The sequence below is a fragment of the Molossus molossus genome, unplaced genomic scaffold (assembly GCF_014108415.1).
Source record: "Molossus molossus isolate mMolMol1 unplaced genomic scaffold, mMolMol1.p scaffold_m16_p_3, whole genome shotgun sequence".
NCBI classification, from domain to species: Eukaryota; Metazoa; Chordata; class Mammalia; order Chiroptera; family Molossidae; genus Molossus; species Molossus molossus.
Window position 1 is genome coordinate 10834822 of NW_023425366.1, and position 110521 is coordinate 10945342.

Here is a 110521-nt window from a genome sequence, read left to right on the forward strand (position 1 = left end):
CGGCAGAGCCGCTCCCGGAGGGCCGGACGCGTCGCCGCAACCCCCGGCCGCCGGAGGGAAGGAACACGAGCCACAAGTTGCGTCCAGACTCCGATCAGCCCGAGATCCCCGGGCGCCTACGAGCGAGCCGCCGCCCCTGCCGCCGCCGCCGCCAAGGGGCGGGGAAGATGCCGCGGGGGGCGGGCGCGGCGCGCGGGGAGGGGAAGGGGTTCTCGCGCGATTGGGCGAGGTTTCCGGTGTTGTGACTGAAACCCGTCAATATGGCGGCGATCGGCCGCGGCCGCTCGCTGAAGAACCTCCGAATACGAGGTAAGCCCGCGGTAGCCCTCACCCCCGCCGCCCCGCGGCCGGCACCCCTGGCCCTGCCGCCCCGGGCCCCGGGCCGCGGGCGCACGCCGGGGCGCGGGCCGGAGCCGGGGCTGCCGCCGCTGGCCTGCCCGCGAATCCTAACTGGGGCTGTGTGTCTGTTTCGCGCAGGGCGGAATGACAGCGGCGAGGAGAACGTCCCGTTGGATCTGACCCGAGGTAACGCGGGCGGCGCGGGCCGGGCGAGGGTGCGGTGCTGGGGAGGGGCGGGGGCCGGGGGCGGGGGCCCGGGGCGGACCGCGGCGGGGCCGGCGGGGGTGCGGGAGCCGAGCCCGGGGCCGCCTCCCCGGACCCATCCCCCTTCCCGGTGGTGCCTGCTCCGCTCGCCCCGAGCGCTGCCCGGGCCTGGGGTGCGGTGGGTGCCGGGGAGCCCTGCGCGGGAGTCGGCGCCGCCGGCCCCCCTCGGCTTCCCGGGGTGCCGGAGTTGGTGCAGCCGAATCCCGGGGCGGCCGGAGGGAGCTGGAGGCTGTTATTTAGGTTGCGGGAGGATGTCTGAGGGAAGAGCGACCACATCCTGCCTTCCCCGGCCCCCAGAGCAGAGGCAGGACCTGCTCGGTCCCGGCTGCCTGTGCTGCTGGCCCACCGCCCTGGGGACCGTGCGTCGCTCGCTCGAGCTGAGACCGAGAGCCGCGGTCGTCGCCCCGCGTCTGATTGGCGCTGTTTCCCTCCTGCCTGCCCGTCCCCGCCGGCCGCGGCAGCGGGCTCGGCGCAGACCGCCCCCTCGCCCTCGCCGCAGGTTCATTGTTTACCTTCTGCGGTGGCCTCGGGTTTGTTTACACCTTCGGAACTGCGCGAGCCCCGGTGGTATTTTTAAAACACCTAATCCGGTTACTGGCCCGTGCGTCTCCTATCCGTCACCGAACTGGAGTTTATTCGACAGTATCCCGCCGGAGATTTAGTCATTGTGCACTAGCTTTTCCTGATCTCTCACACGGTAAACAAGATCTGGGCTTCTCGTGGTGAACAAGGCTTATTGCACACGGCCGTAACGTACTCAGAGGGCAGCCAGGTTCAGCTGTACAGAATCAGTTTCCTTTTTGAGATCTGAAAAACACTTTGGGAAGTTGAAAATAAAAAAGAAAGTCGCAAACATTCTATATAAAATTTTAACCTATGTTGTACTTGACATACTGTTGTCTAGGGTATTAGACACGAGTTCATTGTAGAGGCTCATCTCTGTATTTCTGTATTTAAAGCATAGTGCGTTCTCTCATTTGTTTTATTCTGTATGTCATGAGGTAGGATTACTGTTTTATAAACTAAGAGGCTACTTTTCATTTAGCTACCAGAGTACACTTTTGTAACAGTATTTTATTCTGAAAGTTCAGGGACTTGGTTTTGAGTGAACTAGGTCCTTTTACAGGCAGAAGAGTTTATAAAATATAAAAGGGCTTAATAGAAATGGCAACTAATTAGATCACTGAATTGGGACATTTTTTCAGCAGATAGGATTTGAATATTAGTGTAGAAATATATAAAGCTTTGACTTTTGTGCAATAGTTTGGAAACTTGATTATATATAATACACATGAAAAGTGTCTTAAAATACATGTGGGAAAAGATTGTCTAGTAAATTTCCTAACAAAAGAAGCAAAATTCCCACAGGGCTCAAAATTAGCATTTGAGTTCTTTAACAGCTGTAGTTTATTAGTGATATAATTTATATATGTTTTAGAGGTGAAAAGAGCATTTACTAGATTCTGAGTCTAGGTTACACATTAAAAACCTACTCGGATGTGGTGCTAGAAATGTTACAGTTGTGCTTTAATTGAGTTTGCTGAGCTCCTATATATAGTGTCTTCTGGTTGCTGTCCAAGTTTTGGGTTGTAAAAGAGTGATGTACAATACAAATTTGGTTTGATGACTTTGGTTTATCCAGTTTTACTCAAATGCACAGATAACTCTAACTATTTAAAATACTGTATTTCCTAAACATTTAGTAAACACCCTATGTCCATAGGGGTTTCTAGATAATACAAAAAAGTGAAAAAATGCTATTGCTGCTTGTTCTGACAAAATGTACTTCAGTTTGTAATGAAATATATACATAGCCTATTGAAACTGATTGCAAAAGCAATATACAGCGAAGAGTGAGAGGTTATATGAGAACTGTATTCCTGAATCCCAAGGAAGTTTAGAATAAAAAAGCAGTATGAGATTCATTATATAGTGACACTATTGTTTAAGAGATTCAATATTCTGACAAACATTTCATTGTTAAAAGAAGGCTTGTGGATCTAACATGAAGAAAGTTCACGAGGAATTAAACTTTAGTAATATTTTTGAGAACTGTGGGACACTGGATTGCAGCTGAAGGGCAGCTGTTTGTGGTTGGATTACAGTATGTTTTAGATAAAACTTAGATTTTATATATACACACACACACAATGGTAAAGCAGTGTTTGCTCTTATTCTGATTTTTTAATGTAACCTTTGAGAAAGTCATTATGTAGATATCTAACAAAATTCATTATAAAATAAAGGTCATGGTCATTGTAATTCCTTTAGAGAAAGAGAGCAGAATGTACAGTCAGATAGTTCTGGGTTGTAATCTCAGCTGTGATACTTAATAGTTAGGTGATTTGGGGCAAGTTATTTGACCTTACTTAACTCTTGGTTTCTTCATCTCAGAAAAAAAAGGGATACAACGTCAAGGGGTGATTAGAATGTGAGATGTAAACGACTAGTGCTTAAAGTACTCAACATAGGACCTGATCTTTTGTGATTAATGTTAACTAAATTTCAGTTGCCTTACTCACTGTGAAATCAAAATTATTTATATCACATTTAAAATATTTCAAATGATTGTTTTGAATATTATAAACTTGCTAATAAGAATTATGGAATTGAAGTTTTCAGTTTTTGAGATATATTACATTGAATCTAATCTGTCTAAAGTAGAATTCTTGAATATAACAACTGTAGAAAAAGTAATTTGTTGTCCTGTCCAGTTTAGCTAAGTGGTTAGAGCATTGGGCCCGTGGACCAGAGAGTCCTGGGTTTGGTTCCTGCTAAGGGCGTGTACCTTTGTTGAGGTTCGTCCCGGCCCCAGTTGGGGTTGTGCGGGTGGCAACCAGTCAATGTTTCTCTCTCTTTCTCTTTCTCTCTTTCTCTCTCTTTCTTTCTCTTTCTCCCTCTCTCCCTCCCGCTCTATCTGAAGATAAATGCAAAAATGTCCTCAGGTGAGGATTAAAAAAATAATAATAATAATGTAGATTACCAGTAAATTAGGTCTAAGCAAAGAGCAATCTATTAATGTACTTAAGATAAAATATATTTTATCTTATAGAACCTTAGAATTTTTCTCCCTGACTCCAGAAAATTTCCTAGTGTTAATAACTTGGCTAGCCTTACAAGCTTCTTGAGGCCTCAGAGAATTTTAAAGTTCTTTGATTTTGGTAAGGTGTAATATTAACAGCAGTACTAAAATGTTAAAATTGTTAATGGTGAAGTAGATCTCACAGTCATCTTATTGGTAACTATTGCTTTCAGTTTTGTCCAGACAGTTACTCTAATTTGTGAAAGTTCCAGATACTTGCTATTGATATCATTAAATAATCTCACTTTTGCATGCCAAAATCTATTTTGCATCCCTTAGCTGCTTCTACTGCAAGGATAGTCTATTTTTTATCAGTCCAGTTGTGTATCTCTTCCTGGTACTGAATGACTTGAAAAGACAGTTTTTTTCCTGTGTAAGCCCTTCCTAGTATAATTTAATCATCGTGTTCACAGTAAATTCTGAGACATGGGCACACTTATATTCAAATATAATTATTAGAATATAATTTATTTAAAAGTATTAAGTTTTGCCCTGGCTGGTTTTGCTTAGTGGTTGGAGCATCTGCCCGCGGACCAATGAGTCTTGGGTTCGATTCCAGTCAAGGGTACGTACCTCAGTTGCGGTTAGGTTTGTCCCGGCCCTGGTCAGGGTCCTGTGGGAGGAAACCAGTCAATATGTCTCTCTCATTTTTTTTAATCCTCACCTGAGGACATTTTTCCATTTTTTGTACCGATAGAGGGGGAGGGAGAGAGAGGAAGAGAGAGAGAGAGAAACATCGATGCGAAAGGGACACATCGAGTGGCTGCCACCCGCAAGACCATCCAGGGCCGGGGACAAACTGCAACCGAGGTACATGCCCTTAGGGGGAACCAAACCCGAGTCTCTCTGGACCGCAGGTGGATGCTCTAACCGCTGAGCCAAACCGGCCAGGGCAATATGTCTCTCATATCGATGTTTTTCTCTCTCCCCTTCTTGTTTTCCCTCTCCCCCTTCCGCCCTCCCTTCTACTCTCTCTAAAAAAAAAAAAAAAAAAATCAATGGAAAAATATCCTCGGGTGAGGATAACCAAATAAATAAATAAATAAAGTATTATTGAGTTTTTTTGGTTTATTCAACCCTTTTACTTTTCCATTAGTAAGAATAAAAAAATTGAATGTCTTAGTTGGTGTTTAATACTTAGAAAAATAGGAAGTTTTTTTGAATGATGATTTGAACTAACTTTTTATTTTCTGATTTCTTCTAGTTAGGAGATTACTCATGTTTAATTACTCACTTCAGTTAGACAAAACAAACATTGACTTAATGCCTACTGTATCCTAAATGCTGAATTAAGTGCCAGAGGAATAAAGATGAGGAAGATGGTACTCCCTTTTTGGGAGTTTACGGGAATAGACATAAAGAAGCGTTTTCAATCTGGACCAATAAATTAATCAAACTGTTTCAGGAACAGCAGTAGCTTGAGGAGACAATGATTAACTATCTGGTTGGTAGAGGATCAGAGAAAGCTTCACAGAGGGGTTGACTTTTTATGAGAATAGTCATGGACAAAGTGGAAGGAAATGTGGGCTCTCAAGAGAATATCCCACACTGTGGGAAAAGTCAAGTCTAAAGTCAATAGGAAGAGGAGCTGCCTAGGAGGCCACTAGCATAACCTAAGAGATGATGGAGGACTGGGCCAGGGTGTTGGAGACATAATGAAGTTGAATATATATTAGAATGGAGAAATCAATTTGTTCTTCCTCCTACTCTGTGCAGAGAACTTTTATTTCTTTTTTTAAATCCTCACCCGAGGATATTTTTCTGTTTATCCTCAGATAGAGCGGGAGGGAGAGAGAGAAACATTGATGCAAGAGAGACATATTGACTGGTTGCCTCCCGCATGACCCTGACCAGGGCCAGGACTAACTGCAACTGAGGTATGTGCCCTTGACCAGAATTGAACCCGCGACTCATTGGTTTGCAGGGCTGATGCTCTAACTGCTGAGCCAAACTGAGCAGGGAGAGAACTTTTATTAATTTATTAAGAAAGTAGAAGCTGTCTAATATGTATTCCCTTGTCTTCCCTTTATATTTTATTTCACCTATACTTCTGTTTCTGTTCCTTTCCAAGGCTAACCTGAAAAAGAATTTTATGCTTCCAAAACTGTTTAATATTCTCTGTAGAGCTAAGATTTCTTGCTTGTTTATATCTGCCTTCCTGTTGACCTCAGTTTTCTCATGTTTAGCAACACTTGTATCTTGCACATGGATCAGGTACTATATGGGGCATGGGATGATGGTGAGAGATGTGGAAAAAAAAAGACAAAGATTACAAAACAGTTATTGTTCTGTGGGCTGTCCACAGCTTTCTTCCTTAACCACTGTAGTCTTAAAAGCATAGCTCTCCTCCTATATGAAAATAGTGTCTTAAAAATGCTAGTAACCTCATGAAAAATTCATTGGCATTTTATTTAAGTTCCCCATTCTGTGGTTAGTAGTACTGTATTAAAATATATTATCTCACTCAATCTTCAACAGCCTTTTGAGATACTCTTATTGTCCCTATTTTACAGTTACGTATTTAGGCTTTGAAATTCTTAAGGACTGAACTCAGAAAGGTAATTCAGCCAGGGTCACAGAGTTAGTGACTTACTGACTTATCATGCACTGTAAGCTACTGTATTATTGCTATTCTTACAACTCTTTCCTCATTTGACTTTTGTGAAATAATCTCTCAGTTCTTTTCCTACCTCTTATGCTGCTGCTTCTCTTTACTAGCTGGTCTTCCAGCAGCTTTCAGCAAGCGAGCCCTAAGGTTCTGTTCTTGATCACCTCTCTACTACAGGTGCTACCTCCCTGAACAGCCTTTTCACTCATGGCTTCAAAAATCCATAAATTGAGATCGTTGTGATAACTGCATTTTTATTAATACTTTTTCTTCTAAGTGTGCAAAACATAGCATCTGTGTCTGGCAGTCATCTCGAAGTCGTGATGTGTGAAACGTTGTTCCTGATAGCATACCCACTTTTCACTTTCTAGGTACCACCATCCTGTTGTTCAAGCTGGAGGCCTAGTGTTCATCCTCTTTGTTCAGTTGCCAAGTTCCTCCAGTTTGTCTCTGAAGTATCTACTGAATCCAGTCTCTCCTATTCCCATTCTCATTGGTCTAGTTCACATCCTCATTATCTCATTTGGATGATAGTAAAATCTTTTCTGTGACCTGTTTTTAATCCCTCTGCTGTATGATTGCCAGGATTATTTTATTGAAATCTAGATCTGATTCCCTTAAATGACAAAATAAAACACACACATGAACTCACACTCACACTCACACTTTATAGGCCCATTTTTACTCACTGAATAGAGTCCAAATTTCTTAGCTTGGCACTTTCAAGGCCTTTGATGTTTTATTTCAAAATTTTCTTCTGTACTATCATAACCATACTATTCTCAATCTATCTGCCTCTTTGCATAGTTCACTTATGTAATACACTCCCTCCCCTCTTTAAACACAGTGCTTCTCAAAGGGATTAGGGAGAGGTTGCTAGTCTAAAGCACCAACCTCCCCTTTTCTCATCTTTCCCCTAGAAAAAGATCATGTTTTTGCCCTTGGTTCAGAATCATTGCTTTAGTCAAAGATGACTGTTACTCCTTGCACATGGCATGCAATTTCTATTTACTTGACCTTGCATAGGTTGTTTCCTCTGCCTAGAATCCTTTTGCAGCACTATTTATCAAACTCCTAGTTTAAGGTCTAGGTCACATGCCACTTCTGGAAATCCTTCCTAATCATCCCAGTGGGAATTTATTGCTTCCTCTTTGACTCTTTCACATCTCTGTTTATTCCTTTCTAAATATCACTTACCATTTAAGTTGTTTGTCCAGTTCTTTTTCCTTCACTAGGCATCAAGCTTCTTCTCCAGCATCTATCAAAATAGCTGAAACATTTATTAAATGGAAAAATGGAGAGGCAGGAAAAGGACTAGTATGTACTGTATTAAGGAGATCAGGTATGAAAGAGCATTTTAAGTTTGCAGTCCCGAGGGACAATGAAATCGATGGTGCCACGAAATGGAGAAATAATTTGGGGAGGGATGATAATGAGTCTCTTGCTCTTTGAACTTAAGATGATCGACTCTCAGATGTGTAAGTGGTAATACTGAAATGGAAGTTTTAGTCGTTCTGAACTTGTGATCTGATTGTTCCCTGCATAGAGGGCTTTGAGAGAGGGAAGAATGTAATTGGAGAGAGCTGAGCATTTTAGTGTTAGAGGATAAACTGGTGAAAGTATATGTAGTAGTGGAAGGATCAATACGAAGAAAGAGGTCAACAGAAGAAAGGAAATTAGCAAGATATGATCTCTGAAGCCAAGAGAAGGGGGTCAACAGGAGAGAAAAAATTAGCAAGGTATGATCTCTGAAGCCAATAGAGTTTTGGGTTAAAGAGACTGAGACTGTAGCATTACAGTTGGAATCAGGAGAACTGAGTTATGCTCTTCTTTAATATGAGGATCATTTGGGGTTGCTTATTTAACTTCTCTGGCTATCAGTTTCCTAATTTCTAAAATGCATACTACTTTACATTTGTAGCACTTTCACTTTCTGTCTTTGTGATTCTCAGATATCACCATGTTTCTGGGATATTGAAAGGTTAAAGAGAAAGCATTTATAGTCCTGTAAAGTCCCTGTGAGAGGTATTTCTATCAACAACAATAAATACATGTAGGAGTGATGCTATTTCATAGCACTTTAAATGTAAATTATAGTCAACTCTCAATTTCCTTTTAAGTGATCATCTGCAGTGACTTGCTGCCTCCTCCCCCTCCCAGGTCTCAGGCTACTGAAAATAGGGCTGTGAAAAGCACAGTGGGGTGAGTGAATGGTTTGCATGTCTGTGTATCTGTACCACTGACTATCACCAACCTAAATACAGTTCACTCTCAGTTATCTATACTTAATGTAAAGTTGAATAATGATGGAAGAGTGCTAAATGCATAATCTAAATAGCATTACTTATATGTACCTTGGAAATATTTTATATTCTTTCCTCCCCTACAATAAATTGAGATATCTTGTATTTGCATTATTAGCATCAACTTTTTTATTTCCTAAACAAATACTATTAGATAGTGGAAGTAAACAGACTGAAATTTTTATTAGGTAATCTGCATATGAATAATTGAGAGTTGACTGTGCCTTTTGGATCATCCATTGTTTTCTATTATCTGTGCTTTTTTGTTAGTGTGGCCAGGTTAAAGCTAAATTGCTACTTTAAATTTATATCTCTGTGATGAATGTACTTATGAAATTATACAGATACCAAACTATTTAGAAAATAACTATGTAAAACTAGCTGAATATAACATTCATAAGTTCAAAGTCATAGGATTGAAAGAAAACCTAAACCTAAGTACATTCTTGAAAATCTTTTTACAAAGTCATATAGTAGACAGATTGCATAAACTGAAGAATGTACCTGGTAATGATGATTTTTATATAAAATATAATAAAATGAAGATACGCTGAAGCTTCAAACATATCCTTTTTAAGGAGTCAGTTGAGTGTAGTAAGAAATAAAGAAAGGAGTTTTAACCTTAATTGCTTGAAGTTTAAAGAATCTGGCCCTTCAATTGCTTTCCCTTTTTTTATTCCAGTATGTTGAAGAATTTGGATTTGTAGTGGTTTTTGTTAAAGTTAGTCAATATTTTTGATGAATATATTACATAACTAGGTTAGTAAGTGTTACTATAAATCAGGAAGGCATAATTTTTGGCATTAAGGAGTTTATATTACTGTTGGGATAATTCTGTATCAGGGCATAGTTTAAGTCAGTAGTATTATTTGAAGCACCTGCTGTTATCTTTATAATGGAATCAAATGCTGAAGGGAGAAATTCAGAGAGAAGTGGGAGATAGGCAAGGAATGACCTAGGGGGAAGACCTCATGGAAAATTGACCCCTGTAAAACCTTTGCATAAAAGGGTAGCATTTGAACAGTTAGACCTCTGGATCAGTATTTAAAAAATCATAGCTTAATTTTGTGAACTAACATATTTCATGTATTAAGTATATTATTCTGTATACGTAGAAAAAATTTTGAGAAAAAGTTGGTGATGAGTTCCGTATGTAAATCTCTTAACCACTGAAGACTGATTATGTTTTAAACTAGGATTCTTCTGACCTTTGAAGGCCGTGCTGGACTGAGAGGTCTTAGGCATATTGTAAAGTAATTTTATGCTTTTGATTATGAGTATATAAATGCGTGGCTACATTCCAAACCAAAGCATACATGATTTTTTTCTTTCATTGTTTTGTAGTATATGTGTCTCCTCTCCCTTTCATGAATACTGCATGTTCAAAAGGCTCTGTACATTTGTTACCAAATTTATTTCTAGATGTATGCAGTTTCGCAATAGACTATAAATGGGATGGATAGTGTTTTTGTTATTTTTACACTAAAATGATATTTGCTGATCTCAAAATTCAAACACATGACCTGACAGTGTTATAGAATATTTGAATTTAAGATTATCCTGAATAATCATGGAATGTTTTATTGCCAAATCTGGATACCCTACCCACTCTACCCAGTTATTTGAGTAAAGGATAAACAGTGTTTGGGAAGTTATTGCTCTATTGAAGCAGCAAAATGAGAGTTGAATTGCCACTTGTAGGGATTTTAGTAATCTTGTTCACAATCCAGTGTAATTTCATGTATTTCTTATAATGAATAGAGTGAAGAGACTCAGAAACTGTAAACAAATAAGATTGCCAAGTAATTTACTTCCAGTGATTAAGAAGGAACAGCTTGCCTGATAAAAGTAGATGTAACTGTTTTTAGATGTGTACACATATGTATTTTTACCAGTAGTTCCAGACTTTGAGAAATCACATCTTAAAATAATATTGCTAATTATTTCCATGCTTAATGTTCATCCCTCATATACTAAAAGTTTTAATTGCCCTGTTTTTTTTCCTACTCATAATTCTGTATAATATACTCCCTAACCTTCACACCACCATCACCACCAGCCCTCTCCCCCAAGAAAAAAAAGAAAAAGAAAAACTGAGGGGAATAGAGTGGCAGAAAGAGTGAGAAGACTCCAGTGGTTGGAGGTAGGTGAGCTGTAAACTGTAACATTTAGATATATGGCAGTTTCTGTGTGTGACCACGTGGCAAGTGGAATATTGTGGAATGTTCTATTTAGCACCTGTTGTAGATAAGTGGTCAATCATATCTGTCACGTGATATTAGTATACAGTCATGATAATGGGATATTTGAATACAAATAATGTTTCCTACTTTATTTAAAATGACTTGTGGTTTTGCCCAGCCAGTGTGGCTCAGTGGATTGAGCATCATCCCATTCACCAAGAGGTCACTGTTTCGATTCCTGGTTAGGGCACATGTGTGGGTTGTGGGCTTAATCCCCAGTAGGGGGTGTGCAGGAGGCAGCCAATCTATGTTTTCTCATTGATGTTTCCCTTTCCCTTTCTTTCTAAAAACAAAACAAAACAAAATCAATTAAAAATGTCTTAAAAAATAAAGTGATTTGTGGTTTTATTGTATTAGTTTGTAACTTCTAGTGTTATTTTTGAATGGCATACTTAATTTGGTACAAGGCAGGTCAGATTAATTCTTATGAGTAATTTTTCACATACAGTTTTATAAGTTTCTAATGAATTAAATTTTAGATTAGCACAGTCTTAAAAATGTTTAAATCACTGTCTATATTTTAATAAGAATCTTAACATAGTCTTTTTCTCCTATGTTGGGGAGAATTTAAGTGTGTGTTCATGTTTCAGCATTGTTTGTTTCTTCTTTTTTGTTAATCCTCACCCAAGGATATTTTTTCCATTGATTTTATTTTTTTAGAGAGTGTAGGAGGGGAAAGAGAAGGAGAGAGAGAGAAACATTATATGAGAGAAACACATCATTTGGTTGCCTCCTGCACATGCCCCGATGGAGTCAGGGATTAAACCCAAAACCCAGATACAGTACCTGCCCTTGACCAGGAATCAAACCTGCAACCCTTTGGTGTGCAGGCTGACTGTCCAGCCATTGAACCACACTGGCCAGGGCTCAGAAATATATATTATTGTTTTACCTAGCAAAATGGAAGAAATTTAAACGATGCTGAATATTTTTAAAAAGGAAATAAAAAGATGAAGACATTTGGATTAATTGTTGCAGTTGTCTTTTATGTTATTGTTTTTTTCTAATAGTTATTTGGTTTATTTTAAAAGACTTTATTATGGATATAAGTGAAAATTTTTTCCTACATTGTAAAGTACCACAGAAAAGTGTAATTACTTTTATTTTATTTTATTTTTTTATCCTCACCCGAGGACATTTTTCCATTTTTTGTACAGACAGAGTGGGAGGGAGAGAGAGGGAAACATCGATGTGAAAGGGACACATCGAGTGGCTGCCACCCGCACGACCAACCAGGGCCGGGGACAAACTGCAACCGAGGTACATGCCCTTAGCGGGAACCGAACCCGGGTCTCTCCGGACCGCAGGTAGACGCTCTAACCGCTGAGCCAAACCGGCCAGGGCTGTAATTACTTTTAAAACAAGTAATTATATTGCCATTAAATATCACCTGGGGTACTTGAATATGAGTGTATTGGGAGAGGTATGTGTGTATATAAATATTATGTCTATTTTAAGCATATTTGGAAGCTACTTTAGAAATTATTTTATTAGTGCTCTTATTCAAACAGGAATGTTGTCTACAGTATCTGACAAGTCATTCATTATCACTCAAACCTTTCACTGATAAGTAACTTACTCAAAGCTGTTTCTTTGTTGAACAGCTATCTTGTTAGTAAAATTCTAATATCAAATTAACCTAAAATTTAATAAAAGAATAATTTTTCAGTAATTGGTTCTAGTTCTTTCCTTTGAAACACTTCTCTTATTCTGTTATAAGTATTTACAAATACAAAGTGGTAGGTGTAATCAGGTTGTACATTGCCGTGTACTATTAGAAAGATATTCTTACCCTTTTGCTCTTGTAGGCTGATCACCGAGTATCTTATTAAGTACCTCTAGTAAGTCCAGTATTGTTCTGGTTGCTAGGTGTTTACATGGTCTTTAATTACAAAAAATAGCAGCAGCAGCAGCTACCATATTTTGAACCTTATTATATGTTGGAGACTATGTTAAAAACATTACTTAAATTACTTAATTTAACTTTCCTACATACCTAGGAAATACATAATAATATCCCTATGAAGATAGTAGGGCCCAGAGGCAGCCTGACTCTTCCAAGGTCATTTAACAGTGAGAGAAAGGTAGGATTCAGATCCAGTTCATTGTTTTGATTCTAAAACTCATGTCCTTAACCCTTTACAGTCTTTCTAAAAAGAAGATAATTCATATTGCTGGAACAATTAGTAACTAAATGAGTATTCTATATATTGTAGGGCTGTTGACTTGCTGCACTCAGGAAGCAAGTTACTGGCTGAGTTCTGAAATAGATGTTTTCAACATTATGGATAAAATTTTTTCTAGAATTATTGCATATTTCTCTCTCTTCTTTTTCCTTTAAAAATATTTTTAAAAACATCTTTATTGAATGACTTACAGATGCTCCCCTTTGCCCCCCATTGACCCCTCTTCCTCAATTCAACCCCCCTCCTGCCTTCCCCACACAATTGTCTATGTCCACTGGTTATGCATATATGCATAGAAGTTCTTTTGTTTATCTCTTCCCACCCTCCCTCCCCCTTGCCTGTTGAAGTTCATTAGTTCTCCTTTCTTAAGAAGAAAATATCAACTATATTTTGACTTTATATCTTTGGCTGGGGTCATCCACATGATACCGATTATTGTATGGACTGCACTTTCAATTTTGTGTGCTATTTTATTGCTCTCAGCTATTTCATTGCCCTCAGCTGTCGCTTTACATTGCAATTATTCTATATTGTTTCACTGTGTTATAAAATGAAAACTATATATCTGGCCTTGTTAATCTATATGGAAAATAAAGATAAATAGGTTGCCATTATAAGAAATTAAAGGGGGGAGGCTACTGTCAAAAATATACTTGACCTGTAGTGAATAAAATTGGTGATGATATATGCTTTGAATTTTTATTGCTATTTTTTGGAGTGCTTGTTTTTGCATCCTGGCTGTTTCCTGATAGGTAATTGTCTCATAGCATAGTTCAGGTAGGTGAGGTATGACTTGATAGAATTGGTATATTTTTATACAATATGATAGTGAGATTATATAAAGGTAGATAATAAAGTACAAAATATGACTAATATGGACAGAATAGCATTTAATAACATGCTAATTGCATGATACAGGGACAGTCTAGCACTAAGAACTAAGAACATGGGCTTTGGAGCTTGGCAGATCTGGATTTGAATCTTGACCCTGCTTCTTAGAAGTTTTTAACTTCAGACAAGTTGCTTTTTCTGCGCACGTTTTCTAATCTCTGTTGGAGATAACACTTATTTGAGGAGTGAATAAAATGTCTGTAAAATATTTATTACAATTTTGGCACACAGATAAAAATAAATAGATACCGGTTCTTTATGTGGTTAATTGAAGCAAAGGAGATGAGAGAAGGGAAAGGTAAGCCTGAGCTGGAAAAAATAAAAGAAAGTGGGGTATTGTTTCAACTTTGAATGATTAGGATGTGGTTAACTCAAGAATAGAGCATGAATAAAGGCATGAAATGTTTTACTGAGAAAGGAATAATAAGGATACAGAATTTTAGCATTCATATTGGATTTGTACGATAGGGGTAAGTTTTTGAGGACCGTGAAAACTTTGTGGAGCTGTTAGACCCTTTTCTTTTTACATTTAAAAATATATATATGTTATTGATATTTTTAGAGAGAGAGAGAGAAACTTTGATATGAGAGCAAAACATCAGTCGGCTATCTCCTTCACCCCCTGCACTGGGGATTGAACCTGAAATCCAGGCAAGTGCCCTGACCTGGAATGGAACTGTGACTTCTCAGTCCATGGGACAAAGCTTAGTCCACTGAGTTATACCGCCGGGCTTCTTTTTACGTGTTAAAATGATTAATATAGTGAGAGCAGTGAATGTTATTTTAAAGTATTTTTTCAATTGAAGGAAAACATGGATCCAAAAAATGTCTCATAAATGTACAGTTCTGTGAATTTTGACAAATTGGACACATAGGTAATCAAAATATTACAATACCCTAGAAACGCATTGTCTCCTTCCAGGTACTGCCCCCCCACCAAGGACTTCTAACACAATAAATTAGTTTTGCCTGTTTTTGAACTTTACACTCATGCATGCTATATACTATACTCTTTTGTATCTGACTTTGTATGCTCAATATTATGTTGTGTCACCACGTTGTATAGAGTTAGAGTTATTTTAATCAAGTCTGTGTCAGGATGTGGATGATTCTTTTTGGATAGGCAGTAGCTTTGTATGAGTGAATAGAGTTTGGAAAAATTACACTAATTTCAACTTTCTTTTAAAATTTTAATCATTTTTAAAAATATCTCTGTCTTTTCTCTCTTCAGCCTGACCTTTAAATTTAATAGATTTTAGCCTGTTAACACATCTAGATAGGTGAATTTTTTTCTTTAAATGTTTTTCTTAACGAGTATTTAACAAAAAGGCAACATAAATAATCAGATTACCATAGAGAGTTCAAAGCTACAGGTTAGAAAGAAAGTTGGAAAAATTAGAAGTTCAATACAATAAAAATTTTTGTTGACCTAATTTAATTGGTGGGATGGTTGCCCAAAATGGTTTAGCATTCCTACAGAAAAAAAGGGAGGATGATAAATATTACTTGGTCCTCGCTTCAATAATATTCTCATGAGGAATTATCAGTGTGTTAGTTAATATGTTAGGTTTATAACATGAAGTTTTAAATGTACATCAAAGTTGAAAAGTTGTTAGAGTACAAAATAAAGATGCTTCTCTTGAGAGAACATACGTGTTTAAATGTATCTAAATCTTTTTCTTAAGAGCTCAATAATAGGACAGGCTACAGAAGTGCACTACAGTTTTCTTTTGCTGTATATGATAGTATTTCATGTTCCTTGACTTGAAAAAAATCTAATTGTTAAAGTTTTTTTTTAACTTACCCTTTATTGATTTTTATTTGGTGATTCTTTAATAGAAAAAGGTTTCACTGCCCATCTCTTTGTGTTTGTCCCTAAGAAATTGGAGCTGAGTATTGCATAAAATTGATTAAATACTTGAAAGCAACTTGTTAACATGTGCTTAGTATAGATTAGTAGAATAAAGAACATTTTACTTATTTCAGCATGCAAATGCAAGAGTACATGTGAAAGTGAAGCAAAAATATTCAACTATACTGAGGGTAAAGAAATTTCTGATGAAGTGCATTTTCTAAATGTTGGTAATTTAAAAAATATTAGTATTCCCCTGGCTGGAGTGGCTCAGTTGGTTGAGCATCCTCCTGTGCACTGAAAGGTTGCTGGTTTGAGGTTCAATTTCCATTCAGGGCAAATACCTGGGTTTTGGGTTTGTTCCCTGGTTAGGGTGCATACGGGACGTAGCAGATCAGTGTTTCTCTCTCTCCCCCTTCCTCTGTCTCTAAAAAATCAATACAAACGTATTAAATAATAAAGAGTAAAAAAAATATTAGTATTTACTTCATTTTAAATATAGGGTGGGGCAAAAATAGGTTTACAGCCCTGGCTAGTTTGACTCAGAGGTTAAGGCATTGGCCCCCGGACCAAGAGTCACAGGTTCGATTCTGGTGAAGGGCACATGCCTTGGTTGCAGTTCCTTCTCCATCTCTGGTTGGGGATCCCGGGGGAGGCAACCAATCAATGTGTCTCTCTCAGGTCAGTGTTTCTCCTCCTACCCCCCCTCTATCTGAAAGTAAATGGAAAAATATTCTTGGGTGAGGATTTAAAATAAAATAAAATAGGTTTATGGTTGTCAGTATGCAAAACAGTTTATTCTGGTATTTATTAATTATTGTATTATTTTCCATACAAACAAATGTAAACCTACTTTTGTTTCACCCCAAATTTTTATGCATTTACTCTTTGGAAGTATGAAAAACTGAGTTTGGAATTCTCTGAAGGTGAGAACATTTAATAATCTTGGAAGATCCTTGCTGATTCTGAGCCTGGACTGTTTATTTCATTGAGTAGTTTTAAACATTGTGAATTATTAGCTATCAAAGGAATACTTGTTTTTAGTGTGAATTTTGAGTGATTGCTTATTTAATTCTATTTGTTAGGAATGACAAAATGTAGTAAATATTTATTTTTAACCATGTTTTTCAGGATTATATTACTATTGCTTTGTACGCACAGACACATCATTTTTTTTCCAACTGTTTTAAATGATTTTTCCTAGAGCAGAACTGAAGTAGTATGGTAAACTGTTGGCTGTCCAACACAATGAAACTTGGTCTGAAATTATATTTTGATCATTTAAAACAATACAAAATGTGAAGGGTTTATCAAATGAAATGTTTTAGCATTCAATATAGAAGTTTTATACTATACTTTGAAGTCAATGTTTTCTTCTGTGCAGTCCCTTTTGAATGGCATGTACTAATCTAGCAGTGATGTCACTGTTCACAACACTTGAAAAGTTTTGCTTTTGACAATTGTTAAATCTTATAGTCCTTTAAATTGCTGCTTGGTTTGTCCTCTGGGGTGAATTAGAGTTTGGGAAATGGTTATATACAAGTTGGGTTTAAATATAATGGGAATTCCTTAATTCATTCACTCATTATATTTGGGAAAAAAATTCTGTTGAGCACCTGCTATATTCTCAACACTGTGTTAAATACTAGAAGTGTGACAAGATAATTTTTCTAAAAAACATACTGCCACTATTTGGGATGACTGCCATTATAATCTACAACTATTCTCATTTCCTAACTCTTTTCCTCTTTTTCACTGTATTTGGCACAACAGCCTCCTTGCTAATCATTGTTACTCATATTCTCTTTTCAGGGCCTTTGTATGTCTGTTGCATTCTGTCTGGATTGCTTCCCCCAGTATATGTAGGCTTGCTCCCTTACTTCATCTAACTCTCTCTGTTCAAATATCGCTTTATCAGTGAGGCCTTCTCTGATCATTCTATCTAAAGTAGCCTCCATCTCCATCACTTTCCATTCTTTATATTGTTTTTCCCCCATAGTCCTTACAGTATTACTTATTGTTTGTCTCCCTAGAATGTAAGTTTTATGAGGACAAGAATTTTGTTTTGTTTGCTATTGTATACTCATTGCCCAGAACAGCCCTAGCACATTGTATTGTGTTTGATAAATATTTATAGCCTGAATGAATATTTGTGTTTTAGCTTAAGGGTTTCAGACCAATTTTTTCACTGCTTACTTAACATCTTAACCATGTAGTTGTGTATATCAATCTTTTCTGTTTCAAACTTACTAATTATCTTATCATTCTAAATATCTTTCTAGATTTCTCATCTGGGTTAAGAGCAATACTTTAATGGGGTCAAATCAGACACCCAGGAGGCATCCCAGCCTCATTCCTTGTCCTTATTCTACACATCAGATCTACAATGATAATGATGATGATGGTAATGATTTTATCTTTGAAATACCTGCAAAATCTGTTTTTTCCATCTTTGTTGCCATTCCTTTATTCGGGCTCTTACTTTTCTGTATGACTGCACTGACCTCCTAACTGCTCTCCCTGTTTTAGTTCTATCCTCTCCCAGTGTACTTTCTTCATTGTAGCCAGCAGCAAGTTTACCACAAAGTCAGTCTTAGTTTTCCAGCAGTGTTGAGCATCTTCCTTTGGACTGCTTTAGTATATTATATGTTACCTTTCTTATAATATTGCTATAATTTGTTCATAGTTGACATATATTTATTGACCTTTACTGTGTACCTGGGTACTATTTCTCAACCCACTTCAACCATTGTAAATAGATGAGGCATTCTTATTTCATCTGTATTTTTTCTTCCTCTTCTCATGGGTAATTTTAAAGCACATCCCAGACATATATTATTTCATTTGTAAATACGTTAGTATGTATCTCTAAGGGATAAGGATTTTTGAAATACATTAATACAGTATTGTTAGCACAACTAAGTAAATTAACAGTGTTCACATTTTCCTGATTGTCTTACAGCTATCATTTTGAGTCAGGATTCATACAAGGTTCAGTTTTTAATATGTTTTTTAAAAAGTAAATTGTTCATCAAATTGCTTTTTTCTTGGATAATCTGTCTTTTCTGTCTGTATTAACAATTTCTTTTTGCTTTGGTCTTAAACATTTTGAATAAAGTGGGTTTAGATGGTTATTTCTCCTACTTTGGGATTCATCGGACATCCTGATTCTAAGTATTTCATGTCTTTGAACAATTCTGAAAGATTCTCGATCTTTGACTTTTTGAATCTGCATCTTCTGCATTTTTTTCTATCTTCTTTAGGAATTCTTATTAAATGCATGTTAGAATTTCTCATTATCTTTCTTATTTTTTAAAGTCCTTCATGTATTTCATCTCCTTTTCTCTTGGGGCCCATGTTCTATATAATGTCTTCAGATGTTATTTTCAGTTAATAAATTCTCCCCTCATCCATGTTATTCGGTCAATCCCCCCACAATGAAATTTTTTATTTCAGTCATGATATTTTTCATTTCAAATTGTTTGTAAGGTTTTTAAAATAATCTCTTGAATGTTGTAATTCAATTATTTTCTTCCTATATACAGGAGGTTTGCAAGTTATGGCTTGTAGATCTTGCAAATGTGGTTTACAAATGCTGCATTTGTAACCAGCTTTATTGCAACAGCCTTGCTCATTTAAATACTATCTATGTCTGCTTTGGGGCTACAGCTGCTGAGTTAAGTAGTTGGGAGAGAGATCATATGACCTTCAAAGCCTAAAATATTTACAGTCTCACACTTATGGAACAAGTTTGCCAACCTCCCTGCTTTAGATAAGTAAAAAGTAAAATGTAATTATTATTTCGTTGTTTGTATGGATATGATAATTCTGATATTTAAAGTCTTAGATTTTGTTTTGTTTATTGTTTCTATATCTGTTTATAATGGCTTATTTTCATGTTTTCTTCTGTGTTTGTGGTTTTTGCTTGTGTACTTAAATTTGTTAGGTTACCCAAACTAAGGGTGGCTTACTTGGTTGGGGAAGTGGGTTAAGGAGGGGTTGATGATTGAATTTTTTTTTTTTTTTTATCCTCACCCGAGGATATTTTTCCATTTTTTGTACAGATAGAGTGGGAGGGAGAGAGAGGAAAGGAGAGAGAGAGAGAAACATCGACGTGAAGGGACACATCGAGTGGCTGCCACCCGCACGACCAACCAGGGCCGGGGACAAACTGCAACCGAAGTACGTGCCCTTAGCGGGAACCGAACCCGAGTCTCTCCGGACCGCAGGCCGACGCTTTAACCGCTGAGCCAAACTGGCAGGGCTTGATGATTGAATTTGTCTCTCTTTGCTGCCTGGGAGTGTGGTAGACCAGAGGCAACTATAAATTAAAATCCTGATGTTGGGATCTAGATTTCAGTTTTAGCAGAGCTGCTATTCTTTGCTATCTGCCTCTGTTGGATGCATGCTCTTCTAGTTCACACTTTTTCCGAGGGTGTAGTCTTTCCTGAGGTCTGACTTTATATGTGTCTTCCTTGTTTGTGCTGACCCAAGGATTAGCTTGTAGTCCTCAAGTCCTGCATTTAAGCTTTAGAGCAGTGCTTCTCCAACTTTTGTGTTGTGTTGGCGGTCCTGAAGACCACCCCCATGTTCTATAATTTACTAGGAGAAGTCATTATGGCAGAAGGATTCAAAGCAAAATTAGCAAAGAGAAAAGGTCCATGAGGTGAAATCTGGGTGAAACCAGGGGCAAACTTCTAGTGTTGTCTCCCAGTGGGGTCAAACAGGACATACTTCATTCTCTCCAGCAACAAATTACGTCAACACATGAAATATTGTCCATTAGAGAAGTTTGTTAGAGGCTTAGCCTCCAGGGTTTTTACTGAGGATTTGATAAGTAGGTAGCCTCTGCCTGGCAGGTAGCAAAATTCCAGACTCAGGGAAGGAAAGCAGGTGTTTAGCATAAACCATATTGTTGGTATAAACAATTTAGGTCCAGTGAGCCACTCTTACCAGTTAGGCTGGTGGGAACCCTCCTAACATTTGTCTTCAGATGCCAGCCAAAGGCCAATCTTGTAAGCAGGCTTTTTTAAGGAAAAGAAGTTAGGCCTGCTAGGTTAACTTTTTTCCTGTACAAATGAAGCACTGGGGATCTTGTTTTAATGGAAAGTCAGATTCAGTAAGAATGAGAGGGCCCGAGATTCTGCATTTCCAATAGGCTCCCATGTGGAACCTGTGTTGGTAGTTCACGGGTACACTTTGGTAGCCAGGTACTTGCTTTGAAGGCCAGAAGTCCTTTTTTAATTAATATTTTTATCATAAACATGTTATTTTTTATTTTATTGAAAAATTCTTTTTTCTTTATTGAATTTAGAGAGAGAGGAAGGGAGAGAGAGATGGAAACATCAATGAGAAAGAACATTGATTGGCCGCCTCCTGCATGCCCCCCACTAGGGACTTGGCCCTCAACCTGGGCCTACGCCCTGACCAGGAATCGAGCCGGTGACCTCTTGGTGCATGGGTCGACACTCAACCACTGAGCCTCACCAGCCGAGCCAACATGTTTTTATTTTGAATTGGCAGAAAAAATTTTTGTCGGGGGTTAAATTCTGTGTGTTGGCAAAGAAACAGTTATTTTGAGATTGATAAAGTTTATTTCTTTTACTTAAATAAGGAAATCTAAATTTATACTTCATTATTTTCACATATTTTGTGAAATTGGAAGAATGGAAAAAGTGACAATTTTAATAACAATGTTGTAGAAAAGAGTGCAGGATCTAGAATGTTGGTTGTATTAATTGTACAGACCCACAGTCTCATGTTGACAACTTTGAAAACAAAAAACTGTGAAAATGAAAGCTATTTCCATGAATAACTTGACCTGACAAAACCTAACCAGACCTACACTCGTCTGGTAGCAAACTCTTGACCAGATTTTGTATTATCTCAAATGTGTATACTCATGTGTTTCACCTAAAAAGTATCACTGTATGTGTATGTGCATTGCTGCCCTCACCTCATTGCAGATGTTACATCTGGTATGTTCTATTTTAACCTGTCTCACCCCAAGATTGCAGATGAAGGATCATGGTCCTATAGTGGTAGTATGGAAAGCAAATATGTGTCAAAAGTATTGTTGAAATGCATAAATAAATATAGAAATATTAGCAGTTAGTGGATCATATTCAAGCCTTCTGTTCATGTAAGATATAACCAGAGAACTGCATTATATTGGTTTTAAATTGTTCAAAGCTTTTAAAGGTTAAAATTCAAAGAGTGTTTGTCAATTTACTTCAGATTTTGATTATTTGTGTTAATACAATTATTTATGCATGCTCAAGTGAAATATAGGGAAGAATAACAAGTAGTAAATTTGTAGTTAGAGGACCTCTTTATATTTGTATTATACAAATGTGTATTACAGTATTGTTGCCTGATTAAGATTATTATGAACCAAGCCTCACGAAAAAGCTTAATTTATCCTGTTTTTTCATTCATTGCATGGGACTACAGATTAGCCTTTTTTGTTGTTGTTTTGATAATGTTAGGTGAATTGTGTTTTCTATGATGTATATAAATGATTTTACTTAACTTTAAAAATATGAACAGTGCTATAGATATGGTGATATCTGTAAAGCACTGAGTCAGAACTTAGTGTATAAAAACATGAACTAAGTGTATAAAAACATGAACTATTGTGATATAGTCTAAATAGATGTGCTTAAACCTTGGCCATGTGGTTTAGTTGGTTGGAGTATTATCCCATATACCAAAAGGTGGCATGTTTGATTCCCAGGCAGGGCACATACCCAGGTTGTGGGTTCTGTCCCAGTGGGGGCATGTACAGGAGGCAACTGATCATGTTTCTCTCTCACATTGATCTTTCTCTCCCCCCACCCTTCCTCGCTCTAAAATCAATTTTTAAAAAAGGAAAAAAAATATATCATTAAAAAAAATGCTAAAGAGACATATAATAAGATGTTTCAATATTTGGTGACTACCCAGATGTAATTTTGTAGGTCAGACAATTACTGTTGCCAGAGGAAGGAATTTTTAGAAAGTGTTTTGTTTTTTTAAAGGATGAATGCATTTGATTACAAGACATACTACACTTGAGGTAGACAGAACACCAAACATGTAGATGTAGAATTGAAACTTTGATGCACTGCTTACGTAACGATTAAAATGGAATCTGTTAGAGTTATGGGGACAGTGAAAAGAAAAGCTCGAAGGCAAAGGATGGAACTCTAGGTAACACTACAGGACAGGAGGGACTACAAACCTGTAAGGGAGACACACAAGGAACAGTGAGAAATGGGCATGAAGAGGACCCAGATAATGTAATTACAGAAATTAAAGTAGAGAAGGTACGTTGGATTATTATTGGACAGTAATGGAAAAGTCAGGGAGTTTGAATAACGGAGAAGAAGGCTTTCCATTGGGCAAATAGTAAACTTGAGGGCAACAACGTTAGTGGAATTGTGGCCCTAGACACCTGATTGATGGAGCTTAGGAGATGATGAAGTAAGAATTAATTAATTAGGGTCTCGGAGAGATTGGTAAAAGAAAGGAGCGACGTCACTTCCAAAAATGGGAAACTCGGCAGAAGCATTTTTTTTTTTTCAAAGAGAGACTGAAATTCAATGAGAATAGAGAATAATTAATGATAGAAGTATTATAATGAGATAACATGTGGAATCAAGAATACAAATGGAACCCTGGCCGGTTTGGCTCAGCGGTTAGAGCGTCCGCCTGCGGTCCAGAGAGACCCGGGTTCGGTTCCCGCTGAGGGCATGTACCTTGGTTGCAGTTTGTCCCTGGCCCTGGTGGCCCTGGTTGGTCGTGCGGGTGGTAGCCACTCGATGTGTCCCTTTCACGTTGATGTTTCTCTCTCTCTCCCGCTCTCTCCCTCTCACTCTATCTGAACAAAAAATGGAAAAATGTCCTCGGGTGAGGATTAAAAAAAAAAGAATACAAATGGAAGGATTAGAAAATAGCACTTTCATGACATTTTTCAGATTTCTAACCCACATGCAAATTGAGTATCCTATAGTCAAAGTGTATTTGTACCTTTTACTCCTTTATTAGTTTCTAAGAGGGAAGCCCTTAATTACGTCCCTAGAAGCCACCTGTCAGAGAAGTGATCTGAACTATAAATAGTTATGCTTCATAGAGAAAAACAGAAACATGAAAGTAGCTGTGTAAGCAAAATGTATGACTTCTAAATACTAGTAGGCTGGGTGTGTATCACAATCGTCTCAGCCTTTAGGCACAGCTGTTCTTTTACAGGGTTCATTTACATGGTGAATTGTTTCAGAGACAGATTTTTTTTTTTCTCTTTTAATAAATGATTCCTAATTAGGGGATTGCGGAAACCTAATAATTTTACAAATATCTTTGTGAAATATAATAAATTAAGACAAACTTTAGCAGTACATTCAGTGATTGTAATCTTTATATAGTAATTTCTTTGAATTTTTTACACTCTTAGAAAATGTTCTAGTTTCAGAATTTATTTTAACTTTAAAAAATAGAAATTTTAACCCTGTCCGGTTTGGCTTCACGGTTAGAGACTCAACCTGCAGACTGGAGAGACCTGGGTTCAGTTCCCGCTAAGGACATGTACCTGAATTGCGGTTTGTCCCTGGCCCCGGTGTGTGGGTGGCAGCCAGTTGATGTCTCTGTCTTGCATCGATGTTTCTCTCTCTTCCTCTCTCTCTCCCTCCTGCTCTATCTGAAGGTAAATGCAAAAAATGTCCTCGAGTGAGAATAAAAAACAATATATATATATATCGATATATATACACACACACACATATGTATATATAAATTTTAGAGGGAGGACGTGGGGACGGGAGAGAGAGAGAGAATGAATGAGGATCATAGATGTGAGGATCATAGATGTCAGTTGCCTCCTTCATGCACCCCGACCCAGGATTGAACCTGAAACCTGGGCATGTGCCCTGACTGAGAATCTAACCTGCCATCTTTTGGTGTCAGGGACAACACTCTGACCAACTGAGCCACACTGGCCAGGGCACAGATTATATTTTTCATATTGTTTTTCTGCAGAAAAATAACATTAAAGTAAATGTCATGATTTCTTTGAATGACAGCCACTTCTGTAGCCTGGTGAATGGCCTTTGTGTATTCTTTTTTTTTTCAGTCCTCACCTGAGGATATTTTTCCATTTATCTTCAGATAGAGTGGGAGGGAGAGAGAGAGAGAGACATTGATGTGAGAGACACATTGTATGGTTGTCTCCTGCACAACCCCAACCAGGGTCAGGCACTGAACCGCAACCGAAGTACATGCCCTTGACTGGAAAGAATCGAACCTGAGACTCTGCTCCACGAGCTGATGCTCTAACTGCTGAGCCAAACGGGCCAGGGCATTGTGTTATTCTTTTTAAAAAAACTTGTGTGTATACTTTGTACTTGTGTAAAAGTAAAAGAACTGTGTGAATTTGGTTAAAATTTTTTACCACAGTTATTTTGTAACAAGTGTTATTAGCCCAAGCATTACACTGATGTCTAATTTTATTGTGAAGAAGGGAAAAGATGAATGGACTGTAAGAAAGCACTGAGCTGCAAGCAGCTCTTCTCCATTTTCTTCCTCAAACATCTGAGCCATCTTTACCAGAAAATCCTTGTAAAGTCACATATTACTTACCATGTAAAAATAAATAATGGTGGAATAATTAGATTGTTAGTAAGATAAACAGGCCTTATTTATTTAGTTATTTATTTATTTATTTATTTATTTATTTATTTTGGTAATCCTTACCCAAGGATATTTTTTTCATTGATTTTTTAGACAGCAGAAGTGGTGGGGGAGAGGGAGAGAGAGACTGATGTAAGAGAGACACATCGATTGGTTGCCTCCTGCACATGCCCTACTAAGGCCAGGGATTGAACCTGCAACCCAGGTAGGTGTCCTTGACTGGGAATTGAACCCACGACCCTTTGGTTTGAGGGCCGATGCTCTAACCACATCCACACCAGCTAAGTCCATAGCAATTGTTTTTGCTAAACAAATAATAACTAAATTATAATTGCTACTATTATCTCTTAAGGCACTAGGCACTGTGCTAAGTAAGTTACACCTCACATTTTGTAACAATGCTTTCATGGTAGGTAAGTATAATTTTCCCAGGAGAAAATGGATGCCCATGAGGTCACATGGTTTGTAGACCAAAAAGCTACATTTGAATCCGGTTCTTTTTCATTTCAAAATTGTTGTTCTTTCCATTACTCCCAAATAACTGTATGCCAGTAGTTTGTGGACATTAATTTATTATGTGTTCTGGAACCTAAATTTTTATAAAAATCAATTTTATGTTGTATATTTATTAACAGGTAAAGATATTAATATAGTATATTGCAGCATGTTTCAAAGAAGCATATATTAGAAACATTTGAAAATAAATGCATGTTTACTCACACATATATGCATATATTTGAATGCGCATATATATATATAGGCACATACTTAGAGAATTAAGCCCGATAGGGAATTGTGTGTGGTGTGTGTGTGTGTGTGTAGATATATAGATAGACAAAAGGTTTATTTACTGTAGTTTTTCTCTATTTATGTATATCTCTATGTATATGTGTTTGTGTTTATAAAATATTAAATTGCTGGATATTTAGAGTTGATTTCAGTTATTTCATTACCTCCAGAGAAATGCATCAGGAATTTACCAGAGAGATGCATCAGGAATTTACAAGTTATACAATAAGAGGAAAAGAGCCACTTCAGTTCTAAGTTCTTTTGTGTTTTGCTTCCTTGCAGTTGAAAAGTTGGTCATCATAGCCAGCTAGGCACAGTTTTTTTGTTTTTGTTTTTTCTTCTCCTCTTATGCAGCTGAGTTTCCCAAAATTCAAGGGTTCAAAGAATATCCTAGTAGATTATCTCATTTGTGCTTCATACTTTGCACATGGCACTATAATCAGGACAGTTTTAGAGAGGCTAAATTGGAAACATTTATAAATGACAGTAGGAAGAAATAAAGAGTTGAAGAGACAGATATGTCTCTCACATCGATGTTTCTCTCTCACACTCTCTCTCTCTCTCTCTCACATCGATGTTTCTCCCTCTCTCTGTCCCTCTCCCTTCCTCTCCCTCTCCCTGATCTCTCCTGCCCCAGTAAGAGCCACACTGATCTCAGTTTGCTCACTATTCTTCCTAGTCTAAGTTCTCACTATCTGCCATAGGAGTTGGCAAAATATAGCTCCTGAGCCAAGCCCATTTCATTGAAACAGCCACATTTATTCATTTATGCATTTTCTATGATTGCCTTCTTGCTCCAACAGTGGAGTTTAGTGTTGCAACAGAGACCTTACGGCCAGCAAAGTCTAAAATACTTTCTATGTGTACCTTGACAAGAAAAGTTTGCAGCCCTGGCCGATTTGGCTCAGCGGTTGGAGCATAGGCCTGCGGACCAGAGAGTCCCGGGTTCGGTTTCCACTAGGGGCACATACCAAAAAGAAAAGAAAAGTTTGCAGACTCCTGATCCAGCCAGTAAGGAGGAAACCAGGGATTTCTCATTTTATTACCATAGTAATATTGTAGCACATGAGCATTGTAGTATTTTCTGTCTACAATGGCCTTAATACTCTCTTGAGTTAATACATCATGAAGAAACTTTGAAATTCTTCCATAGTTGAGGGTTCCTGTAATTAACTATATAAAAGAGAAAAGGGCCCTGGCCGGTTTGGCTCAGTGGTTACAGCATCGGCCTGCGGTCCAGAGAGACCCAGGTTTGGTTCCTGCTAAGGGCATGTACCTTGGTTGCAGTTTGTCCCTGGCCCTGGTTGGGTCGTGCAGGTGGCAACCACTCGATGTGTCCCTTTCACGTCGATACTTCTCTCTCTCTCTCTCTATTCCTCTCTCTCCCTCCCACTCTGAAACAAAAAACGAAAAAATGTCCTTTGGTGAGGATTAAAAAGAAAAAAAGGGATGAGGAGGGGAAAGGAAGTGGAAAGGCTGGATCATTTTGATTGGCATTGACAGTAACATCTGTATTATAGGGTGGTAGGTTCATTTTATTATATCATTAGTCATTAGACAAACATTTGGCCCGGTGCTAGCTTATCACCTGTCAGTTTTCAAATTGTGTGTATGTTTTTTGTCTTTAATTTTGTTTTCTTATTGTTGATTATCGGTTTTCCATTTGTGTCTAAGGTTCATTAAAAACGGATCTGTCTTCATTATTGATGTATTCCCACTACCTCAAACGTACCTGACCATAATAGTTGTTCAGTTAATAGTTAATGAATGAACTAAGATATGAGATTTTATTTAGAATATAATTGTGTAAGATGGTTGTAACGTGATTATGGTTTAAAAAAAATCTGCAACCTAGAAAGTAGGAAATAATGAGAAATCTGCAAGCTTTTGTGAAGTATGTATCTTGTCAGACTAATCATCTTAACTATTAGTCCTATCAGATTATTCATTACGTTGTAGTGTCATCACTTTAGTACAGCCTGACATCCTAAGTAAAAATTGATGTAAAATGGTTAGGTTATATATTTCCATTAGGTACATTTCACACTGGCTCTAATGATCCTTAACTCTGACTGCAAACTACTGAAGGTTCTAAATTACATCAAGAGTTGTAAAGTTTTTTAAAAGTTCACGAATAAGTTAAATAATTTTAATGTCATTGGCTCACCTATAGCAGTGACCTATCCATGGTTCCTTGCAATTGTTTTTAATGAGATCTGTTCCCACCCAATGATGAGTGGTTTTCATTTCACTTTTTTTTTTTCTTTTAAACCTCACCCGAGGACACTTTTTCGTTTTTTGCTCAGATAGAGTGGGAGGGAGAGAGAGAAACATCGACGTGAAAGAGACACATCGTATGGCTGCCACCCACACGACCAACCAGGACTGGGGACAAACTGCAACCGAGGTACGTGCCCTTAGCGGGAACCGAACCCGGGTCTCTCTGGACTGCCAGCCGACGCTCTAACCGCTGAGCCAAACCGGCCAGGGCTCATTTCACTTTTAAGATACTCTGAGTTACTAATTATAAAGACATATTCTAAAATCACTTAAAATTAGATAGAATTTTATTGGAGTTTAAAAACATCCCAAATTTATAGGGAGATACTCTGAGATCAAATGAATGATCTCAGTATGTTGCAATTTCATAGTGATTGGAAGTAGCTGGGATATGTAGTGTGCTTAGGAGTTTGACACTAACCACCCAGTATAACAAAATGTGAGCAGATGCAAGCTAAATGTAAACTAGGACAACGCAAGCAGTTTCATTTGCTGGGGAAAACACTAATTCAAAACAAATAGTTCTTTGGTATCGTGTTGACATAAAAATCTCAAGGAAGTCATAATGGCTCTTACACCAAAATATCTACAATGTGATACAGTTTCTTTTTAGATTATGTTTTTGTTTTGTTTTTCAAACCAATATGATGCTAAATATATTAGTAGAAAAATAGCTTTTTGCAGCCTGAAGAAATTGGCACTCTATACCAGTGGTTGGCAAACTATAAACCGTGGGGCCATATTTGGTTGTGGCCTGGTTTTGTAAAGCAAGTAAGCTAAGAGTGGTTTCCATACATGTTTTATAGCATTTTAAAAAATATAAATATCTTGCCCTGGCCAGTTTGGCTCAGCGGTTAGAGCGTCGGCCTGCGGTCCGGAGAGACCCGGGTTCGGTTCCCGCTAAGGGCACGTACTTCGGTTGCAGTTTGTCCCCGGCCCTGGTTGGTCGTGCGGGTGGCAGCCACTCGATGTGTCCCTTCACGTCGATGTTTCTCTCTCTCTCTCCCTTCCTCTCTCTCCCTCCCACTCTATCTGTACAAAAAATGGAAAAATATCCTCGGGTGAGGATAAAAAAAAAAAAAAAAGAAAAGAAAAAATATAAATATCTCAAAGATGTTGCTCCACTGTCTTTTCACTTGCCTTGTTTCCTACTAGAAATCTACTGTCGCCCTTTATTTTACTCTTCTCTATGTAATTTGTCGTCTTTTTTTTTTTATCCTCACCTGAGGACATTTTTTTTTCTTTGCATTTAGATAGAGTGGGAAGGAGGGAGAGAGAGAGAGAGAAAAACATCGATGTGTGAGAGAGAGAAACATAAATGTGAGAGAGACACATCGAGTGGTTGCCACCCACACAACCCCAATCGGGGCTGGGGACAAACTGCAACCGAGGTATGTGCCCTTAGCCGGAACCAAACCCGGGACTCTCTGGTCTGTGGGCTGAAGCTCTAACTGCTGAGCCAAACCGGCCAGGGCTGTCGTCTTTTTTTTTTTTTTATTCTGGTTTCTTTTAAGACTTTCTTTACCACTGATTTTGTGCAATTTGATTTGATTCAGATGTGCCTTGGTCTGGTTTTCTTCATTTCTTGTACTTGGGGTTGGTTGAGCTTCTTGAATTTATTGGCTTATTTTCATCAAATTTGGGAAGTTTTCGTCTATTATTTCAAATAATTTTTCTATCCCCCATTTCTACCTTTTCAGGACTCAAATTACACATATTGTAAAGTGTACTAGGCTGCCTGAAGTCCTATAGTTCACTGATGCTCTTTTTTCTTTCTTTTTGTTACAGTTTCGATAGTTTCTATTGCTTTACACTTACCTTCTTTAAAGGCTGTTCTGCTGTTATTCCCATCTGTAGTTTGAGAGCTTTATCTGTTACACCGTTCATGCCTCTAAGTTTCTGAACATAAAGACTACAGTTATAAAAACTCTTTTAATGTCCTTTTTTGCTAATACTAATGTTTGTGTCAGTTCTGGGTTGTTTTCAGTTTATTTATTTTTCTGCTCATTATGGTCATGTTTTCCTGCTTGTTTGCCATGCATGCCTGATTTTTAAATTTTGCTGTTACATGCTTCATATTTTTTCTCTTATAAATCTTCTTGAGTTTTGGTTTGAAACACAGTTTAGTTACTTGGAATCAGTTTAAAGTTTTCAAATCTTGCTTTGAAGATTTTTTAGATGAGGTCAAAGAAATGTTTAGTCTATATCTAATTTTTACCCACTACTGAGCTAAGACTTTTCAATTTGGCTTTTAGTAACAAGCACAGCTCCCTTTCCTGTATGAAAGCAAGGTACTCTTTCCTTTAATTCTTTTGAGTGGTAATTTCCTCTCACACATACACACGCACCAATCATTACTGTGTTGACCAACTAAGGGGTTCCTTTGTGATATGATCTCTGTCTCTTCAACTCCAACAGTGTGCCCAGGTTTCTCCTGTCAGCACCAAGGCCTGTAAGCTGGGACAACTGTAGAGCACAATTGCTTGTTTTTCATCTCTCAGGGATTGTTTTTCTTTACTTGCCGATGTCCATTGTCGTGAACTATAGTTTGATATACTTTGTCTAGGTTTTTGTTGTTGTTGTTGTTGGTTCAAATAGGACAGTATTTTTGATGCCCATTACTACATGTAGCTAGAAGTGAAATTTAAGATTTAGTGGTTGAATAATTCCAGGTGATGACTCACAGAGCAGGGCCATAGATATGAGGGGAGTATAGATGTGAAGGTCATTGAATGAATCATCCACATGGACTTTGATGTCACCTAAGTAGACGGATTTGAGATGAAGAGCAAGAATTTAAATCAAAAGCCAAAGTTGTGAGATTTTAATACTGTATGTTTTATGTATTTAATTAGGAAAATACTCTTTTATTATGTTAAATTATCTGTCTTTTCTTCTAGAACCTTCTGATAACTTAAGGGAGATTCTCCAAAATGTGGCCAAATTGCAAGGGGTTTCAAATATGAGAAAGCTGGGCCATTTGAATAACTTTACTAAGGTAAGTAACTTGAATATTAATATTATCTAAAATTCTTTGTTTTTTATTATACTTATTCTTAGATGCTTTTTAATCATCATTAATAAGAATTCTTGAGTATTACTGCTTTCCTTTAATGCTTTTCATGGATTTTGTCATGTGTTTTTAAATTTAACAGTGTATTTGAGTAATGGAAGTATTATATGCTTGTTGCAGAAAATTTGGTAGGTTCAGAAAAGAATAAAGAAAAAAGCCACTGAGAAATCTATACTCCAGTCTTCACTATTATTCCCACAATGATATAATTATTTTGCTTTTTTATACTCATTTTTATTTGAGATGTATAATAAATATGTTTGTACATGTGGATGTTGCATTTCATAGGCATAACCATAATTCCCAAAGAAATATTAGAACTTCCTCTCTCTTTTCCTGATATGCTTATTCCCATTACCTATATCTCAGTTAGAGCCTAAGATAAATGTAGAGGCCCTTGTCCCAAATAAAAACTGACTTGATCTGGTAAGAAAGTTTGATAGATTGGTATGTTTTTGAGCTTGGTAATTCTGGACAACCAACTCTTGGAAATACTAGGATGCCTGTTATTTGAGGTGATGCCATAAATAGAAATCAGAATGGATTCTTTGGGGAAATTTTATTTTTCCATTTTAGTTTACTAAATATAAATTGTTCTGCTCCATTTTAAATGTAGGGTTAATTGTGTATTTTAACTTCTTTCTACTCTGTGATCCACAGACCAGTAGCATTGGTGTTACGTGGAGCTTGTTTGAAATGCACTATTTTCAGCCCCACCCCAGTCCTACTGAATCAGAATGTATATTTTAATAAAGAGTCTCCAGTGAATTTCTGTGTACACTAAAGTTTGAGCAGCACTGTTTTAGCCCTATAAAATCTTTAATCCAGTAAATGGATTGTGTCTTGGATTTGATTTGATAGAAACAAAAGGGGATAAGAATACAGTCACTATGTAACAAAATTATTTTGTTGATACAGTGTTGTGCATTAAACATACAATAGGTTAGTTCTTTTTTTCATAGGGGAGCAAGTATATACGTGTTTTTTTTGTATTTTTTAGTGAAGTTTTGGAATATTCCAGCGTATTTAATTTATTTTTGTTACAGATGTTTCTCCTTTTTCCCCCATTGACACCCACCTCCCTATCCCACCCATCCCCACCCCCAAACATTGTTGTTTATGTCCATTGGTTACGCATATGTGGATATGAGTTCTTTGGTTTATCTCATCCCTCCCCACCTATCCCCCTCCTCTGAAGTTTGTCAATCTGAACCATTTCCTTTCTGTGTCTCTGGGTCTATTTTGTTCATCAGCTTTTTTTGGTTTATTATATTCTACAAATAAGTGAGATAATGTGGTATTTGTCTTTCTCTGATTGGCTTATTTCTCTTAGCATAATGCGCTCCAGGTCCCTCCATGTTGTCTCAAAGGATAAGAGATCTTTCTTTGTTACAGCTGCATAGTGTTCCATTGTGTATATGTACCACAGTTTTTTTATCCACTCATCCTGATGGACGCTTGAGCTGTTTCCAGATCTTAGCAATTGTAAATAGTGCTGCTATGAACATAGGGGTACATATATTCTTTCTGATTGGTGTTTCAGGCTTCTTAGGATGTATTCTTAGAAGTGGGATCACTGAATCAAATGGCAGTTCAATTCTTAAGTTTTTGAGGAAATACTATATTGATTTCCGTAGGGTCTGCACCAGTCTGCATTCCCACCAGCAGTGTGCTAGCGTTCCTTTTTCTCCACACCCTCTCCAGCACTTGTTATTTGATGATTTGTTGATGGCAGCCATTCTGGCAGGTGTGAGGTGATACCTCATAGTTGTTTTAATTTTATCTCTCTGATGATTAGTGACATTGAGCATCTCTTCATGTCTCTTGGCCATTTGTATGTCCTGTTTGGAGAGGTGTCTCTTCAGGTCCTCTGCCCAGTTTTTAATTGGGTTCTTTGTCTTTCTTTTGTTGAGTTGTAGGAGTACTCTATGTATTTTGGAAATGAACCCCTTATCTGATGTATTGTTGGCAGTTATTCTCTCCCATACACTGGGTTCCCTTTCCATTTTGATGCTTGTTTCTTTTGTTGTACAGAAGCTTTTGAGTTTGATGTAGTCCCATGTGTTCATTTTTACTTTGTTTTTCTTGCCTTAGGCATTGTATCAGTGAAAATTCTGTATCATGTGATTTCTGAAATTTTGTTGCCGACATTTTCTCCTAGGAATTTTATGGATTTACGAGTCACATTTAAGTCTTTTATCCATTTTGAGTTCATTCTTGTGTATTACATAAGTTGGTGGTCTAGTTTCATTTTTTTGCATGTAGCTGTCCAATTTTCCCAACACCTTTTATTAAAGAGGCTGTCTTTACTCCTTTATATGCTCTTGTCACCTTTGTCAAATATTAATTGAGCATAATGTCTTGGGTCAATTTCTGGGTTCTCTGTTCTGTTCCACTGGTCTATATGCCTGTTCTTGTGCCAGTACCAGGCTGTTTTGATTACAGTAGCTTTGTAGTATATAACCTGATATCAGGTATTGTGGTCCCACCTACTTTGTCCTTCTTTTTCAAGATTGCTGTGGCTATTCATGGTCTTTTTTGGTTCCATATAAACTTTTGGAGTTTTTGTTGGTATTTTGATGGGGATTGTTTTGGGTAGTATGGACATTTTAATGATGTTATTTCTTCCAACCCATGAACAAGGTATATGCTTCCACTTTTTTATATCTTCTTCTGTTTCTGTTTTCAGTGACCTGTAGTTTTCTGCCAATAGTTTCTTACCACTTTGGTTAAGTTTATTGCTAGGTATCTGAATTTTTTGCCATAGTGGTAAATGGGACTTTTTTTTTGTTTCTCTTTCTGTGAGTTCATTATTGGTATATAAGAATGCCATTGATTTCTTGATGTTAATTTTGTATCCTACTACTTTGCCAAATTCATTTATTGAATCTAGTGGATTTTTGATGTTTTCTATGTACCATATCGTGTCATCTGCAAATAATGCAATTTCACTTATTCCTTCCCAATTTGGATCCCATTCATTTATTTATTTATTTATTTATTTATTTATTTATTTATTTATTTTCATGTCTAATTGCTATGGCTAAGACTTCCAGTATTATGTTAAGGAAGAGTGTTGAAAGTGTGCATCCCTGTCTTGTTCCTGCTCTTAAGGGAAATAGTTTTAGTTTTTGCCCATTGAATATGATGTTGGCTGTAGGTTTTCCATGTATGGCCTTTATTATGTCAAGATATGATCCCTCTATTCCCATATTGCTGAGCATTTATATCAGAAATGGGTGCTGGATTTTGTCAGATGCTTTTTCAGTGTCTATTGATATGATCATAATGGCTTTTATCTTTCATTTTGTTTATGTATTATATCACATTTATTGGTTTGTGAATATTGTACCAATCTTGCATCCATGAGATGAATCCTACTTGGTCATGGTGAATAATTTTTTTAATATATCTCTGGATCTGATTTGCTAAGATTTTGTTAAGGATTTTGGCATCTATGTTCATCAGGGAAATTGGCCTGTAGTTTTCTTTCTTAGTGTCTTTATCTGGTTTTGGAATTAGAGTTATGCTGGCCTCATAAAATGAGTTTGGAAGTCTTCCTTCTTCTTCACTGGCATTTATATTTATATAACGGATGGGAAAATTATTCATCATGACCAAGTAGGATTTATATAACAGATGAGAAAATTGTTTTAATGAGGGATGAGAAAGTGATTTTTTAAAAACTTTCAAAAACATTCAATAGGTGCTGGAGAAAGGATTTTCAAAAATACCCCTGTATATGTATTCATTTTTATGAATGTAACGAAAATCTTTAAATACCTTCTTTGACTGTGCTAGTCAGATTATGTCAAGTCTTTAAGACCTAAAGTTGTTCCAGTGTTGCAAATTGAGTCTCCTGGGTTCACTCCCTTCAGTTAAATTCCCAGTTTTATTGCACCATTCTTTACTCAACTGTGAAAGTCTTCACCAGTTGCTTAGATTTAACTATTAAAAAATGTAATAGAGGTTTATGTCCTGTTTGAACTCATGGCTTCTGTCATAATCAGGTTGACACCTTGATATGTTATTTTACATCTCTTGACAACTAGGATTCTGAAGGTTGGGGATGGATATAGGAATGGCAGTTTTCTCTTACTTCACTCTGGCACCAGGGCAGACACTAAAATAGTCTTAAAAATCTAGAGTAGCACTGTCCAGTAGAAGTATAGTGTGAGCCAAATATGCAATTTTAAAGTTTCTAGTACCCACTCGAAAAATGTGAAAGGAACCTGAAATTGTATTTAATCATTTTTAATCCAATTTAATCATATTATTGTTTGATATAATTAGTATAAAATATAATATTTTATATGGGATATTTAATATTTTTTCATACTAAATCTTTGAAAGCAAGTGTGTATATTATACTTATAGTATATCTCAGTTCAGACTAGCCCTGTTTCCAATGCCCATAGCCACTGTGGCTAGTAGGTACCAACCATTATGGTCAGTGTACATATAGAACTTCTTGGAATGGGAGTGATTTAAATATCTATTTCTAAGAGTGTGTTGGACACCTTTTTTTCTTCTTCTTCTTTAATCAACCCATTTATCTCTATCTAGGTCCCAGGCTGTCTTGGGTTAGGGTCAATTACTCTCCTTTTTTCCTCCTTCATTTCCTTGTTTCTCTGTCTTTGAGTTTTTCCCACAGTATTTTACTAAGTTGTTCCTTTCACTTGATCTCTCCTTGATTTGTGCTCTCCGAATCTCTTGTCCCCTTTCTTCTTCCCTCCACTCTCTCCTTCACTCTCCTCTCCTCTCTACTTCTTCCCCTTTTCCCCTTTAATCTCCTCTCTCTTTACCCTTCCCTATAGTTTCCCCTTCTCTACTTCCCTCATTCCTTCCTCCCTCCTTTCTGTTCCCCATTGTACCACTGTAGAGTATAGAATGATTTATCTCTGTAATGAAGGTCCTAGGCTTTGGGCCTTTTTGTATTCTTGTTGGTTTTTTGTTTTGCCATATTCTTTTCTTTATAATTTTCACATTTTCCTCTGGCCCTGGTGCTAGGTTATATCCGGCCCTTTACTTGTTGTTTATAATTATTTATGGATTTAAAAGCCAGATAAACAAACTTACTAGAATTTTTCTGGTAAGAGACTAAACCTTGAGCTGGAGTCTGAGGGACTGTAATATTTGGCTTCTTGATGTTATAATGGGAATAGTATGAGCTTTAGATTTTATAAAAGGGGACTTACAGCCTAACTCTTACCCTAACTAGCAAAGCAATCTTGGCTTGGTTTCTTTACTCCAGGGTATTCTTGCTGCCATTAGAGGTGAGGTTCCAGTACAGTACCAGGCACATAATATGTATGCTATAACAGGTAATACCTTTCAACCTGGGGTTTGGTTTTGGTTTTGCATTATATTTTTTTTACTTTTCTAGTTTTTTGGCTCACTTTAAGGGAGATAAGTCTGCTTAATAGCTCGAGTTGCAGATTGGTAAGCTGTTAGTGTAACAGGATTTTTTAACCTCAGCAATATTGACATATTGTGTGAGATAATTATTTGTTTTTGGAGATAGTCTTGTTCATCTTAAGGTGTTTAGGAGCTTCCCTGGCCTCTACCCACTAGATGCCAGCAGCATACCTCCACCAGTTGTGACAAGCAAAAATGTCTCTAGACATTTCCAAATGTTTTGTGGGGGACAGAATTGCCCGTGGTTAAGAACTACTGTTGTAAATAAATGTCTATAGATTTTATTATAAAATTTCTCCAAATACCTAGCACAAAATAAATGTATACTGAATTCAATTATAATTTAATGTGTCTTTGAACTTCCATTTTGTTGGAGAGCTAGATTAATTAGTATTAATGTATTAATATTAATAATACATATTTCAAAGCTGGCATTCCTACAAAATTTTTGTTTATTTCTTTATAAAGTAAATATAGAAATTCTTAGTAACCTCATAATAGCTCTATCGACTAAGAAAATGAGAAGAATAATTATGCCAGCAGACTCGTTAGTTAGGAGTTAGTTGGTCATCCTTCTCTGTGTTCCCATAACAGGTTATATTTGTGTCCACTAAATTGTATCTATTCTTTAATTATTTGTTGTGAGTTACTGTCCTAAACTGAGTTTCTTAGACAGAAGAAATAGCTAATATTTATTTTTCTACTCTTATATCCCTCTCCCAAAGTCTGGTACATAAAAAATGTTTAATTAAAAGTATTATATTACAATGGGAAGATTTTGCATTTTAGGTATGAGTTTTTGTTGTATTAGCATTTGTTTTGTTAAGTAGAAGCCTAGCTTTTAGGACTAAGTTAATTTAGTAGATCATTGGTCTGAAATGTTGTATAGGGTGGACTTCATCTCCAGAATTTTAAAACTCCTTTTAGGGTATGAAGAGAAATAGGGTGCTAGAGACGTGATCCTATAACCATGTGAATGTCACAAAGCCATGCTTGCCTTCTGACATCATTGCACTAGATAAAGTAATGTGTATAACACACTGCTGATGAATGTAATCTTAGTATTCTATTTTTAAAACTATCAACATGCTCATAAAGACCTGTTTTTAAAGATGAAAATATTTCAGTTCTTTTGTATTCTAAAGCTTTTTTTCCTATAGTTAATCTCACATATTAAAACCTCCAAAGGATCTTTATTTTGTTCTGTTTTTAAAAACAAAAATAGCATAAGCTAAATATAAAATATTAAAATGGTACAGAACAGTATATAGTTAAAAGTGCAAGTCTTTTCCCACATACTTGCCATTTGTCTCCCCACTCTGACAAAAATACGTTCTCCAGAGGGAACCACTAGAAGGTATTTATCCTTCTCTGGTATAATCATAAATGTATGTGTGTTTATATGTGTGGTATGAGAATTAAAATGTGTTAAAAAGAGGTGTTGCCCTGGCCGGTTTGGCTCAGCAGTTAGAGTGTCGGCCTGCGGTCCAGAGAGACCCGGGTTCGGTTTCCAATAAGGGCGCGTACCTTGGTTGCAGTTTGTCCCCGGCCCTGGTTGGTCGTGCGGGTGGCAGCCACTTGATGTGTCCCTTTCACGTTTATGTTTCTCTCTATCTCTCCCTCCCGCTCTATCTGAACAAAAAAATGGATAAAATGTCCTCGGGTGAGGATAAAAAAAAAATAGAAGTGTTTGATATAGGGCTTATTAGTTTATTTACTACTTACTATGTGTGTATACACAGGTTTTTAAAAATAAGATAATGAGATATATTAATTTATAATTTGCATTATCCTACTTCACAGTATATAATAGAATCTTTTCTTTTTCTATAAATATAAATCTACTTTTTTATAGCTGCATATGTATATGTAGATAGGGATGTGTATATATCCACAGATACATATATATGTATATGTGTGCAAACATACATACACTGTAATTTATTTAATCATTCCACCATTTAAAAGGTATGTTTTGCTACTTTTTGCTATGTTAAATAATGCATTAGTGACACTCTTGTGTACATTTTTGTGAAGAATAGAATTTTTAGGTATGACTATGTAGTCAAGAGCATTGGTACTTTTTATTTTAAAACTTACTTCTAAATTGTCTTCTGAAAAGACCATGCTATGGAACTCTACTCTGTGATAAAATTTTTTAAAGTATGGGTTATTCTATTTAGAATTATTCAATATAACCTTCAGAGCAGTATAAATATAATGGGAATACAGTTGGCCCTCGTTTATCGCGGTTAATCAGTTCCAGATTCTACCGTGATAAATGAATTTCCACAAAGTAGGATTCTTTATTTATAAATCTAATATTTTCACAGAGCATAGAAAACCTGTTTACAGCCTTCTAAATACATTCTTTAACATTATTAGAGTCCTCTAAATATGACAAAACACCCTTTAGTCACCATTACACTCATATTACCCAATATATTAGAGAAAATAAGACATATTAGATATTACAAATATCATATTATTATTGTACATTTAATTACACACACAGTTCTTACAACCACTAACCTATGAAAATAGTGCATCTTGCTCGAGGATGAAGCGGTGAAGATGAGAGATGTGCTGCACAGCAGAGAAGAGCAAGGCTCCTGCCCCTCTGCAGGTCTCAGTAGGCGAGTCTGCGGGTGGTGCGGTGTCTTCAGCAGGTGCATCGTCTTCTTCCGCTGTAGGAGCACTAGGAGTGGGCAGTGGGTGTCTGGGTGCGCGGCTGAAGGACATCGTGGTAGGCAGTTGCTGGCGCTGTGTTCACATGCGTGAGGAGGCTTTTGTAGGGTCTGTAGCTCCATCAAGTGCATTCCGGAACCGCGATGCACGCATCATTTGTGGGTCCCATTCGCCAGTCATGTCCTGTACCACCTTAATAGTTCTCACGACTTGCGAGAGACGCTCAAGTGTAAGGCCACCCTCCTCCTCCTGACCCCCAGGAACCTCTGGCTGCTCTTCCTCCTCCTCACTCGCAGACTTAGTCATTTCCACCAGATCCTCCTCAGTTAAGGGATCTGAATGTGTCTCCAGCAGCTCATCCACGTGTTCTGGATGATGCTCGCCCTCCTCAAGAATCTTCTGGAACTTGTTCATGTAGTCCTCTGCTGCAGGCGGGTCAGCACAGGCAGCTTCTCCATGGAGAACGACACTCTTGAGATGATACCTCTTCTGGAACTTCTCGAACCAACCCTCGCTTGCTCTGAAATCCATGAACGTTGCAGAAGAGGGTTCTGGTTGAGGTCCGTCCACCATGAAGCGCTGATAGAGCTGCCTCGCCTTCTCCCGGATGACCAGCGATCCAATGGAATGTGTTCCTTGCGGCTGTCGCCGATCCAAACGGCTAGGGCAGACTCTGTTTCCACTATGGACTTATTACGACTTGTCATGACGCGCTTTGCTTCCTTGTTGAAAGAGACAGTAGCCATCTCACGATGTCTTTTCATCTTTATGGATGGAGTGAACGGTAGACTCATTCAGGTCATAATATCGGGCAACCTCCACAATTTTCTTGCCATCTTTGATCATATCCAAGAATTTTACCTTCTCCTGGATGGTAAGCATTTTCCTCCGGTGCTTAGTTTCGTCGTCAGGAGGCTTAGAAAAAGCAGCATGTTTAGGAGCCATCATGGGGCTTAGATAAAAGTTCTCAGAAATCGCAAACACTTACAAGAGCAAAGATGCTTCTGATGTGTAGCCTTGTAGAAGCCTGTATGAAAGAAACGACTTGCATGAGGCTGAGCCAATCAGTGGCCAGGATAGGATAGACAATCAGTGAATAGCACACTCTGATTGGCTTGGTTTCACCACACCCAATTTTTTAGAAAAAAGTTATTGTTGCAATATAATATTGTTGATAACCCCATTTGAATAGCTTAGTATTTATAAGAAAGTTATATAGATTAATTTTAACAAATAAATTGATTGATGTTGAACATGGATTTTATTAGGCAAAATAAATCAGTGATGTTATCAAAACTGTTAGCCCATTTAAAAATGATACATAATATTTGTTTTACTTATATAAAAATTAAATTGAACAGTTTGTTCATAATTCTGGACTTTTGATGATATTAAATGCTGAACTTGCTTTATAACAAATTCAAGAAACATAATTAAACTGAGCTAAAGGAAAAAAGTTATTTGCTTTCATGATGACGAAGACCAGTGGTGGGTCCTAATTTTAGGCAAAAAAACGGGTTGAACAATGTTCATTGTATTCTCTCTCTCCATTTCTCAGCTCTCTTTTCTTTTAGGTTAGCTTCATTCTCAGACACTTTCCAAATTACTAAGATACATCATCTTTACAGCTTTCACTCATAAAAAGAGAAAGAGGTTGGCCCTCTCTTACTGTCTTCTGCATGAACTCTGATCCTATTTGGTCACATTCATTAGACTGATAATCACAAAAATACATGGAATAGGGAGAACAGAACCCCAATGAAAAGTGTAAGTGATGTCTAATTAGCATTTTAAGTGACTGTCATGACACTAATTCCTACATTTTGAAAGGTCTTTAATGATTTCTAAGGTGATTTATTCTTAGAAATCAGTGATTTATTCTTAATATAACATACCTCAGTGTTAGGGCAGGGAGTATTACATTTTAATAATTTATACAGCAGATAAGAAGTTACCTGTAATGGTTATCATAGTAGTGAAGAAATTACTACCTAAAGATTAAAGATTAATTAGTAATTCAGTCAGTAGTTGAGGCAGGATGAGATTCCCATTGTTTAAACTCACCTATTCAGTGTTTTTCTTGCTATTTCTGCCTCCCTCTTTCCTAGAGTAAGAGTTAAGGGGCTTGATTTGTACTTGGGGGTTTAGTTATTTAAATTAGGTAATAATTAGTAAAGTATTGAGTCAGTCACTGCAAGAATTTTGTATTAAAACAATTTATTCTTATTCCTGATATTTTGAATCTAATTATAGGTGAGTTTTTGGTGATGAAAATTAACATTACATTTCTTCGATAATTGAAAATCAGAATCTTATTAATACTTTCTAATTTCTTATTCCTGGTATATGTAAAGTATGTATGTATAGAAAATTTAGTCTCTGCTTGGGGTAATTCTAATTCAAAAGGGATATTTTGATTTAAGACTGATCAATAAGTCCCTCTTCTATAATTCTGGAAACAATTTGAAAGCCTTATTTAACCACCATTAAAAGCATAGCCCTAACATCTAGTACTACTACTAGACACAAATTATGACAAATGTGCTGTATTTCATTGTAAATTGTTCTTTGTAGTTGTTACTTGTGATTTTCCAGTTTACAACTGAGTGGACATTTTTCTCATAAATGTTTATTGCAATTGAAATGTGTTGATATTACATAGTAGAAAATGATACTTTCTTCTAAATACTTTGCAAATTAGTTTCTTTGAGATTATAGTAGTAATTTTTAATTTTGTTTTACTTTTTTATCAAAACTGCTAACTCGAGCAAATGTTAAATGGTGAACAGTCTTATATTTTGTGGTCTGAGAAGGTGGTTATTTGGAAATTATGTTCTCTGAATCTATAGTTTTTTTTTTTCAAGGATATTTGGCAAGTGAGAAAAAGATAATGCAGGAAAGGAGAGCCAAGTACACACTTAGGGGAGAAGCCAACACTTGACAGGGCAAGACTTTGTATACTTTATTTTTAGGATTTCAGGGCATTTCATTTTAACATCCATTACTACTGTAGGAGAAGAATGCAAATATTGCCTCTTTAGTAATTCAGTTGATGTGTATAAATCATTCTTTTAAGAAAGTAATATTTTCCCATTTTAAAACTTAATATTTTATATAAACAAATTCTAAGCTTCATTTTTCTATGAAGTTTATGAATTAGACTATGTCCAAGATCTAAGTAATCATAACACCATGACTACAGTCATAAACAGACCTGCTTTTTCTTTTTTATTACTATATATATATAGTGCCATATAGTGATAATGCTACTAATCTGAAAAAGCTGAGAAATCTCAAATAAATATTAAATTATTTTTAATAGTGATAAGTGTAGGGTTTTTTTGGTTCTAATCCTTCAAAATGGGCAGATTTGGTATGTATATTTTTAGTTAGCTGTTCTGGCACAAATGATAGTTACATTTATTTACTCATTTTATGTGCATATAGCCAGAGTGAGGTTCTCCAGGGTTGATTCATACCACTTTTGAAGCTAGAGAAATGAAATAAGATAGTAATATTCAGGTATTCTTTTTTCTAATCTCCAACTCCCCTCCCCTCGCTCCGGGTAAATAATTTTGGTACAAAGTTGTAGTAATAGTTTTCACAGTGGACTCTGGACTCAGACTGGCTTGGTCTGATTTCTGGCTTTATCAGTATTAGCTTTGTGGTCTTGGGAAGTCTCTATCTAGGGTTGGTAAGATTAACCATCAGTCACTGTTACTTTTTTGTACACACACACACGCGCTGTCCCCAGATAAGTAAGTAATGCATATTTGTACACATTTATAAAGTACAGAAAAGCAGAGAGGAAAATAAATTACCTATGCTTGTACTTTCCTTTTTTTAAAATATTTTTTCTTCATTGGTTTTTAGAGAGAGAGAAACATCAATGAAAGAAAACATCGACTGGCTGCCTCCTGCATGCCCCGCACTGGGGACCTGGCCCACAACCCAGTCATGTGCCCTGGAATCAAACCGGCGACCTCTTGGTGCACGGGTTGACACTCAACCAGTGAGCCACACTGGACAGGTGTTTTTATTGATTTTTTTTAGAGAGAGACGGAGAGAGAGAGAGAGAGACAAATCTATGTGAGAGAGAAACATTCATCAGCTGCCTCCTGCATACCTCTCACTGAGGATGGAGCCCACACTCCAGGCATGTGCCCTGACCAGGAATTGAACCCAGAACTCTCAGTTCATGGGACGACTCTCAATCCACTGAGCCACACCAGCTGGGCTTAATAAAAAAAAGCAATTTCTTTTTTTTTTTTTTTTTCAAATCCTCACCTAAGGACATTTTCCCATTTTTCTTCAGGTAGAATAGGAGGGGGAGAGAGGAAGAGAAAGAGAGAAACATCAGCGTGAAAGGGACACATCGAGTGGCTGCCTCCTGCACAACCCCAACCGGGGCTGGGGTCAAACTGCAACCGAGGTACATGCCCTTAGCGGGAACTGAACCTGGGTCTCTCTTGACCATAGGCTGACGCTCCAGCTGCTGAGCCAGACCAGCTAGGGCAACAATTTCTTTTTTTAAATGGCATATTTTTGTTTATTTGATTCAGGATCTAGAAAACAGGAAATATCATATGTTTATTTATCAATTTTATTTCTTTAGTAAATTCTTTGTTAAGTTTTCTTTGTCTCTTCTGAGAAGTCTTTCCCCAATTTTTGTAGACCTTTTACATTTTAAGGGCCTGCCAAGTGTTACTTTGTTAGGTGAGGGTGAAGTATCATGGGCTGAATTGTAACCTGCCCTCCCAATAACTTCTTTTGTTGAAGTGCTAACCCCAGGTGCCTCCAGATATGTCTGTATTTGTAGATAGGGCCTAAAAAGAGGTCATTTAGGTAAAATTAGGTCATATGGCTGGTCCTAATCCAACATGACTGGTATCCTGATAATAAAAGGAGATTAGGACACACACACACACACACACACACACACACACGAATGACTATACAGGGTGGAGCAAATGTAGGTTTACAGTTTGTATGGAAAATAATACAGTAATTAATAAATAATATAAGAATAAACTGTTTCATGTTCTCATATCTGTAAACCTACTTTTGCCACACCTGTATGAAGGAAGACAGAGAGAAACTAGACAAGCCAAGGAGAGAGGCCCTCAGAACAAGGAAATTCTATGAAAACACCTTGATCTTGGACGTCTAGCCTTCAGAATTATGGGAAAATAAATTTCTGTGTTTAAGGCACCACGTCTGTGGTATTTGTTACAGCAGCTCCAACAGAATAACACAGGGCTCTTCACCTTTTGCAAATCATATTTATGACTAATAGCTTATTTAACTTGTAATTTTAGGTATGCAATTGGTTTTTTAGAAATACAGAATTTTTTCTCTCGTCTCAAAGTTTAGGAAATTTTACATTATTATTTTAAATTTACGTATAAAATTTTATTCTCAATTTTAAAGTACTTACAATATTAGGTGATAAAACAATAAAAATAACAAAAAATATTCATACTCTTGAAAGTCTGAAAGCTTTTTTGTTTATCATAGTTCAGAATTTTAAAGATTTTATAATAATACCAGTGAAACCATTTTGGATGAAACCTGTGAAGAGAAGCATTTTAGCTTGTTTTGCCTTTTTACCTATACACAGAATTTTTCCACTACATAAAGTGATCATTTTTATATATTCCATCCATACTATGAAAATATTATAATATCTGAGGGGGATTCTATTCCTACTCCCAACCTTGTTCTATTTGAAACATCTTTTTTTTGGCCTCTAAAGAAGAAATTGGGTAGGAAAATTTACAAGAATCCTACCAATAGGATAATGAGCTTATATCATTAGCTTTTTACTACAGTATTTTGCATTTCGAAATACAGTTGACCATTGAACAACATGGGGATTAGGGGCGCTGATCCCTGTGCAGTCAAACATAATGCATGTAATTTTTGACTCTCCCCAAATTTAACTACTAAAAGCCTACTGTATGTTATTGTGTATATTTTATAGTAGTAAATGATAAAATAGACTAATGTCTCCATATATGCTATACATAACTTTTTCTTAAATTTTTTTTTTTATTATTATTTCTAGGCTAGGTGGTTTGTCTGCAAGTCTTTTCAAATTGTTGCAAATCTCCAAAACATGTCCTAATATACTTACTGAAAAAAAATCCACATATAATTGGATCCACACAGTTTAAACCTGTGTTGTTTAAGGGTTAGCTGTACATTTCTGGGTCCATTTATTTTTCAGAGGCAGATGTGTGATGGTGACTTTGGTTGATTTATTCTGTATGGTTAAGATGTTCATAGCTTCTTATTGAGAAAGAATAATAAAATAGCACGTAGAAATGCTTCTGATTCTTCAGTGTTATTAAATGATTGACCTTTTTAATATGTTTTAGTTAGGTCTAATTAATTACTTGAGAAACTTTTATATTATTTTTATATAAAAGTCAGTTTTTAAAATTCAGACTACATTAAAGTGGCATATGGTCATTCAGGTGGAATGCAGGTAGCTAGTATTAGACCAGTGTTCTTAATGAAAGCCTGTTTGAAGGCAGCAGGGAACTGTTCAGGCAACAAGAAGTGTAGGAACCAAACCTTTAGAGAAGGAGGAATCTTGTGGAGGTGAGCTTAGTTCTCTAACAACTTCTGCTGTGGGCAAGAAGCTAAGGATTCATACCTTAAGCCCAGAAGTACTGTTGCTGAAAGACAGGAACAGTAGTACAGAGCTCTGGTGGAGACCTAGGAGAAATCAGATATAAGAAGATTCTCTCCTTCATATATTTGCTATATCCTGGGACTACCTGATAAGGAAAACTTAAAATGCTAAGCAGAAAATCTTTAAAAATCAGGGTGGAGCTTGTCATGTTTTTTGTAAGACACAAATTAGTTATGTTCTTCTTCAAGCTAGTTCCCTGAAGAGCTTTCAGTTGAAATTTGGGGGGATAGGGAGGAAACGGAAAAACCAGAGGTAGACTGAGTCTTACCAGGGCAGCAGTCTAATCTGGACTCAGCAGTGTTCAGTGGCCTAACAGAGAGAAGGATGAACCTTCCTCTGGAGAAAGATAATATCATCAGGAATCTTTGCAAGTTTTTATGTACAAAGATTGTAGGATCCACCAAAAAACATTACTTATAGGACTAGGACCAAAGGAAAAACAAATAATAGAAACAGGCCCATCTGGCCAGTGTGGCTCAGTGGTTGAGCATTGACCCACGCACCAAGAGGTTGCCAGTTCAATTCCCAGTCAGGATACATGCCCAGGTTGTAGGCCCGATCCCCAGTAGGGGGCAGGCAGGAGGCAGCCAGTCGATGTTCTCTCTCATCAATGTTTCTGTCTGTCTCTCCCTTTCCCTTCTTGTCTAAAATCAATAAAGGAAAAAAAAAAAAAAACAGGCCCAGGAATGACCCATATCATTCACTTCCACTTAGTTAAATAAGCACTTTAAATATTTAAAATATGTATAATATGTAAAAATAGAAGAAACTATGGAGAAAAGAGATAAAAATGATTTTTATTACAGTACTGGATGTGTACAAGATTAAATGGAAAGTAACAAAGGAAAAATACATATATCTAAAATTAAAAACTCATTAGATAGGTATAGTAGAAGATTGGACATATCAAAAAAACAAATAAATAGAGAGTACAGGGTTAGAATGGAGAAAACAAAAAAGATGATTTGGAGACTTGTACGAAACATAAAATGTTTTGACATTTGAAATACCAGAAGGATAGAAGAGAGAGAATTGAACAGAAGTAATTTTGAAAAGATAATGTACAGAACTTCCTAAAACTACTAAAATATATTAATCAAGAGATTCAGGAATTTCTGTTTTCCCTCATAATCAAGACAGATACAAAGAAAAGCACACTTGAAAGTAAAATTTCTGAAAACCAGAGATTAAGAAAAAAATTATGAAAGGAGTCAAAGGAGCCAACAGTAAGAATGATTTCAGACTTCTCAACAGAAACCATCTTGAAACTGTTTTAAGAAAATATTACCTAACCTAAATATCTATAAATCTAGTAAAATATCCTCCAAAAAGGAAGAAAAATTTATTTCAGACAAACAAAAATAAAAAGAATCCATTACTAGCAACCTTGACTAAAAATTAAGCAAATGAAAACACCAAAAAAATCAAATGAACAACAAATAGGATTCTTCAGGCTATAGGAAGAATTTCCCATTAAGGTACCCCTGAAATGAAGAATAATGGAAAAGGTCAGTTTGTGAGCAAATATTTATGAATTGGTATTGACTAAATATTAACTAAAAACATAAATAACAGATACTTTATGGGGTTTAAATTAGAGGTAGAAAAAAAAGTAACAAAGTGAAAGGAGAAGATAGTAAATGATATTAAAGTGTTATAAGAATCTAGCATTTTTATTTTCATTTATTTTGAAATCCTCACCTGAGGATATTTTTCCATTTATCTTCAGATAGAGTAGGAGGGAGGGAGGGAGTGGGAGAGAGAGAGAGTAAAAGAGAGACAGAAAGAAGAAAACGTGGGTGTGTGAGAGACACATCGATTGGTTGCCTCCCGTACAACCCTCCCCAGGACCCGGGACCAAACCACAACCAAGGTACATGCCCTTGCCCAGAATCGAACCCTGGACTCTAACCACTTAGCCAAACTGGCCAGGGCAAGAGTCTAGCATTATTAAAGACAGAATAAAGTAATACTTTCTGTTAGACTGCAGTAAGTCAAGAATGCATATTGTGGTCTCTACGGTAACCACGAAAAGAATAGTGAAATTATTGAGGGGAAAATAAAATAATCCAAAATAATTGGTTAATTCAAATGAAGTCCAGAAAGGAAGATTAAAGAAACCTAAAATGGGCAGATCAAATAAAAACAAAACAATACGATGATAAAAATAAATCTGCATATTTGAACAGTAGAATCATATTTTTAAAAATTTTATTAAAAGTTATTTTTGCCCTGGCCGGTTTGGCTCAGCGGTTAGAGCGTCGGCCTGCGGTCCCGAGAGACCCGGGTTCGGTTCCCGCTAAGGGCACGTACCTCGGTTGCAGTTTGTCCCCGGCCCTGGTTGGTCGTGCGGGTGGCAGCCACTCGATGTGTCCCTTCACGTCGATGTTTCTCTCTTTCTCTCTTCCTCTCTCTCCCTCCCACTCTATCTGAACAAAAAATGTCCTCGGGTGAGGATAAAAAAAAAAAAAAAAAGTTATTTTCCAGTTTAAAAGAGTAATGTATATAGGCAAAAAATATATAACAAATACACACATATTTGTTTTGTTTTTCTGACAGCTTCTTTGTGATATTGGCCACAGTGAAGAAAAATTGGGTTTTAACTATGAGGATATTATAATTTGGTAAGTATAGTTCAGTTTCTTCTCTTACCTCTTCTGGATTCTAATAATATGAATTTTAGAATTTTAAACTAAAATTAGAATACTTTAACACCTCATATTTGATCTACAGAAATGAGGATTTCCAAAATTTTATTTGTTATCCTGTTCTGATGTTTTGTAGTGATCAAATATAAAGAACCAAAGCTAATGTTGAAAGATACCTGGACTTCTGCAATTTAAACTTCTAAATGGCAAACTTGATTTGCTCATGCTTATTACTAATAGAGGTATAACATAGTAGTACAACAATCATTTTGGCATGCTTAAGAATTAAAATTGACATAAATAATCAGTGCCTACTGTCATTATAAAGTATTTTTATTTATTGGTTTAAACCAGTGATTTTTTTTAGCGGTGTGGAAGCAGGTAGGTAGATAGAAGGGAATAGATTATAGTGTCATTCGTGTAACAACTTGGAGAAGGCATATTTAATGTCCCATTGTTTATATAAACTACAGAAGGTAAGACAAAGCTCAGTAACATTTTCTTGGTTGGTGAGAATGTATCAAGGAAGCACAGATGAAAAAATATCATTAGTAAAGTTCCATGGATTACAGCAAATTATTTTTATATGTGTAAAATGACTAGTAGTTTTGCTTATTTCAACTGAAGAAGAATTTGTACCATAATTTTACATGTATTTGAAACTCCATCAGCAAAACTCTTTCTTTGTTTCCAAACAGCTTGCGGTTAGCTTTATTAAACGAAGCGAAAGAAGTGCGGGCAGCAGGGCTACGCGCTCTTCGGTATCTCATCCAAGACTCCAGTATTCTGCAGACGGTGCTTAAATTGAAAGTAGACTATTTAATAGCCAGGTAATTTTTTGAGAGCTGTCTATGTTTTCAAATGTTTTAAAAATTATGTGTTAAGTTTTAGCATACCTACCATTAACTGTATAGATTTTTGGTGTAAAGTCTGATCATTTTTATAGACAGACAGCTGTCCCTGTTATTCTGAATAAGATACAGAATCTTTTCGGCATCTTGGTCAAGTTTCCTTGTGTCTCCAACCAATAATAAACACTATTGTGAATTTTCTCATTGTAGACTAGTTTTTCCTGTTCTTAAACATCATATATTGGAAATTGCTGTGTAGTATTTTATGTTACTAATAGACCACAATTAATTTATTCCATTCTGTTGCTGATTTTCTGAGTTATTTTCAGCGTTTGGCTATTTTGAATAAAACATCCCTAACATTCTGTACAATTCTGTTGTTGATGGACATAGAGATGCCCTCATTTCTCTCAGGTAAATAGTAGGAGTAGAATTGCAGGTTCATAAAGTTTATGTATATTTAGCTTTAATAGATAACTGCCAGCAGTTTTCCAATATGATTTGTACTGATTTACATTCTTAGCAGCAATTTGAGAGTTCCAGTCTCTCTTCATCCTCATCAGCACTTGGAATTTTCAGTCTTTAATTGGCTGTGGTTTTCATTGTGAATTTTCTTTATGATTTTGATTTGCATTTCCCTGATGAGTAGTGATGTTTAAGCATCTTTCATCTGCTTGTTGACTCTTTGGGTATTCTTCTTATCTTTTGCTCATTTGATTGTCTATCTTGTTGTATTAGAAGTTCTTGGTGTCTTTTATATATGAGTCTATTTAGGTATGCATATTGAGAATATTTTCTCCAAATCAGTCTACCTTACCTTTTCACTTTTCTTAATTAATAAAGTTCAATTTAGAGGTCATTTATTTTACAGTTAATGTTTTAGGTCTCTTTGAAAGATGATAGTCTATGTTTTCTCTTAAAGGATTTATTCCTAAATATATTTCAATAGGTAACAGTTGATTTTTATCTTTATTGAATTCCAATAAATATGAGCAGCATTTATTGAAAATATTTTCTTTCACAACTAGATTAGTGTCACTCTTGTTGTAAATCAGGTAACAGATAAATATTGATGTAATTTTGCATTCTTTATTCTCTTTAGTTGGTCTGTTTGTCTCTTGCTCCAGTTTCTCACTGTTTTAATGATTGCAGCTTGATAATGTGTTGATACCTGTTAATGTAAGTCCTCCGACTGTTTTTCTTCAAGACTTTATTGGCTGTTTTGGGTTCTGAATTTCCATATGAATTTTATAATCATCTTGTCCATATCTATAAAACTTTCTGGGATTTTAGTAGTAATTATATTGAAGCTCTAGGTTAATTTGGAATGAATTGACATCTTAATAATGTTGAATCTTCCAAACCTTTATTTATTTGGAACTTTAATTTCTTTCAAAAACATTTTGTAGTTTTCAGTGCAGGGGTCTTGCACATAGTTGTTATGTTTATTTAAGGTATATTTTTATGATTTATATATTTTTATTTATTAATGTAATTAATTTTTCTCATCATTTTTACTAACATAGAAAAATAGTGTATTTTTTATATATTAACCGCTTATCTGTTTATCTTGCTAAATTCACTTTCAATTCTAATTGTTTTTAAAATTATTTTTGAGTTTCTATTACATAAGCATTAATTGCATATGATGAGCATTTTATTATGGTGGTAGTGGAAATCTTTATTTTGCTCCTAAACTCAGATTGAAAGTGTTCAGTATTTTGTCCTTATTTATGAAACTTGCTGTAGGCTTTTAATGGATTTTTTCCTATTTTTTGTTTGCAGTCCTGAAGTAAACACTTGTTCGTGATGTCACATCTTTTTCATGTATAACTGAATTTGGTTTGCTAATATTTTTACTTGTGTCAGTTCTTGTTATTTAAATATAGCTACACCAGCTTTCTTCTTCTTAAGGCTTGGGTAATACATCTTTTCCCATTCTTTTACTTTCTATCTTTCCTGTCCTTACATTTAAGTTTCTCTCCTATAAACATCATATAGGTTTTGTTTTTAACTGGTTTGACATCTTTGTCTTCTAATTGAAGTGTTTAGACTATGTTTAGTGGTTTTTTATATACATGATTTCTGGGCTTTATTTAATGTGATTATATATATGAATTTGTCTTCTGGTTATCAGTTTTTCATATTTTTTAGTTTGTTTGCTATCTTGCTATTTGTATTCTATTTGTCACATCTGTTTTTTGTTCTTTTGTTTCCCCTTTTTCATTTCTATTGGAATAATTGAGTTTTTCTCTTCTATTAATGTCTTCAGCAGTTGCCCTAGAGATTACAGCATGTATCCTTCACACATTAAGGTCTGTCACTTTTATTACAACCAGCACAATGCAGGAAACCTCTTACTATTTAACTATATCTTTTCCCCTTTTTTTGTTATTGCTGTATTTGTTATTTCTACATATATTTGTAACCCCACAGGATAGTACTATTCTTGTTTTAAACTGCAACTATTGATATTTACCTACATTATATATGCATTCCAATATTCTTCGTTTTTGTATTTTTACACTTTCATCTTGGATCACTTTATCTGTTTGATAAATTTTCATTGCTGTTTCTTGTAGTGCAGGTTTACTGGAGATAAATTCTCTCATCTTTTGTCTGTAATTGCCTCTATTTTGCCTTCTTGTTTGAAGGCTTTTTAAAAAAAATTTTTTTTATGTCTGGTTACTATTTTTCAATGCTTCAAATAAGTTTTCTGGTTTTTTTTTTTTTAACCTGTTGAACAGTAAAAAGTTTTTTTTTTATTTTTGTTACTCCTTTGTAAGTGATATGTCTTTTTTCCTCAGGCTACTTTAAAAGGTGTTTTTTTGTTGTTATAGTTTCTCCTCTTTGGTACTCCAGCTATGTAAGTTGAATCTGTTCATCCATTCACTGTCCCACCTGTCTCTGATACCCTTACTGTATTTTCATCCTTTGTTAATCTTTGTGCTTCAGTGTGGTTTTTTTATTCTTCCATCCTGCTAGTAAATCAGTCTCTTGAATTTTCAATTTTAGTTATTATATTTCTGTGATTTATTTTACTTTTATTTAAAGATTTTTAGTCTCTACTTATTCCTTCATCTTCTACTTTCTTGAGCATATTAATCATAGTTATGCAGAGAGCTCTGTATTCCAATGTGTGTGCTGTTTCTATTGTCATTTTCTTTTACTTTTTTGTTTATACTTGACCCTTCATTTGTTTTAAAGCATATCTTATATTATTATCTGATTGGATGTACATTCAACACTTCTGGCTCTGGATCATATTATTGTCCCCTTAAGAGAGTTAAGATTTATTCTGGAATGTTGGTGTATCACACTGATGGGTTTAGCTTTGCCTTTGCTCTAGGAAGTGGCTGTTTGGGATTTCAAATGAAAGTGTAAATATTCAGCAGTACCCCTTCACCTTGACCAGACTTGAGGCCTAATCATCTATTTTAGAGTATTATGTACCTGCTGAATTTCTGCTGAATTCCTTAGCTTCTCCACAGTAGCTTTTAGATTGCTTTCTTGGATTATAACCCTGTTTTGCACAACGTAGAAATTGACAAGTACCTTTAAGAGAAGACTGCATGCAAATTTGTGCTCCCTTTCCTATTTTTTCTTCTCTATGGGATTTTCTTCAAGTTCTAGCCGCTTTGGCTGTCCTGAAGTTCAACCTGTCCCCTTCAGTCCAACAAGACTTCTTCCTGCTACGACTCTGTTCCCCTAAAACTGAGGATTGACAAGGGCCCCCAGGGACAAAGCCTGGGATTGATATGGAATTTGTGCTTCTCTTTCTAGGGGTTATTATCCATTGCCCTTTTTAACAGTGGCTTTACAATTAGTTCAACCTTTATAGTTGTTTTAGGCAAGAAGCTTGATTTGAGCCTAGCCTCTCTGTTGCGACCAGAAATGGAATTCTGTATCTATTTACTTTTTTAACAAAATTGCCCTAGATTAATTATATACAGAGAGAAGAAATGCTCTTAGAATAGTAAACTATCCATATAGAAAGTATTGATTAGAATAATGAACTGCATAAATATAAGTAAAAATGACTTATTCTGCAACATAAATAAAAGACTTTAGAAATTGAACAATTTAATAAATTTTAGAGAGAAACGTCAATTAAGTGATATTTGAGTGTTAATTTTTGAAGTACACTCAGATTTCAAATTATATTTTGGTAAAATAGAATTATTGTGGCTAATACATAAGACTTTTAACTTAGTCATAATACAGAAGTGGGGCAAAAATAGGGTTACAGTTGCTTATAGGAAAATAATACAATAATAATAAATAGTAATACAAGAATAAACTTTCATGTACTCACAACTGTAAACCTACTTTTGCTCAATCCTCTATATAAAATTTAGGCCCTGGTTAAAAATCACAAACTAAATTGTAAGCTTAAAATATCTTCCTTTCACAGTTTTTATAAAATATCTGAATTTTATCAGACAGATGAATTTTTTTTTCAGTAGATTTCTGGTACTTTGCTGTATGTTTATTATTTCTGTGTAGACATATGTAATTCTGTGAATTATTTGCTAAATTCTTATCTACTTTCCTAGAGTTTGAAATGAAGTACTTTTGAAATGTTTTATTATAATAAGTATTTATCACTGGAGATATGTAAGCTAACTAACTAAATATCAACTGGTACTACATATTTACGTGTATTAAAATTTTAAATACCATATTGATATTACAAATATGGGTCTGATCTAGTGATACTGTTTTACAAAAAACTGTTAAGACTTTTATCAATAATTATTTTGTGTATTATTTAGGTGCATTGACATACAGCAGAGCAACGAGGTAGAGAGGACACAAGCACTTCGATTAGTCAGAAAGGTATGCTCCATGTCTAAGAGTGAAGGCAGATATATGGTTGTCATGTTAAGTATTTTTCATTTTTAGAGTTAGACTATTCTGTGAAATATTTCTATTAAAATTGAAAGGCTAAATTCTCATTAAACATTTTTATTAAAATTACATATGAGTTAAATAGATCTGTTAAACTTCAAGGTGAGCATAAAATATTTGTGTAATTCTATGTGATTAGGTATAGCTAGGACAATATTTTTTATAAAATGTTCATTGTAAAGAATAATTCTCCCTTTAAAGTAGACATGTAAATGAAATTGCCGTTTTGATATATTATTGAGAAAGAGGGCTACTTGCTCCTTTCCCTGATTTTCTCTTAATTGTATGCTTGGAGTTAATACTGTTAAATGGATACCACACATAGTTATCGCTAGTTGTTTTGAAGATGAATTTGGGTGCAATCTATAGGCAGTTGTGATAAGCACTTTAGGCCATTGTATATGATAAAAGGTCAGAATCTAAACTCTGCAAGGAATGTGTTACAGTTAATTCATAATGCTTTTAATGAGAGGCCTTCAAGGAATTTTTTTGTTGTTTAATATAATGTAATACCCTAAGGGCAGAGGAACAGAGTGAACTGAGTTAACTTTGTTAGGACATAGCTTGTGTAAGAATTTTACCATATAGTTTCATCGTAAAGTATTATGTTTGATTCTAAACATTCATGAGACTCATGAAGTGTATCTTTGTTTTGGTGTAAAAACATCTAAAATTATTTAGCCATTAAATTTTTTAGCTCTTCTCTTTCCCCACCTTGGAATTTAGTGCATGCTTCAGATGGTGCAGTGTTGAGTTTGTACATTAACTGGATTTCCTTTTTATCCTTTTTCTTCCAATTTGTCTAACTTGTGATTAGGAATAGTATCCATTGGTGAACATAGAGTAAGGAATAATAAATGGATGAGTTGTTCTTAAGAGATGTTTACAATTTTATTAGAGTGATACTGAGGATTGTGAACTTTTGTTGCAGGTAAACTTTTATTGGGACCATGGTTTGACTTTTTAAACTTAAATTTAAAAATTAGATTCATGATATTTATTTATGCAGTCTCTTGTACTGCCTTGATTTTGAGAACGCAAGATAAGAAAATAAAATAGCTTCTGAAGAACCTAGAATAAATTTTTTGTTATTGGAGTTATTTATGTCAATGTTTATCACACTAGGAATTAAATTGAGAAATTAAAATACACATTAACATATTAAAATAACATACTTTTTACATGTAAACATAAATAACATTTTAATGAAAATATCCGTATTTGCTATAAAGAAAACTAATGAGTAGAGTGGTATTCTATTAGATTTTTGCAGATCTCTGAAATAACTGGGTAGGAGATAGCTGAATTACCATGTGTGCTTTTGCATTCGGTCTGTGTGATTTCACATGCAGTGGAGCCTCTGGAAACTTCAGTATATACTTGTGAGAGAATGAGAGTTAAAAATGACAAATAATATCTTTGTTTTATTATGAAAATGATTTTAACTTTGCAGAATCCCTGAAAATGTCCTAGGTACCTCAATTTCCGGGACCATACTTTTGAGAATTATGGCTCTAGAAATTGTATTCACAAGAAAAGACAACTCTAAATGGATCCAAACAATTAAATTAATTTTTTTATTTATTTAGAGAATATTTTGTTTCAGTTTTGTAAAATTTTTATACAAGTTACAATTTATAAAATACCCAGTAAAAGTAAACAGACTATTGAATACAGTTTAGTAATGCCATTACAAAATTACATTCTGTTGTGTTATCTTCTGAAGTACATAGTAATTTGTGGCAGATAACAGTTGTGAATCCAAGAGCAGGAAAATTGCTTTTATCTGGTGGTAAAGTATAGGCTCCGAGAAAGAATTGTGGCACAGGGTTCCTCCTTGGTTAGCAGTTAAAGGGAAAGCACACTTGCTGAATGAACAGTGGCCTCTATTGGCCGGAGGAACTATAATGTCATTAGTACTTTTAACAACCAAAGCAAACACTTTTTTTTCCTCCAGTAACATCTTGGCAACTGAGCTAATAGAAATTAATGATAATATAATTGCTAGGTCACTGTGGGTTTTTTGTATGCATTCAAAAAGTTTTAAAATTTTCTATAAAAGTATTTTTTTAAGATAACTTGCTCTATGAGTAATTAACACATACACATGTTACTTTTCCTTCTCTTTCACTTATTTCAATCATTTGGAAGGTTTTTGTTTGTTTTCTTGTTGTTGTTTTTTCCATATCTGTGATTTTTTTTACCCCTGTCTCTCTAGTTCAGGCAATCCTTCCTTGTTTTTACCTCTGTAATTTTCTGTATAGTTTTTTCATTGGTCACCTGTTGCTTTTCTTTATCCTATTTAAATTGTAAGTCATCATTTTCTTTATATATAATTTATCCATGTAATAAGAGATTGATATATTAGTTTTGTGGTGTTTTTCTATAATTGTGAAGGGATCCATTTAAGGAAATTGTTTGCCCTTGTTTCACAGCAAGATGTTGGCAGAGCCAGTGCAAGAACTTAGTTTTTTGGATTTCCAAACCTATATTGGCCCATAGTTATTTTTGGTATCAAGCACAATCTGCTTACCTTGGCATTCAGATCCAACTTTTGGTCTAACCAATTATAACCTGTCTCATTATGCCATTATGCGTTTGGACAAGCTGCCCTCTACCACTATTATGATCATTATTTCTTTCCTACTCTTTTTATTTCATTTTTATCATTCTCTACCTTATATTCATCTTTCAGTCTCAGCTCATATTTCAGTTATTCCTCTTACAGAACTCTGTCTTTCTAATTCCTTTATAGCAGTTTACAAATTATTATCTATTCATGTTCTTTAATTTGTTTTATATCTGTTTGTCCTATCATGCCTAAAAAGATGGCTAAACTTTTCTTTTTATAGAGATAAAGTCTATGATTTTTCCTTTTTTGAGTATTCATTGATTTATGAGAAAAGTATTTTCTGATTTGCACAGAAAGTAAGAGTTTCTTTGCATATATTTCCCTGGAAAATAAGAATAGAGATTTCATTTGTATCCTTTTCATAACACTTAAGCTTCAGGGAATAGAATTTTATACTTTAAATTCTAGAAATCATCTGATCATACACATCCTTCTTTTATAAAGGAGGGAACAGAAGCACTGAGAAGGTTAATTTGGCCAGGACAACAGTTTATTAATGGTAGATTTGGTTCTGAAAGCCAAGTGGCCTGACTTCCTAGCCAGCTCTTTTCAGAACACATTATGTTTTATTTTGGGGGAAAATTTTCTCATAAGTTTCTTTTAAGCATAATAATAGATCAGTAAGTATTAAAATACATTTTAATGTCCTAAGAAGTTAGAATTTTCTCATCCAGAAAGATCAGTTTTCTATACCTCCTTTCCCTTTTCTTCCCTTCTTCTCCAACATTTTTGATGAATGGAAAATACTGATTAAGAAGTGAATGTGAAAACTTTTGTAGATTCTATAGTTATTGGAAATCTCTTTGTTTCATGGTTGTGGAACAGTATCCTATCATTTCAATTGAACTTTGTAATATTACATAATACTTCTTAAACAACATAAACCATTTAAAAGTACTCTAGCCAATATAGATCTTTACTTTGATTTGTCATAGTACTTAACTAGGTATGTTTAATTTAGTTATATTGCATCCTCTAATTGTTTCATAGCACAAATCTTATTTTTCATCAGGATTATAAATCCACTAACATCTGGGACAGGCTAATTACCCCAATATTTTATCACCATCCAAATAGAAGAAAACATTTTCTTCTCCCATTTCAGGGACTTATTTTGAACTACTTTATTTACCAAATAGTCTTTATTTATTAAAGTCATTAACTCCATAATTTTTTGTTTTCCAAACTGATGATATATGTTATCTATTTTCAGTTTTCCAAATATGTTATTGCCAGTGAAACTTTTTTTTAAAGTGAAATTCATCCAAAATTTATTGCCAGATAAATACTATTTTTATCATAATTTTTGAAATATTAAAAATAGATTATAGATTATTAACTTTGCCTTTTGGAATAGCAACAAGTGATAGAGATAGGGAGGTCATTGGGCATCTATTAAAGCAAAGAGAGAAAGAATGAGGGGCCAAGTCAGTGAGTTTGGTGGGGAAGAGAGTAGAGATGATGAGGTAAATGGGTATATGGGAAAGGAAGTCAGGTATGTCATAGTACAGTAGTATGTTGACAGCTGTTGTCCCCACTAATGTACTTTGTCTATGTACTGAGAAGTTTAAATTATAGGTTCTATTCTAGAGAAGCTTAGTATCAGAAACATTATATCTTGTTGTTCAACTAATTTATGGTCTGGACTCAGGGAAAAAAACCAACCCATTTTTATGGTAATGATATTAACATTACTTGCATCAATTATTAAGTTATATTCTTTGAAATGTTCATATGAAGCAGAAGATTAAAATTGATGCCTGAATCTTATAAATACTCAATGGCCTTAACAACCTCAATTTGAAAAAAGTAGGTTTTAAAAATGTACTATGAAGTAAGTAACTTCTTTTTCTGATTTCTCTCTGTTACAGATGATTACTGTGAATGCTTCCTTGTTTCCTAGCTCTGTAGCCAACTCACTAATAGCAGTTGGAAATGATGGACTTCAAGAAAGAGACAGAATGGTCCGAGCATGCATTGCTATTATCTGTGAACTAGGTTAGAATTTTGAGTAATAAAAACATAGTATTTTAGAAAGAATATGTAACTTTGCTTAATGCCTTTAATACATAAATTCTTTTGTTACTGGCACAAAGATATGAAAAACTAAGACATTCCTGATAGGGGAGTAGGGCGTAGAGGACTTGCTATTTAACAAATAATTTCAAAGTGACCTTAAAACTATAAATTTTAAAGTTTTTCTCATCATGAAATTTAGTATGTAAGAATTGCCCAAGTTCCGGTAATTACAATAAAATCTCTTAAAATCTGGCTCTCAGATATCAGTTAGCCATATGATATCTTGATATGGGTTTAAAACAACAATCCATCATACGTTTAAAAAAAAAGGAATTCTAGCCCTGGCCAGTTTGGCTCAGCGGTTAGAGCGTCGGCCTGTGGTCTGGAGAGACCCAAGTTCGGTTCCCGCTGCGGGCATGTACCTCGGTTGCAGTTTGTCCCCGGCCCTGGTTGGTTGTACGGGTGGCAGCCACTCGATATGTCCCTTTCACATCGATGTTTCTCTCTCTCTCTCTCTCTCTTCCTCTCCCTCCCACTCTATCTGTACAAAAAATGGAAAAATGTCCTCGGGTGAGGATGAAAAAAAAGAAATTCTAAATGCAAAAAAAATTGAAGTCTTAAGTGGAAAAACAGAAAAGTGGATATTTACTGATCATTGTAAAGAAGAAGAATTTTGAATTACAATGGAAATCAGATTTCAGAAGCTATAGATTTTATTATAAGGAGTCAAGAAAACATACTACAGTGCCAGAACAAAGAAAAAAATAAATGTAACACACATGATAAGTAAATAACTTATTTAGATACAGAGCAATAGAAAAGATAGATAAATCTCAAAGAAACACATGGCCAAACAGCATATTTAAAAAGTTCATCCTCACACCCTTGCTGGTTTGGCTTAGTGGTTAGAGTGTTGGCCTTCAGATCCAAGAGTCACAGATTCAGTTCCAGTGAAGGGCACATGCCTTGTGTTGCTGTTTGGTCCCCAGTCCTGGCCAGGTCGTGCGGGAGGCAGCAGTTGATGTGTCTCTCTCACATGAATGTTTGTCTCTCTCTCTCCTCCCCCTCCTCCCCTTCTCCCTCCATCTGAGGATAATGGAATAATATCCTCAGGGAAGGATTTAAGAAAAAGAAAAAATTCGTCCTCACTTACAACCAAAGAGATATAATTTAAATAACAAGATAATATTTTTTCCCCACTAAAAGTAGAAATGGTATAGGTCACATTCACTCTTAATATAATAAATAAATTAATAACAAAATTTTAATCTAAAGAAATAAAAGAATCGACCATTAAGGATTTAAGAATCAACTGTTCACAATACCTGTTGATTTAGAAACAAAGTCAAATTTGATTAAGGAAATTTTGAAAATAAAAATTTGACTACATGTCAATGTATGGGAAGCCTGGAAAATTATACTCAGAGATAACATCATAAAATGCTTTTATAATTAAGCAAAAAGTAATGAAAACAAGTTAGTGAACCCAAGAAATAGAAGAATAAGGGAAAAAATTTTAAGGTAAGCAGAAGGGATGGAACAATGAAATTAGGAGTCTTAATTAGAGAACAAGATAGATTATTTAATCTAACCAGTGTTAATTGGAAGAAGGAAGAAATGATACACAAACATGCACACATACATAATATTTTAAAACCTCAAAGTTCAGAGAAGCAAAAGGTTAATATAAGAAGTAAGAAAGAGAATATAATAGGAGTTTATTAAATTTTGGAATAGTTTATACACACACACACTCATATATATGTGTGTGTATATATATATAAATCTTATTGAAATGAATGGATTTACAGAGAAAATTTGAATTTCCAGTTGACTCAGAAATATAAAACATGATAGTCTAAAGCCACTGAAGTGCTTTATGAAATAATTGCCTCCAAAAAGACTTGTCCAGGTAGTTTTGTCTTAACAAAATTGTTTCAAGGAAGAGATAATTCTTATATAGTGTAATTTGAGACCGTGAAAATATGGAAACCTACCAATTTTTTAATGAAACTAGCATTTATATATATACCCACATACACACAAATATAAAGTAAAATAATTAGAAGGTTACTTTGATAACATTTAGAATATCTCAAATCAGCACCAAACTGTTCTTAATGGTAGATCTGTACAAATATATCTTTTTAACTCTTAATTAGCATTGTTTAAAAATTTCTAGTCAGGTTAGTAAGACAAGGTAATAAATAAGGTTTACATATTAGAGAGAAGACGTTATTACTTTGTAGATGATAATATTAGGAAACTCTGAATTACCTGAAAAACAAAACTTAAGTATTTAGTGGAAACGTGAAAATAGATTTGATAGATTTATGTTTTAGCAATAATCAGTAAATCTAATAGAAAAAATCATACTATTTCCAAAGTAGAAAATAAAACTTTACAACAAATAAACTTAATAAAACATATTGACTTGTGTGTGTGTTTGGGAAGTACTGTTTTTTAAAATCCTCACCTGAGGACATTTTTTTATTTATCTTCAGATAGAATGGGAGGGAGACAGAGACAGAGACATAGATGTTGGAGAGACTTACCCCAACTGGTTACCTCCCTCATGACCCCTACAAGGGCCAGGGACCGAACCATAACCAAGTTATGTGCCCTTGACAGGAATTGAACCCGTGACTCATTGGTCCACAGGCTGATGCTCTAACCGCTGAGCAAAACTGGTCAGGACGGGGAGTGCTTTTGACTTTTGAATTTGTCCACTTGATTTTAAGAAGGCACACTTACTCTATTTGTGTAGAAATGAGAACATTGGTTACCTGTGTAGCAGAGGGACCTGATTGAAAAGTGATCTGAAGGACACTTCTAGCATGATGAAAGTTCTATATTTTGATTGAGATATTGATTACAAGGGTATAGGCATTTTTCAAAATTTTTTGAACTACAACCATAAAGATCTGTGCATTTTACTGTAGTTATACCTCAGTTAAGAAAAAATCAGAGAAGACACCTAATTCTGTAATTCAGCTGGAACAGGAAAGATCAACCATGAAAACATTTTTGAAAATGTTTAAATGGAATGGAAAGGAAATAAATAAATGATTAATAAATAATACATGAATAAGCTGTTTTGCATACTCACGACTGTGAACCTACTTTTGCCAGCTCCTGTATATTTTAATAAAACTTAATATTAAGCTAGGTTATGAAGAGAGAGAAATGCAAAAGAGTTGGCAGACCCTGGCGTATAGAAAACTTTAGTACATTGAAAATATAAAAATCAGTTTGGGAAGTGTGCTGGGATAATTAAACATTTGAAAAAAAACTGATTTTATATTAAGCCAAACTGAGTTTTCTGACAGGTTGAAAACTGCAGTGTTCATCATGAACTCACACATGTTTGTGCACGCATACAATGAAGTGCCTGCTCTTTGAAGTAAAGGAGTTCCTGAGCTTAAAATCTGAGTTTAAAATCTAAAGTACAATTACAAATTCAATAAAAGGTTTGAAACAGATAAAGGGCTAATATTCCCACTATATAAAAAAGTCCTTGCCATTGGCAGGACAGAAAAACCATTCCAGTAAAATACAAAGGATATAAAATAACAATTCAGAGACATAAAAATTAGAATCAGTTTTGGAAGTATATTCACTACCTCTTACTAGGTATATTTTATCCACATGCCTTTTTTTTTTTTTTAGAGAGAGTGGAAGGGAGAGGGAGAGAGAGATGGAAACATCGAAGAGAGAGAACATCGATTGGCTGCCTCCTGCATACCCCCCACTGGGGGGATTTGTCCTGCAACCTGGGCATGTGCCCTGACTGGAAATCTAACCAGTGACCTCTTGGTACATGGGTCCATGCTTAACCATAGAGCCACACTGGCAGGTTCAACATGCCTTTTTAAATGTCTGACTAGAAAGTTTTTCAAGTCAGAAAGTTGTTTTAAAATAAAACCCCAGATTTCTAATTACTTTTTATTAATTTTCCCCTATATAATATATTATGTTTTTTCTTTTTCTTTTAGCACTTCAGAACCCAGAGGTGGTGGCCCTTCGAGGTGGACTAAACACCATCTTGAAAAATGTGATCGATTGCCAATTAAGCCGAATAAATGAGGCCCTCATTACTACAATTTTGCACCTCCTTAATCATCCAAAGACCCGACAATATGTGCGAGCTGATGTAGAATTAGAGGTAGGAACTTTAATATTCTTTACTAGTTTTAAAATAAGATTTTAAGTACAACTCTTTTCCATTTTTAAGTTAGTAGATGTATCACAGCATTATCAAAATATAATTTACTAATACTGGCCTTTTCCTATCAATATTTCGTAGGTCATTCGGTTTGAGAAATATGAGAAATATTACTATTCCCAAAATATTTCCCCAGTGTATAAAGCGAAGTTAATTTTTTTAACTATGTAAATTTTGCTAATTAAATCAAAGCACATGTAAGTTTGCGTAGACATTTACCTATTTATTTAAGAAGACTACTTTTTAAAAGACTTTTAATATGTTTATTGTTTGACTAGCTCCTGCTAATTATATACTATTTATTTATTTTAACAGTGCTAACAGTCTGTGAACTTAGACGCATTTGTTAGCAACTAATGACCATATATACTTGAAAGAACTAGAATATATATATTTCTATAAAAAGTTTTTTTGTTTTTTTACTAGTTTATTGTTTTTTATAATCTAAAATAATAAGGCTACTATGTACTCTTTTTTAATGAAGTATATAATGCAGGTTGGGACAGAATTATCACAAACTACATTCTAATAGTTTATTTGTGTGAATGTACTACATTGTTCATTACAGATATCCTTTAGAGTAAGTTTAAACTCAGGATTTGTTTGTGTTGGGGTTGAAATTATGCAATTTATATATAAAACATGTCTTAAATGTTATAGTTCTGTTTTTCTTACGGCTATTAGAAATAATTGAGGTTATAACATTGACATTTGCTTATATCATACTAACAAATTTAAGTACAGTATTCTTAATATATGACTTTAAATACATTATTCTTGGTAGTCCAATGGGAATAAACTGGTATTTTTGGTATTTTACTGTATGTTTAGCTTTAAGGTGTTTTTTATCAAGTAGAAAAAGTATAATTTTAAGACTGGAGAGATGATTGCAATAAAGGAAAATAATCTGTGTAGGCCTGTTTTTCATTCCTGTTTAATTGTACAGGAAATTGGAAAGCCTTTATATAAGTGAAAAAATTTCAAACGATTCATTAGACATTTAAGTACACGACTATGTCTTTGCCTCTATCTTGTTCTTTAAAACCACAAAATTAGTTTGTTTGTTTTTTTTCTTAACAAGATCCCCCAGAATAGTATAGTGATTGAGAACATAGACTTTGGTCTATATTGATCGGGTTTTGAGTTTTTGCTATATGACCTGCTAGCTTTATGATTTGGGGCTAGTTATTAGTCTGTCCTCGGCCCATTTATTCATAGGTAAAATGAAGGTTATGGTTTTTACCTTGAAGAGTTGTGAAGAATAAGTAACTATAATAATAGTGATAGTAGAAATAGTAGCGGCAGCTAACACTAATGTGAAGTTTATAATGAGGCAGGCGTTATTTCCATGTGTTTTTCATATACTCCAATCTACATAAAATATTTAATACCTGGCACATAATAATATTCAACAAATACTGGTTGCCTTAGATGTTACTCAACATCATCTTTATCATCATATTCATTGTAGAATCTGCTGTTAAGAGAATATTGTCCTTATTATTATATTTCACTCTAAATTGATAATTGGTTCTCTTTTCCACATACAAAGGAACCATTTTCAGTGCTACTGTCTGTTGTTAGGCCCAAGTCTTCTTCCTGTTAGAAATCTTTTTTTAAGCTTACCCTGGCTTCTATTTATATTATATTATATGTAATATGTTTCGATTTAGACACACAAAAAAATGTAGATTTAATATAATAATGTTAATAGAATAGATACTCTGTAAAGGTTATAAATTAACTGTAATTTTATAGTAAATTAAAAAAAACACTAATTAAACTTTAGAGTGGAATAAGGTAGTTCATGGCATCTGCTGTGGAAAACTACAAAAGCTGGGTGATTATGGAAATCATACATTTAAAGCAGTATAGAGCTGTGAAAGCAATAAGGACTAGAAGGAGTGAAGTTTTATGGATGGAAGATACTTGGAGAGTTGCCCTGAAGATCCATAGATGCCCTTTGGGGCACTTGCTCACTGGGCGCAGGGTAGAGGCTAGGAATATGAGTAGGCCCAAGTATAAGACCAGAGTCTTTGGCAGTCCCAGGGGCATGGAATGAGAAGCCTAGAGACGTGAGAAGTCCCTGCACCAAGTCTGACTTACCCCTCCAAGCGTTTGCTGAAATGAGAATCCATGCAGAGTGGAAGCTACCACGTTAAAACCTCAGGAAAGCACACAGGGTGCAAAGGCCTCCCAGGAGGAGGGGCCATGGCAAAAGTTTAAAGGCCTTTAAGAAGTAATGTACACTGATTATACAATTGCTTTTATTCCTGGGTCCACTTACTGATCAGCATATAATTAGAAAGTGAAAATCCACATAGACTTTTGCTGGGATCAGAGAAGCAGGAGGAGCATTTGGCAGTTTCGTGGTACTAAAGTGACAAAACTGGATTTTCATAGTTGATTTCCTGCTCTTGACATTTCCCCAAATCTGCAGCTATCCTGGATGGGTAGCTAAAGATCTCAGTTCAAAACCTATGAAAAAAATTCTACTCTCAATGCTAAGGAGAAGAATACTTGCTATGCCCTCTATTGAATGCACTGGTGGGCCATACTTGAGGAACAGGAAAACCAAAGTGGACTCTTGTTTTATCAGAATTTCAACATTGTCTCAATTTAACTCAGTTGGTTAGGAAAAGATGATCGGCTGCCTTAACCTACCTGACTAACCGAGGAAAGGATAAACCATCTGATGAAAATAACATCACTTGGGACCTTTTATAAAATTCAACACGTCTGACATTTAATCAGGATTTTGACTGTCATACAGAAAGGTAAGACTATATGACTGAAAACCCAAAAGAAAAACTATTCTGTAGAAATACTGGTAAAGGTGATCCAGACATTGCAGGTAGAGGGAAAGGACTTGAAAACAACCGTGATTCATGTGTTCAAGAAATGGAGGAAAAGAGGAAGAAAAGAGATGAAATAATGGAGAATTTCACCAGATAATTGTAATACACACAGTGACTCAAATGGAAATTCTAGTATATAATATAAAACCTAAAATTCTGAACTCAGTGAAGTTAAAATTCATTTTGGACAAGAAGATATCATTAGTAAACTGGAATAAAAGTCAGTACAAATATTCAGAATAAAGCACGGAGTGTGGGGAAAGAAAGGAACAGAACAAGAGGGATAAAACATCATTGTTGTCTTTGGAGAAAGAGAATGGGCAGAAGCAAATATCCAAAGATACAATGGCCAAAACTTTTGTTTCTAAAACTGATAAAACTTCATGTTTACAAAGCTCAGAGAACTTCAAATAAGGTTATACAAAGAAAACAACATGTAGGCATGTTATAGTAAAATTGTTGAAAACCAAGACAAATGAAAATCATAAGATCGGCTTTAGGAAAAAAAAAAAGGTAACTACTTTTAAAGGAGCAAGCCTGACAACTGATTTTCCAACAGAAATAATGGAAACCAGAACAGTAGAATGGAGTCTCTAGAAGGTGGAAAGAAAATAATGCCAACCTAACCCAGAGAAAATGACTTTCAAAAATAAGGGTAAAATAAAGATTTTTCAGACTAAAGACCCAAGGGAATATAAAGAAACACTACTCTTTCTTGGATTGCTTGCCTATGTGTCGTGAAGACGCTAAAGGAACCTAAGGTGAGGCACACATGGGGAAGAACTAGCCCTGTTGCCAGCAACTAGCACATGGTGAGGAAACCATCATGAAGCAGTTCTTCCAGCTCCCGTCAAGCCCCCAGATGACTGCAGCCCTGAGCAGCATTGTGAAGCGTGTGGGGGACACAGAGTTGTGACTACACAGCTAAATTTCTCTTGAGTTTCCTGAGCCACAGAAACCATGTGAGATAATAAATATTTATTGTTGTTTAAAAATGAGACAGACACACAGAAAGAATGGCTACAGGGAGTCCTCATTCAGAAGGAAAACAATCTAAGACAAACAAGGAAATGTAGGAAGGAATGAAGAATACCAGAAAAAGTACATATGCGACTAAATATAAAAACAATACTGATTGTCAAAAGCAATATTAGTGATGTCTTCTGTATTTTAAATTATATTTGAAATTAAAATTCAAACCACAATAGGCAGTGGGGGATATTAGAAAATGAGACAGAGTGGTTAAAGTTCTAAAATGAGTGAATTAGTAAAGTTGCTGAATTCAGGGACAATGCACAAAAATTGCTTGAATTTCTTTATACCAGCCACAAGAGGACAGTGTAATTTATAAGATACAACTATTTTAAATAATATTCAAAAATAGGCAAAACTAAGTCAGTGTTAGATGTCAGGATAGTAATCCTGGGGTTGATAGTGACTTGTGAGCCCAAAGAGGGAATAAGATTTTGAGGCTGCTGTTTTCTCTGGCTGGTACTGGGTAGAGGAGAATACTTAGTTTGAGAAAATCCATTAAATCATAAAATTTAAAATTTCAAAAATTTAATTTCTACATTTAAAAAATGAAGTATATTTCTTGATGATGAGTTTGAAGAAATGAATCTCTCATACAGTATACCCAATTAAAGATATAGAGAAGTAGAATTAGTTTTAGCTTGTTACAGAAAGAATGCATTTTACAATAAATGCTTTTTCTGCTTTTTCTTTTAGCGAATTTTAGCACCCTATACTGATTTTCACTACAGGCATAGTCCAGATACAGCTGAAGGACAGCTCAAGTAAGTATCATGTGTTCCTGGTCATTTTATAGGTAGTGTGTGTTGCCCTGGCCGGTTTAGTTCAGCGGTTAGAGCATCGGCCCGCGGTCCAGAGAGACCGGGGTTCGGTTCCCGCTAAGGGCACGTACCACGGTTTGTCCCGGCCCTGTTTGGGATTGTGTAGCAGGCAGCCACTGCATGTGTCCCTTTCATGTCGATGTTTCTCTCTCTCCCTCTCTTACCCTCTCTCCCTCCCACTCTATCTGAACAAAAATGGAGAGGATAAAAAAATAAATAAAGGTGATGTGTGTTGCTGTTAAAGTTTTAAATCTGCCTGATTGCGTGTAGAGCCAGAGCGTTGTGGGTTTGAGTGCATTGACTATTTCATGGAGTTATGTCGTAAGACTCTTATAATGTAACTGACATTTTTACTTTTAAGAAGTTAAAAGTAGCCCTGGCTGGTTCGGCTCAGCGGTTAGAACTTCAGCCTGTGGACCAGAGAGTCCCAGGTTCTATTCTGGCCAAGGGCACGTACCTCAGTTGCACTTCGTCCTTGGCTCCGGTTGGGGTTGTGCAGGTGGCAACCAGTCGGTATGTCTCTCTCACATCGATGCCCCTCCACCACCACTCTTGTCTGAAGATAAATGTAAAAATATCCTTGGTGAGGATTAAAAAAAAAAAATTAAAAGTAAGCTTTGGGAAATTTAAAGACTTGGTATTAATTTCTTATTTAAAAATGTAAGTTATACCCTGGCTGGGTGGCTCAGTTGGATGGAGCATTGTCCTGTACACCAAAAGGTTGTAGGTTCGATTCTTGGTCAGGGCATATATCTGGGTTGTGAGTTTGATCTTGGTCAGGGCATTTATGGGAGGCAACTGATCGATGTTTGTCTCTCACATAGATGTTTCTCTCTTTTCTCTCCCTTCCTCTTTCTAAAAACATCTTTGGGTGAGAATTAAAAAAAGAAAAACAAAAGTAAGTTAGACTGTAGTAGAAACCTAGATCTTTGTTTTTTTATTGTATGTATTTTTAGCATAATTACATAGAGAGACCAAAAGAATGAAATAACAGAATAGGATAGAATAAATTCAGAAAACAGAAAGATGGTATAGGTAAAATTTTGAGAGTACAGTTAAAAGGGAAATAACAGGAGATAAAGATTATTTGCTAGAAAGGAGGCAGGATAATTTTCAGAGTCTTTTGCGGGGGGGAAAGACTACCACATAGTTTATTAGATATTCTGGGATAACTTTTTATTAAACTGAGTCAAGGATCAAATAATGTACTTATCTGTGAAGATTTTACAAATGATACAGCTCCAGTAAATATGCTATGAGGTGTTTTTCTAGTAAGATTGTTGGATTGCAGACATACTCACTTATTTTGATAGATAGTATCTATTAAATTCCTCACTAAGTTTTGGAACATTGTGAAATAGGAATATTTTTATTTTTTCATGAATTAAAAACAGGGGTTTTATATCTTGAATCACGTCTATCACTGGACTCATCACATCCTAACATAGCATAACTGAGCTAAGAAATGCCCTGTGTTTAAGACTTCTCAAACCTACTGCAAACTGAGTTATGAATTTAGGATTCTTAAGCCCCTTTCTTGGCTTTTCTTTACTGACACTTGGATATTCTCTCTCTCTCTCTCTCTCTCTCTCTCTCTCTCTCTCTTTTTGTTAATTCTCACCTGAGGATATTTTTCCATTGATTTTTAGAGAGAGTACAAGGAAGGGGGGGGGGGGCGGCATTGCTGTGAGAGACACACATTGATTGGTTGCTCCCGCACAACCCTGACCAGGGCTGGGGATCAAACCTGCAACTAAGGCATGTGCCCTTGACTGGGGATCAGACCAATGACCCTTTGCTCTGAGGGCCAGTGCTGAGCCCAACTAGCCAGGGCTGGACATCCTCTTTATTGATGGAGAGTATTGCTGCATGACAAATTACTACAAATGTGTAGCAGGTTAAAGTAACATTGTTTTATTAGCTCACAATTCAGTAGCTCAGAAGTCTGGTATAGCTCTTACCTGGAGCTTGTGAAAAATCAGTTTTCAGCCTCAGGTTGTTGGCGGAATTCACTTACTTTCTTGCTGTTGTACAGTTTAGGACCCTGTTTCCTTGCTGACTGTCAGCTGGGACCTACTCTCAGCTTCTAGAGGCACCCTCTTCTCTGCCACTTGGTTCCCTCTATTTTCAAACACAGTAAGAATCCCTCGAATTCTTGTGCTTTGAATCTCTCTCAGACTTGCTTGTCTGCCACCAGCTAGAGAAAAATCTTCAATTGGATCAAGCCTACCAATAATCTCCTACCGTCAGGACTGCTGGGCTGTATAACGTAAACGTAATCACTGTCATGTCAGTGATGTCATAGACGGATCACGGATTGGGACATGGAATCTTGAGGGGATGGAGCTTTTCCAGGATGAGCAGGAGATGAATCTGGATATTTTTTAGAGTTAGAGGGGACAGAGGAATACCTTCCACCCAAATTCTTCTTTTCCTATTTGTCTCTGTACTTTGATGTTTCTCGTGTGTGGGCAGTTACAGGAGCATACGTACATGATGGCCAAGGGATAAGAAAGTAAACAACTTTTTTAAATATTACAAATGTATTGAGTAGGTTAGAGAACGGATTACTAGGCAATTGATAAAGTATGTCACTAACATTTTTAAGAGAAGGGGCATTGAAAGCTTAATCACACAGTTGCGCAGTTCTCATTTCTTTTACCACCCTACCTCCCCATTTGAATTTCTGTTATATTTTCATTTTGATTGGTGCTACAGAACTTAGTGTGCTTTGTTTTTGTGTGTGTGTTTTTAGGTGTTTTATTTCAGACTACCTGATTACTACTCTTTAATTTGGTTTTCTGTCACTGTTTCGTAACACTTCTGTTTTTTTCCTTCCCAATTCTCTTGATTTCTGTATTCTCACAACTGTTAAGAACTTTGTTAGGGAATAATAAATGTTGGCACAGAATAAAATGGACAGTTTATAGGGTAGAGATGGTTGAGGTATCATAGAGTATTGAAATTGGCCATAAGTCATGCATTAAAAATGTTTAATGAATGTAAATACAGTTAAAGAACATTGGGTTTGGGCAGTGACACCCTGCACAGTTGAAAATTGTATGTAATTTTTTACTACCCCAAAACTTAAATACTAATAGTCTGCTGTTAGCCAGAAGCCAATTAAATATATTTTGTGTATGTATTATATACAGCATTTTAAAAATAAAGTAAGCAAGAGAAAACAAAATGTTATTAAGGAAATCATAAGGAAGAGAAAATACATTTACAGTACTGTACATATTTATTGAAAAAAAATTGTATGTAAGTGGATCTGTGCAGTTCAGACCTGCATTCAAGGATCAACTGTAGTTCTATTTCTTAATTGTCATAAACTCTTACATAGAAAGAAACAAGTGAGACGATTGGATACACAGTTACAAAGAAGAAAGACTCTGTCAATACTATCCAGTTATTTAATAATACATTAGTGAATATATGGGTTGTTGAACTTGCTTGTTAGAACTGCTCAAATAAGTTTGGGGTAAGAATTTCAAAGTAACTCGAATACATGTGGTAAAAGTAAGAGGTTAATGTGGTAATTTTCTTTGTGGTGAGGCAGCCTCTGGACAGAAATCCTTATTAAATAGGCTGATGGCGTCTCTAATGCTCAATTAAATGAGCTATCTAAGAATATTTTTCCAAAAGAGCAGGAATCATAGAACTAAATAGAAAAGTCATAATTTATAGCTTATTTTAAACCATGTTGTGACTTATATTGGAGGGGAGTATAGTTCCTATTATAATTGGGTAATTTACTTTGAGGTAGATCTGATCTTTGTGTTTTTAGCATGTTACTTGATTTCCTGTGTAAACACTTAAATGTTAACTGCTAATAGCACTTATTCTGATGGAGCACCAGGAAAAACTCACTTTTTATTTTAACATTTTATTTCTTTGATTTCTGCCTCCTCCCCTTTCCCACACCTACCACACACAGAGAAGACAGAGAAGCAAGGTTTCTAGCCAGTAAAATGGGGATCATAGCAACATTCCGGTCATGGGCAGGTGAGTTACTCTGTGCTGCTTTTTAACATTCAAGAAAAAAAACTGGATTTTATTTTCAGATATTAAATTATTATTGCAGCATCTAATTTTAGATGTTAATCTAGTCTTACTTTACATGTTATTTTTTAGAGCCAAAGGGATTTGTACAAAATTTTCAAATTGACTATTTGTAAGTCTGTGTACTCAGGATTACCTGGGCAGTTAAAAAAAATTAAACATGATCTATACCAAAAAAGAGGTGTTAGCTGTATATATAATTAAAGTTTGTTACCTAAAAGCACAATATGAAATGTTGTTTATACTAAATAAGCGATATAGGCCATTAATATTCTTAAATTTCTTGAGAAGAGGGATTATGCTTGTTTTTTCTTTCTGTGGAATAAAAAGCAAACATTTTTCTTAAAATAATGCCACCACTAAGTGTGTTATTGTGTATTAATAATTACCTTCTTCCTCTTGATTTTGTAGAATAATTTAAGGAATAGCATACAAAGGAGTGTAGCAGTAAACAGAACAAGAAAATTTTACGTAAACATTGCTGTGTAACTAGGTAACCCTAACTAAGAGTTATCTTTTCCATGCAAATTACTATCCCAGCCATTGGCCTCTGGCCAATATATATTCACTGACTTCCTCTGGCCTCTCAGTGCTTTGGGAAAAACTCTATTCATGCTATATACCTCATGACTGCCTATTTCCTCTTACCCTCATGGATAAACTAGGTATTGATGGGGGCCCAACGATCACACATTCTTTTTTATACTTAACTGCCTCCACACACTATTTCAACATGGAAACCAACACAGCCCTCCTGCCAAGTTTAACTATCACTGCCCTATCCCAGAACTCACTAACTCTATAAATAGAATCATAGTATATTTTTATTTTGTGTAAAGCTTTTTTCACTCAATGTGATTTTGAGATTCATTCATGTTGTTGCATATATCAGTAATATATTCCTTTTTATTGTTGAATAGTATTCCATTGTGTAAATATATACCACAGTGTTTTTAGCCCGCCTCCTGTTAGCAAAAACTTGACCTGTTTCTGGTTTTAATTATTGTAAATAAAGCTACTATGAGCAGTTTTATACACTTGTTTTTATAGATATGAGCTTTCATTTCTCTTGCATAAATACCCAGATAAAATTGCTGTGTAACACGGTAGATATATGTTATAGTTTTATAATGAACTGTCAGACTTTTTCTCAAAAATACTTACACAGTTTTATATTCCCATCATCATTGTATGTGAGTGCCAGTTGCTCTGCATCCTTGTCAGCATTTGGTGGTGTTGGTTTTGAATTTTAGCCAATCTGGTAGGTAGCAGTATCTGACTGTGAATGAAATTTGCATTTCTCCAGTGATTAATGATATTGAATGCTTTGTAGGTATTTTTTTTTTTTACTCTTTACATATCTTCTTTTGTGACATATTAACATATTTAAAATTGCTTGCCTCAGTTCTCCACTTAAAATTTTGATTCATACAATTTATTTGAAGTCTGTCAGTTATACTCTTCTGTGCTAAAAGTTAAATTTTAGAATTAAACCTTTCAAAGACAAAATGCCTAGCAGTTTTTCACTTGAGATTAAGGCGACATTAAATAAGGGAGACATACCATTGTCTGTCTTGCTCTCTTCAATGTTCTTATTCCCTGAGAATCACTCATCAGTAATTGGGAGTCAGAGGCAGTCAGATATCATGAACTTTTTGGGGTGTGAAACAGATAGAAGAAGGAAATGAAATGATACAATTATTGGTAATCTGTAATCAGGATATTTAGAGAATGTTTGAAATATACCATCAGTTATGATACCCAAATAATATAATAGTATAATTTAGCTTGGAAAAATATCACATGTTTTATACTTTGGACACATTACTGAAATTTTTTTTGAAATTGAAGTCAATGATTTTTTTCCTTTTTATACTTTAGGTATTATTAATTTATGTAAACCTGGAAACTCTGGGATTCAATCTCTAATTGGAGTACTTTGCATACCAAATATGGAAATAAGGGTAGGTAAAAGTTATTCTGATTGTTTTATTTTTTGGACTTTTAATTGGAAAAAGTAATTATATAAAGCTTATTTCAGGTGATGCTTTTTCCTCATGAATTGCTAATCTGTATCACAGAGAATTTTAAAAATACATAAATAAGTATTTATGACTTAGTTGAATCCTAAAGATAATAGGAATCATTAGAAATACTGCTGTTAGGAACTATGGCTGTATAAAATTGGATTAAAAATAATAAGCGAATTATGGTGTATTCATTAAATTATGTAAATAATACAGAAGGACATTCTCATTATAAAAGGTTCAAGCAATACAGAAATATATTTAGGAAAAAGTAACTGGTACTTATGTATCTTCTGCCTTTTAACTTAGATTTTTTAATTTGAGTGGTTTTGATTAAAATTGCATTGTTAATATGTATATGCTTATTTATTAGATATATTCCTCAATTATTAGTATATAGGAATTTGTATTGTACAGCTAAAACAAATTGAAATTGGAGGGAAAAAATTAACTTTTTCTTTTTTCCTTAAATGGTTTTTGTTTTAATCTTGTTCAAAAGAATACAATTTTTTCCTTTCTTGTTTCTTATTGTATCTTATTTATATGAACCAAATTTGGAGTTGAAAAATAATATTAGAAAATATTAGTCAAAGTGTCTCTTTTAAAATGTGAACTAGCCTTGGCTGGTTTGGCTCAGCAGTTAGAGCATCGCATCGGCTTTCAGTCCAGAGAGACCCGGGTTCGGTTGCCGCTAAGGGCACGTACCTCGGTTGCAGTTTGTCCCCAGCCCTGGTTGGTCGTGCGGGTGGCAGCCACTCCATGTGTCCCTTTCATGTCGATGTTTCTCTCTCACTCTCCCTCTCTCTCCCTCCCACTCTACTTGAACAAAAAATGGAAAAATGTCCGTGAGTGAGGATTTAAAAAAAAAAAGTGAACTAAAAAGTATTTAGACCATGGTAATGGAAGGCTGTGGTTATAGATGGACCGATTCAGAAACAGGCAACTAGAGGTTGGGGCAATTGAGTTGACTTCTTACTTAGCAGATGAAGATGGAACATGGTCTTTGGAGTCTGGCTGGTTGAGATTTGACTCCTAGTTTTATTTATAGTTCCATGACCTTGGGCATATTACTTTTAAACTTTAAACATATTTCTTCGTGTGTACAATGGGGTTACTAAAGATTATTTGAAAAGTTTAAATTGTGTATTTAGTAAGCACTTAGTAGTTATTTTTCATCTAATATGGGCCTGGTAACAGTAGTTTTATGAAATATATTGTTTTTATCAATTTTTTATTTTGTGACTAGGACATTTAAAACATCTTTAAGCAAAGATTCTTTTTCCATAAAAGTAAGCGAACTGTATTTATTTGCACTTGCAGCGAGGTCTGCTTGAAGTACTTTATGATATATTTCGTCTTCCTCTGCCTGTTGTGACTGAAGAGTTCATAGAAGCACTGCTCAGTGTAGGTAAGTATTGATGTGCATTTGCATCTGTTCAGTTGTCATTTTTAAAATGGCATACTTAATGGAGATAATTCCTCAGAGGGAAAATACTGAACTAAATATTGAGTATAATTTTCTTTTTTTATTGCACCACAGTGGCATCAAATTAATATAAAAATAAAACTTCCAGTAAATTTCTAAAAATAAGAAATTTTTAATGTCTTTTCTGTTACCCTAGCTCTTGCATATGAGCAGTGAAATTAATGGAAAGATGGACCAAGAAAGGAAGGGGAGACAATGAGAAACCTACATAATTCTCGAATGATCTAATTCTTATTTTATTTTAACCAAATGATTCCAGAGTCCCAAAATAAAGTTAGATTTGTGTACATTTACATAAATCATTATTTTCTATATACCTTTTTAAATCTATTTTTTACTCACCAGCATTTAAAGAGATTATTTTTAGCCTGACTAGTTTGTAGTTAGATACACTTATCTGAAGTGTTTCAGTAACTTCTGATTTTCTCTTAACTATGAAATTCTAACTGTTTCAGATCCAGGTAGATTCCAAGACAGCTGGAGGCTTTCAGACGGCTTCGTAGCAGCCGAGGCCAAAACAGTTCTTCCTCATCGTGCCAGATCCAGGTAGAATTCAGATAGAGAATGGTTCAGATTTATTACAGTTACTGTTTTTACGTTAAATTAGGTAATATATGGAATATTCGTTAAACTGTTTATGTGCTGTGTTTATTACAGGCCAGACCTCATGGATAATTATTTGGCACTGATACTCTCCGCATTTATTCGTAATGGACTTTTAGAGGTAAGACTTATATCTATTATTTTATTCTACTTTATTTTCTCTAACAGAATTATTTCAGAGCAACAGTCATGATACATAAATATGTTCACATATACTATTTTGCAACTGTGGTATTTTATTTTTATTGTTAAAGGGTTTGGTTGAAGTGATAACAAACAGCGATGACCATATCTCAGTTAGAGCTACCATCCTTTTAGGAGAACTTTTACATATGGTAAGCTTATCAACTTCTGATTATGTTTCTTATCAATATTTTAGAAAACAGGTTATTTTAACAATGTTACTTTGTATGATCTCAAAGAATACATATTTTTTTGGGTATATGTCTTTGCATTTCAAAGAGCCCTTGGTGTCTTATATCTTGATCTGTAAATATAGGCTGGTTTTAGAAATGAAACAAATATAAAAAATACAAAGTACCACGTGTTGATTTTTTTACACTAATCTTCAATGTTAACAATTTGAGTCCTATAAATCTTAATCTCTCTTAGTAAAGACTTTCTACCTACAAAGCAAGGAATTACAAAACTATAGATACTACTTCAGTCAGCTAGGAATGGAATATGGTAGGTCAGTGCCTGAATTTTTAGAAAGCTTTGTGCAAAAGTTCTAAATATAACTGCCTTGTTTGAACACAGTCTTCTTTGTAAACTTACAGGTTGAGGTTTACAGGGAGGGAATTTTTTTTTTTTAGCAATGATTTTGTGACATCAGTAACTTCTGGAAACGAGCTAGGAAAGTGTTCTGACCATTCCTTACTCCCAGCAAATCAGATAGTGAGGGAACTTTGATTGTAAGATAGAAATTTGTATTTGTGTAGGTCACCTCTTAGTAAATTAGTGAATTACTAGATAAAAAGAACTATTTTAAACTCATTAAGGAAGAAGTAACCCAGTGGCAAATCTTTTAAAATTATATTCTGGCTTGCTATTATTGGCAGAGTATTTTTTGGTTTTGTTGTTGCTGTAGCACCCCACCTCCCAGTTGTTTTTGTTTGTTTCCACATAGCAACTGGCTGTGTGAGTGAAGTAAATAGAATTATACGGAGTTTAATGGTAACTGCCCTGTTTATCAGTGAATTAGCCACTTGCTCAGATCTTCTTCAGCCCATGAAAGAATTAAGTAATATTGCAGGTTCTCGAGTTTATTTTAATTCTTAAGATGTTTCCTGTAAGCATATCAATATCCAGAATTATTTGCCTTTGTATGAAGGAACCACTTTTATAAATTTCATCTGTTCCTTTCACCTATACACCAGAATTGTATGATTCTCTTGAAATATAAAAAGCTCATGATTTTGAGTAGTATGGTGGTGTTAGTTCAGTTCGTTGCCTATTATTCTTATATCTTCTGGCTTCTACATTTGATTAATTTTTTTTTTTTTTTTTTTTTTTTTTTTAATTTTGTTATCTTCATAGATAAAAGCAGACTGAGTGGTAGAATTATATTTGGAAAGCAGGAGTTAATAAGTTTCTTATTTTAAATATTGTTAGAATATGAGACAAACCTGTTTGAGACAGTGATTTTTTTAAACTTAAGAAGTCTGTGTTATTGCGTCTAACATTTTAAATATTTTTAATGTAACATTACAATGCTGGATCTAAGTTTTGATACATTGTTTTTTGAGATCATTTAAGAATTGAGTTTAATCATATACCACTTAAAAATTATAATTAGATGTTATAATTAAAGACCTATGAAATTTATATTTTTATTAATGTAACGTGAGTCTATATTTGTTACATCTCCTCATTGAAAATAGATAAGATAAAAATTATAAATAAGTGTGTATTAGGAAGTAAATTATTAAGTTAATTTCATGAGTAAAAACCTCGGTCTTTAGTATTATATCTGTGGATAATCCCTAGAACATAAATTATTTCTATTTCTCAGCTCTCACCAGATGTTATGTTTCATTTCAGGCAAACACAATTCTTCCTCATTCACATAGCCATCATCTGCACTGCCTGCCGACCCTAATGAACATGGCAGCATCCTTCGATATCCCCAAGGAAAAGAGACTGTGAGTGTCAGAGCTCCAGCAAAGTTGGTTCCCGGCTTCTTTAATACCCACTTAGATAACCTTTTCTTCTTTGTTTGAAAAGTAGTATGTATAAATTATTCTTTTAGGGGATCCTTACAGATAAGAGGAAAATTAATGGTTTTAGTTAGCACTTTGTGTTTTAGGCCACGAATTATTATAGCTTAGTAAAAGCAACTTTTTCTAGTGTGTTCTTGGACAAAGACATAGATTTTCTACCAGATCACTAAAAATGTTAGTTGTGAGATTTTTGGACTATAGGTATTTTATGTTTTGAGCAGCAATTTGGGCTTTTTTTTTTAAACTGTCTAAATTATTTTAAATTAATAAAGCACAAAGATTAACAACGTATTTTTTTATATGTGGGGTTAAAATTAATGTTGGAATTTAGCAACCCATACTGTAGGCATTGAAGTAAGCTGAACTCTGAAGGGGATATTGCAAACATAGAATGTATAGACAGAAGTATGGTAGATAATATAGCTATAGCTCTGCTGGAATTCCAATGCTAATGATAAAACATAATTTAAAATGTAAAGGTGGAGGAGCCCTGGCCGGTTTGACTCAGTGGTTGGAGTGTCGGCCTGTGGACCAGAGAGTCCCGAGTTCGGTTCCCGCTAGGGACACGTACCAAAAAAGAAAAACAAATATAAAGGTGGAGGAGCTTGATTGAGTAGTGCTAATAGAAATCTTTTCATTTGATAAAGATTATGTCTAGGCTAGGGATGTGGGGTTTTTTTTCCAGTTATGACTAGAAAAATCTATATATTTGGCTCATATTTTTTTGTAATGTTAGTGAAATGTAGTTCATTAGCTGTTCAGAACTGAGTTTTATTAACAGTTATAATACATTCTCAAAAGTTTAGTTAGCTTTGCTCATAAGTACACATATGAGCCTCACTATAGGTAAATAGTATTCTATTTATTGGTTTTAATTCTGTCAATGAAAATACAAACGGAAGTTGTATTATAAACTGAGGGCATTAAGGACCATGTCAGTCCTGACTCTAGGCTTACTAATGATAGTAAACTAATGATAGTTTTCAGCTTTTATTTTAGTACTTGCATGATGGAAAAATGTACTTTTCAAAGCCTGACAGACTTAAATTTTCTGGGACAGATTATGGCCATGAATTTTTTTTTATATATTTCAGCAGTGTTTTTTTGTTTGTTTGTTTGTTTTCCTTCGTGGTTCCAAATTTGAGTAAATAATTTACTTTTTAGTAACTATCTGTTCTTGAACTGATGTTTCAACAGAATAATTTAGTGAAGTGATCTCTTTAAAGTTATGCTAGCTTGCTGTATACAGTATTTATTTATTTATTTATTTATTTATTTATTTATTTATTTATTTTCCATTAGGCGAGCCAGTGCTGCCTTGAACTGTTTAAAACGCTTCCACGAAATGAAGAAACGAGGACCTAAGCCTCACAGCCTTCATTTAGATCACATTATTCAGAAAGCAATTGCCACACATCAGAAACGGGATCAGTATCTCAGAGTTCAGAAAGATATATTTGTTCTTAAGGTACTGACAACGAAATTGCAAGTTTTAACTTGGTTTCCTAAGTATGCACATACTTGCTTGACTTTTCCGTTTTATTCATGCATATGGATTTTTAGATGTCTTCCAAGTTTTATAATGAAGAGACAATTTAGAGCTGGGTTTTTATAAGTTTAAAACTAAAAATATTTGATGATCCATTATTAAGTGAAAGTATTTTCTTTTGTTTTTAAAATTTAAACTTAGTTTTCTGATGTGAGACAATTTTCCTTATGACTTTCTGATGATTTTAGGATACAGAGGAAGCTCTTTTAATGAACCTTAGAGATAGCCAAGTCCTTCAACATAAAGAGAATCTCGAATGGAATTGGAATCTTATAGGGACCATTCTTAAGGTATGACAGGATATTTCATGATGACGGCTTATTTCATTTTATTATTCATTATAATTCTTTATAATTAAACGTTTGGTAATTGTTACATACATTTATGATATAAATATTATGTTTTTCTAGTGGCCAAATGTAAATCTAAGAAACTATAAAGATGAACAGTTACACAGGTATGTAAGAACTATTTTACTTTTAAATGTAAAGAACTTAGCTTTAAAGTATACCTAATATCTGCTAAAAGTAATAATTGGTTCTTTAAAGATACATACATACATTGTAATAGTTGATATTCTACATACAGATGCTCCTCGACTTACGGGGTTACATTCCTCAAACCCATCATAAATTCAAAGACGAAGGTGCATTTAATACACCTGACTTATTGAACTTCACAGCTTAGCCGGCCTTAAATGTATTCACTGTAAACATGTTCAGAACACAATATACAAAATCTCTGGCAACATAGTACACTGTAGAATAATGTTGTGTACTCTAGTGATCATGTACCTGCCTGGGGGCTGCAGCATACTGCCACCCCCCAGCATCAGGAGAGAATATTGTACCATGTATCGCCAGCCTGGGGAAGATCACAATTAAAGTTTCTACTGAATGGGTATCTCTTTCACACCATCATAAAGCTGGAAAATCATTAGTTGGAGACCATCTTTTTATGCATTTTTATGTATACATAGTCTTATTTTATAACCAGAAAGCATCAGTTAATTCACTTTTTAGTTATTTACATTCTGGTTTTAGTTTTGGAACAAATGAAGTACTTGATTTAAGTTTCTCAAATTGGGTAATATCAATGATACAGTAATCTTAGCACTAATATATGAGGATGACATAATAAGGACATATTGTTTCCCTCCTAAAATAATGGCCATTATTAATATTCCACCTCTTCTATTTGCATCTGACTTTGGAGGGTTAGCCCTTCTTCCTCCTTTTTATGCTCCCTTTAATCAAGTTAATGTTCCAGACCTTCCCTGAAACATGCTAATGTTCATGGCAAATACAGCACTTTAAGCTCCTATGCTGTTCTCTAGTACCACCACACATTTTACTCCTCTGACTTAGGTGACCAGCCACCAGTGCTGATCTCTGTAGAGAAGTAAAGAGGGCCTTTATATCATATTTTTATTGTATTTAGTAATTCTTCATATTTCACTTAACATCTGTATGAAAATTTGAGAAATATATCGAATATATAAATTACATTGAATAAAGAAGCACAGCACTAACTTTTAATACTCTGAGAACAGAGATGATGTCTCATTCAACTATGTTTCTCCCACTTCTGTAACTGGCACATTTATTCGATTGGATTATAGTGAATGGAATTAAGTTGAACGAAATTAAATGGGAACTTAGAACATAATGTTGAAAACTGTAACATTGAAATATCATAAATTATGTTCATTGCTTCAGAAATATAGTTGCCTAAAAATCTTGGCCTAATTGTGAAAAGAAATCACAAAATCATAGCGTGATAATATGCTTACAATTACCTAGAATAAGATTATTATAGAGCCGTGGTACAAAGTTCTTCATAAAATACAATAGAAGAAAATGTATGTCCCAGTGGCTTTCTCATATTTATCCAACCCTATTTTCCAGCTATGTTATATATGCATTTTTCCTGATAGTCCCTTTCTTCTCCACAATTTCTTTCAGGCATCTCACTGTGAAATTCTTACTCTACAAAGATATTCTTTAAAATAAAGGGTATTTTGGGGGAGAGGGGTTTGTTTTTTTTTTTGGAGTGTGTGTGTGTGTGTGTGTGTGTGCGCGCGCGCGCGCGTGTGTGCGCGCGCGCGCGCGTGTGTGCAAGTAATCTATCAAATATGTTTGTTAAATTTCTTGCCATTTACCTCAATGGTGTAGACATAAAACATTTAAAACCTTATTATTTCATAAGGTATGGTTAAGATTCTAAAATAATTGTTTCGTTTCTTTGCTGCCACTTTAATTTTGATGTTAGGTTTGTACGAAGACTGCTTTATTTTTACAAGCCTAGCAGTAAATTATATGCCAACCTAGACCTGGATTTTGCCAAGTCGAAGCAGCTTACAGTTGTGGGCTGCCAGTTTACAGAATTTCTTCTTGAATCTGAAGAGGTAATAAGCACTTTGAATATTTTCCAGAGCAAATATTTTTTTTGTATTGAATTTGCTTTCTTTCTTTTATTTCTGAATATGCATAAACTGTATTTAGACATATTGGGAATGACCATAGACCTAGGTTTGAATCCTGCCAGTCTTGTGACTTTGGGCAGGTATGTTGCCCTTCAGAAGACCTGGTTTTCTCTTGGTACAATGGAAAATAATACCATCTCCATGCAGCGCTGTGTCTAATGGGATTAAAGCAGGTGCTTGCTGATTGATAATCTGTTATTAGTAACTTCATCATTATTACTAAATTTTTTGAGCTTGATTAAAATTAGTTTTTGTAATTATAGGTACTAAATGCTTTTCTAACAATATCACAACATGTTTGCTTTTAGGATGGGCAGGGATACTTAGAAGATTTAGTAAAGGATATTGTTCAATGGCTCAATGCCTCATCTGGAATGAAACCTGAAAGAAGTCTTCAAAATAATGGTTTATTGACTACCCTTAGTCAACACTACTTTTTATTTATTGGAACTCTTTCTTGCCACCCTCATGGAGTCAAAATGCTGGAAAAATGCAGCGTTTTTCAATGGTGAGCATCCCTAGAAGTCCGTCTTTATTTGTTATTCAATGCTTTCTTTTAGGAATGCTTGTGTATATTAGGAATTTAAAAATATTTGGTGAATTAACAAACTGATACATTAATTTCTAGTAACCGTCATTATTTTCATTCTGTTTTTATAGTCTCCTTAACCTTTGTTCCTTGAAAAACCAAGATCAGTTGCTAAAACTGACTGTTTCTAGCTTGGATTATAGCAGAGACGGGTTGGCCAGAGTCATCCTTTCCAAAATCCTAACTGCAGCCACTGATGTGAGTGTAAAAGGCAATGAATGATACTTGTTGTTTTTATAACCTGGTAATTTATTATTTTATAGATTTTAACCAAGTAAAATTAATTATAAATTGTAAGAATATGGGATGGAATTTGAGTTTCTTATAAAATTTTAGTTCCTCAGAAGAACTCCATAGAGTACTTATTAAAGGGGAAGAAGCAGCTAGATAGAAACAGAAATATTTTATTTTACTAGCACTAAAAAAAATCATATCAAGGACTAGACCATCAATTGAATTTTGTGCCCTTTTCAAGTAGCAAAACTGTCCCAAAACAAAGTCAGATAGGCTATTCGTGGTGAAGTGTGTGGGTTTTAAAAAAATTTTTCACTTGTCTTCATAGGCCTGCAGGCTGTATGCAACAAAACATTTAAGAGTATTATTGAGAGCTAATGTTGAATTCTTCAATAATTGGGGAATTGAATTACTAGTGACCCAGCTGCATGATAAAAACAAAACGATTTCTTCTGAAGCTCTTGATATTCTCGATGAAGCATGCGAAGACAAGGTGACAGTTCATTATTTTCTAGTAAACTATGTAGACATCAATTTCTGTCAAATTTTCAGTTTTAATAGAAAACTATATGAAATTATAGGTGTTTTGAAAATAGGGCATTGACTGTCTTTGTGCAATTATTAATTTGCCTAATAATTATTGATTGTAGGCCAATCTTCATGCACTTATTCAGATGAAGCCAGCTCTATCCCACCTTGGGGACAAAGGTTTGCTTCTCCTTCTGAGGTAAATTTTAAGTCAGTTTTCCTTGTGGTTCTGTTTTCTGTTGTGTCCTCTCTGGGGGTGGGTGCAGCGCTGGCCGCAGTCTGACCAGGGTGCACTCTCAGGAGCAGCTGCTGCCTTCCGGAAGGGCTCACGTTAGAGCCGCGGACACACGTGAACACGGAGTGTTTCCCTGCATCCCGTGCCTCATGTGTTTCATGCATTTTCTTTCCTGTGGTTGGATTCACGTGGTTTTAGCAAAGATTGTGAAAATATATTTGTAATTGAGATTATAATCAATAATAGTGGACCTTTTCATTTTAGGAAGGGGCTATTCCTAAAACCTTTTAGCTCCTTAAACATATTTTTTGTTTGAGATATTTTAGTCTTTAACAATTTTTGGCAGACTCAATATTAAACTGTTGATCATTTTTATTTTCAGATTTCTCTCCATTCCAAAAGGGTTTTCCTATCTGAATGAAAGGGGTTACGTAGCAAAACAATTGGAAAAGTGGCACAAGGTAACTTTCTATTGAATAAGGTTCAATTGATATGTTTTTATCTTAGGTGGTAGATTTGTGAATTTGGAGGATTTTATTACATCATCAATATTTTGAAACTAAAGATTTAAATATTAAAATATTATATGAAGCTGAGTCAAAGTCTATAATTATTTGTATTTATATTTATTCTTTTTTAAACTACAGTTATTTGGTAATGAACTATTGATTTTGTGTATATTCTGTTGAAGTTTAGACCATCTCATTCTTTTTAATGCCAATAGCATATTACTGTATGAATGTATTTTAATTCTTTTTTTAACCCTCACCCAAGGATAGGTTTTTATTGATTTTAGAGAGCGAGGAAGGTAGAGGGAGAGAGACGTTGATGTAAGAGAGAAACATTGATCGGTTGCCTCCCATATGTGCCCTGACCGGGGATTGAACCTGAAACCTGGGTATGTGCCCTGACTGGAAATCAAACCTCCAACCCTTTGGTACATGATGCTCCAACCAACGGAGTCACACCAGCCAGAGCTGACTTAATTTTTGTAACCACTCTTTCATTGATGGGTATTTATATTTTTTCCAGTGTTTTAGTTTTGTAAACAGTGTTTGCTGGGTATTCTTACATAAATATCTTTACATATTTTTGCAAGTATGTCTGTTGGATAAATTTCTAAAAGTCAAAACATACGTGAATTTAAATTTTTGATAAATATTGCCAAATTATTTCCAAAGGGGTTCTACCAATTCCTTTTAAGTACTTTTAAGTGAAGATCTTTTGCAGTAAAGGTGGCAGTGTGATTGACTAAATGTTATCTGTGTTTTGTTGGAAGCATTTTTTACTTTTGACCTGATTAACATTAATGAGAACAGAGAGATTATTTCTTACCAAAAGGTGCTAAAATGATAGAACTCAGTTAATTTCCTTTTTAAAATTTCTAGTGAATATCTTCAGTGTTTAAAATTAAGAAGCAATTTTTTTTAATGGGGAAAAGGATTCAAATAAGATGTAAAGCAAAATTATTAACTTACACAGACCCCACTGATTGAAAGTGGGGGCGGGGGAATATAAGCAGAAATATTTGGGGTGTGCTAGAACATTTACATTCACAGTACCTTGTTCTGCTATTCTACTCTTTTAAAAAATTTCTTTAATTTTCTGACAGATACTTATTTTTCTCATATTTATGCTCTGAGATTTACTAGGTACCTAACTTATTACAAATTTAGTGAATTTATGATACTATATCCAAATAAAACAATATTATTTTCTAGGAATATAATTCAAAATATGTTGATTTGATTGAGGAACAACTTAATGAAGCACTTACTACTTATCGGAAGCCTATTGATGGTGATAACTATGTTCGTCGGAGTAATCAAAGGTACCATCCAGTTAATGGAATAATTTATTGCTGGTCCTCAAATATAAAATTTTTTTAAAAACCATTTTGTAATCATTAATTTCTAAAGTTTTCTGAGTACTTGGCTATTCTATTTCTTACACTGACAAAGGAAAAATCTTCTTAAAGGACAGCATTGATTGCTCAAAAATTTCAGTGGCATTCATAGCATACTGAGAATACCCTTACAAATATGGCATTCAGACACCCTCCATGCTCTTACTAGTCTGTCTTTCTAATCGCAGATCTCTTATTACTCTGAGGCCAAATAAAATTATTTTTCCAGAGAAATCCTCATGTCTTTCCACTTCCATATTTTTATCTATGTTGGGGAATTATATCAAATAATTCTATTTATCTAGTACTTTGTTACTGGTAATTGTTTTAATTAGCATATTTTAAATGAGCCAATAGATATAGCAATCATCTTTATTATACTAGATTACAGCGTCCTCATGTCTACCTGCCTGTACACCTTTATGGACAACTGGTACACCACAAAACAGGCTGTCATTTGTTGGAAGTACAGGTAAAAACATAATTTGCTTATTTTAAATAGCTACAAATTAGGAAAAAAATATTAATATTGTTAAAGTATTGTTTTTGCAAAAAAAATCTTAAAAGTCCTAAGGTCAGTGGCATAATGGTTTTTATTTATTTATTTAAATATGTTTTTACTCATTTTAGAGAGAGGGGAAGGGAGCGGGGAGAGAGAGAAATATTGATGAGAGAGAGACATTGATCTGCTGCCTTCTGCACTCCCCCTGCTGGAGATCGAACCTGAAACCTGAGCATGTGCCCTGACTGGGAAGTGAACCAGCTACCTTTTGGTGCCTGGGTTGATGTTCAAACACTGAGCCACACCAGTCGGGTGGCATAATTGCTTTTAAAATGTCCATCTTGTAATTGACTCAGGCAATCTACCTTTGTAATCCTTTGACATATTACTAGCTTATGTGCATTTTCTTGATTTATGTGTCACATTTTGCAAAGCTAATTTGTTACATGAAGTCTGTAACCCAGTGAAGGTCTGAGTTTTTTCATTTATTGTATATTGGGGAAGTGTATCTTAGTAAAAACATACTAAAGAATTTAGCTTCTTCATTCCTTTTGTTGAGAAATTAAACTGAACCTGGTACCGATTCAGTTATTTTGGTGAGCAACAAATAAATTATAAATTGCTATTTGTTAGTGCTTCACTGTTCTCATACTTCATGGAGTGTAGAGGCTTACGCAAGCAATTGTTCTGTGAGTATAGTATGCATACCAGGATTATGGCTGTCAATGTGTCTTATAATTAGGTGTTTCCAAGACATAACTTTATTATGTTAGAAATAAATAGTTTTAGAGGATTTGTGTGTATAATGTAGCAGTTTATTTCCTTTCATATCAGTGTTTATCTCAGGAACAAAAGTTTTGTATAAATATACTCTATAGATTCATATATGGGGTGGGCAGTTTATTTGTATTATAACTGTAAACCTACTTTTACCTACCCTTGTATTTCTATATTGATGTTAATATATTATTTCCTATTTAAAATAAACAATGATAATTATGACTAACATTTTTGTAATACTAAGTATTAAGTACATTTTTAAGCATTTTATATGTAATAATTCATTTAATCAAACCTATGAGACAGGTGCTATTACTATTCCTATTACTATTTTAGAGATTAGGACATCAAGGCATGGGGAGATTAAATAACTTCTTGAAGCCACATAGCTAATAAGTGCTAATTCTAGAATATTAGTTGAAAGTCCATGCTGCTTAAGAAATTTTCCATAAAATGATTTGAGAATTCTAAATATGCAAAATTTACCAAAGGCAAACCTTAAATAAGTTTTCAGATGTAATAAAATTGTTTCTTACATGATACTTATTTTTCCCTTTATTCAGAATATTATTACAGAACTCTGCCACAACATTCGTACACCAGATTTGGATAAATGGGAAGAAATTAAAAAACTGAAAGCATCTCTTTGGGCCTTGGTTTGTAATCAACACTTCTAGAAGATATTCGTAATTTTTTTATTTTTCTAATTTTCTCATTAATAGTAAATAAATAAAAATTGTTTTATATATGCAACTTGTTCTTAGATTAATATTTGAGAACCAAGATTGTTCCTGCCCCTTTAAATATTTTTAAGCTGGAAAATAGATTATTAAAGTATTAGTTTTATTGCTAAGGCATATGAACATTCATTTCTAAAGTTTCTTATTTGAGGTTTATTTCACTTTTTTTTTTCTCTCTCATAAATTGGATTAAATTTTTGTTTTTTGGCTAGCTTTCCAAATCTCTTGAAAGAGTTACTTTTGTATTAGATTGGATATAAGTGATTTCTTTTCTTTCAGGGAAATATTGGCTCATCAAATTGGGGTCTTAATTTGCTGCAGGAAGAAAATGTGATTCCAGATATACTAAAACTTGCAAAACAGTGTGAGGTTCTTTCCATTAGAGGGTATGTCATTTTACTCAGAAGTCTTTCTAGTGTATAATAGATTGCAGTTCACAAGTGGGTGTAAGGGAAGAGTATGTTATGATTTGGAGTGGTCCATTAAAACTGTTAACTCACTGAAAGTCCTAATGATAGAAGATATTTTTAAATGCATTAAGTTAAACATCTTAAGGAGGTCCTTGTTTAATAATATCATTCTATTTTTCTCATTATAATATTGAAGTTTACCTTGCAAATAAATAGTGAAGTGTAGTATGTGTCTAAATATTCCAGTTGTCCAGTAGTCTAAATATTCCAAATTTATCCCAGAAAAGCTAGTGTATGTTTTTTCTAAGATTGCATTATGTTCTTGTCAATTATTTCATTGTAATTAATATTTTTATTCGGAAGATTTTTATGTTATTTATTGCTTCTAATTTACCCCTAGCTCGTTTCAATACATTTTCCACAAGCTTAACAGTTTTTAATGGCTTTTGAAGAAAAATCAAATGTATATATAGCAAATTAATATTTTGTGATTGTCTTAAGAAACCTCAGTTGGGAATTATAAACTGTCATTACTATGTCTTTTACATACAGGACCTGTGTATATGTGCTTGGGCTTATAGCTAAAACCAAACAAGGCTGTGATATTCTAAAATGTCACAACTGGGATTCTGTAAGGCACAGTCGCAAACATCTGTGGCCAGTAGTCCCAGATGATGTGGAACAACTCTGTAATGAACTGTCATCTATCCCGAGCACCTTAAGTTTGAACTCAGAGTCAACCAGCTCTCGACATAATAGTGAGAGTGAGTCTGCTCCATCAAGTGAGTATTGTGACAGAGGCCTATAAAGTTAGCCCAAGTTCACATTTGTATTAGTAATATCAAAATTTACACGTATTTGCTCCATTCCTAATTTACCTTTTTCTAAGATAATTTGGCAATAGTAGCCTCTTGGAGAATGCATATCTTTTCACAACAGATGTGTAGCCACAACCTACATTGTTCTCTTACCTTATTTTCTAAATAGCCTTTAGGAAATCCTACTTACAGAATTAAATAATAAGCCATGTGCCAGAACCAGTCTCCTTGTTTGCTTGTCATATAACCTAATAAGTAAATGTTTATTTGCCTACTTCTTCATTTACATAGCTTTTTTTCCATTTTTCAGATAGAGATTGTTGACTAAGAATATATTTGTTAAAAGATAGGTTCACATGTTCATTTTTGAGAGAAGAGCTAAATTTTAAAACAGTGAAACTGTTGAAAGATAGAGTATCAAAAATTTATTAAATAAAAAACGGTTTGTGGAACCATTTTTAAGCCTTGCGCTAAATGTTATTAGGTGTATAAAATTTAACACATGGTTCTTTGTAAGAAGATAGTGCATCATTTATCAAACCATATTTCACCAGCTCTAAGATGCCATGTGGTATGAGATAACACCGGTACTTATGTACCCCTAAAAAAGAAGAAAACAAATGCTGCTTATTAAACTAGGACATATTATTGGTTGAAAGATGCATCCTGGTTTTAGTGATATTAAGTGTAAAAAATATACATCTTAGAATTGACAGAATATGGAAATACAATACACTAAGCAATTGTATGTAGGATTTATTTTGCCCTTCAAAACATATCTGAAGTAGTTTATAATTATTTAATAGAAAAGTTAAAAATAGAAATAGAATAAAATCCCATAGATATCATTAGGCACCTGGATTGAGTCTTTTATTAGAGTTGAGCACAGAATTTAGATAAGTTTCTTAGTACCTAAGGGAAATGGGAAATAAACATAATTGGTTTAGGCATGAATTTAAAATGTGGCTTGGTTATTTCTAAGTATAATTTGTTTAAGATTGGGAAGTTATTTATTATAAGATTAATTTCTCCTGCCTGCTGTGATTTGAAGATAAAAACCACCAGGAATCTCTGCCAACTAAGGGAGCATCTATGGTCAGGTCTCTCTTTCTCTCTCTAATTTAATCCTGACTATTTGGAGGTTTTGAAACTCACTGGAATAATGAAAGTAAACTTTATGTAAGCTGTGCCACGAGTAGTCCTCTTGTTTGCATTTGGAAATAATAGAAGAATCTATAAGGACATAAATTTATATTTTATTCAAGTCCAAACTGTGGGTGTCAAAGAAGCGCTATTTTTTTCCAGTCCTCACCAGAGGATGTTTTTCTATTTATCTTCAGATAGAGTAGGAGGGGGGGGGAGAGAGAGAGAGAGAGAGAGAGAAACATCAGTGCAAGAGAGAGACACTGGTTGGCTGCCTCCCTCACGACCCCTACCAGGGCCGGGGACTGAATCGCAACCGAGGTACATGCCCTTGACCAGAATTGAACCCAAGACTCTTTGGTCCACAGGCTGACACTCTAACCACAGAGCCAAACCTGCCAGGGCAGGAAGCTCTTTTTTTCTCCACAATAGTTTTTAATTTGGTACAGTTTTTTGTAATACAGATTTAACGAGAATAAAATTCTTTTGGGGAGAGATTGTATTAGGTTCCTAGGGCTGCTGTAACAAAGGACCGCAAATTGAATGGTTTAAAACAGAAGTTAATTCTCATTGTCCTGGAGGCTAGAAGTCTGAAATCAAGGTGTCCTCAGGCCACGAACCCTCTGAAATTCTGGGGAAAATCGTTACTGCCTCTTCCTAGCTTCTGGTGATAGCTGGCAATCCTTGGCATTCTTGCAGCTACCTCGCTCCAGTCTCTGCGTCTGTTACCACGTAGTATTCTCCCTGTGCATCTGTCTTCACAGTGTTCCCCCCTCTTCTAAAGACACCAGTCAGATTGGATTGCAGGGCCACCCTACTCCGGTGACTCATCTCGCTAATTACATCTGTAACAGCCCTATTAAGGAATCTCTTTTTATGTGGCTCAGCAGTTTAACCCTTCATTTTTGACAGTGTTTACCTCATACAACTGTTAAACTAAAGTTTCATGAAATATCTCACTACTAGGTACCATGATTTTACTCGTCATTTTTATGTGCTTTTATTAATCAGTCCTCTGTCACAGGTATGTTCATACTGGAGGACGACCGGTTTGGAAGCAGCTCCACTAGTACATTTTTCCTCGACATCAGTGAAGATGCAGAGCCAGCCTTCTACGACCGGCCTGGACCTGTGAAGGATAAAAATTCATTCCCTTTCTTCGCGTCCAGCAAACTTGTGAAGAATCGTATCTTAAATTCGCTTACTTTGCCTAATAAAAAACATCGTAGTAGCAGTGATCCAAAAGGAGGGAAACTGTCATCTGAAAATAAAACAAGCAACAGGCGGATCAGAACACTTACGGAGCCCAGTGTTGACTTCAATCATAGTGATGATTTTACACCCATATCCACAGTACAGAAAACATTACAATTAGAAACGTCATTTGTTGGGAATAGGCACATTGAAGACACTGGTAGTACTCCAAGTATTGGAGAGAATGACTTAAAATTCACCAAGAGTCTTGGTACAGAGAATCACAGAGAGAACACAAGCCGAGAGAGATTAGTTGTGGAAAGTTCAACAAGCTCACATATGAAGATACGTAGCCAAAGTTTTAATACAGACACTACAACAAGTGGCATAAGTTCAATGAGCTCAAGTCCTTCCCGAGAGACAGTAGGTGTAGATGCTACAACGGTGGACACAGATTGTGGGAGTATGAGTACTGTGGTAAGTACTAAAACTGTTAAGACAAGCCACTATTTGACACCACAGTCTAACCATCTTTCCCTCTCCAAGTCAAACTCCGTGTCCCTGGTGCCTCCAGGGTCTTCTCATACACTTCCTAGAAGAGCACAGTCCCTTAAAGCACCCTCTATCGCTACAATTAAAAGTTTAGCAGATTGTAACTTTAGTTACACAAGTTCTAGAGATGCCTTTGGCTATGCTACACTGAAAAGATTACAGCAACAAAGAATGCATCCATCTCTATCTCATTCTGAAGCTTTGGCATCTCCAGCAAAAGATGTGCTGTTTACTGACACCATCACCATGAAGGCCAACAGCTTTGAGTCCAGGTTAACACCAAGCAGGTGAGTAAATATACATTTAAAAGTGAATAGTAATGGTTGCATTTTAACAGATTTAAATATAAAGCATTAGCTAGGTTTTATATCTACATAAAAGCCTCCAAAATGACCTACTGTAATTGTTTACTATGGTAGGCTGTAAGCTCCTAGTTACCCGATGTGATTTGAAATGGATTCTTGCAGCTGCGAGGGGGGAAAAGAAACTCATTTAGGCCCTGAAAGTAAACATCTAGGCTTTGCAAGGACAAACAAGTCACAAGCTGTTTTTTATTTATTTCTCGCTTCTGCAAGGATCGATTTTAAAAAGAAGCATGTCGGGGGAATCAGGAGCTTAAGACCTACAATAACAAACAACTTTTTCAGGTAGGTCAATTTAAGGCTCCAAAAGTTGACCTCTTTTTTAAAAAATAACAGAAAATTTCAATGAAATTCTTTTCAGTTTATGTGGCTATTATTAAGTAAGAACCTAATGAACATTAAATGAATTCTGTGGCCCTCAGGATTCAGCAGTACCAGTTTGCCTGTGCTCAAGAACCTTTAGGGGATTTCTGTGTCATAGCTAAAGATTATAGCAAGCTGGTCAGAGTAAGCATTTTAGGTATGCAATGTTAAATTTTATTTTTGCAAAACTTTCATTACCTATTTTTGTTGTTTTTAGTTGGACCAAATAGTTCTAAAAACATTTTTAGTTTCAGATGATTAATTTACGTGTATTTAGTATTTGTTAAGTATTGAGATAGTGTCTGGTATATATTAAGTATTCAATAAAGGTTAGCTATCATCATAATCATTATTGGAAATTATTTTTTAATGTAATCCATTTGCCTTTTATATCATGAAAATCTTAATCACATTAAGAAGTTATTAAGCAGTTTTGTTTCACTAATGCTAACACATTTAGTAGATGGGGTTCCTGGTAACAGATAATAATATCTCTTTTGTAGAATTTCATAAATTATGCAGTAATGTCTTACTTACCTGGAACACTGGCTTTGGCAACCTCATCAATTCAGAACAAAGCCAGAAAAACCTCTGAACAGGCTCACCAATTTAAATCTATGCAGTAAAGTTCATGAATTTTATTCAAAGGAGGTACCTCTGACCTGCATTCAAAGTTAATATTTATTCTAGCAGCCTGGATGTCCGGTTTTCAGGCCCAAAGAAGCAGCCGTTAGAAGTTTCTATTGTTAGGCACACTGTAACAGGAAAGGACAGCTGATATATTTGGTAGCAGAGGAGGAAACCTGAATACTACAAGACAGTATTTGAAAACTCAAAGACAGCAGCAACCTGTAGCATTCAGCCCGGGGCAATAAGGAATATAGCACACTGAAATAAATAGAGTACCACCATCTTATAACTCAGTACAGTCACCGAGTGCAGTTAGCTCTGAACCATCCAGTTAGGTTTATTTATCTCATTGAAGTAGGCATTTTTACCCAAGTTGATTAAAACATACATACAAAGTTATGGTACTTAAATATTCCAAAGAATAAATCAGAAAGATATTTACCCCAAGTCACTTATTCTCTAACCACTCTGGGTTCCTTATTTCCTATATTCTCTGTTAGAACAGAAGAAGATTTGGAAATTTCCTAGAATAAAATGTCACATCATTGGCATTATAAAGAATGAATAGGTATTCTTAATTTCTTGGGAGAGAAAAAGCAGTCAAAAGAAACAACAGCTTATACAAAGGCGTGAAGGCATCACGGAGCGTGTTCAGGTCTCCATCTGTTCTCCAGACGGCGTGGGTACTGGCTTTTACCAGGTCCCGTGGAGGAAACAGTTGTGTTGGCGTTAATCTTTTTTCTTCTCTCTGGTTAGTTGAGAGAAAATGAAAACAGTGGATGATAACTACAAATTTACTTTAAAATAATGGTTTGAAATCCAGGCTGAGAAGATTTTTGTTTGTTCATTTTCTTATAAAATTGGAAGAGTAGCGTGCTGATGGTGCTGTATGATGGATCGCATGAACCCAGCAGTCTTAGAAGACCTATCTCACTGAGGTAGTGCCTTGGAGCACAGGAGAAAAACAATGAAGTACGGATTTTTTTTTTTTTTTTTTTTTTTTAGTCCTCACCCAAGGATATTTTTCCATTTATTTTCAGATAGAGTGTGAGAGAGAGAAACATTGATGTGAGAGAGAAACATTAATTGGTTGCCTCCTGGTAGATCCCGACCAGGGCCGGGGGCTGAACTGCAACCGAGGTACATGTCCTTGACTAGAATCGAACCTGCAACTCTTTGGTCCACAGGACCACGCTCTAACCTTTGAGCCAAATTGGCCAGGGCTAAAGTAGGAATTCTGAATCCTGAGTTTTAATCCTGGCACTGATTATGCTGTAATGTTTCATCTGCCTGGAATTCAACAGTTTTGCCAACCTCAGTGGTCTATCTAGAACAAAGCCAGGTAAACCTCGCAGTTGCTCACCATTACAAATATAGTCAAGTTCACGAATTTTGAAATATTGACACTTCACGTTACTCCTCTAGTAGAGACTGGACTAGATCAGAAGTTTTAAGCTTTTGAAATGTTGCTTTTTAAATAGAGAAACCTTTTCTTCACCAAAACATTTTTATGGAAACTCAGTAACATGTGGAATAGATAAAATGGAGCTACTCTGGTTGAATTAGGGATTGTAAAGGAGAGCATCCCATAATTTCTTCCCTTGTCTCCAGTAGACCTTGCTTTTAATGGAGTTAGAGAGGTATAACAATATAATTTAAAAACCACTGATCTATTTTTGAAATTAATAAATTTTAATTTTGAGTGGTTTTTAATTGGCAATTAACAGAAATTCAGAGTGGTTTTTGCTATGATAATTTTATTATGTATTTTTTTAATTCTCACCCGAGGATTTGTTTTCATTGATGAGAGAGAGAGAGAGAGAGAGAGAAACGGTGTGAGAGAGACATTGATTGGCTGCCTTCCATATGCTCCCTAACCGAGACTCGAACCTGCAACCCTTCATTGCACAAGACGGCACTCTAACCAACTGAGCCACACCAGCCAGGGCACTATGATAATAGTTACTGTGTTTATGAAGCATTTGTTTTGCGTGCTTTACAAGTAATTCTTTGTTTTAACACCAGGCTACATTATTATACTTTAAATGACTTGGATTTCCAAATATCAATATACATAGTCTATGGAACCTTAGTGGATTGTATGTACAAAGCAGATGCTTAGGAAATATTTTAGTATGTCTATTGCATGATTAAGAATCTGTCTGAGAAAGGAGGCCATGTTTGTTATGGAATCATTGGCAAGGAGTACATTGAGGAAATATCAGTACAGTGATACCTCGGTTCTCGAACGCCTCGGTTTTCGACCAAATCGGTATTCGACCAGGAGATTCGAGAAACTTGTCTCGGAATCCGAACAAATATTTGGAACTCGAACTTCCGAGATGAGCCGAGTTGAGCCGAATGGCGTTCATTCGGCCCAGCGCGCCTTGCTTGCGTCATCAGTGTGAGTGCAGAGAGAGAGTCACGCTTTGTGGAGTCACGCTTTCCTATTGGTTTCATTGCTTCGGTTCTCGAACAATTCGGTTCTCGACCGTCCTCCTGGAACGAATTATGTTCGAGAACCGAGGTATCACTGTATTTCATATGAGGCTATCTTGTAATTGCTAATAACCCAATTTTTCCTATTTTGTGTTTATCTTCTGTGTTACCTGACTCTTATGTTGATAAAGTAATTACCATTCAAAGAATTATAAGAAATTATTCTTATTTTTCATAAAAATATTAAAAAGAGTTATACCTGGGGACCATAACAGTTGTTTTTGGTAACAGTCAACATTGATAACCTTCCGTATATCAATTTATAACAACCAAATATTTTCAAGTATTTATATGTTTGCAATAAATAAGATGGTCCTGTTTAGTACCTGATTAGCTACTTTCTACTTATCTTTTGTGAAGATACGAAAATAAATTAAAATTTCTTTATGATTAATATTAGAAATCAAGAAACTAATGCAAGTGATTTTTATGGTATTATAGGTTCATGAAAGCCTTAAGTTATGCTTCGTTAGATAAAGAAGATTTATTAAGTCCTATTAATCAAAATACCCTGCAGCGATCCTCCTCAGTGAGGTCCATGGTGTCCAGCGCGACATACGGGAGCTCGGATGACTACATCGGTCTTGCTCTTCCAGTGGACATCAATGATATATTCCAGGTATCGTCCGTCCTCTTGTCTCCTTAGGACTTGGTTTCCTGTTTTCAATATTCTGTAACTAACTGCTTGATAGAAATTACAGAGTGAGTACTAATTTGGAGAAAGTGGTTTTTAAGGTAGTTTAAAGAAATTTTATGAAAATTATTTCACCTTTCACACTTGTTATATATTCTTTAGTATTTCCCAAGTCTCCAGAACATTATCCTCCCCAACCCCCTTTTCTTAATGTTTTTATTGATTTTTTTTAGAGAAAGAGGAAGAGAGAGAGAGAAACATTGATGTGAGAAAGAAACATCGATCGGCTGCCTCCTACACATCCCCTACTGGAAATCGAGCCCACAACCCATGCAGATGCCCTGACTGGGAATCACACCAGGACCTCCCAGTCCACTGAGCCACACTGGCCGGGCTGTCCTCTCTTCTGATGCCTTAACTGTAAATCGGCATCTTGTTTGTATTCTTTGTCAGCCTGTTTTCTATAGAAATTTAGTGAATTCCTAGCCTTGCTTTTTAATCACATTTGACTTATTCCTTATTGGCTTTTTAAAAATTGAGATATAATTGACATACAACATTGTGTAAGTCTGAAGTGTACCATGTATTTGTTGTTGTTTTAGCCCTGATCCTACTTGTCATCCCACACAGGACAGCACATGTTGTGCCCAGTTATATGAGGTGGCCCTATTCCCATGAGATACTCAAAAATCTCTAGATGGGAGATTATACTAAAGAATACACATTTAGTCAGAAGTCTAAAGACATTTTGGATAAATTCTAAAATAATTACTTTGCTATCCTTTTAAATCACCGAGAATAGATAAGGAATTGAAGAGTTATTTGTTATTTTGTCAAGTTTTGGTAATTTAACCTTCTTCAGTAAACTTTTTATTGTAGGTTCATGTGCTGTAGTAAATCCATTTAAATTGCATTTCATTTGATTTTGCTAATATTCATAAAGTGGACTTTTTTATAGCAGGACTTACCATGATTTACATCTGTTTTAGGTAAAGGATATTCCCTATTTTCAGACTAAAAGTGTACCTCCACATGATGATCGAGGTGCAAGAGTGTTTGCTCAGGAAGCAGGAGGTAATGTATGGTTTTGTTCTGAGACTTCTCTTTATAATAAAAAAGAAAAAAAAATTTAAGGAAAATTTGAAAAAAGGTTATTTTCAGTAGGATGACACTACAAATTCAGGTATACTTACTTTTGGACCATTTATACCAAAATAATTGAGTCCATTTAAAATTAAGCCACAATTTCTGTGTGTGAGGGACTCAAGAAAGTGTTTTCCCAACTAAGTACCTAGCCTCTAAGAAGACAAAAACTACATCAATTATTTCTGTTTTTAAAAAATAATACATGAGCCCTGGCCTGTTTGGCTCAGCGGTTGGAGCGTTCCTGCGGACCAGACAGTCCCGGGTTCGGTTCTCACTAGGGGCGTGTACCAAAATAAAATAATACATGAAAAATGTGTAATACTAATTCTCATAGGTCTAAGAAATAGCCATTTGTGTAAAGGAGTGAGAGAAAAATATACATGTTCTTTCTTTGTTATGAACTAGAAAGTTTAAATGATTATATGCCTATCAGCCACAGGTTTAAAGCTTTATCATCTTGATTATTGTTTTTAAAGGAGTACCTCTTTAGGCTTAGAATTATTCTCTTTAAGAAAATATTGAGGATAATTGAAATGATGCCTTAAGTGTACAATCTCAATGTTCTATTTTTGTATCTAAAACCTCATATTAATGTAATATAGCCCTGGCCGGTTTGGCTCAGCGGTTAGAGCGTTGGCCTGTGGTCCAGAGAGAGCCGGGTTCGGTTCCCTCTAAGGGCTCGTACTTCGGTTGCAGTTTGTCCCCGGCCCTGGTTGGTCGTGCGGGTGGCAGCCACTCGATGTGTCCCTTTCATGTCGATGTTTCTCTCTCTCTCTCTCTCTCTCTCTCTCTCTCTCTCTCTTTCTCTTCCTCTCTCTCCCTCCCACTCTATCTGAACAGAAAAATGGAAACATGTCCTCAGGTGAGGATAAAACAAACAAAAAAAAGTAATATAAACATATCTGCTGACTTTATATTATTTTCCTAATTAAAACAGATTATTTTTTTCTCCTCCCAGCTAAGGTTAGATTTTGAGTGATAAATAGAGTTCTGGTTTTCTTCCCTAGCTTCTGTCTTATAAATTTTCACCTAGTTTAAGGCACCGTGAAAGAAGTGTCACTGATGCTGTCTGTATCAGATCGTGTTTTATGTTCACTTATGCACAGGTCTTCCATCTGGAACTGGAGGTCTTGTCAAAAACTCTTTTCACTTGCTGCGACAGCAGATGAGTCTTACAGAAATAATGAATTCAGTCCATTCAGATGCGTCTCTGTTTTTAGAAAGTACGGAAGACACGGGACTGCAGGAGCATACAGATGATAACTGCCTTTATTGTGTCTGCATCGAAATTCTGGGTTTTCAGCCCAGTAACCAACTAAGTGCAATATGTAGTCATTCAGGTGAGTGATTAGGTCCTTCTAGATGAATCCACCTGGATTTTAATGTGCTCCAGTCCAGCCCTACTGAACATCCCTCCTACTCCATTCTCGCGACCTCGGCCTTAGTTCAGTCACTCAGCATCGCCCTGTTGCAGTGGTGTTTCAATCTCCAATTTGGCCCCTTCCAGTTTACTTCTATACTGCTGCTTGGGAGTAATCTCTCATAAATTCTTTATCTATTCATGCCTAGCACACAAGACTCTGTGATCTCTCCAGTACCGTTCCCCATTCTCCTCCTATGGTTGATGTACCCTTACTGACTGACTGGAAGTTTCTGAACAGACTGTGCTCCTTTTCATCATTCTAGGCATGAGAGATGTGCTTTCCCCGCTGTTTCTTCTTGCCCCTCCCCTTCCTTACACACGTGCAAGTTCATAAACAGGCACCCTGTCTGTTTAACAAGTCCACCCCATCCTCTCTGCTCATACTTCTGATTAGTTCACTTATGGCAGTGATAAGCCAGGGAAATATGGTTCTTACCTTGGCAGTTACTAAATAGTGGGGCAGGCAAGTCATAGAACAATACATACAGTGCAATCCCACTTTACACCCAAAGAGCAACAATGATTAATTTATAGTAGCAAAAGATTCAAAATGATATACAGACTTTGAACCATATTTTTAATTGAGATAACTGATTTTTTCTTTAGACCTTCAAGACATTCCGTATTCTGATTGGTGTGAGCAGACGATCCATAATCCCTTGGAAGTGGTTCCCTCTAAGTTCTCCGGGATTTCTGGATGCAGTGATGGAGTGTCTCAGGAAGGGTCAGCCAGCAGCACCAAAAGCACAGAGTTGCTGCTAGGTGAGGTTTCAGGGTCAGATCCAAGCATTGTTAATAAAACGGAGTTTGTTGTTGTTCATAAATACTGTTAATTAAAGTTGTCCCAGAATTATGACATCCATGTTAGTGAGGCCTGTTTAGCCAACTGTTGCACTTATTTATATCAGCATCTAAACGTACCCTCTAAGCTGTCTGCTTTCATTAGAAAGAGTTCTCCCAAATGATCAGAGTGTGTGCAGTTTATTTCAGTTTTAAATCTTAGGTAAGGTTTAACAACAAATTCCATGACTTATAATCATTTTCTGTTGTGATACAGATAAAATATTTTAATCTTCTTTTCAGGTGTTAAAACAATTCCAGATGATACACCAATGTGCCGTATACTCCTTCGGAAAGAAGTTCTAAGATTAGTCATTAATTTGAGTAGTTCAGTTTCAACTAAATGTCATGAAACTGGGCTTTTAACGTAAGTTAATACTAAGCATGAGTATTCTTTGTTCTGCTTTTTGTGGTGAAAAAGATACTTGAAATACTTCATAAAGGTAGACTAATTAGCTTACATCACTAGTTCTCAACATGGCATATCCATGAGGCTAGATTTTTTTCATGTGCTTCAGCCAAAGAACATACGGTAATGGACTGAATGAAGAAGCAGGCATGTTAATCCAGCTGTCTTCTGTTAAGCCAGACTTTAAGGAGACATGTAAAAGTGTAAAATATAAAATACTACTCTTTCTTCTTAGTTTTGGAAAATCTAGTTTTTTTGGTTTTTTTTCTTACAATATATGTATTTATGTTAACAAGTAATGGGTTTATTTTTTATTTTTATTTATTTATTTTTTTTAATCCTCACCCGAGGACATTTTTCCATTTTTTGTTCAGATAGAGCGGGAGGGAGAGAGAGGAAGAGAGAGAGAGAGAAACATCGAAGTGAAGGGACATATCGAGTGGCTGCCATCCGCACGACCAACCAGGGCCGGGGACAAACTGCAACCGAAGTACGTGCCCTTAGCGGGAACCGAACCCGGGTCTCTCTGTACCGCAGGCCGACGCTCCAACCGCTGAGCCAAACCGGCCAGGGCTAATGGGTTTATTTTTTAAATGAATTAATATTTTGAAATTTTCTCTAATTTCTAGTATGGTAATTATTTATGGTTGTAACCCACAAAAAATAACCTGTGGGGGGGTCTTTGATAGTTTTTAAGAAAGTAAGGGGATCCTGAGCCTAAAAGGTTTGAGAAAACCTGGCCTACATAAAACAAGTGATATTTTCTTTGATTAATTTTTCCCTTTTTTTTTTTTTTGCTTAATAAAAGTTGCAGAATTTTTACTGTTTTTCTAAATCACAGCAATATGATAAAAGAAAATTCAGACTATATAGTCAGCACCTTCGGGTTGTGCTATTTAAAGCAGTAGTCCTCAAAAGAAAAGCACCTCAGGGTCTCCTGTGAGGCTTTACAGAATTAGTAGCACCGACGCCAGAGTCCCAGCCCGGAACTCCTGCCTGCGCTCGGAGTCCTCGGCCCGGCCTGCCCCCCGACTCCAGGCGGGAAGAGAGAGCTCAGTCAAGGGGGGCGAGAACTTCAGTCTGACTTACCACACTGATTTATATTGTAAAACTTAATTTTGAAAATATTTGAGTCGTCCTAGACTGATAAATAAATTTTGCAACTTCTCATGCCAGTGAAAAAGAGTATTTCTTTTCTAACTTTCCAAGAAACATTTGGGTTTGGATTATTTATTTATTTTTTTTATCCTCACCCGAGGATATTTTTCCATTTTTTGTACAGATAGAGTGGGAGGGAGAGAGAGGAAAGGAGAGAGAGAGAGAAACATCGATGTGAAGGGACACATCGAGTGGCTGCCACCCGCACGACCAACCAGGGCCATGGACAAACTGCAACCGAAGTACGTGCCCTTAGCGGGAACCGAACCCGGGTCTCTCCGGCCCGCCGGCCGACGCTCTCACCGCTGAGCCAAACTGGCCAGGGCGGGTTTGGATTATTTTAAGCGATAACTCAATATGTAAGGTATGTGATTTAATTAAGTGTGAGGTAGGAATACTTAATATTTTATATTAGTATGCCATCACCCCAAATATGCCATTTAGTCATTATCTGAAGAAAAATATTTAAAAGGTGATATTCTGGAGGGAAAGTAGTTATTATAGTTTTATCCAACCATAGTCTTGCCTTTCATTGCAGAATTAAGGAGAAGTACCCTCAGACATTCGACGACATCTGCCTCTACTCGGAGGTCTCCCACCTGCTGGCGCACTGCACGTTTAGGCTGCCGTGTCGGAGGTTCATACAGGAATTATTTCAGGATGTGCAGTTTGTACAGGTAAATAGGATTGGTACTGTTGAAATTTATCTTTCAAAAATAATTCTGTGTTTAGTTAAAAGAGAGATCATATCTGTGGGTACATTGGAAAGTCATTGAAATAGACCACTTCTTTCCTAGATGCATGAAGAAGCAGAGGCGGTGTTGGCAATACCACCAAAGCAACCTGTAGTTGATCCATCGGCTGAGTCCTGACCTCATGTTCATGGTGTATATAGGTGGATACTAATTACATATTCGCATCGTGCAGTTCGAGACGCCTGAGACACTGCCGCTGCCTGGGCAGCAGGGACAGGAGCGGCCTCTGCACTGCGCCTGCAGACCTGGCGCACGGACATTGGAACTGCCGACCTCCCTAACCAAGCCGCTTCCTGTCGCCCGGGAGCCTCCTTCGGGTTCATTATCAATACCACAGTTTTAAAAGTTTTAGTTACCGTTGTATGCAAGAGCCAAGCACTGAATACCTACATAGGTTTTCTGTGTTTTCACTTTAAGTGCATACCAACAGTGGAACATAATAGGGCGTGGAGAGGCGCCCTTCACACAGTTTTCTCTTAGTTCCTTCCTTCGGGTGAGTAAAAAGATGCCTTGTTTGTTAACTAATCGCGGAAACCAGGAGTCAGTCTTTGGCTATGTTCTTTCACCACGGTGGGCTGTGCTGTGCTGTGCTGGACCTGCTGGGAGGGGAGCTGTTCTTTACGTTTGTAACACTACTTCAGAGGTTTGCGACCTCAGAGCAAACAGGAGCCTCGATGACCTGGGACTTATAAGTTATTTTTATGTTACTAGACTTGCATAAAATTTTTTATTTTTCTTCTTTTCAGTTTTGTTGCAATGTGTTGTTGTTATAGGCTGTTTGAACCAATTAAGGTTTTTCACTACAGTTCCTGATTAAAATCAGAAAACCATTTCACAGTTCAGCTGTTTTCCCACTTATATAGAATGCATATATATATGTTCAGTGGACTTCCATTTCATCAACTTCCCACGTCACCACTTTAAACAGGAACTTGAACAAGCACTAGTAATGTAGACCTAAAACAAAGAAAGCATTAAGTGATACTTCAAGGAAAAGTTAAGTTTGCCTACAATGTACTACACATTCCATGGGAAAAGAAGAGCCATATTTTTTTAAAAAAATTATTAATGACACTGTTATTACTATTAAAAATTGTAGTGAAAAGCCTTAAGAACTAAATTTTAAAGCAGCAGTAATTTAATTTTATATCAGTGTTCTGTTTTGCACAAACTAAATGCAGCGATAGGTTAGTTCATGAGTACAGTAGTTGCCTTGATCACATTTGTGAAATTAAGTTGATGAGGGCAAGGTGTTTTTTATTTGTGTGTTTAATTTGTATATGTCTGACAGGAATTAAACATATATGCAAATTTGTATATAAAAATAGCATGGCCGTCATCATTAGAATGCTTGTAAATGAAAGGATTATCTTTTTTCAGGTCTATATATAAATAGAAACAAATCCAGCTGGACTGATTAGGACCCTTTTTTAATTCATTTGTGTATACCATTTTTACAGCTACACGTCAGCTTTGACAATAGTGATAGTACATTGATTAATATTTTCCCATATCACAGATTCTTTTTATAATGGGCTTGTTCTGAGATCTCTGTAAAGAACCCTGTGAACTAGAAAACATAACTCACAGAGATACTTTCTTTTATTTTTTTATTTTACTGGCACTGAAAGTTGCAGCTGGGATGAAGCATCTCATCCCACTTCATAAACCTCTCTGCTCTTCAGCGAGCTGTCCGCGGCGCACGTCAGCAACGTCCCTGCTGGCACGCGGGGGAGGGCCGGGCTGCTGCTCATGTCCGAGGGTCTCCAGATGTTCTCACATCCAGTGGACGATAAACACACCCTTTCTCACACTCGACCTTATCCTCAACCCCACCCAGTGTTTATTTAAATGTCAACAGTACTTTTAAGAACATTGCCTGTCAGCTTGGTCTTTGGTCTTGGATGATTAAACTGCCTTCCAGAGAACCAGATGTCAGAGACGGTAGACCAGATAGTGGTTAGAACTCCAGAGGAGCTGACACAGTAATCTGTTCACCATGGGATTAACATATTTTAGACATTCATTTTAAACACTACCTCAGTTATTATTAATATAGAATATAAAATCTGTGGTTTAATCCCTCAGAAATTAGCAGTGATGTTTTTGGTCACACAATCATCCCCATCCCTGGGCCCCGTCTCACTCGTCCGTGCTGAGATGGAGTCTTCATTACTATGCGTCTGAGCAGTGCTTTTGACAGTTACTCTGAGAGACTTGTACGTACACATCATCATATTTGCCTATAGCACTTAGTTTGGGGAGACACTCAGAGCTTTGTGGTTATCAGTAATTTAAGGAAAAAATGTACCTAAATGTATGATACTGTTTGGTTTATCCATGTTTCACTGACAGGTCCAATGTGTTTTCTTTGAGTGCTCGTTTGTATAAAAGTAAACGTTCACAATGAGGAAGGCTCACGATGCAGTGCCAAGTGATCAGTGTGGTGTTAAATATTGAATATAGCGGAAAAGGTCAGGAATGGTGTCAGTGGTGATGGAAACAATTGAGAAAATTGTCTATAAATAATAGATATTACCAGACTATAAGATACCAAAATAATGTCAGTACTAGTTTAAGATTTTAGAATTAATCTTAGTCCATATAAATTTGTTCTATTGGTAATCATTGATAATTTGGAGGAATTTGGACAGTTGTGCTGGTTGTAAACTGAATTTCTAATTGTAAAGTGAACTATTTCTAATTGAAATTTTTTTCAAGAACAGATTTCAGCTTCACATACTAAGTAAATACTGATAAAGAAGGAAATTAGAAATTAGTATTCATAATTAAATATGATCTAAAATTTCTTACACTTTTATTTCCTGTTTATGCTTAGGTAGAGCTGAGGGGGGAAATTTCTTCTCCCTAATAAAATTTTTTAAATAAAGATTGGTAGCATATGGACATCCTGTAAGACAGTGACATTAAAAAAGGTTCTTTGGAGGTGGGTATATATATTATTATACTAGTTACTCGAATATGTGTGCAAGTACTTTTAAAATGGTGGCTTTAACAGTTTTCAGCTCTTTTATCCAGAACTGGAGACAATTAAAGCTGAATTTTTCAGGGCATATTACAGTGGCAAAGTGTTCAACAGTGAGGTATCAGTGCTTACATAGATTTGTCTACTGCTATTTAGATAAAAATGTTCATTCCATTCCGAGGATGCCTTTTATCCCACATTAAGCACAGATAATTAAGCAATAAAAACCAAATTGTCATCCAAATTATAACTGCAAGTATTTTTGCATGGTAAGAGTGAGGTGCTAATTTTGTGTGAGATGAGATTTGTAAACTACCTTGGGAAAGGTCCTTTGGAAGTAAGGTTTTTCCCTTTTTCCCATGCTTCCAGTTTTGCCTCCTATTCACAATCCATTAAAACAAGAGGAAAAAGAAAAGGTAGAGTTAATTGCCAGAGTTTTATGAGAAGAGCTTTTGGAATAAAAGAACATTTCGGATTTTCCAAAATGTAAGTTGGGAAAGGTCTCCCTTGTCTGCCATTCAGGAAATACATTGTTATCAGTTTCATTTCAAGAGTAGTACTCTGTGAGTTTCATTGTAAAGCATACCAGTGAAATCAGCAGCATTGTTTCTCACGTGATGTGAAGTCCAGGCTCTTCGTAGGAGCGTTCTTTCTCTTTCAGTTCCAGGTTTCCAGGGTGATTTCACTCGTAGTAGGTTTATATGACTTACACAGAATGTGGATTTTCCCCCCTTTGGAGTATTTTTGTAATGTAGGTGGATAGCTATGCTAACAGCATGCATAAATTGCACATTTTGTTTGATTTTCTTTATAAAATATTTAATTTGAAAAATATAATTTATGCCAAAAAAAAGTATACCTTATCATTTTGCCACTAAAAAGGTTGATTTAGCACAAAATACAAAAGTTTGGGGGCAAGCGTGGGGGTGGGGGGATAAAAAAAGTTTTCATAGATAATAGTTGAAAAATGTTCCATTACTGGCCTGTCAGAAACCCTGAAGCTGCTTGTAAAACAAATAGTGTAAATTAGTTTTGAAAAGTGGTGTAAGGGACTGTGAAAAAACCCAGATTAATGCTCCCTGACCACATGATTTTCCTTTAGTAATACGCTGCTACATATTTGGAGGTTCTGGTGTTTGTAGGTCACTGAACAGACATTGAAATATGATTTATATTGTATAACTGTAACATAGAAAGACAAAGTATTTATATATTTTCCGTAAGAATATTTCATCAAGTTGTGTATAATTTAAAATAAGGTTTGTCCCCAAATGGTTTCGCTCAACTTGATTTTTTTTTTTTTTTTTTTTTTTTGTGGTTTTCTTGTTTTGTATAATGTGTACAGTTTATGTCAAGGGCATTAAAAGCCTCCTGAAGCGTAATCTCATCAAAGGGATACATTCTTAATAAAATGTACTTAAAATTCTTACACTTGTGTTGTTCTGTTTGACATTTTAAAACAGTCCATGATGGTTTGGATTATATATCACTGAGGCTGATATGTATGCTTCCCAGTAAAAGTGACTCTTAGGCAACACAGATAGTTCAGCGACACATTCGTGGCTTGTTTTAAAACATTCTTCATAATTTAATCAGACATATCTTTACAGTTTTATTTTAACTTCAAATCATTATCAAGTGTTTGGAAAAATGGGTCAGTTTTTAGAGAGAACAGTTATGGATTTTTTTGAGAAATTAGTGTACAATAAAAATGATGACAGTATGATGACTTCTGTGCCAGGCATCTGATTCCTCACACAGAAACTGGCCTGATCATATAGGGTGATGTACTGCCGCCTAGTGGCAAATGAGTATACTACAAGGGGGAGGATTAAGCCTGGAGAGAGAAATTAAGTGTAAAGCTGGGGTCTTATAGTTTATTAAATGTGGTAATAAAATGTATGTCTCATTCTTAGAAATAGATTTATTTAAGTACATGCATGTATATCAGTTTGTCATTGACTTTCACTGTATATGTTCAACAGAAACAGTATGCCCCCCCCCAAAAAAAGTACAATTAACAATCATCCTACAACTGATCTTTAAAAAATGTGCTAAGATAGTTGAACTTCAGAAGGTTTGTTTCATATTTTAAAACTCTTGGATATAGAAAGCACTGTCAATCCATTCAGGCTGATAGAACAAAATGCCAGACTGGGTAGCTTATGAAGAACAGAAATTGATTTCTCACAGTCATGTGGGCGGGAAGTCTGAGACAGTGCCAGCATGGGCAGGGCAGGGCCGTCTTCTGAGTCTCGGATTTCTTGTGTCCTCACAGCACGGAAGGGGCCAGAGAGTTCTGTGAGGTCTTTTATGAGAGCATTAAATCCAACTCATGGAGGCTCCAGCCTCATGATCGAATCACCTCCCAAATGTCCCACCTCCAAAAACCATTATCTTTGGGGGTTACAATTTCAACATACACATTTTGGGAGAGATAATCAGACTATAGCAACTACTTTGTTTTTTATCTCAAAAAAGAAAGAAAGAAACTAAAATATACTAAAACTTTGTTCCTTTAAGGCTTATCATAGAAAACTAAGACAACTACATTTGCCAGGCCTTTAAATTAAACATGGTTATTGTGTTGTAAATATTTTCACTGCTAATTCTTGAAGGCTTTTTATCTTTTCTCTCCTCAGGGGTTTTTAAAGTTCTACTTCATGCAAAATATTTAACATATTTTATAAATTCTTTGAGATGATTACCAGCTTATCTTTCTGCAGAGCTCAGAACAAATACATGTGGTCTGATTCAATTTGATTTTTAAAAATTTTTTTATTTATTAATTAGTTTTTGTTACAGATGTTTCTCATTTTCCCCCAATGACACCCTCCTCCCCACCCCCACCCCATCCCTAGCTTTGTTATCTATGTTCATTGGTCATGCATACATGCATGTAAGTTCTGTGGTTTCTCTCTTCCCCCACAAACCGCCCCCCTCCTCTGAGGCTTGTCAGCCTGTACTCCACCTCCATGTCTCTTGGTTTTGTTCAGCAGTTTGTTTAGTTCACTATATTCCACAAATAAGTGAGATCATGTGATATTTGTCTTTCTCTGCTTGGCTTGTTTCACTTAGCATAATACTCTCCAGGTCCCTCCATGTCATCTCAAAGCATAAGAGATTTTTCTTTCTTACAGCTGCATAGTATTCCATTGTGTACATGTACCACAGCTTTTTAATCCACTCATCTACTGATGGACACTTGGGTCAATTTGATTTTCTTAATACACATTCCAGTGGAGAGTCAGTTATGCTCTAATTCGTTGTAGCCTGTGTTGGAATGTCGGCAGACTTCCGGCAGGTCGTGGCTGTGGTGTGACTGGGTCCATGCCCCAGCCTGAACCAGCAACTTGCCTGCACCTGAGGACCACTCTCCAGGCCAAGGCGGTATGTACAGGTCATCAATGCTAGTCCTGCCCACCATCAAAATACCCTAATGTTTCTGAGGATAATTATTACTGAGTTGTTTTTAGGTGCAATTCTGTAAAGGTCTCATGGTTATGTTAAAAAAAAGTGAAGCCCATTTAGAGAAACACAAGTATTTACAGATGATGTTATATGATTTGCTTCAAAATAGTATCAGGAGTGAGAATGGATGTCTGTGGATGGGCTGAAACAGCTGTGGGTCTGTGGCTGTCGGGGCTGATGAGTTTATAAAACTATTTTATGTCTGAAATTCTCTGAGTTTTTTTAATCCTAGTAATTCTGACACATGAATACAAATGTCAAAGTTTGAGTAACACTTCTTAAAGCAATGCTGTTAAGCACGTAGTATTAAAACTTAAGGGTTTAAATACTAACTTATTTGGTTATGAGCATGGGAGCAGAATGTTTATAGCCAAAACTGTAGTTAGTGACACTGTAAGCACACAGTTCCATAGCCCAGCATTCCCTCCTGGTGGCTTATACTTCAGAAAAATGTCTTCATTTGATGTGGGCCAGTGATTCTGAAAGCTGAGTGTGCGTCCAAATGCCTGGTGAAAGTACAGCTTCCAGGCCTCATGCCAGAGATCCTGATTGGGGGGCTCAGGGTGGTACCGAGGCCTTCACAGAAGCTCGCGCGGTGATTTATCAGCTATACTAATTGTCAGATTTTCATCTCATTAAGGTAGAGAAAACACGAAATAAGGCTGTGGTGAAACATTTTAATTAAGGCTTGTTGCAACAAAAACGACGTCAAGGTCTTAAACTCAATGTGAAAGATACTATTTACAAATCAGTCATCCCTACTATTGATATTTCTGTAGACTTTTATAACTGCATCATGACAAAGGAACACAAGAGGGTTAATGACAAGACAGGACCCAAAGTCGTCTTGAAACTACTATACAATCAAGACTTGTTTGTACTTGTTAGGACTTCATAACCAGTTTTCCTAGCAAAAGGCTTAGCTCCAGGTGACGACAGTGTTGAAAAGCCCAAACAGGAGTCCTGGCTGGTGTAGGTGTATTTAGGCCAGCTGACAGCCACCTTGCTTGGAGACGTGGGTCCTCCCTCCCTCTCTTCGTGGAGCCGGCCAGCCCAGGGCAGGGCCCTGGGTACCAGAGGCTCGGGCGGTCATTTCCACCACAGCAGACAAAAGGAAACCCCTACGTGTGCTTGTTCAGAGACTGATCAGCAAACGGTGCGTGTTGACAGGCAGGAGGAAGAAAGGAACTAACACGCGTGAAACTCGTGTGCACTGCTTTGCACAGGCTGGTTCAGGGAGACAACCCGCCGCTGAGCCGGCAGCGACCTTGCCCCTCCAGAGGGCTTCGAGTGGTGGGGCGCAGGGGGAGCCCAGCCGTGGGGCTCCGGTGTGGATCAGCCCAGCACAGGAGGAGAATGTATGAGTGAGCTGTCATCTTGGCCCAGACAGTCTGCTGTGGA

The 110521-nt window shown here is 35.7% G+C and overlaps 1 protein-coding gene across 23 annotated transcripts; it reads left to right on the plus strand.

Moving 5' to 3' along the window:
- The first annotated feature begins 238 nt into the window (after positions 1 to 238).
- On the plus strand, positions 239 to 107652 carry RICTOR (RPTOR independent companion of MTOR complex 2). 23 transcript variants are annotated; one of them, XR_004961748.1, is made up of 42 exons: positions 10627 to 10739; positions 12840 to 12923; positions 16664 to 16694; positions 18051 to 18172; positions 31401 to 31498; positions 48939 to 49003; positions 49726 to 49857; positions 54654 to 54717; positions 59293 to 59419; positions 63436 to 63605; positions 68252 to 68319; positions 72317 to 72384; positions 74323 to 74405; positions 75789 to 75876; positions 76410 to 76500; positions 76612 to 76678; positions 76812 to 76892; positions 78601 to 78701; positions 80082 to 80247; positions 80517 to 80618; positions 80739 to 80785; positions 82600 to 82735; positions 83122 to 83321; positions 83474 to 83600; positions 83965 to 84129; positions 84287 to 84363; positions 84782 to 84860; positions 86121 to 86230; positions 86690 to 86777; positions 88151 to 88243; positions 88607 to 88713; positions 89290 to 89519; positions 91723 to 92731; positions 93020 to 93091; positions 96740 to 96917; positions 97922 to 98006; positions 99185 to 99418; positions 100108 to 100263; positions 100585 to 100708; positions 102447 to 102585; positions 102706 to 103156; positions 105503 to 106909. XR_004961748.1 is itself a non-coding variant. In XM_036280463.1 (39 exons), the coding sequence occupies exons 1-39, from the start codon at positions 261 to 263 to the stop codon at positions 102778 to 102780; spliced, it is 5199 nt and encodes a 1732-aa protein (XP_036136356.1). In that variant the 5' UTR covers positions 239 to 260; the 3' UTR covers positions 102781 to 107652. The 23 variants fall into 23 exon arrangements, 5 of the variants coding, with proteins under 5 accessions (XP_036136356.1, XP_036136358.1, XP_036136359.1 ...); XR_004961747.1 differs by lacking the exons at positions 10627 to 10739; positions 12840 to 12923; positions 16664 to 16694; positions 18051 to 18172 and adding exons at positions 246 to 309; positions 478 to 525 and having other exon boundaries at positions 105503 to 105610; positions 106019 to 106902; XR_004961750.1 differs by lacking the exon at positions 16664 to 16694 and having other exon boundaries at positions 10628 to 10739.
- The last annotated feature ends 2869 nt before the right edge of the window (positions 107653 to 110521 follow it).

Coding starts and splice junctions, on each gene's coding strand:
- RICTOR (XM_036280463.1), top strand. CDS start 261: ATGGCGGCGATCGGCCGCGGCCGCTCGCTGAAGAACCTCCGAATACGA. Junction 310..477: donor GAAGAACCTCCGAATACGAG/GTAAGCCCGCGG, acceptor TGTTTCGCGCAG/GGCGGAATGACAGCGGCGAG. Junction 88,714..89,289: donor GAGGTTCTTTCCATTAGAGG/GTATGTCATTTT, acceptor TTTTACATACAG/GACCTGTGTATATGTGCTTG.